A 144179-nucleotide genomic window follows, 5' to 3' on the forward strand; every position below is an offset into this window, starting at 1 on the left:
TCCCCTCTCTCCTTATCCCAAAGAAATAATTTCCTGTATTCACACAAGAGATTCCACTCATAAGATACAGAACAACAGAGTAAAATTACCTTCCTAAGTGATAAGTGTGATCAACACTTGCTAGAAAACATTTCAGGACCATTTGTAAAAATAGTAGAAGTTGTGTTGTTTGTATTAGCACTCTGAACTATTCCCAAACTGAGACCAGATCTTTGTGTTTTCTCAGGCATAAGGGGAAGTGTTAGTGTTTACCGAGTCAGAATGTTGTTGCTTAAGGAGCTTAATTAAATATATCATTCCTGGCTTGTGGTGTCTCAAGGCAAGTCACAAAATGCACTGAGACACCAGAAAAAGGCAGATGAGCACAACCCAATTTTCCATGTTTTCTGAGCAACCAACTGCAGCAAGGGAAAGTATCAGTCTGAAAATAACCTTATTACTGTTAACTTTTTTTAAACCAAATTCTCACCAAAGAAGGTGAAAGTGGAAGTATGGAAGTCATTGAATTGCACATTGAAAGGGATATATTTAATTTATTATTTGAATTAATTTATTATATGTATTTAAATTATTATATGAATTAAAGATGTTTATCTTCATTGAAATAACGAGATGGGGGCTGCTGTGATCCATTCAACTAAGAAAGACTTGGTATTCCTGTTTAGTTTCCAGTTACAAATGAGAGCCCCTGGGATATGATAACTTAGCTGGAGCTGTTCATCTTGAAATTATCACTTGGAATCCAGCCCAGTTTGCAATAATCAAAGGTTATCATCTGATGGGTAGAAGTGGTGAAAATAACGACTTGGTTTTTCCTCCAACTTTTAAATTACTTTGGTTAGAATGTAAAAACAGTTACTCCTGGCTAGGCAGGGTGCCTGTCCAGTTCAGTCTCCAATACTGGATGCTGAGAAGGCTGGGATGTATCGGCCTTATCTATGTCTGATACTTTTTAAAATTTCTCTATGCTTTTGGTCCTGACAGCACTCTGTGGCAATAAGCTTCTCAATTTAATTATGCATTATATGAAAAAACATTGTCTGTTAATTTTAAGCCTTCTACATGGCAATTTTATATGATGCTTCTAGATCTTAGGTTATAAGAAATAGCTGTTTACTACCTCTATATCATTAATGATTTACAGACATTTGATAAAATTCTTTAAGTCACCTTTTTTTTCTAAGCTGAGGAGTCCTGTAATGTTTCCTCCCCTTAACTAAATGCTGTTTACAGTCCCTGATCCTAACTGCTGCCTTTCTGTACCTTTCCCAGTTATACTGTATCAAAGGAGCAAAAGTTCATGCAATACTCAAGATACAGTTTCACCAATGGCTCACAAGGTGTTATAATCATGGATTTTGTTTCATTTTGATATCTGCATTTAATGAATGGCTGATACCTTAAACAATGTCTAGTACATTAGTGAAGCATGACTTCAACCTTTACAAGCTATGCTTACTCCTTCATATATAAAACATTTACCATTAACTTATTCTTTTATGACTCCTGTCATTTACTTCTGACTAGCTTCATCATTTGTCAACAGCTCCCTTCTCGAACATGGAATGTTGGCGCCTTTTTCATTTTTGCAGGGATACTGGATTTGAATACCTCAGACTCACTGCTACAGAGTTATTCCTCTATAGTCATATGCAGAAATAGCTCTTGCAGATTGCTCAGGATTAAGTCTAGAGTGTTTTTTCCTTTTGTGGATCATCTGACTAGATGGGCCAAGAAGTAAAACTGTCTGAAACTGTCATCTCTGAATAATACCATGCTCTGAACTTGTTTGAATCCCCTGCAGGCAGCTGAAGTCTCCTGTTGCACCTACCTGACCCTTGCAGCCTTTAATCTGAGAGTGTTTTGCAGCTGTTGTCACCACTCGGTTAAGTCACTAACAGGACAGCCTTGACCACCAAGTGAATTTACCATGCTTAACTTTACCCACTGAACGGGTAGGCATTTTGTCGGTGCTGTCAGGTAGGCTCCTGAGCTTGTCATCAGCAGAGAGGGACAGGAACTTGCATGGTGAGTGGTTCCACCTATTTGGCACCCTGCCTTGGGATGGGGTGGGCTGGCCTCCAGACAGGCTGATCTGACCTCCGAGTACAGAACAACTGGGTTTTGACTATTGATCCTTCTTGGCTATGGAATTTCAAACTGAATTGATTTTACAGCACGTTTTCATTCTGTTACCAACTTGAAACTTAGCTTTCTTTTAACAAAGACTACTGCTCTTCTAGTGGTGTAATCTTCTCTGTTATCCAGATATATTTGTAATCTACCGTATTACAGCATCCCACTGTATCTTCTAGAAGATGCCTTCTATTAAAAATGTTTAAAATTAAATGTTACAGTTCACTAACCTCCATCCTTAAACTCCCAGCAGTCACACAGAGCACTTTCATGTGGAATATTGATCTAAACCTTTTTTGTATGCCTGATTTTCTTTGGATTGTTTGCACCAATCTTTGTTATTTCCTATCTGGATTTTGTTATCTTCTCTCAGGCACGCAGAGTGTTTTTGGTTTTAGCCTTTTGATAATGAGTCACTTCAACTGGCATGCTCTCCTGCACCTGTCATCTCGTCCTCAATCCTCCATTTAAAAATGCTCCTACAATCTTTTTTTTAATCCTGAGTGCTAGCATACTTCTTCCACTCCACACTGAAAGCTGAGGTTTTCACACATTCTGTATTTGCTTTTATTCTCTTTACTGGAATGCTGCTTTATGGAAACAAAGACTCTTATACACAATACTGGAGATGTTCAGGGAACAGTAATCTTAACCAATAAATATGAATATGTGTAATGTCCTCATGGGATACCTAATCATAGCAATCCAATTCAACAAAAGAGCAGAGAGACATGGTGAGTCTGTCCATCTTGCTGACAGACTTCCTTGACACAGCTCAGTTTGGTTAGGAGGAACTGCAAAACCAGTTTGTGCATAATTTATTAAAAATAGAGATGCATGTTTTTAAATAAACAAAATTCAAGTTATTTCTCAGCCTGTTCACAGTTATATTACAAAAATAAAGAAACATGCAGACTCGCACACACAGAGATGAACTTTCTGAAGTATATGATTTGTTGAAAATTATATCCTCAGTTCCAATGTTCACTGAGGCATGCTATTAAGCTGAGCTAATTTCTTGTGTCTGCCTCGGAAAGCCATTACTCCAACTGTCACTATGGTTTGCACACACAGCACAGAGAAGGACACAAAACCCATGTCCTCCTCCTCCAGGGAGTGCTCCCAGAGAGCTTACACCAACACTGCTTTCCGTCCTTGAGACCCATCCAAGTCTGTCCTGCTACTAGGCCTGTGATAGAGAATCCTGTGTCCATGTAAAGCCCATGAAAATAATGAAGTCTTATGCCACACATGCCTCTGGTCTTTCTCCACCGTCAGCCTTACATACAAAACTAAAGGTTGTGCTGGGGAGGCTGAGGCTGATGCTGTTCATAAATCCAAGCCTTTGCAGAGTATTCCCAATGCCTCCTCTCTCATTCCACTATGCCAAGGCCATCTTGGATGCAAGGGAGGATTAAGCCTGGTCAAGCTGGTACTTCCCAGGGATATTACATCCCACCCCCCAAAAAAATTTGGAATTCAGAAGATTAAAGCTGTTAGTATTTATGATATGATGACTGAGAACAAGGAAATGAAAACTCTGTGTGGAATTTCCTATATGTGTTGTTCATGCAAAAACCCTTGGGTATTTTACACAGAAATGTTGATTATAATTATAGTACTAGAACATTTTATCTGCCAAAGCGTCTGCTTTGCACCTGCTCTCCTGCCATGGAAAGGGAGCAATGAGAGAGAACAGAGGCTGCAGCAGGAAAGGGAAGCAGATCTAATATCCTTAGAAATTAGTTTTTCTTCAAACATCTTCTTGGCCTCAGCATGGGGAAAAACAAGTATGGCTCCTCCATGGTTACCTTGTTCATGGATATAAGCAATCTTCTGAAGGGCATCTCCAGTCTACAGTTCTTTGAAGAATTTAAATGAAAGGATGGATCCTCAGAAGCTGGTATTTTCTCTTTGGTTGAGCAGGCTCAGGTCTTGCAGTGTCAAGACACACTTTCTTCCCCTCCCTCCAATGGGAACGTGTTTATTGGCACTGCGGCATCAGCTGAGAATTGATATAACTCCCTTGCAGTTCAAAGTAAAATTGCTGCAGATTTCAGAGGGAGCCAGGGCAGGCTTTAAAACTGCATTTCGAGGTCATTGAAACCCTTCTAGGTTGCCAGCATGCTGCCAGTCAACATGAGGATTTTTTCTGATAAAAGCAAAAAATGCACGAGGAAATGAAGCCCCCACCTATTCTGCAGTTATTACATAGCCCTTGTTTTCATCCATTACTTATATAGGTCCAAATTCAAAGAAAAAGTCTTTGCTTCAACAAGGTGCTTGAGGACACATGTGTATAAAAGTTGCTTTAACAGAACATTCACTTAACGTTTGTACAAATTACGTCTAGCACTCCCTATTCATGTTCTCTGAATCCTCTCTAAGTGAATCAGTAAATAAATAAAACCTCTGTGAAATATACGCGTTTCAACGTATTTAAAATATTTACTTCAGACAAAAAGCTACTTGGTGCACATGTCAATATTTTATTTGGGATTATTTGCCAAATGCTAATGTCACAAACAATATGAACGATCTCTTGCAGTGCTGAGATAATGAATACCCAAGATAATAATTTCTATGATGAGCTCTGAATTTTAGCTGGAGAACACTCTGAGCATTCTTTGCATTTTAAATTATTTCTTATTAATAGCAGCACCATTAAAAAAAATATAGATTTATCAAAAGTTACATACTTAGGAAGAATTATCTGACAAGATTTAGATTTGTTATGTGTCAGTTTCCAACTAGGTCATATATATTCAAGTAATGTAATTGTATTTTATATATATAAACATCATATACATATATTCACAGCATATATATAAATATTCTGGGATGGTAAGAATTCTTTTAGATAATAAATATTTTATATAGAATATATTTGCACAGCATATCTATAACTATATAACTATAACTATATATTCTGTGAAGGTAAGAAAAACCAAATGGCAAGAATTTACAATGACTATTATAGCTACAAAGTGTTGTGATAACCAAAAAAAATGTTATGATACGAACTGCTATTTTGAAGAAAGAACTAGTTTAAGAAGACAGGAGGTAAATGTAATGGAAAAATTCAGACATTTTTTTTATACTTATGCTGCAGTAATGCCTGAAGGCCAGAGAGATACTTGGCTGACTAACAAAATGCTAATTATTCTGAGACTTCTGTTCCACAGAGTAAAGCCACATCAGTAACTCAAAAAGTGGGATCTGTGGAATTCTTAAAGCGTATTAATGAAAAAAATCCACCAGGAGAAAATATAAAAGATGAGGCAAGAAAATTTTCAATAATGTGATATCACCCTGATTTGCTATTCTGTATTTCATATTGTAAATGCTGGGATGTACAAGAATGCGATGTGTGATAATGAGATTGTGGCTGCAGGTCAAAGAGGAAAGAAATCAATAAAATTTTGAGCAGAGGAAGCTGATAAAAATATTGAGGATACGGCTGTAAAAACATCGTGATAGTGATCTTCAAGTTCTTTAAAAACGACAAATTTATGCCTCAGAGAAATCATCTACTTTGAAATTTTTCCCTGTAGTAATCTGAGTGTATATACTCATATCAAAACCAAATACCACACCCCATAGTTTATCACCTGATATAAAATATATTGAATATTTTGATATATTTTATAGTGAATACTCTAATATCTTGAATACTAAGTTGGGGCATACAAAGACATGAACAGAAGTTTTTGAGGGAAATTAGAAAGGGAACAATCTTGGGCAAAATCTCCAGATGGAATAAACCTGTCTCACACTCCCAGACAATCATTATTAAGACTGTGATAGTGAGCACCAGAAAGTTAGAAAAATGCCAGAACCATGGTTGTCTACACAACTTAAATTCAGTTTGTGTGCATATACATGTTATGGCAGCCAATGGCATCACCATCTTCTGTTTTTCACAAGCCCCTTCCCTCTCTTGGTGTCCAGAATAGGTGAGAACAATGTACTGAGTTGCTAAGTCAATATAAAATTTGTTCTCTGTACAGCCTGCACACTCTGGTGGTTTTCTCGCATAGCGAAAACTTACAGACAGGATTTCAAAATGCTCCTCTGGTGAGTTTTCTGCAGCGCCAGTAACTGTGGTGGCTGCAGGAATTAATGAACAGACTTCACAGAGACTTTAAGGGGTGCCTTACTACTGCTGCCATTTTATACATAGATAACTAAGGACAAACACTAATGTTAAAAAGGCTCTTTAAACCTGGCTGGCCCGTCTGAGATAATGATGATCTCATTTTCCCATAGCCTTGAATTATATAGCACTGCATTTAAGGTATGATTCTCATCAATTTCAGCTGCAGTCATGAACCTCAGATCCATAGTGTTCAAGCTATTTAGGACACACAAATGCCAAGAGGAAATTTGCACTTACAAACTCTGGGAGGGCTGGACTTAAAGATTTCTACAAATCAGACTACAGACTCTTGTATCAGACACACAAATATAGAAAACATCATTGGGATTCACATGACCTAGCTTGAGACATCTAAAAGCTATTTTCAAGCTAAACTAGATGTTTCTAAGCTAAACTAGTAATATTTTAGAGACAGCATAGAGACATAGACTGTGCCAAAGAGCTTGTCATCTTGCCTGCCCTGTACATTTTGGACATCTTAGACATCTTATCTCAGGATGAAATCAGTTGTCCTCTGAAGGTTCCTACCTCACAGCCTGAATTCACTACCTTAGACTTAGATGACTAACCATTAAATGCTTAAATTAGGTAACACACATGTGAACCTCACAGGTTTTTTTTTTTTTCAAAGGTTTCAGGATTTTTGAATGATCAACTTCAGAGTGTTAAAAGTGATCCCCATCACAGTCTGCAGGTGATTGTTTGTACAAACACAACAGTAGCACTTGGATAGGAAAACTTCAGGTTTGTGATGTAGGCTCTTGTTACTTGAACTAACAGAGTAACTGCTAGTGGTACCAACTCAGAGCCTCCTTAGGTGACGGGACCTTGCCGGCAGGTTTATCAGGCTTTGCTGGGGTAAGGTCTCCTGATGTCTGTCGCAGACTTTAGAAAGGTGTACACTGGGCCCACAATTCCTATATCTATGTTTTTTCCAAACATGATTTGTCTCTCTCTTTCCCTCAGATATACTAATATTTTAGACATGTCTCTTCCCAATTTTGGGTTTTCATCTCACTTATTAACCAGTCCCCAATTCTACCCTCAAGACCTCTCTCCAGACCACCTCTGGGACCAAGACATCCAGGTCCAATGTTACAAAGAACCTGTCTCATGCCTTTTGTTTTCCAAGTCTTTTGCCCATGTGTACACACCTGGAGCTCTTTTCTCTCCTCAGTCCTTGTCACCTCAGTCTTCTTACCCTATTAGTGCTACTTCTCTCTCCCAGTTTCTTCTCCCATCCGTCTTGCATCCTTCACACAGAACCCATTCCTGTCTGACATCACCACGTTACTCTTTCCCAGTCCAAACTGTACTTCCCATGCTCAGTGTTTTCATCTGCCAGCTCCTGTTCAAGCCATTCTTGCTTTGCTTCTGCAACCTTGCTCCTCAGTGACTTGTCCTGCCCTTTCGCTCCCCCTGTTCTCCACTGCCTAGTGGGCACTTGGATCCACTCTCCTTGCTCAAACATGGTCTGTTCTCCTCACATCTTTGAGCTACCCTTCCCCACACCTACTGGAGCTAACTCCTTCAGGATGCCTCCCCAGGACTCAAACTGTTTGGTCAGCCTGCTGAGATGTCCCTCATGAGCTCAAGCCCTGGTTCAGTTGTCCCCTGGACTCAGTACACATGGGTCTCCTTCTCTCCTCACCTCTCTCCACACCCATCCTGGTTCCAGTGTCAGGGCTCTGGGTGCACCAGCAGGCTCTGCCATGCAGATATGGGAGCATTAACTTTGTGGGCAGTCTCTGCTGGAAGGGGGAAGGGTAACCCACTCAGCAGGGCAGAAGTTGCTGTGACCCTGGAGATTTTGCTCCAGAAACTGGTTGTCTCTGTCTGTGGGATATGGGGGTGGCGTGAGGAGGATGGGTGAGTTGGCCTTAGAGGAGGCTCGGGAGCTCCTTCCAAAATCTGTGAACAGGCTCCCCTATTTGGTAATGATACAGTGTGGGATATCATGGCATGGGAAAACATGGTAGGAAGAGTCAGGTAGTTAGCAGGGCCACAGGCAACACTCTAAAGGTGAAAAACTGAGCTCTCTTGGTGAACAGGTCCATTACCAGAATGGCTGCTTTCCCCTGTGAGGGGACAGGTCTACTGTGAAACCCACAGACATGAGCTGCCACAGATGGGCGGGTGTGGAGAAGGTCTCCAAGCACCCCAGGAACTTTGCAGAGGCCATTGGTGTGGTCACAGGTCTCACGGCCAGGATGTAATCAACTACATCGGCCCATACTCTGGGCCACCCATCTGCCCAAGTGATCAGGTGGTGTGTCCTCCAGCAGGCCCCATGCCTGGCTGCAAGTACATTGGTTGGGAACTGGTGTCTGCCATGGTCCCCAAGCAGTGTATGGCTGCCTACTCCAAGTATAGAAAGATGTCATTTTCTAGTAAGCAGAGGAATGGAGAAAAGAGAGGCTGCAGACCCTGTTACTGCAGTTGGGGTCCTGCAGCCCAGTCCCAGTTCCCCTTCACCTCCTTCTCCAGGCTCAGCCTTCCACTGGGCTAAATAAACCTCCCCACTGCCTTCCCTGAGGTCCTGACTCTCAATATCCCACAAACCTCAGCCTCAATCTCATTTCCCAGTGTGTGTCTGCCACTAAAGCACTTGTCCAATTCTTCCCCTCCTCCTCCTAGAAGTGGAGGAGAGCAGAATAAAACCAAGTGCCTCCCAGTCTGGGTAACTCACTTCAAGAGCTACTCCAGTCTCCAGCAACACATAGCTCAGATTGCAAAGAGAGCCTTGGTCAGTTCTGGATGAAATGAACCACAGGCAGATTTAATTCTTCAAAGTCTTTTTAATGAGCAACTCAAACTATCTTTTTTTTTTTTTTTTTTTTTTTTAATAGACCTGGAAATTGACTGAATTTGAGTGGATTTCCAGAGAAAAAACTAAAAGGCAAATACCTGGTACAAAGATAAATTTGTCTTCCAAATATATCCAGTGCTTCTGTATTTGTTAAACTCCTCCCCAAAATAAGGCACTAGAAGTTTTTTATATTCCAAGATGATGTTTCTACCATTTCTCCCTCATTCTTGGAAACAGCTCAATGATTTGAGCTGTCATATTTTGATTGCAGTTTCCCACCAAACCAAGCCTGAATAAATATACCATGGGAAAATTTACTCCAAATAAAATTTGTAAAGTTATAAGCAATGGAAACTGTGATTTTTAAGGGTACTGACAGGCAGCCTTAAAAATAACTGACAGCAGTATTTACCTTTGGTACTTTTGCCATTTGTCTGCATCTTCATTAAGACATGCAGACTACCAGCCCGTACAATGAACTCCCTATTCCTTGTGTTCAGTGCTACTGTTAAGGATCACTGGGATGTGAGCATGCAGTGAAGAAATACTGAAAATCTGCCACAATGGAATTTGCAGCCTCATACCACCAGTCACAAGAAGCCAGGGAGGAACCCAGGGCTGGGGGGGGTCTCTGTCAGTGCTTATCTCCAAGCGCCTGTGTAAGAGCTCTGACATCCCCGCAGTGCAGTACAAGATACTGTGTGTACTCCGCAGGGCTGGTACTGCTATCTTTAGGACTCACGTTGCCTGTCTCAGGTGCTTGTTTGTCAGAGGTATAGCTCACACATCACTATTTCTTGTAATTCATTCCCTCCTGCCAGAGGTTAAATGCTGCATTATATACATCGCTAGCTGAGTGGCATGCATCCTTTCTGAGAGTTGATGCCGTGCTGATGTCTTAGAGATACAGGGGAAATTGAAAAAAACCACTCTGCTTCCATGACTATCTTTGTAGCCAGAAAAGCAATAAATGTGAAGAAGTGGTTAATTGAACAGAACACTGTGAGAAGAGAGATGACACTGCTAGGGACTGTATTACCAGAGGAGTCAGATCAGGACACTCCAATGATTATCTAATTTCTTCGTCTCTTCTGTCAATAGCTGTTGGGCTAGAGCAACTCTATTTCATTTGGCTGCTTCTCTTCAGAGGTGAGAGGGCAAGTCCTGCCCATGCCACACTGCAGCACTGTGCGCTCCAACTGCAGCAAACACCGTGACATTATGCTGCATTACACTGAGCAAGCCAGACACTTCTGCTGAGCCCTGGCATTAATGATGTATCAGTGTTTCACTGACTCCCATTCTATTAAAATAAGTTACAAGATTGGTGTTCAGCACTGATGTGTCTGTTTCTTACCTGCATGGAATTTAAAGTGCCCATAACTCAGCAACAAATGATGTTCCTATTTTTTAAAAGATCCCTGTAGCTGGTGACTGATCCCATTACACATTCTGAGTCCCTTAATGTGTTGCTTTCCCATGTGGATACATTATCCCTTACCATTTGCCAGCCTGGGCCTGGGAGCGGAGGGCAATGGGGGAGGGAAATGAGGAAGCCCAACCTGCTGTGTGGAGTCACACCTTGCCACATAGACATGCGGGGGCCTCAAGTAGGTGTGCGTGTGCCACACACACAAACACAAACATATTGCTTATTCCCCCGCAGATACCAATGATCACCCGAACGTGCTCATGGGACCACAAAGTTTGCAACGGCAGCAGCGCTGGGATAAATCTGGGAAAGTTGGAGGTTTTCAGCCACATGGACAGAGAAGACTGTAGAGCTGTGCCTCGTCAAGTGAGGACAGTCAGTGCTAACTCCTCTAACCCTAGGTCATCAGGAACTAGGTTCCCAAGAGCACAAATAGGGTGAAAAGACATGTGCTTTCCTGGGAATGCATCCCTCCTTTTCACAAAGTTTTCTCTCCAGAGTTCCTGCAACCCTTCACATCCAGTTGAACATAGGAAGGGGAAGAATAATTTTCTCCATAACCTGAAGAATGACGTTTAATACTATAAATAACAGTCTAGCCAAAATCCAGAGAGATGGGAAGTGGGATGGATGTCTCCATGAAAGAGCATTCCATCTTTAGGCCTCCAAACATACCTCTCTGTAGGAAACACCAGGCACTCTGGCTTAAGTGTAATTACACTGTTCGAATATATGCTGCATTTTTGTATACAAATAGGATGGAAAAAATACACAACAACAATAGGACAAGCGGTCTTCATTAGCCTAGCAATAGTTTTACAACCACGGGTAAGGTGAATAGACTGATCTGCTGATTAAATTCTGTTCTTTTGGGTTTTTTTAATAAGAAAACTTAACTTGTATTTATTTTATTTTTTAGAACCTAGTTTGGATCTCATTATTATTTACTGACAAAAAAATTCATTTTGTGGAAATGTTGAACCAAGCCCACTTTCAGGTACATTAGTGATATCGAAAATACTGTATGAAAAACAAATAAGGGTGAAGACAGAGATTGGTAAAATCATCTCTGTTGTTCTTCGTTCTTTAGAAACTGATATTTTACTTTCAAAATACTCTATATATCGTATCACAAATAAAAAAATGCTTGATGCCTCTAAGACTGCAAAGTTTCCAGTAAAGTAATTATAACTGCACACAGATGAACTCGAAGTTGTGAACATAAATTTCCTAGGCAAACTTTGCATTTACTGGCAAAAAATGACCCATCTATGAGATAACAGACCGAACATGTAAATAAATGACAGATGTGTGTACAGTCAATATCTGTATGCAAATACCACGCATACACTTACTTTCCAAAACCCGGTCCCGAAATGTTGCCAAAATTGGAAGCATCAGATGAAGCCAGGCTATAAAATACTTAAGATCAAATTTTGTCTGTTAATCAGTTTCCTCAGACCAGTCTCAGTAAGCAGAGGAGCAGTTCCACATGTTTGACCTTGCCTTTCTCACTAAAACAAAATCCTAATAAGATCAAGCCAATTTGCTCCCTATATTAACTCATGTGACAATTTTCATACAATGTCCCTATTTTACTAACAAGTGAGAGCGATCACTGCCTTTGGAGAGGCTAATATGAAGCCAGCTGAGTGTCCTCTGTCCAGATATTCCCATGTCCAAGTGTGATTAGCACTGTCTTGTCAAATTTAGCTCTAAGCCATTTGTGAACACCTTCTTTGTTTATAGTAGCACACTCAAATCTGCACAGACCTCTGTGTTTGCTCTTCTGCATATCCTATTAACAGTGCATTACATTTCAAGATGTCATACTGCAGAAAGCCACAAAAGCACTTTTAATCAATTTAAACCAAACCAACTGAATTACTTTCATTCTGGATAAATACTGCTTGGTTTACATTTTGAAAAAACAAAATTGTTTTTTTAGTTCTGCTGCTGTAAATCCAGAGTGACTGTACAAGAATTAATTGTACCACAGTTGAAACTGTTCAGTTGCAATTATACAAAAATCCCTATAAAAATCAAACTGTGGCTAAACAGAATTGAACTCTGTAAACTGACAGCTGTGACCTGCTTGGGAAGTGATACAAGGAAATAAAAAAAGCCTATGATCTTGAGAGAAATTTTCAAGAAGATGAGAACTAATGGAATATGTAAGAGAGTAAATAAAACCTTGTAACATATTTCAGTTTTCATTCCACTATAATATTTCCACCACAGTGTATTAGATCCTGACACCCAGCCTTGCTTTACTAAAGGCAGTCTAGTTATGTGCATACAACCAAGAGCAACCTTCAGCTCAGCAGTTATACTTTTTTTAAAAAGCTGAAATATGAAAAATCAGGAATTAAGGCACAGAAAGGAGAACAGCGATTTAATTAGATGAGTCAAGAATGCACAAGGGGACTGCCTCTATCAGACTTCACACTGAATTCAGAACTATGCTTTCCACTAGTATATGCAAAAAAATATTCTTATGCATGTTCCATCACTCCCATTTGACCAACTGTTTGCTCAGCAGCTGTAAGTAGCACCTGTCTACAGAGGTTTTAGCACGATCAAACCATGGCTCGGATAGTAACTTACCAATGCACCATTATTCTTGCTCTGTGCACAATCCGAAGAATAAAAGACAGTTATGACAAAGAATCTTCTAGTCTTGATTTGACAATTTCTAGCCTATATTTCAAGGTCAGTGGGAAGATGGCAAAATGTGAGGGTTTTTTGGTTGGGTTTTCTTTTTTTATGGTGTCAATAAGTTACTATTGCAAAAACAGACATTTGTATTTCTCTCAATAAACAGGACTGCATTACTAAACTATAAAGCCAAGAAGAGTCATATAGTGTGAAAATATGCAAGGGAACAACAGCTGTTAGTCATTATTTTCTCCTTATCCTTTCAACACCTCTGTTTCAGTTTGCTCTCTAATGGGTAAATCACACTTTCTCCCTAGGACATTTTCTCATTTTGGGCAGGTACTGTAAAGAATCCTGACAATTAAGAGTCATTGGCCAAAGACACCCCTTCTTTTGTTGCTTTTACTGTAGACATTGAAACTCATTTTTATGCTTTATCAAACAGATAAAGCTGATGTGTTCTCTTAGTTCTTTGTCATTACTAACATGATGGAGAATGTTTCTGCTTTTCTTCTTTAGACAATGAACCTAGCCTCTTTTTTTTTTTTTTTCTTACACAGCCTGTTATATTTCTCAAAAGAGAAATACCAACTACAAAAATTATTGCTCTCACTTCATTTAGACAAAAGAAGAATCGACCATCAGACAGCTTTTAAACATCTGGTTTATGCTTTACCTCATCTGACAAGGTTTCACAGTAGCCATTTGGAAACAGAGGAAAAATAGATACAATTTTGCTTATGATCAAACTCAGCTTATTGCACAAGCTACTTTGTTCTCCATTTCTTAACTGTAAGATGAATATTTATTGGAAGTTTGAGCCTTTTGTTCACTCTGATTTTGATTAATCTGACACTAGGCCACAGTGAAAATGAGGCGGGAAAAAAATGCAAACAGCTACAAACATCACAGTGCAGTAAAATTACTCTGGAAATCTTATTCTTTTAAACATTTGGCTTAACCTCAATGTCCGACTAAACTGGGCTTTTCACTTTTCATTTTCCTTTAGTAACTTCTAAAGTCATAGTAATTATCAATTTTTCCAAGCAGTTAAATGACAGAAACCTCTGAAATGACAGAATACATCCGCTGATGAAGTTGGAATGTATCACAGCATGCACAGGCTTAAATGCATACACTCATCATTCTATTTCTCTTTCTAAGTAAGAGGTTGTTATTATTCAGAAAGACAATTCAGCCTACATCTGGTTTTGACTTAGAGATCTGAAAAAAACCCGCTATTAATCTGATTACACTTCCCACACAGCTTCTAATATGTAACTTCTTTACAACTGATACTACTTATACTATTTAGTGAATTGGGTTGTCCTTAAGATATTGTGAAGAAGGCACAAGCAACCTTCTATCTGCAGCTGTTCTTGGGCAGTACTAAGGTAGACACACTCCTTATGGCTATGCCCAAAAAGGCAAAATATTATTCCAGAGAGTACAGTGCCTCAATCTTTGTGGTGCCTCAGTAATGTGAGTCTTTAATGGGCCAATAAATTACCGGGGTCTGAAGCCCTGCTTCAGCATCTAGGGCAGCTCCATCCTACCAGCCCTCCTAGCTTCCCCAGGGCTGATACTATTACTGTTCATAGCTCTTACATGTGATCACCGTCGTTCCTGTCCCCCTCACACGCATCGATGTTTGCAATCTCAGAAAGAAAAGGGGGGGGGAGAGAGAAAATAAAAATAGAAATAAAAATTAGCTCCCTTGGTACCAGGGAACATGGAAACGGTACAAGTCTGGCATAAAACCTTGTGTATGTAGCAACAGCATCTGACGCTGGCAGCAGAATGAAGTATCAGCACCACATCAAAAAGAATAAGGAAGGTTTCCTTTAGGGTAAAAATACCCTATAAAAAAAAAACCCAAAAAAACCCCAAAACCCCAAAACAACAGACAAACACAAACAAAACCAAAAAAAAACCCACAAAAAGCCACTATGCTAACTAAGCAAGCAATGTTATCTTGGGGGGAATATGTCACGGAGCGTAGCGGGGGGATGCGTTATGAAATAGGGACCCTCTAAGGAGTGTCATCCCCCCGGAGTGTCATCCCTTTGTCCTTCCCTGCGCGCCCCTCGCCCCCCCTCCGCCCTGTTCCAGCGGGGAGTGGCGGGCGCTGCCGGCACCAGCGCGGCCGCGGTGCGGTGCGCGGTGCAGCGACGGCGCTGGCTCGGCCGCGTCTCCTTTCCCTCACGCCTCGCCTCGCCGCTCGAGGGGATAAACAAAGACGGTTTTAACAACAGAAGGCCGAGCGGGGGACGGGGGGGTTTGACCCCCGCCGCCGCCGCCGGGGTGGGAGGGCGGCCCGGGCACGGCCCCGGTGCTGCCTCGCCTCGCGTCGCGCCCCCCGCTCCGTTCCCACAGCGGCTCCCCCCTCCCCCCGGCAGCAGCCATGTGTCTGCCCGAGTGCGATTAACGCCGACCTGCCAAATCCCCCCCCGGCCATTTGGGCCATGCACGCGCCCGCGCCCCGTGTTTACACAGCGGCGCCTTCGCGCGGAGCCTTTTTGTTGATGGCGCTGGCAAATGAGCCGGGGGAGGTGGGCTCCGCGGCCCGCAGCGGACGCCGCCGGCTATAAAAACCTCCGGGCCCGGGGCGGGCAGGACCAGGCGAGCGGCCGCGGACCGGCGGAAGATGGAGGGCGGAGGGATGGGGTGCGGCTGCCCCCGCCCGCCCTCGGCGGCGCTGCCCCCGCAGGGCTATTCGCCCCTCTCCTCCTCCTCCCCTCGGTGCGGGGCGCGGCCCGGCCCTGCCCTGCCCTCGCCCCGCAGGTCTCCGTCCTTCTGGAGGCCCTGGGTGCCCGCGCCGAGCGAGGCGGGACGGCGGAGCGGCCCCGGGCCCGGCGCGGTGAGTGGGGCGGCGCGGGGCGCCTGCCGCCGGCATCGCCCCGCTAACGTGTAGGGAGCCCCGGCGGGGTGGCCGGGCGGGCGCCCCCAGGCCTGGGTGCCCACCCCCCCGGGCTGACCTCTGCTTTCTCCTCCCCAGCCTCACAGCCCCTGCGAGCTGGCAGAAGCCTCCCGAAAGCTGGCGCAGTACACGCATCCCGTCAGGTAAGTGGCGGCCCCGGACCGCCGCCCGTTCCCGCCGGGGCAGCTGCGGATTCCGGGCCCCCTCGCTGCGCGGCCGGGAGGGAAGGGACCCTTGCTCGGCAGTGGCGTGCCGGGCCAAGCCCCTATGTTTGTTCCCACCCATATATGCATGAATATAAAGATCGTTATTTATGAAGATATTAAAGTGCCGTCGAAGTGATGTAGCCATCAAAGTGCTTTTGAACGACAGGTCCTTGGACTGATGATTGCCAGCACTTGTGGATTTACCGGGTCTTTAAGAGGAGATGTTGAGATGCTCCCGTGGTGTGGGCTTAGACATGTTATGCAGTTATGTGGACGGTGGGGGTTTTTTTCTGTGGTGGCAGAGTTGGCTGAAGCACCTTGCTGCTCATTCCTGTGCCCAGGATTAAACCAGGGAGCGGGGAGAGCTCCTGGGCTGTCTGACTGTACAAACCTCCAGCGGCCGGCTGCAGGGGAGCAGGTGCAGGTGTGGGAAAGAGTGGCAGGAGGAGAGGGTATGGGCTGACAGTATTGCTGAGGAAAACACTCATGTAACTGCTGCTTTAATGACGAAGGTAATGAGAGTATCTGCAGTGGCAGTTCTGAAAATAAAATAACTGCACTTGAATCTGCAGGAGTCTGTATTCAGCGGTACTAGTAGGTGTTGCAAGGTGCTTAAAGTAATTGCACAGGTAGTTCTTCCAGACAAAATGCAGCTTTCTCCTAAATCTAGGCTCTGATCCTTCAAATTCTGATGCACAGACTATCTAAGCAATTGCACAGACCCCAACTTAACCGTGGCTGCTCTGGGGCTTAGGTATGAGAATGTTAACAGCTCGCCATTCTCAGTGTTCCGTGCAGCAAAGTCAGTTACTTTGTGCTGCAAAGCAAGCTGCCTTCTGTTAAATGGTAGCCTAGATAGCACTTTTTGTAATTGCTAGAAACCTAGTTCTGTTTCTGAATGTATTTCTATCATAAGCAATCTGTAGTCAGCATTTTATTATGTTGCGGTATGCTAGTTTCTTAGTTGTTGGGACTTCTACTATCTGTTTCTTCCAGCTACTTCCAAATTGTATGCAAAAGAGAATGCTAGTTGAAAAGGAACTGTGGAATGTATTAATTGCAATGTATTATCTCAATGTATATCTGATAGCCCTTGCACCACGATATTATCAGGAATTTTCATGTTAATTTCTGAGTACAACACAGACAAAAATCTAGACCCAAGTGGTGTCTTTTGCAAGGAGTCTGTTGGATGATTCTTCTTGAACAGACAGGAATTTGGGGTGAAATATCAAGGTTTGATTCCCTTTAACACTACTTTCACTTAGAGATTTGTCTCAGACCATTGTAAACAAAGACTTAGGTTGGGGACCTTCAGTAAGAAGACTACTAATTTAATCCACATATATTGGGGATCCTGTTTGCCCACACTGGAACCATTCCTAGGGAATATAATCAGTGTCAGTATTATGTGGATCAGGTCCCCAGGTAATGCTGTTAATGAGGTACCGGAGTGGTAAGTTTCAAATGCAAAGGATCTTTGGCTTAAGAGTAGTTTTGCTGCAAAACTAGCACTTTAAGTGCATCTTTATCTCTTTGGATGAAAATACAGAATCCAGAGAATATTTTTTTCTATTTAAATGTAGAAAGCAGTTTTACATTTGAGTGCATGTGGAAAAACTGTAGGATGCACTTCTTAGAATTTCACTGCTGTTTCTTGTCTATCAGCCTCCAAGTACAATATGCAATAACAATAAGCAAACCTATTGTGTATACTTGTTTCAGACTATTTTGGCCCAAATCAAGGTGCTATGATTACTTATATCAGGAAGCTGAAGCACTTCTGAAAAACTTTCCGGTTCAAGCTACAATTTCCTTTTATGAAGACTCGGATAGTGAAGATGATGAAGATGAACTGGAACAAGAGTCAAGAACTGAATCAGATTGCTGATTGCAGGAAAGGCCAATGCAACTTCTAAGACTTAATTTAATATAAAAATATAGTATTTTTAAAGATAATTTATTTGTAAGTTATTCTTAATAAAACTGAAATGTCTTGTAATTTTACGTACACCTTTTTCTTTCATTCTATTTCTGTCCTGTTTTAGGCAGGGAAGGTATTGATTAGTTTTGTGTTTGTGGTTGTGTTTTTTTTTTTTATCTGGGGTCCTATATTTTTTAGACTGGAACTTTTAGGAGCAGAGAACAGATGCCTTGCCTTAAAGGGCTCTATGGTTATGTAACTTCCTCAGAATTTGGAGACACAAGGAAAGCTTTTTCATTGTGACTTAGTAGGCTCCATGTGGAAGCATATAAAGAAATCATTGGATTAAGTATTCTAATGTTATGCCTGCTGTTACAGTGGGGTTTCAAACATTGAAAAGAGAAATGCCATAGCTGTTTTTTTCAGATAGAGAAGGGCCCAAGCTCTCTAGCTTTTGCTTTTAAAGAAGGGGTTTGCCTTAAGTCACTCATGCTCTCTTGTGTACATGAGCTGTATTGTTATACATAAATACAGTATGAAACCATTAGGTTTTTTTGGAAAGTGGACATCATGAAGTGAGATAAAGGTCTAATGTGAGTTGTTTTGATTGTCAACTTGTTTTTGATAATCGAAGCAAAAGTTTGCTACCAATCATCACACAGGCCAAGGCTCAGAAAGAAAACGAAAATAACCCAAAACATGAATTCAAATGGCAGTGTCTCCGACGAACACCTTGTGCACACACCTGACCCTGCCCTCGCCCCTTTGCGTTGGGTTTGAGCCACCGCCCCGCACCGGGACCCCGCAGGCCCAAGATGGCACCGGGGCTGTCCGGTCCCAGGCGGTTTCTACGGAGACCCCCGACTCCGCCCGGCGCCGCAGCCCGGCCGGTTCCGGTAGGCCGCGGCCCGCCTGAACCCCGCCCGGGCCCGGGCCCCGCCCGCCGCCGCGCCTGCGCCCTGGGCCGGAGCGCTCCGCCCGCCGGCGGGGCGCAGGCCGCGGCCCGGGCCGGCAGGATGCTGAACGTGCCGCCGCAGGCCTTCCCCGCGCCGCGCTCCCAGCAGCGGGTGGCTGCCGGCGGCCGCGCCAAGGTAGGGACAGCCCGCCCGCCGCCGCGGGGGTGGGGGTCAGCCGCAGCCGGCGCTGGGGCCTGCTGGCGCCCTGCGGGGCCGCCGGTGACCGCCGCTCGGGGCGGGTGGAGGGCGCCGGGCCGAGGCCCCGGCCCCGCCCCCGGTCCGGTGGGATCAGCGTTTTCCGCTCTTGGCTTAGGCCGGCTACGTGGTCTGGCTCCTCTCGGCGGAGCGGCTGTGGCGTGCCGGGCGGGCCCGGTGGCGGCTGGGGCAGGGCTGTCTCTGGCCGCTTCCTTCGAGAGGTCTCGTACTCCCGCAATCGCCGAGGGGACGCGGCGGCTGTGGCAGCGCCCCCGGGCCAGGGGCCGGCTCTGCTGCGTCGCTGAAAAATACTTCGTACTTCCCCTTCTAGAAGACGGTGGGGATAGGGCTTCCTGCTCTGCCTTCTCCGGCCGGCTTGGGGTGCCTCCTGTGCAGAGACGGAGACTTTCAGCTTGAAATTACAGCGCACACCTGACGCTTTACATGTTGGGTCTTCATCTTTGGAGTGCTTCTGGGGGCACGGTGTCTGCAAGCCTCACTTAGAAACCAGGCTCGTACTTGGACTAAAGTAGCATCAAGTAATGTGGGTCTATGTGCTCTTTAATTTTCTCACTTCTGCTTTTGCTGCGGTTTTGTAAGACCATGATTCTTTAACCATTCCTTGCTGTTAGAGCTTGGATCAAAGGTGTTCCCAGTCTGTGGTGCTGTTGAAAAGGAGGGTGCCAGGCACCCTTGAAGGTCTTGCTCTGCCTTTCAGGGCAGGCCATGGCTAATGCATCCCTGGTAAGTTAGAAGACTCCTGTCCCAGCTTCCTCTGGGTGAGATTCCCATCCACTATAGGGCTTGCAGGAAGTCTAGGAATGCTGTGAACGTGAACTTTCCTACCTTGTCTTAACCTGGCCATGATTTCCCTTTGTTGCTCATAGGTTTCCAGGCCATATCTTAAATGATGCTGATAAAAGCTTTTTACCACCACTGGAGGACTTGGTATCTGCAGTTTGCTTTGGGAATAGTCGTCTAAATGTTTGTTGATGTTCAGTAATTCCCTTGTCTGGGTTACTAGATAGATGCTTGCTTAAGCACCCTTACTGCTGAGTAGGGCTCCCAAATATCAGTGAAGAATATGCGTTGTGTTATATTTCTTGTTTTGTCTGAGTCCTAGGGAGCTTAGGAAAGTGTATTGAATGGCTTTTTCTTCCTCTTGAATTTAATAATGTTTGTACATTTATTGTTTTTCAGGTACCTTTAAAACCAGGAAGGAGTCTTATGGATTGGATTCGGCTAACTAAAAGTGGGAAGGACTTGACCGGTTTAAAAGGAAGGCTAACTGAAGTGACAGAAGATGAGCTTGCTAAACACAACAAAAAGGAGGACTGCTGGATATGTATAAGAGGTTGGTTGCTGTGAGGTTGCTTCTACATTTTTTGCCTAGCTTCTCTATTCTGTACTTAAAGAAGAAGCAACAAAACCAAACAAGAACAAAAGCCACACCCCAAAACAAACTACACAGCTTTTATGTTTAGGCCACCTGTAATCTTGATGTAATCAGACACAACATTGCTCAAGTTAGAGGTTTTTTGTCACAAAGATTTTATTTGCTTTCAGACCTTTCTTAAGAAGTCTTCCAAGTGGGCATATTTTACACCTATTTTATATGTGCATGTGAAAATAATAAAACACAAGATTGTAGGTGATACCTCAACAAGAATAAGGCACTGAAAGTGCTGACATGTATTTACACTCCTCAGTCTTGCAGACCATTATCCCTAGCAGCTGACTATTTTTAGTAATTGCTTTAAAGCGTCCAGAGACATAAATATTTAAAATGTTAGTTAAACCTGTAGAATGGTCTTTGGGAAATAAGTGTACAAGACCACATATTATTTTGTAAAATTTAGTCAGGCAGATAACAGTTGCCACACAAAGCAGTTCTAATCTCTGTCTAGCATAACAAATACCCGTGGTAGCTAAGCCATTCTATTTATGTTACTAGTTTTGTGGAATTTTAGCTGAAAGGTTGAAGGTATCATAAGTTAATAAAGTATGAAAGGTGGTTTGGAACAGTAGCCCTGGCTAGAAGAGTTTTTTCAGTGCTGAAAATAAAGTTCATTGTTGTCTTAGAGAAGGGATTAAAATGTTCACTCTCCGGTTTAATCAGAGGCTAAAATTCATTAGTATCACCCTAAATTTCTTATGACATAACAACACTTCTATGAAGATAGATTAAGAAGATTAGAGTAGCTAATGTGATATTTCTCTAGGAAGAGGGGTTCATTTAGTGGTAGCTTTGATCTGGTAAGGAACAGCATTGATATTTGATATAATGTCATCTCTGAACTCCAGCAAAAGAAGGTTAAGAATTTTTCTATGAGGATGACTGACTGTGTTTTTGTTGGGTGTCAAAGGGGATGAGACTGAAAGTAAGGGTAAAACGTCATTCGATGCTGGCTTTTGAACAAAATAATAGGGTTGTTAATACTCTGTGTGCTGCTCTTGCACATGCTAGCAAAACTATAGTGGGAAGAGAGCGAAGGAAAGCTTATTTACCGTGACGGTCTGTTCTTTTTTCTGTCTCAAAAAGGGACATCTACTGCAGACAGAATCACTGCTTAAAAATGGTTTTGTTTTTAATCTCTTACTCCTCCTTGACTGCATCTCTGAGGTTGATTTTTACAAGAACTCCATCACTGCTTCCTTATCTGTCTTTAAATTTTTCCATTTTGGTCTTTTTTTTCTAGAACTACTAATGAAAAAAACAACATAACTGAGAATTCTGGTAGATTATCTGTAGACCTGATAAGCGGACAAGTAGTTTTAACACCATTGTGAAAAGTTAAATGATGTCTTTGCATTGGTAGTTAGACTGTGTCTCTATAAGAAAGCAGAAACTGATGAGAGGAATATGAACTAGAAGACCAAGAGCTAACTTGTTCAAAAAGTCGGTATGGTGATCATCAAAGAAAAATTGTATATAAAGTGGGATGTCGGGGAGTTAAAAAAAGCGTGAAGGATATATAAATGAGACTTTCTTTGCTTGTGGAAGTTTGATCATAAATTGGACATTTGGTTCACATTTTAGGAGGTCCTAACCATGGTGATGTTTAGTTACTTTTTATTGTGTGCAGTAGTCAGTGCTGCACACAAGATGGCATAGTGAATACATCCATCAGAAGATCAGGTCAGTAAAATAGGAACGATCCTAACGATATTGTCTGGGATGGTTGTTCTTACCAACTAGAATTGTCCCAAGTGTGTCTCCTCCCCACCCAGTGTTGAATGCCTACCTCTCCTTCTGCAGTAATTAATGCAGACTTTTAATATCTTAAAAGCTTCTTATGAAAGCACTGGCACAGTTCCACTTCTGGTAGCTTCCTGTTTTGGTAATGTTATATATCTTTAAATATTCTGCTAGGTAGGCCTGCAGTAGGCCTGTTAACAGCTATATATCTGTAGTTAAATCTGTTTATAACGGCCTTCACCAGGTCTAATTACTCTGGTTGCATATCAACAATAATTAGACTTCATCATTTCAGACATGCGAAGAAGCATTGTTTTATCTCCTTGGAAATATGAAGAATAGCACTCGTGTAGAAAGAATGCTGAGCCCTTTTACAACTCTGGTATCAAATTTGTCCTAGTAAGCCTTTAATGAGCATAGACTATGTTAAGTTTTTTATATTGCTGAATCTGAAGAATGGAAGTTTTGTTGCTGATGGTAGCAGTTTTTCCTCCTGGGAGACAGTTCATTTCCAGAGGCATTTTATTCTGTAGGTGATTCATGGTAAGGAAGCAACTATGACACTTCAGGGGTAACTTAATTGAAAGAGAGAATGAAAACAATTCTGTTCACTAACTGGCTCAGTTTTATGTCTGTTTAAACCAGCTGCTGGTTCTTTTACTCCCTAGCTAGGATACATCATGTTTAACTACAAGGTTGAACCCTGCAGGTTTCTTCAGACATTCACTGGAACAAGTCATATGGCATTGTAAAATTGGCATCTCCATGTAGTAAGTTACACCTTGTGTTCTATACAACTGTGTAACTTACATTTCTGGTTTTGTGGAGTCATACTGTTTGTTTCAGTGATGTTTACTGTTTGCCATTACACTGTTTAATAAACACAAACCTTTCTGCTGCTTTTGGGGATAGGAGTGGTTGTAGAAATGCTGCTCACATGGTTTTATATTCCGTTTTCTTCAGGATTTGTATATAATGTCACACCATACATGGAATATCATCCTGGTGGTGAGGATGAACTAATGAAAGCAGCTGGAACTGATGGTACAGATCTCTTTGATCAGGTAAGAACAACTGGCAGTGAATGACACTTGCTTACTGAAAGGGAGTTTGAAAAATGCATGTTTTCTGATTATTTTTAGGGCATTCCAGTGGAAATGGTGATTTGAACTTTTTCAGGCCTAAGGAAGATCCGTGGGTTACTAGGATGGCACTAACGTGTGCTGAAAGAGGCATGTAGTTCTAACTTTGTACCGAAAGACAATGATGAAAATGTCACTTTATGTTGTTGGAGTGATGCTTCAATTTGACCTTTTCTTATTTTTTTAGCAGAAATAGCAATAAAGCTAGCAACAACTTGAGATAACCACCTTCTTAGTAAATTACCACACTGACTAATTGCTGTCCTTTAAAAGGCATTTTCTTCTAGGAAATCGTAGTATTCTTTAGTCTGTTGACTTGGCCACTACATTATCGGGTACAAAGTACTAAGAAAAAGTGCTGGGGCTGCTATTGACTGATTGTGAACAAATCACAAGATGACAGCTGGTCTCTTCTTTGTTTACCATTACTTTAAATGTTTTGAAAAGACTCAGAAAACAAAGGGTCTGCAGAAAGGGTGTGCTTTTCTGTAAGGAATCGCTTGCAAACCTGGTGCTGTAAAAGATGATTCACTGAGTTGGTATTTTTTTAGAAACGGGCATTTGTTGAGTCTCCTTGGCTCACAAGGTTTGAGAAACTGGGAAAGAGCAGGAAGGAAACCTTCTCTGTTGCTGAAAGGAAATCTGTTACCTCTTTACAGTTCATGCATCACCGTATGTTATGCCTTTATTTGCAAAATATTTTTAACAGTGAATGTAAATAAAGATGCATGAAGGCTTTTATATGTAATGTACTGCTACATTTCTTTTGTTTTTAGTCATCAGAAAGCAGACATGTGTTATGTGCATATGTATGTAGAAATAAATGATTTTTTTTTCCTTCCCCTAAGATCCCTCTTTCTTCTTCTGATCCCAGGGGACAAACTGTCATAGGCAGTTCTCTCATCTTGGAATAAAAGTCAGTATTTTCAATCTGGTGACTTTGGCACCAGACACAGGTCTGGCAAATTGCATATGTATGGAGCTATTTGAATACACTTTATGGACAGTTAGCCTTTCCAGAACACTTTATAGGGTCTTTCAGATGTTTTAGCATTAAGCTTATCTTTGATTAATCCTTTTACAAATTAAGTGTTGGATTTGGGCAAAATTCTCTGGTTTTAAGAAATACAGAGTTTCTTTCCTGAAAGTATCAAGTTGTGGCCTTGAATTCCGTAACTGGATCACTGTCAAGTATTGTATGATGAGCTCAGAAACAGGAGTCTTGACATCCAGAATGTTTTGGGAAGCCCCTCAAGTTGTTATTAAATTCAGATACATACTTGATACTTTTTAAGTTTATTTTAGGTTTGTCATGGGAGTGGAAAGCAGTGTTCAGATCCTTAAAATACACTATTCACATTTTTGTTTCTGCCTGATGTCTTTCCTGTTCTGGAGGCACTTCCATTGTTATCCCCTATGCTTTAGTATTCTGTGTCTGTTGGAGACTGATCTCTTTAAGTTTGATAGGTTGCTAGTGTTTCTCAAATTTCTGGAAAAATTAACTGTCATTCAAAATCCTTCATTTCTTTCTGTTATCTGTGTATGAGGAAACTACAACTTGTGAATGGGATTCTTTAGCTCATCTCCTTAGCTTGTCCAGTTTAAAGTTTTTATTTTTAAATCTCTACATACCATTCAAATTTCTCAGGAAGCACTTTGTTTTCTTTTCTCTTGTGATGTTACCCAGGATGCCCTATCAGAATTGGCTTTTCTGCCATCTATTTCCTCTGCAAGTTCTGGTCTGCAAAGCTACTGCTTTTTCTTCACTTTATTTGACTTTCTAAAATAGGTAATTTCCAGATAATTCAGTGATAGTAAGACAGAAACAAACAGAAATACGCCAACTTGGTAGGAGGTGTTTGTGTGTCTAAACCACTATTCTCCATCTTTGTTTCCTTCATCCCTTTTTTCTTTACTTGTATCAAAACAAGACTAATTACCCTTGTGGGAAAGATGAGGTCTTTATTCTGTTAATTGCATAGCATACATCATAAAGATGCTCTTCTGAAATATTTTCTGTAGCTCAAGGTTATGATGTTCAGATACAGCAAAGCATAAAATGAGTAAATGAAACTATTCTCAGTTTGTCATGGTCCTATTTTTTTTACTTCATTACGTACTGTCTATAATAGAAGTAAACATAAGTACTGAACGAGGCAATGAGTGTGTTTAAAAAAAAATAATTGCTAAATGAATTACATTAGCCACTGTACAAAAATGAACTTTTCTATTTCAGTGCATAGAACAACATAGTAAGAGTTGCAAATTTTGTGAAAACATATTTTGTTGATATAGGTTCATCGTTGGGTCAATTATGAATCAATGCTGAAGGAATGTCTTGTTGGGAGAATGGCTGTCAAGCCTATTTCTGCTCCAAAAGGTGAGGTTTCTAAGAACGAGGTAATTTCTATTATTCTTTATTCCAAAGTTTTCTGGAAATTATGAGAAATCCTAAATGATATTTTTGAGGAGAGGCTCTGTTCTTGCCTAGAGATGAAGACTGTTGCATATATTCAGTCTTTTTACAGCAGATACCCGAAGAGGAAACTATTTTATGTATGAAGGCTTTTATAAGTAATGTACTGTTACATTTCTTTTGTTTTTAGTCATCAGAAAGCAGACATGTGTGTTATGTGCATATGTATATAGGAAGAAATTGTTTTTTTCCTTCCCTCAAGATCCCTCTTTCTTCTTCTGATCCCAGGGGACAAACTGTCATAGGCAGTTCTCTCATCTTGGAATAAAAGTATTTTCAATCTGGTGATTTTGGCACCAGACATGTGTCTGGCAAATTGCATATGTATGGAGCTATTTGAATACACTTTATGGACAGTTAGCCTTTCCAGAACACTTTATGGGGTTCTTCAGTTTGCATTTACTTGGAGAAAATTTTGCTGATACAACAGACTCCTCTGAGCCAGGACAGCAGGAGATGTAGTATATTGTCTTTAAATGCTGGTGATGGTTTCCAGAGACTTTAATCTTAAGTATTTGTTTTGGTTTGTAGGCCACAGCAAAAAATTCCCATACCTACGAAGCAGACACTGTTACTGAATATTGACCCTTAGCAAAACCGCAGTGGAAACATGAAAGAATTTGTGGTTGCAACTATTTTTCTCAAATTCTGTGATGTCCTTTAGTTAACAAATTCAGCTGTCTCTAGTAGATCTTCAACTTCTGACAAGGTGCACTGCATACTTTAGAACTTTTAGTTCTTAGATCACGTTGCCAGCAATTACACAGTTTGGTCTGTACAGGAAGGGGAATAGTATTTTACATGTCCCTGTTGCAAGGTAGCTAATTCCAGTATTGAGCTGTTAAGGGAAATGCTGCAAAGAATGGAGAAACCTCGACAGCATAACTGCTTCATGGAGTTGGAAGTGTTACAGATAAGTTACTGCTACTTTGTCAACTGAGTTAGAAATTTAAAAGTAAACCTGACTTTTGCTAATTTCATTAATCTTAACTGTACAACTGGAAGGAATTCTTGTGACTGCCAGTCAGTAAAAAATAAACATATCTTTGCCCTGGCAAGCTATGAGAGTCTGTTCTCTGCTGTTTGCTTTTTCTTCTTTCTTCCATAATAGGACTGTTCTATCCATTTTGCTGTAGTAAGATTTGCAGGATAAAGGTTGTCAACTGTATAAAATCAGTTCTTTTGCCTGTGTCTCTTTTAGCCATTTCAGGCTTGAAGAAATGTAATTTCATTAATTAAGAATCAAACCGTTTAGACTGAATTTGCTGAAATTCTTCACTGTAAAATTCTCAGTTTACTTTGATTCTGGGTAGGTTGTGTCCTCCTTTTTTGAATTATCAAAACCATGATTGACTAACTTCACTATCAGCCAGCAATAATTCTAGTTTTGCATCCTTCCAGAAGACCATATTCATCAAAGTTTGCATTTGGAAATAGAAGAATAAAATACTAAGTTAAGGTGCGTGTTCTTGAATATAGGATTAAATGGGCCTATAATTATAGAGAAACGCAGCATTTCAAATTATGGAATACACTGATTTGGCTGTGGGTGAGTGTTTGGCATCGGTCCTTGCTGTTTGCTACAGTCTCAATACAGTGCAAGTAAGGCAGATGGAGGTTTGTTGAGGCATTGCTGGAAGATTTGTGGTTGTTTAAATTAGCTTATGTTTCCTGTGTTCTGGTGATTTTTTTGAAGATCATACAATTATTTGCTTGCTGAACTGTTTAAGGAAGCTGAAGCTTGTCCTTGCATACTCTAGGAGTTTTTTAAGGAAGAAGAGTTTTTTGAAGATGCTGATGATAATTAATGTTTTGCCAACTTATCTTTTGGGAATGCTGCTTGACGGTATGGTAGTGACTAACAGGAATTTCCAAGTGTCCCTTCTGTGGCGTTAAGTGGAGCGACACACTGAAATGTGTGGTGTTTGTACTTGCTGAGAAGGTCAGTGCAGTAACTACAGCAGTACCCAGGCACGTAACAGATGATTATGGTATCTGCCTCAGCAAACCTGTACAGCATGAACTGCTTGCCTTCTCTTCAGGGTACTCAGCTGTAAACATTAACATGGATATTAGTTTGTTGTCTGGTATCTTTTAATACTGCCTATGTTTCTCATAGACACAGATACTTCAGTGGTAACAACTCGGGAGTCGGAATGCATGTTGTATTATTGTTAATTCAGTGAGATTAGACTGACAGCTATGGTGTCATCCAAGGAAGAGAGGTAGGACTGTGTCTTTGAAATGCCTCAAACTGTCCTTAAAATTGCAATGCCTGTTTCAGTGCAGAGTGTTAAAATGTAGTGAAATAAGAGTAGACTTCTGAACACAAAAAATTTCCTTTAATCAGAAATTATTTTTTGTGAATGACTTGGCTATCCTGTTAGAAAGCCTGAAGTGGTGCATAGCAGAATACAGAGACAAATACAGCCTCAACCAAAAATTTTGGGAAAACTGTCCCATTCATCTTGTGGAGTGTTTTGTTTTTACCTTACAGTGGCACAACATGAAAGCCTCTGATGAAAGGTAGTTCTTGGTCAGCTCTGAAGTAATTTTGCAATACTGTATGCTTGGTGCTTTTTTCCAGGAGCCTTTCCTTCACTTATCTCACAATGGCATTTTTCTTTGAACACTGGCTGCTGTGACGTAGAACACTGGGAGAGATTCAGAAGAACAGGGGAGAAACGTTCACATTTTGGTTTTCATAAAAGGGAGCTGGAGGAACATATTGGTTTGTCTCACTTCGCCAAACCTGGCTCCCATAAAAGAGGATATAAAATGGGCCTTTGTACTGAGACAATCTGAGATGTGCAGTGCAGAGAAGGCAGAAGGGGGCTGGGTACATCCAGAGGACTGGTTTCCACACAGATTTTTCTGTGAGCAGAAGCATATGTGGCTGAGAGATGCAGTGCCTTTCCCCTCGAGTTAAGCACCTTATATATGAATTAACACTATGTAATTCATCTGCTTGGTCTTTATCTTCTTTTTCTGCTAGTATTTGTTTGTTTGGAGTAGTTGCAGCATACTGTAGATTTAATGAAAAAGATAACCTGTCAAATAAAATCATTTGACAGAAGGAGCTTATAGAAATATTTTATTTTTCCTGGGTTTCTGCCAAGGATTGGGTTTAGATTTCCAAGGGTTGGTCAGATTCAGGGTCTGCTGTATGTTATCATGAGGCAACTGTCATGAAAGTGTGACAGATTTAGCGAGCTTCTTAGCTGTGAAGTTTATAATTGCACAAGGTCATCTGGGATATTTGTATCGAAGTGCCAGAGCTCTTGTGTTTCCTATCCTTCAGTACTGTGCAACTTTTGGCATTTTTAATATAGTATTTTTAAAATGATACATAATCTTTTGGAGTGGTAATCAGTGCTGCATTTATTTGTGGCTTCTTGTTATCTGAAGCATTCTGGTCAATCTGTTAAATTTTTGAAAGATTTACTGGGAGATCCTTACTTTGGCTAATCTCTTTAGCATGATACGTGCAAGTACTGTGCTACAACTTCTTACTGTCGTGCTTGTCTTTTCTTGATGTTTGTAGAGATTTCTTCTGCTCTCTCTGAAGAGAAGAAACAACTTAATGGTGAGTATTCACCTGGAGTGAGATGGGGAGTGAATCTTAAACTTATTTGGATATTATTGAATGAGCAGTGTTTATCCAGACTTCTGTCTGTCTTTATATTTGAATCTGATATTGAGCCTCTAGTCATCTGTGGAAATTACAGAAGGCAAAATCCTAATCAGGTATTTTGAATTAAGTGTTTAAAAGTATTTTAAGACCGTAGCAGAGTAGTATAGATAAGGGAGTTATGAGATGGACAAGCTTTCTGCTTGAGTGGGCCAAGATACATCACAATTTACTGTGTGCTGTGAAATCTGCCTGTACAAAATCACCAGACTTTTTGATCCTTCTCTGTATTGAAAAGCTAGGTGGCCATGGGGCTGGAGCAGCAGAGACAAGACAAAATCTTGGGAAACACTTAGAATTAATAAGTCTTTACTTAAAGCTGGAGGTCATCACTGGGAAACAAGTTGAAATGGAGGTGAATTAGCTGATTACAGCATGACTGAACTACTTAAGATGTAACTGAGAATGACTGGGCTGAAGTTGTAGCTCTAAGAGAAGTAAGTATAACCCTGTGAATGTATCAGGAGGTTGACGATTCTCCATGTAGAGATAGGGAAACATTCTCAAGCCTTCACTGAACGCTTCCTTGAGTACTGGAGGTAGCTTTGGTTGCTAGTAATCAAGTAGTATGCATTTGATTTTGATGCTTTTAGGGAAGTGTTACAGACTGATTAGTCATATTTGTGTAAGTGGCTTCCCAAAAGAATATGGCTTATGAAGCCATGTCAAATGAGTTGTGATGGGTGTGTGTTGGTGGAGCAAATAAGATGAGCACATGTGAAGGGAAATAATACAATTTGAACTCAAGGCTGACCTATTGATGTGAAAGGGGACAGGTGCAAACTGGTCATGGAAAAGTCTAAGCTTAAACTTTGAAATGGGTGTCTAGAGCAGTCAAATTTTGGAGTGGTAGGAGGAGCGGAGACCTAGATGAAGCCAGAGAAGTTCTCAGGGTGGTGTCCCAGCAAGTCCAGGCACAGTGAGGGGAAGATAACTTGTTCATGCTTTCCTTGCTGAATTTGAGTTTCCATTTGTTTTCTTTTTTTCTCATACTGTCTTCCTTGCCCTCCCTTTGTATTCTGTGAATGTTGTATTTGACTTCTAAAAGGCAGTTTACCTTTTAGAATGCACAATCACTGAGCTACACAAAAAGTTATACATCATGTAAAAGTAAGCAAGACTGATTGTATTTGTTCCTGTTTTGGTCTATAGCCTTACAAGATGTTAAGTTAAACTTTGGCTGGGTCTGCTGCCTGGCTTTTTTTTTTTCTTCATCATCTTCATTAACAGGTTGCTGGAACCTGTTAATATTGCTTTGAAGGACTGGGGAAATTAGAAACCAAATTCTACTTTACCATAATTATATCACTAACAGCTAGTAGTCATTAAATACATGGTGCTTTACAAGATGCTTTCCTGTGCATCTTTCATATTCACAGTGGATCCAGGTAAAGATAAATAAGTGATATTCCCTCTGTGTTCCATTTTGCTTCCCCTCCTGCTCCTAGCAATGACTTTTTTTTTTTTTCCCAGATCAGGTAATTTCTCAGGAGACATAGGAAATTATTCTGATGGTAGTTTCCAATGAAATTGCCAAAATACTGATGCTTGTTTGTTGTATTCAGTTTACCTGTTTGGCAAGGCTTGTTCCAAAATAGGATGTCAGTTCTTGAAGTTACCTTCCATGAGTTGTTGCACCTCAGTGCTTAGCTCTTGTAAATTTAAGTCAAAATGAGTCTAGAAATAAACATAGTTGTCTAAAAGTGGGAGAGAGAAGCTTATGTCATGGGCTCTGATTTTTTGGAAGTTGTTGGCACTAGCAAAAACAGTTTTGTTTTATCAGTCTAAATGTATGAATAATAATTGTATTTGGAGTGTGCTCAGATCAATCAACTTAAATGTATCCTTTATTTTTGTGAACATCAATTGTATGTAACGTTAGGGGCAATCAAAGATGAAGTTTTCAGAACATATTGCTGGTGATAACAGTCAGTGTGGGTGTTACTTAATGTGCTCTTCAACATTGCTTCTACTTGAGTTTCAAACAAAAAGCATCAAAATTTTAAAACACTGCCATTATGAAAGCATGCCTGAAAACGTCATGTGTGTTTGAAAACAAATATGTATCCAAGACTTATTTTTAAAATTATCTTTTCAGCCTTGCAATTCTGATCTAAACTAAATTTTTTTTCACCCAAATTGTTGCGATGATGATTTTTGTAATATTGATAGAAAAAAAAAGACTTGGGCAATTCCACCATCTGAAAGCAAGCTGGTGTTTGAATATATGTACATCAGTCCTTGAAATAACAGTGTAGAAAAGGGTGATGAGTGGGCTAGAGTTTCAAGTACAGAAAACTAAATCTTGAGGTTCAACCAGCTGGAATTCTTTAGCTTAAGTAATAAAAGTGTTCCTATTTTTCTTAGTAATAGCTGGAGTTTACAAATATGGGTGAAGCTTGTTCTGGGCCTTCTAAGAACAAAGCGAAGAGATGTGGTATTTTCTTTCCCTGCCCTTTTCCACTGCTGCTTGTCCATTATCTCTTGTCCTTCTCTGAGAAGAGTCTGGTAATCTTCTCTATACTTCCTTTTCTTCCACCCCCTTCTCTTGAGGTCATTGAAGACTGCAGTTGGATTTCCCCTTTATCCTTCTGCAGGCTGAACAAACACAGCTCCCTCAGCTTCCTTTCATATAACCTGTGTTCCAACTGCTCACCATTTTGGTGGCCTTTCCTTGGACTTGATTTGTTATATCAATGTCTGTCCTGAGGTGGGGAGCCAAAACTGGACAGTACTCCAGATGTGGTCTCACAAATGCTGAAAAGGAGAGGAAGAACTAATTCCCTTGAACTGATTGCAATGCGTTTGCCCAGGGTAAAGTTGGCCTTCATTGCCACAAGTATGCAGTATCTGCCCAAGTTCAGCTTGTCTACTAAGTCCCTGTAAGGTTTTTTGCAAAGCTCCTTTCTGTTCAGTCAGGCTTCCTGCTTGTTTTGTTGCATCAGATTATTTTTTTTTTTTTTTCAGGTGCAAAATTTTGCATTTGCTCTTGAGCTTCATCGTGCTTTTGTCATTCCATTTCTTCAGTGTGTCTGGGTCCCTTTTGAATGGTAGCCATAACCTTTCATGTTTCAGCTGCTTTCTATGTTTTGCTCATGTACTTCCTGACAGTGGGACAGTGTTGTGCCCTTCAGGTTGCTACTGATGGTATCAAACAGTATCAGCATTCCCTGTTCCCTAGGAACCAGCTAGCCACCAGTTGGATTTTGTACTGTTGATCACACCTTCTGTGACTGGCAGTTCTACTAATTTTCTCTCCAGATTGTTATCTATCAAAACTCTGTCAGTAGCCTTGCTATCCCATGGGATTCTGCAAAGCAGTTTCTGGAACAAGCTGAGGTTTTCAGTCATTAAGATGCAGAGTTGTAATTCTGCTGTTCATTGTGGTCATCTTAAGCTTCATTTCATGCCTGCCCTCAGACTTTGGCTTCATCACCAGCTTTTCTTTACTTATGACCACCATGACTGGTAGAGCACTTACCTTAATTGGTTCGCTGATCACCTGAATCATTATCTTTTTATTACAGTGGGACTTCTTGTTTTCATGTAGCATCTTACAGTGTTTCAGAATAATTAATAAATAACTTGGTTTGCTGTGTTTCTGACCTGCAAAAGCAAATAGGAGTCAGTATGACCATGAATTCCTCTTATCCAGTCAGGCCAACCAGAGCATATATATCCTCAAGAAAGGCTTAGCATTGAGAAAGTTTTTATCATTAGGTGTTTGGTATTCTTTCACAGTGATCTTGACTTCTCTGCCATTTAGCTTTCTTGGCAGCTGCAGATGGTGTGCACTTAAGGGTAATTAAGGATCAGAGAATAAGTAATTCCAGCAAGTTTCAGTTGTTTTGGGTTAATTCCCCCATCTGGATGATCAAATAGTTTTGACAAGATTGAATTAGACCAGAGTGACTCTCTTTGTTTTTAATTTACTGGCATTTAGAAGATTATGATCTAGATAACTGAGAACTCATATGTTAATTATTTTATGCATAGCCTTTTCAGGTATGCAAGGTTTGCCTTTGAATGGGCTTGAAACCAGCACTTGACAGCTGTTATCTTAGACCTGTGCCTAACTGTTGTCCAGGAAAACTCCTACTGTTCATGTGGTGTTACGAATCATGTTTTAATCAGTGCAGCTTCCTCCATTATGATTCTATATAATTTCCTTGTTTTAAAATTTATGAAGGATTGCATTTGCTTTTATCTGTCATCTCTGCTTAAGTTTTTGCCAAATATGTTCAGTTTCTATTAGGCCAGAGATTACTACAGTTGATGTTTCCAAAGACTGACCAAGTGTTGCCTCCCAGCAATGGCTTTTTCAGACTGTTTCATGTTCTTTGATTATTAAAATTGAGTAGCTGAATTCTGTGAAAATTCCTAGCAAAGTCAAAGTAGAGAGGTTAAGGCCGATATCTTTGCTTAACTGACTAACAGGAAATTTTACTTGCAAATTAGGTTAGATCAGACATCCCAAACTGAATTTGTTCATCTGAATTGTATAAACAGATAGTTCTGTTAAAGGAGATTCATTCAGATAACCTTTTTTCCATGCTTCATTGTCAGAAAATATGGAGGCACAAGCTAATAACAGATGAAACTGAGACCAGGCTACATGTACCAGAAGGGCTGCACACGGGGGTTCTGTGGTATATAGAACTCTTAATTTCTGAAGTAGAACTTCGTGTTCCAGGAGCCTGCCCTCCAAGAGAAAGTGCTGAATAAAAACAAAACTTAAAGACTACATGGATGCTTCTGGATGCCTGTGGAAATAAAGCCAGTAAATATTGTGGAGGGGTATTTAGAACATGCCGTTTAAAAAAAAAACCCAAAACATCTCTGATTATCATTTCTATTAAGCAAGTATCACAGCAAATATTTTAATTACTCTCTGCTTTTTGTAGGTATGCTTCCTGAGAAGAAAATACTAGGTGCTTCTGCTAAAGATTTAACTCCAAGGTAAACCTTTGTTCAACAGACAATGAAAGACATTCTGTTTAATAATTCTGTGCAGTTCTTAGTAAATGCAGGCAACCTATTCCATGGTTAGTTCTTGATATTTCAGCTAAATGATTATGTATCATTACCATCCTCTTATAAGCAGGAAAGTTGAGGTTCAGGTTTAAACAACTTGCCAAACATCATGTTGACTGTATAGGCAGATGATGATGCAAGGTTCTTGGCTTGCTCTGTTGGCTTCTAACACTTGCACTGCCTTGCATCTTACACAAATGTATGGCAGGCTCCTCAGCCTTCCTTCCTGAGAAAAGTCTTGGAAAGGGATTCTAAACGGGCTGATGCTTTTTTCACTTTAGTTAATTTTTCCGTAAGTGTATGAGTTGACACACACTGGAAAAGTATTTCATTTCAAGCTGGAATATATTAAGATATGAATGGCTGTATTCCAGTTTCTACAATATCCAAAGCAAAGCAGGCCCTCAAACCTTACTATGATATGCTCGCTGTTGTCACTGAGGTATAATTTTACTACATGATGTCTTCAGTTGCCAAGGTTCAGTTTCTCACTTTGCATCAAAATCTCCTGTGAATGTGTAATCTCGGGGCTAGTTACATGCAGTCATATAAAAGATTGTGGCTTTTGAAAAACTGGAATGTGGCTTATCTTCTGGAGTGCTCTCCAAACCTTGTTGTCTTTCTTCCTGTGTGTCTGGCATGTTCTGGTGTGCGACTGGAAGGTGTGCAGTCTAGAATGTGTTGGCATTCAGGAGTGTCTATTGGAGGGAGAGCATCCTCCCTCTCTGCCTTCTTTTCTGGTCCAAGAGTCCAAACAGTAGACAGAAGTGCTTAGGACACCAGGGGAGGGAGAAGATTTGAGGGGTTAACTTGCTAAGATTTCACCTTTCAAGATGCTTGAGTCAGGTGAGACTTACAGATGTGATATGGTGCAGAGCCAGGCATGAGATTGTCAGATGTATGGTCCCTGTGAAAAGGGCTAGAGAAGGCAATACCTTTTCTGGGGTTGGGTGGGTAACCTACTTCTTGGAAAGTGTACATACAGACAATTAGCATTTGAAGGCTTCCTGTTTCTTACCTTACCCTGGATTTATTACAAGGTTCAGGCAGCTTGGGGACATAAGAATGTAAAATCTTGATTTGAGGAGATAAAGGGAACAGTGGTTTTGTCGTATGTGCATTGTAACTATAACTCTTGGAAGTCACCCAGGCTATTAAATAGTTTTTACTGTAGTCGGGGATCTTAAAGAATCATAGAATGGTTTGGGTTGGAAGGGACCTTAAAGATCACCTAGTTCCAACCCCCTGCCATAGGCAGGGACACCTTCCTCTAGACCAGGTTGCTCAAAGCCCCGTCCAGCCTGGCCTTGAACACTGCCAGGGAGGGGGCAGCCACAGCTTCTCTGGGCAACCTCTTCCACTATCTCACCACCCTCCCAGCAAAGAATTTCTTCCTTCTATCTAATCAAAATCTACTGTCTTTCAGTTTAAAACATTAGCCCTTGTCCTACTGCCAGACTTCCTAATAACAAGTTCCTGCCCATCTTTCCTGTAGCCCCCTTTAAGTACTGGAAGGCCACTAGAAGGTCTCCCCAGAGCCTTCTCTTCTCCAGGGTGTACAACCTCAACTCTCAGCCTGTCCTCATAGGGGAGGTGCTCCAGCCCCCTGATGATCTTCGTGGCCTCCTCTCGACCTGTTGATCATTGCTGGCTCACACTCAATTTTCCATCCACTCATACCCCCAAGTCCTTCCCTGCAGAGCTGCTCTGATTCCATTCATCCCCCAGCCTGTATTTGTGCTTGGGGTTGCCCTGACCCATGTGTAGGACCTTGTACTTGGCCTTGGTGAACTTCATGAGGTTTGCACAGACCCACCTCAAGCCTGTCCAGGTCCCTCTGGATGACATCCCTTCCCTCCAGCATGCCGACTGCACTACACAGCTTCAGCAAATCAGTGTTGTAAGCAAATTTGCTGAGTGTGCACTCAATCCCACTGTCTGTGTTGATGACAAAGATGTTAAAGATTTTAATCATCTGATTAGGAAGGTTCATATGCTCTAAAGAGGATGCATGTGCTTTTTAAGTAGAACTAATGCCATATAATTTTAGCTATAGTGTGCTGACTATCAGGATGCATAATTAGACTGTTCTTATTTTAGTAGTCTTTTCAAAATTATTGGCTCTAAACTTATCTCTTCAAAAAATATTAATGTACTTGGCTTGTAAATTCATGAAAGAAGCTCTGATTGAAAACTGCTGGTTAAATATATATTCTTATGCCCAAAGAAAGTATATTTTTTTTCTTTACTGTAGTTTTTGTTTTTGTTTTACAGTTATGACTGGTTCCAAACAGATAGTTTGATCACTATTGTCATATATACTAAGCAGAAGGTAAGTTTATTTTATGAAAGGGAGAATTACAAGATCCAGCTGTGAGCTTTATTAAATTATTTTTTTTTCCTTGCCTATGAAAGGATATGAATGCAGAGTCGGTGATAGTTGACTGTCAAGACAATCAATTAAGGGGAGAGATCATTGTGGATGACCACTCATATCTTGTAGAAATTGGTAGGTACTGTAATTTTACGGTTTAAAATACTGAATTTTCGTTCTACTTTATTAAAACCTTCTCATCAGACCATGTGCATTTTACATATACCAATTAATATTCCTCTTTCATTAAAGATGGTTACTTTAAAGTACGTTGATGTAAAGGAATTACATTGTTTGTTGACTCACATCTTCATTTTTTTAGTATGTACTTAAGTTTTTACATGTGGACGTTGATGTAAAGGAATTACATTGTTGACTCACATCTTCCTTTTTTTTAGTATGTACTTAAGTTTTTACATGTGGAATAAAGTATAATAAGAAATTGATGTAAAAGTTGTGTAAAATTTTTCAAGTGCATTTTTGATGGTTATTAAAATGCCCTTTTTCATAAACAGCAAGTGGAATGATATAGGTAAATGCAGATTGGTAGCTTTACATGAGCCATTGTTAAAAGTAACGGGAAAAATTATGCATTTCCTGATGTTATTTATTAGGCCTGCAGAAGTCACTGGGACTGATAGGATACACAACTGAAATTTGAGGGCCAGATAATCATGCACAGGGTTTTAGGCTCATTAGTTCACTCAGTATTCCTAGTCTTAAACTGTATATATGATGGCTAGAATGTAATTTTGTTTTTGCTTAAAATAGAGTTTGCTTCTCTTTATTTCAGGCTTGGATCATGCGGTTCAAGGAGATGTGGCTGGTAAGTTTGGTCTCTTGCAGCACTTCTGTATCTCTTCTAAATAACAGAACGTGGAACTTCAATTTATGTGTTCTGACTCATCAGATGCTTTACAATTTTACTTACCACCAGGTTCTGACACAATCAATCAAATCAAACCATAACACTGAATAATCTTTTTTTAAAATTGTGGCATTTGGGCCTGTGAAAGTTGATGGTGCTCTGATTCCTCTGAACATGACGAAATGTTAAAATAATTAGAAATTAGTTCTGTTGTGTATTTGTAAACTGTTCTTTGCTGAGACTGGGATTTTCTTGGATTTAATTATTTATTCAAATGGCCTTGAAAAAAAAGTAGTAGTAATTAGTGGTAGTTACCAGTTTCCAGTAGTGAGTTCATGACCATTCTTTTTGACCAGATAGGCTGTGAAACTTTTTACAGTGTATTTAAAAAATAAGATACATTAATTATTCATATTAAGTTAGTGCTTGTCATTTTAAATGCACTGTAAAACGTTATGAAGAGATATCTGGAAATACATTTAATTTGATAATTTAATGGATTAGTTCTGCGTGTCTTGAGAAATTAGTAATTCTTCTAAAATTTCATTATAATGGAGGAGTAAAATTTTTTTTTTGCACAAAATGTGATGAAAAGTAACAGGGTGAAACCTTTTCTTTTTTAGTAAATATTGCTGAAAAAATTGGTAAAGTAGAGATAACCTTAAAGAAGAAGGATAACATTCATTGGAAAATGCTGGGACAGCACTTGGAGGGTCATAATACATTTATCAAACGCACAGACAGAGGTAAGCGGTTTCATGGCCATTGTTACCAGCTGTTGTAAGACTTTTTTGAGCTTATTAGTCCTATTTGGTTTCCCTCAGGATTTTCTTTTTCTGTAGTCATACCTTCATTTCTTTCAGGAGTGGTGTCTGGCCCTCTTGAAAGGGTTCAGCTTAGAGGTAGTTTTTTGTTTTGCTTTGGTTTGTTTTGTCCTGCAGTGGAATTGGAGGTCTTCCAGGCTTGTGGAAAGACTGGAAGAACCTAGTAGCAGAAGGTGAGGACTGCTTCAATGTTTTTCCATCTCATGGCTACCTGTGTACTTAATATCCTTTCTGTCCATATGAAAACCTCCGTAGGCCCTGAGGAGATAATGCATGGCCTTGTGTCAGTCATAGGAGTAACTGTAGCGAAGGAACAAAAATCTCTGCTTCCAGCTGTTACTGCAGATGTTGTAACACCTTTGTTCCAGCACCCTGCATCTTTGTAACTTGGGCTATAAGTGCCTTATATATACCTTATATTTAATATAAGGCACTTCAATCCATGTATAGGTATCAAAGCCATCTCTAAATAAGCTGATGTGTCTGCAATAAGCAGTAGATGTTATGTATGAGTTCATTTTGTGGTAACAGAATTGCATGAGCTTGATGTCACACCCAAGTGCTGCTTTTTTTGTTTGTTTGTTTTACAGCTAAATTAAAAATTTATGCGATTTGTATAATACAAGCATACTCCTCTGTTACTGCAACTGTCCTGTTTCTTAAAAGCCCTCTTAGCCCTTTATCTAATAGTGCTCAAAAGTTGACTGTTTGCTATTAGTCTGCCTTATTACGCATGAAGGCAAACCTGTACATTAAGAGCTAATTAAATGTTGATCACTGTTGTGTACCTCTTACTGGCTCTCAGTTAGTATTGGGCTTTTAAAGTTGAGAGATTACTGTGGTACAGAAATGAAGGTGGACGTTGTAAAAGCACATCTCTTTAGCTACTTTAGCTTATATAGAATGTAATTTTCCTTACGAGCTTTAGAAACTGTTGAGTCATCCAATATTAGATTTTTTTGATATAATCCTCTATATTTAAGGGGGTACAGCCTGGACTAATGAATTGTCCACTGCCCATTGCACATTTTCTCCCTCCTTCTCAGTTTTCATGGTTATGGAAGACAAAAGTAGAAAATAACCTGAAGGGACAAGAGGTGTAGAATAGAGTGGCTTTAGAGATACTTTACAAATGAGGAAGATGAGGATGATTGGATGCAATTGGCAAAAATCCAAATTGAGTGTTAATAACCAATGCTTCCTAGATTATTATTCTGCAGGTTTTTTCCAAGAGGTCAGTCTCCAATATAGCATTTGTCCTGTTACACAGAAGGTTGTAGGTACTGGAAAACTTCATTACAGTATCGCTGACTGAGTAAAGATCAGCTTAAACTGAACTTCTAGGAAACTTAAAGGGCTTGCTGGGCCTGAGTTTCTTCAGTTCTCTGATTACAAAGGTGAGGAATCTAGCAAATATATTGATATCTATGGCTTTTTTTAATCCCTACTCCAGAAATTTTTGTTCTGCAGTTTTTTAGTTTTAAAACCTCAGAACTTAAAATTGAACATGCCAGAATGTTTATAGGGGAAGAATGTTCAGGCTTGAATATCTCTCCTTATTCCAACCCTGTACTTTCAGCTCAAGCATAAAAATCTGCGTATTGGAGGCTTCTGTTTGCTCAGTTTAGTCTTAAGTAGATGCTCTCAGTTTGTGCTTAAAATTGTGCCCCCTTTCTCTAAATTGCACAGGTTTTAACTTTACTTCCAATTCTGTGTGAGTGAAATAATGTTGTGTGGAGAAACCTCATGCGATGTGAATGCAGAAATAGTGATTAACAACTCTAGATAATTTCCATGTCTTTGAGGTGTGCAGTTGGTTTTGTATGCAAACCTACTTTTTCTGAAGCAAAATAGCTTTATTCTGGGAATAAAATAATCGAGACTTTTAGCCTAGTAAGTAATTCTGACCTCATAAATGAATTGATGTATTTTATAAATGAAGTTAAATAAATAGATCTTTGAAGAGGAGATTAGATTGTTCTTTGACAAACTGCAGAAACACTTAGTATGAAGTGTGTTGCAGATAGAGAGGTTCTCTTAATGCTACTTACACATTTTCCATGCTGGGATAATAGCACTGTCAAGGTTGTACGCGTGCAGTTTGCTTATTTGCTTGTGCCCTCCTATGGGGATTTGAGTGTGAATAGCAGAAGCAGTACCAGTGTTGAAGTAGTTCCTTGTGAGAGCTGCTTTGCTTCCAAGACCTGAAATGGCTAAAGTTATTTTATAGCTTTATATCTGGTATTTCAGTGCTGCACTGTATATAGTGTAGTACAGATGCATTGTTTTAAATATGCTAGATCTTTTTCACTTCGATTTATGTATCTTCCACTGCTTACTCTCAACATTACCTTTTATTTCCCATGAGCATGTGAGTCTTGTTTGAAGACAGAGTAACTGGTAATTTGTATGAATTCTTCCACTTCTTGAAAGTGACTGAAAATCTGGGAAGAGATTGGAAAGAAGTTATGTTATCTTGTTATGCCATTTTTTTTATTCATTTCATTCAGTTTGTGTGAATACCTAGTTCTTTGGATAAATCACTGACACTTTCTAATAAAAGTAATAATAATTTTACTCGGAATGTTTCCATACTCCAGTTTGGTGGCAGGGTTATTCTGAAGCTGTGAACAGTAAATGCTTATGGGAGCACTGATGTTTAATTCATTGGGTTTTTCTTATCTTTGTGTTTTTCTGTAGTATTTTCTTGTGTATCAGCCATTTCAAACATTTCCATAGTATTTCAAAGCACAGGAAGAAGAGGTAGAAAACTAAGGAAGGGTTGACACTTGAAAACTTTGCTTGATTTTATGTTTTTGTTATTACTTGTTCATAGGACAGAATTTATGAATGAAAGTTTGTAAAGGGGGCAGTGGCGACCGCTACACCACCCCCAAGCCTCTCTCTGTGCTTTTAAGTTATTTAACCTTTATTTTTACAGCAATCAGTTCTAAGTTCATAAAAAAAAAAAAGATGAAGCTCTTTTGGGCATAATGCAGAGATAATACTGGAAACCTGTGATAACTTTATGCTATGAAGAGACAATAAGCATAAACGTCTACTTTTTTCCGTTTAAGCTGCGAAAATCATACTTTCAGATAAATTGTCAATGGACTCAGATTTCTGCTGAGTTTAGGCTAACATTTTGGTGAGTGTATTTCTTATTTAACTAGGTGGAAAAACCAAAATCATGGAATTTCTTTGAAGTTGAGGGGGATTTTTTAAAATTTTAATGTAATTGCAGTGAACTACTCTGTATTTTGGGATGTTATCAGTAGATTCAGAAGAATATTCAATACTACTTCTGCTCCTTAAGAAGGATTATGTGCTTATTTTTCCAGAGGAATAATTGTTTATATCTGACAGTAATGCATAGAAAACACAGTTCAATATAATTAGATTGTCAGTGTAGGGAAGTTGGTGACATTACTCTTATCTAGCTATTAAGAAACTCATCATTAGGAAGTATAAAGAAAATCTAATGGTCATAATGCCTGAATCCTGTTAAATTGAAATGCAGTGTTAAAAAAGTAAGGCAGAACTTTACCATTTAAAAACCCCACACAGTACAGTGATAGAGTGCAGTTTTTCTCTTGGACATTAGATATGATTTTCTTGTAGGTGACTTTTCTAGGAAATAGGATACAGAAGCCTATTCGTGAGGGTCTAGGTTGTGATCACCACTGCATATCATGCTTCTGTGTGAAGGTGGAATTGCTGCCAAGTCTTGGAGGTGACAGGCAAGCACTCTTAATACTGTTACCTAGACCTACAGTTTATCAAAGATCGTTGAAAAAGACACCAACTGGAAAAGTATTTTAAAATTAGCTTTTGCTCTGGAATTATTTAATATAAAATTGAATTTAAATTTCAGCTATCTTTGTTCATCTTAGTTTGTAAAAGCAAATCTTTTGACTTTGATTTTATTAGTGTGCTAGTTGTTCCTGTGGAAAAACTCAATTCTGTCCACTTTTAAAAAATCCATACCTTCACCATTGACCACTTAAAATCCCATTGTTGAATATAAAACTGCTCATGATGTCTCTTCAAAAGACTTTTTGCTCTGGATGAGATAAGAACACATTGCATGTACACAGTATTTCTGTGTATCTAAGGCATTTAATTTTGGCTTGTGGATAGCTATACAACTGTAGTTGTGGTCAACAGAAAATGAAACTTTTGAGTTATTCGAGTTAACCACATTGTTTTGTGTATTTTCTGGTTTCTTAGCAGCCTTAGCCAATAGAGTAAGCAACTGATGTTTGGGCTCTATGTGATAATACCAAATATATCCTGAAATTTGTTTCTACACAGTAAGAATGAAATTTTAGGGAAGGACTAAGTACTTAGCATGCTAGTTCAGCAAATGTTTTAGAATCACTGTGTATATAAAAGCAGTAGCCATATGCAAGTAAAAAATGACATGTTAGTAGGGATGATTTATAGGGGGTATGGGTGTGTATTTTTTCCCATGGAGAATAAATTCTACTTCTTCCTTCTGAACATGATTCTGAACTTCCACTCAGATCCCTGTTTTGGAGAAACTTTTGCTCTCCTAAAGAGTGCAACTATTGGCAGTTGTATGCAACTATTGGCAGCTGCTTAGAGGGTTCACTAAAGAATCAAGATGATGTTGCCTCTGAGGACTGAAATGAGATATAATGTTGCAGTTTGGTGCAGTGGTTTTAGTCCATGTTAAGTGGAAGATCACAGACTTTTTTGTTGGAAGTAATAGAAGGGGGCAGAATGCTGATGCAGCACTCTAAGGTATGTAAGCCAGACTTTTAGTGCTGTGCCAGTGTGCTATGCAGAACCAGGGAATGTTTAGGAGATGCTGATTCAGTGGAAACTTTATTTTGGGAAGGAAGGGAGACCATCTGGGAAGAGCATGGTTGACTTCGGGTAATAGGAGCTAGCTTGTGAAATCCAGTAATTAACTGAAGCATTGGAGGGTACTACTGATAAATTGACAGTCAGCATTAAGGGTTTGTGGTTGTCTTAACTCCAAGACTGGGCTACTGCCAGGAGTGATAGGCAGCCTTCATCTGTGTGGTCTGATCTCCATCATCTTGACACTAACAGTACTTGAGGCTCCATAATCACACAACCTGAACAAAATAGGGATTGACTTCCATCTGGCTGGTGGACACTGTCGGGTGGTACATGCATGCTGGGAGTGGAGTAGAACTCCTTTACTAGAGGTGGAGGGGCAGCGAAGGGATGCAGCATTTATGCTTTGAAACTCTGTATCCCAAGCAAACAGACTAACTTACGGCTAACAAGTAAGAAGAAATAAGAATTGTCACTGAAATCCTATCATTGAAGAAAAGCAAGAAACATCAATCAAGGAGAAAATCTTAAAATTAAAATCCCTTTCTTAACAAGGAAGAACACAGTAGGCAAAAGGATGATACTCTCCAATAGAATGATATAATTATCTGGGCAGCAGTTTTGTTAGTAAAACTCATTTTGTATGCATAGGAATCAAGGTGCTGTAGTCCTTGATTCCAGCGGAGGAGGAAGTTCAGTTTAGAGAGAGGCATCTCTAGCCTGTGATTGTACTGAGTTTACATGACAAGGTTTGGGTAGTGGAGAGACTGCAGGAGTAGCTTCTCAGAGAAGAGGTCAGGAGCTGTGATGCTAACACTTGATGTCTGCAGAAAGTTTGATCAAACCTGACCTCGTCACTAATTACTTTCTCTACTTCAAAAATTAGGACTTGCTGCTCGGCATTTGCATCATGCTGTGAAATTGAGAGAACATTGCCTTTGGCTTATGTATAGAGGCAAATTGTATGTCTTTGGCATCTGACAGTTAACTTGGCTTCATGGGTTGCTGAAAGCAACTGCTCTCCTTCAGTTTGCTCCTAGAGGCTGGTGTTCTCTTGTTGAAAGACTTTTCTGCGTTGTCAGCTATTTTTGTTTGTGGCTCCAGATTTCATTGGAACCACTGAAAATGAACTCAGTTAATATAGCAAAGAGGACAACCTAAACTAGGAGTTTGCTTAGCCTTAGAAAGGTCTCTGTTTTCTAAAATCGGATTAAGTGAATTGGAACAAAAGTTCTGTATAGCAAACTAAAAAGAAAAAGGAGGAGGTAAAGCTTAGTTTGTTATATGTGGAAAAGTTTGGAATTTGTCAGGTTGAAAGGTTAGAAAATTGTTACATGCGGAAACAATGAAACAGGTGTTGAATCAGTTTTTTAACTTCTCTCTTCAGTCCCAGATATCTGGAGGAGTATTTGCAATCTTAGCATATATTGTTTTTCAAAAGAATGGTAGAAAAACAGATTACAACAAACTTTTATAAAATTCCTTTCATATAGTTGGAGAGCTGCTGCTGTTTTGCTTCAAGATTGACATGAAATGGAATTATTGCATTTCATTTTTCAGGGCTGTAGACATTCTTTTGGTATATCTGAAATGCTTGCTCATTCAAAATAAGCGGTTTGTGGGATGTTAGGTGAAAGATTGAGAAAATACTAAGGAAGATTTATTCCATGTCAGAGGCCTTACATCATGTCTCTGCAGGCATCTATAGTGGATAATTCACTAGGAGATATTTGAATAATTTAAGAAAACAAGTGTATTGAGAAAAATGCCATGACCACCTGCTGTGGCAATGGTGGTGTGTAATGAATTTGATGCTCATTTAGTGCATGCACAAAGTGCATGTGCAGCTGAGATTTAGTAACCTGAATGTTTATTTCCAGGCATAACTACATGTATTTAGATGCTTGACTGTTCTAGCAGTTTGTGTATACCTTTGGGAAAAAAGCCAACTCAAAAAGCATGGCTGAGTTGAAACATCTTGTTTAATCTCTTAACTTTTAAGCATTTTGTGGATAAATATTGTTTCTTTGAAAGCTTTTCTCTGTTTAAAATTCTTTTCTTTCTGTTGTGGTTGAATTGACAGGCTATAATCCTGTATTTATTGAAGAGGGGAGTGTTAATGGTAGTGGCTGTTCCTTCAGGCAGCAATTGTAGAGCAGCACTGTTGCAGAGCACTCTGAAACAAGTCTCCAGCTGTCTTGGGCTCTTTGGCTGGGTTTTTAATCCAGAATATTTGGGAACAGCAGAATGTTTGGGGTAATAATGCTGCAATAAGGTAACTGCAGTGCAGATAAGTTACTTGGAAAATTCGTTACATGAAGCTACTGAAATACTCAAAGCATTCTTTAATTTACTTTCAGGGAGCACTGTTGAACAATGGCCAGGCTATCTTACTGAGACCCTCTCAAGTCTGGGTTTGTTGGGTTTTTTTTGTTTATTGGAGAGTTTTTCTGTAGTTTAGAGATGAGGAATACCTTCCTATATTTGGCATTTGTTGCTAAATTAATCTTTGTAAGCATTTTTCTTCCCAGAATGAAAGCTACTAAGTGGTTGTTTTTAAATCCTTGCCCTTTTGTTCTTTGAAGTACTTCTTTGCTGCTTTACTCCTACTTGGGTTGTGCAGTCTCTGGCTGTAATGAACAGGGCATAGCCCTCTATTTTGTTGTGTTTTCAAATCCTCTCTTAGGCTGTCACGTGATGTAATGATACAGATTACATAGATGAGGATGGCTGCTTAGTTAAAACGGGTGCAGGTCTGGCCAGCCTTATGCTAAGTGCTTTGCCACAGAGATCATTTCCAGTGTAAGTGATCAGTTATTGCCCCTGTTGTAGCAGAGACAGAGTAAATGGCTTATCTAGCTGTGAGCCTATTGCGGGTATAGGGAAAACATTACTTTAAGCTTCTATAAGATACTGGTGAAACTGTTATAGTTTATTTCCCCTTTGTCCCTGAAAAAAGGTACATATTCCAGGGTGTTTCTTTCCTTTTCCTCACTGCCTTTTTTTTTTTTCCTTTTTAAATCCCCATCACTAATAGCAATGTACAAGGTTGATGTTTTTTAATAGTTCTTTCCCTGATTTCTCTCTCAGTTTCTTGAAAATTTTTGGTGGAGATGCAGACCTTGCATAGTGATAGTTCTTTTTTTTTTTTTTTAATGCTATATTTTTTTCAGTTTTACCCAGAGTTTAGTTGATGCACAGGTTGAAAAGCACTGTATTTGAAACCCATGTGCTTGCATCCAAAACAGCTGTATCAACAAAAATTTGTGCCATACATATGACCTTGTAGTTGATTTAAGTATGTGAACATATAACTGGAGTTCATAATTTCTAGCTAGCCAAAAGGCACCAGTTCATGTCTAAAATACTTATTGGTAATGCTGAAGTGTGTGTTGCCTATGTAGGGACACATGTTGATTTCATTTTATGTCATGTATAAGCATTTAAGTATTGGTATTGTGTACCTGAAAAATTGTGCAAAGCTGTATCAGAAATACTAGTGCTTATAGCAGTGAAAACTGCAGCAGCATGGAGTGGTCAGCCCAATAAATATGCAAGATGGTGGCTGGATTTAGGTAGTCTATTACTGAGGACAGTGGTGGTGTGCCTAGCTTACATTTCATTTGCTTTACCCAGACAGTATTTAGCCTGCATATACCTATTCATGCTGTACTTGTACAGTGAATTTAGTGCAGGTACAATGTACTACAGGAGGTTCTGCTTTCTGCTAGTATTTGGTGTTTATCTACTTCTTCCTAGTCAATGTTGATATGATAGATTACAGATTCAGTCTGAGTCTAATATAAGGCTATAAATGGGTCCTTGGCCCAAAATTAGAAAAATAGTTGTAATTATACAAGAAGCATCTATTTATATAGTCTTTTTATAAATGTATATAGTGAAATGCATACCTTTATCTCTTATTAAGATGTATAAGAATACAAAGATTGAGACTTAAGTAACAAGTAAAACCATGTTTTTAGGACTGTTCTACAGAAAATGCAAGTTGATTTCTAAGACAGAAGTTACCCATGACACCAAGCTCTTGTGCTTGATGTTGCCTAAGAGCACACATCTCCATGTTCCCGCTGGACAACATGTTTACCTCAAACAAATCATTGCAGGTAAGAAAAATTGAGAATGTAGCCATGGATATATTAACATAAATCCCTTTTCATAGTCTTGGGAGAATGCCAAGGCATGGCAACTAATTCCCTAGTTGCCATTAGAAAGTTTCTGCTTCCAGGATTACAGTCAGTGCTTAATAATGAACTGACTGGATTAATACTGCTGGAAAGCTAACTGTTGAGGTGGCTGACATTTGCTGTTGACCTTCTTTGGCTCTTCTTTCAACTCTCCCTTTAAAACATGCTCTATGCTGAAATAGTGCTGTTTATCTTTGAAGGGGGGAAGTTCATTGTATATGCCTTATGTATGATTAGTCAGTTCCTTTTAGTTTGCAGCTTTTTTGGCATGGTAATGTTACAATTTTGGCTTTTTTTTTCGACTTCTGAGGGTTTTACAACAGTCAGTGTAATGCTACTTTACACTACAGTTGCACAATATTAATGATAACATGAGGTTGCGAAAGGAAGGCATCTTGAAAAACGTTGTTTAAGTGCTATTCAGAGTTTTGTAAAAGGCAAACTTAAAATGGGAGGTCAAAGAAATACCAGTTTTATTTTTTTAAGGGTACTTTTTAAAATTGGCATATTAGTAGTTGTGCTGGTCACTGTACTTGTATTTCAGTATGCATGGTAGAGAGACTTCTTAGAATTTTAAAATATCTTTTAATTGCAAACTGTTTTGTCCTCCTTCTCCCTCCTACCTAATTCTATGCTGGTGTCCAACTATTGCAATCTTTCTTTCTGTCATTATACAAGAGCTTTTTGAAATGAACTGGAAGAAAGTACAGTCATGCTGTACTAAAAATCTGCTATTTCAGTTTAGAAAAAAATCAAGCGGTGGTACTTAAATGCAAATGTTTAGGTTTTCATGTTTTTTGGGGAAGACTCTAGATCTTGCAGTGTTTTTAATTGCTAACTACTGTAGAAATAACATACTGTACAGTGGCCTGAAGATTTTAATTGAAAGTGGAAGTCTACTATAAAAAGAACTGGTGCAGTGGAAAGTAACATACTTGTGTAAAAGCATGCAATGGTGTTATTTTTTTTATGGGATATGCAGATTATCTGTTTAGTGTTTGTTTATTTTGGTGATTGATTGCAGTAAATTTGCTGGATGTAGAGTATTTTCATATTATTTCAGCTACCTTTTTGTCTTCTGTATAGGGACAGAGGTAGTAAAACCATACACACCTGTATTGCCTTTTTTGCCACTGGATTTGAAAGAACCATCTCGCCATGATGATGCATATATATATTTAATGATTAAAATTTATTCCTGTGGACTGTTCACACAGGCCCTTGACCACATACAAATTGGTAAGCATATATTGGGGTTTTTTGTGCTTGGTTTGGCAGCATTGCTTTAGGTTTTCAGATTCATTGTCTGGATATTGTGATGTTATTGTTTACCTACTTATACATCGGGACATACTTTTTTTTTTTAACCCTTAATATTTTAAAACTTATTTTTAAACCTCCATGTTTATCTTCACTGTAACTATTTGTCCATTACATAAAGCTCTCCTGACTGATCTTCCAAATGTGTTCCTGTTTCACTGTTTAGACATGCCAATTGTAACACACGTTATAGTTGGTCACTTTGATAGTGTATATACTCTTAGAACAACTTTTTCTACTTTCAGATAAAGAAAGCTAGGTCTGTTTTATTAGACTTAAGATGTACTTCCTTTTCTGTTTCAGATACAGAGGTAGTTTTTTAACACTGACTTCACAAATATTTGTGTACACATACAGTGTAAAATCCATCAAGACAAGGCATTTTAATTGAACATCTGTTCTTTTAACAAGAATGATCCTTGTGTGAAATGTAGAATACCTTTCTGAAAGGAACTCTAATACTACAAAGATGAAGACAATATGAAAGGCCTTTAAAAAAATCATAGCTTGATTAGCTTGTGTTCATCTAATTTACTTTTTTTTTTTTTTTTTTAATAAAGGAGACTATATTTCTGTTAGCAATCCTGAAGGTAACTTCAAGAAGTCACAGCTTCAAACTTCAGAAGATCTCTTTTTATTGGCAGCAGGCACAGGCTTCACACCAATGGTTAAGCTGCTCAGTTGTGCTCTGACTGAAGTCAGTTGCCTCCGGTATGTATGATTTAACCCCAAGCTAGACCAATCCATAGGAAGGATTAAATGTAGTGGGCAAGCCTCAGTTTTAATAAAACAAATAACAAAATAAAATGGTATGAAAGCATTTTTCTTCATTTATGACAAAAGCTGTCATGCTTTAGGGAAGAGTCTTGTCAGAGTCTTATGGAACCTTCACATACTTGGTTATTGGCTACCATCAACAGAATGGACTGATTTGCATTTTGGATTTTAGTTGTACAAATGAGCTCACCATGTAGAAAGTCTGAGTGGTGGGGGGTTTTTTGTTTGTTTGGGGTTTTCCTGTGTTTGAACTAATTTTGTATTTGAGTGCCTTTTTTTAGTATGGAAATATTTCAATTTAGATACTGTTTTTTGGACTGAGTGACTTTTACAAGTGTTTAGTTATGGCTTCTCTTCAATTTATTATAATACCTAGCATCCTTTTCGTATCGCTTTCACCTGCTTAGCAACAGAATCACATTTTTATCAGATGAATTTCAGTTTTCACAAAAGCGTGACTTATGTAAGCATAGTGTTAAGTATATTCAGATGTATAAAAAGGTGTGTATTGCATATGCATTCTGTACTGCACTTGTAGAATCTACAGAAGGAAGCATTACTTGTTCTTTGTTCAAATGAACAGGTTGTTTTGGTCCCTCATGTCCAGGCACCCCAGAACTAGTACTCCTGTATGATGTGATTGTCCATTTAGAACTGTAAGAGTATACAATAGCTCAACTTTAAAAGGAAATGCAGTTACTGTAAGGGCATGCTTTGATAGAGGTGATGTGTGCTTGCATTGCTTTGAGCAAAAAGATTCCTCTAGAATCACATCCTGCAGAATTTCTTAGTAGATTACATTTTTGTCAGTGTGAACTATTGTAATTTGGGAGAGTATAAAAGTGAAAAATATACTTGAACTGTATTTTTTAAAGCTGTTGCAGAGGATAGTTCAACAGACTTGCTACTGTTTTCCTTGTACCTTTGAATTTGGACTCGTGTAATGGAGATTAATTTCTGATACTGAGTTTTATTCAATATAAGCACAGGATGTTTTGGTTCATTATGCCTTTATGAAGCAGATTTTGAGATGACACAGAGAGATTAATTGAACACTAGTCTTCATAGTAAACCTAAAAAGGATGACATGTACTACAGAAGTCTGTTTCTGGAAAAAAAAAATATAAACCCAGACATTATTCTTGTACTGTTATTGTTCACATATAATCCTATTTTGTGACCAGAGAGACTGTGTGCTGTTTTGCTCTTCCAAAGCATCCTGTATTGTTAGTAACGAATAACAAGTGGCTGGCTGGCTTTGTGAATCCAAAAGATAAATTTATCATCTAACAAAATGCTGGGAAAGAGTGGATTTAGAATTTTTTTTTTTTCCCTCCCTGGGGGGAAAAGTAGTGTATCAGGTAAAGGGAGTTGTGATAATATGAAAGCAAAACTAAGGAGGACATAGCAGCAGATGCAAATCTTGACATTTTGTCCATAACCAGAATAAACAGGGTAGAAAGCATATATGAAAGACTACTGCACAGATAGTGTTTGTATCTCCTCTGTTCTTGAAAGATGACCAAAGTGGCTTATTTTAACTCGCTTCAGCACAGTTTCTTATGGGAACTCAATGTTTACTGTGAAAAGTAACAGTTGCTGCAAACTTGGATTGCACATGCTAGAACACAAATTGCAGAAAGTTGAAGGAGCTGAATAATGACCAGCTTGTCACTTGAGGGTGCAGAAGCATCCTCTGTAGTGCTGGGGGAGTGCTGCTGAACCTTTGGGGCTGCACTGCAAATGCTGGAGAATCCACGGCTTCCCTAGGCATCATCTGCTATGATGTGATGGGCTTGGATCACTGGATCTCCATTCTGTCTAGCTAAATTCTCCCTCTTTTAAGTCTGTTACTGCCCACAGTAAATGTGGAAAACAGTTTGTTCTCTTCCTGTCTGCAGTATCCTTTTGTGTGTGGAGTCATAATGCTCTTACTTCAAACTTATTTCTTTTCTTACAGGCCAAATTGTATTTGGCCAAAGTATTGATTTACAAATAATATTGTTCGCTATGCTGTTTTTTCAAGATGAGGCTTTTGCTCCTTTTTACTGGGGGTGTGTAACTGCAATACGTGAATACATTTCTTAAAGAAGACTGAGGCACAAAGTCACTAAATGCTAGGTAGGGGGCTAACACTCTTAAGTATAGAATGCTTGTAGTCTGTTCTTGATTCTCCTTGATAGATGTATCTTGGTTTGTCTCCAGCTTTTCATTCCTAAATTACCACTCTGTTCTCATACTCACTTTTAATATAGTGTCTCACTTTTAATGTAGTGTCCCACTTCATCATAATTCTTGTTTTGAAGGTGATTTTGTAACTTTTTCTGCCTCTTCTTCCTCTGTGTTAAAATTATCTATAGGTCCCTTTAACTCCTCTCTCTATACAGCTTTCCATAAGACCTCGTGTACCAGTTTGAGTTTATTAAAATCTACATCCCTTGAAGTAGTTTCCAGTATGTTAGATTCTCCCTGTTTCTTTCCAAAGGGTGGATGAAGTTTCTCATTTGTTATCTAAACTTGTCATCATTTTCTCAACCAGCTTATCTGTACTGGTAACAATCATATATAAATCTGCATCTCTTCCTTTTAGCTGTTTTTTCCCTCATTTCTAGAAAAAACGTTACCAGTTCATTCCATGTTTTGGGGTTTTCTATTCTCTTTATAGTGCTGAGTACTGAGCAGTGCTGCAGCAGATACGCTTATCTACACTGGAGAGTATCAGTAAGGGTGTCTCAGCATTATTCTCCAAATAATCAATTTCTACCTTTGTGCCCAGTGAACAAAATGCATGGCTTTCCTATGCACTTTTAATTGACTTTTTTCCCCACCTGAGGAACACTTGATGCTGTGGTGCGCCATGCCAGCTTTGACAGCACTACATTCTTGAAGTGAGCTTTATTTTCCATGTTTTCAGGGAAGCGGGCCCTGGGAAGCATGTAGGAAACCTAGATTTTCAGCACGTTAGCTTCTGCAAAAGATTATTTTAGTATTTAAAGATGCAACGTAGCTTATTTGGGGCTGTTTCGTTCTATACCAGGCAAGTTTTCCAAATAAGTTATAATTCCAAATTGTAACTTATTTTGAGTTGTAATGCATCTGGACTTCTTTCTTTCAGTAACCCTACTGATGATATGTATTACATACAACGGTCATACCTCATTTTATATTTTGGCAGCAGAAAATGAACGTGTTTCTCATAAGTAGAAGGTGATCTCTTACCTGTGGCATCTGATGTAGCTTTTAAGAGATATCCTGCTACCAGACTGCAGAAGGGGAAAAGTTTAGAAGTCAGAAAAGTGTTGTATCTTCAGACTGGGAGAATACAGGCTTTTAAATTGCAGTTGAAGAACAGCTGGAGATTATAAACTCTCCCCAGAAGCCCTAGTATATATGATGTGCATGTGTGAAAGATGTCTCTCTGCAAGATACAGAGGAGGAGGTGACAGGAATTAATAGTTTCAGTGCAGCATCATATAAACATACTGTGTCTAGCGCTAGTCTCTTAAAAGCAAGGTTTGGCTGCATGTAAAAGGGACACTGGGTAGTGGAATGCCATGTTATGGAACAGGAATTGCAGGGCTGTGCGGTGTGCAGGACCAGCAGGCTAGGCTCACAGGCACCCGTGCAGTTCTGCATGTGTTTGTTTCTTCACCAGGTGTCCCAGTGCTCCAACTTTCCAAAAGTAGGGCACTGAACTTACCGCTTCTGGCACCCCAGCAACATGGTCTCTCTGCTCAGAGCTGTGCCTGAGTAGAAAAAACAACAGTCACTTAAAGCCTTGTGGGGTGCAGTGTAGGAACTGCTTGCATTTAACAGCACATCATCTATCTTATATTGGTTGTCCCCAGGGTATTAGTCTGTCATTAGCAATAAAGGAGAAGTTAGGTTTATGTGGCTTCATCAAATGTCAAATTGTGTATTGTAAAGTCAGCCTTTTTGTGTTTTACCTCCACTGTAGCATAAAAATCTGAAGATCTAATTGCACTGACCTTAATGACAGTTCACATAAAAAAAATAAATGCTCTATCTGGCAAATATAACACTTGTTAAACAGTAGCTTCCCAGGTAAATAGATTTTATAAATCAACAAGTAAAGTAAGAATAGATAACCTGGTACAGAGCTGTAGTTTGCTCTTCAAGTTATGAGTTAATTTTCTCTTACTTCTGTGTGTTTAGATTCCATCTTTATGAAATCAGTGTTGATGTAACCTTCTTGAAATTCTAGTTTCACGTGTACAAGCTGATGTATGTAATATTAAAAAGTGTACAGAGTTCATATACCAGCTATTACTTGAAGTAGTAGTGCTCAGACAATACTGAGAAACCACTAGATAAAAACTTGACAAGCTATATTGTAATTTCAGTCAGGTTTTAGTAACTTCAAAAGACTTTATTTTTCTTAGGACAGCAGTTCCTGAACTAGTAGTTGCAACCACAGGCCAGGGTTATAACATTTAGAAGAGAGGTCACAAGTCCAGCAGACTTTCAGGTACAGCAAGAAAGAAACTGTGTTTGGTTAGTGTCAAAAAGATTTGAGGATTGCAGAGTTGCACAAAAAAATCCCAAAAATGTAAGTAAAAGGCTGCTGAATAATGCAGTGTGTTCTGATTCTTTAATGTGTTTCAAATACAGAAACAATCTGCAGTTAATTTTTTTTTTTTTTTTTTAAAGGACAGTGAAGCTGATCTTCTTCAACAAAACAGAAGATGACATACTTTGGAGAAACCAGCTAGAGCAGTTAGCTCTTAAAGATGAAAGGTATTTAAAAGTCTTGTAGAGACCAACTTGTACCATCCCAGTGTATAGAAAAACAAATCTTGGGGCTTAGACTAACTGCACAGCTTTGGCACAAAGACAGCTGCTGATTCTGGAAACTCATAGCTAAAGAATTTAATAACACCTAGGGAGTGGAAGGTGATATGCTTACACTGATCACATATGCTTAGCAACATGCTATTTCAGTATGTTTTGTAAGTCCCATAGGAAGCCAGGGATTTGATTTGATAGTGTTTAATAGATATTTATTGGAGATAATATATTAGATGAGATGATTGTTAAGACTGTTCGAGATGGTTTTTGAAGGTGAAGAAGATTAGCCTTAGCAATAGAAATTACAGATATGCAAAAAGAAGCACAGGTATGATAGAGAAGGGTAGCGTACCGTGAGAGCAACATTCTGAATTTGGAGAAGTCTTGAAAAGTCTCTTTGATGTCACTTAGTTGAGATGTTTATCTAGAAATTAAAAGTTTAAATTCGGCCCACTGCTTTCATTTTTACTTACTGTCTAATTGTTGTATTTTTTTTTCTCAGTTACAATGTAACTGCAGATTAAAATGCACTAATGCACATGTCATGTCAGCTTGGTTTAGCTATAGTTCTGTCAGGAGGCATAGGAATACCAGGTTGCCTTTTAATTTCAGTAGCCTTGCTTATTATCACTAGATAAATTGTCACTGCATAGATTTTACATGATAGAAATACCTTTTGTTTATGCTCACTTAATTCTTACTTGAAATTGTATGAACAAATTAGTTGTTCCTTCACAACACTGAAGTGAAGAATCAATGTTATTTCATAACCTGATGGTGTCTGGTACATTCAAAGGTTCATAGTCTAGATATTGTGCAAATTTATAGTAAAACCCCTTTTTTCCCCTTTCAATAGAAGCCTCAGATACATGAATACTTGGGTTTTACTCAATAACTACTCTGATAGTGGGGTTTTTAAAACCATTTATAGTATTTTCTCATTAATGAAATTCTACTGACGTTTCCACAAACTTGGCTAAGCATTCTTATTTCACTACTTGTGTACTGATCTGAATAATAATATATAAGTGAATAACGGAATGGTAGAATCTCTGCTTTAGTATCTTAATTCATACCAGCTGCTTTTCTTTGTAAGGTGAAATAGATAATTTTTTTTTTTAAGATTGAAAGATTGGGTTAAACAATTAAATACGCAATACTGGAGGTGATTTGATTTGAGTGGTAGGAACAACTAAATGTCTGTGAGATCTGATACTGTGTAGTAGGAGAGCAGAACAGGAAAGGAATCATAGGAAACATCACTAGCATTTTGTGTAGTGCATTTCTAATCAGAGGCAATGTTCGTGAAATATTCTTCTGCTTACCAGGTTTGAGGTTCAATTCGTTCTTTCACAACCAGCAAAGGACTGGGTGGGTAAACAAGGGAAGATTTCTTTATCTCTTCTCTCTGAGTTTGTGAAAAGAAGCAAAAAAGACTCTGAAGTGTTTATCTGCATCTGTGGTCCAACACCTTTTACAGAACAAGGAGTACAGTGAGTATTTTAAATGATGAACTGGAGAACAAGGAATTTGTAAAAATTCGATCACCTAACCATCTAGAGTGTTTCTGACTCGGTAGTCCTTCAAAAACAGCCTTGCATTTTCTGCTTTGCAAGAAAACTTTAAAAAAAATACGAAAAAACCACCTGGAATCATACTTGAGGAGTATATTTAGTGTGTAGCGAAGTAAATGTCAGCAATTATGTAAATTTCATGAGCTTTAGTTAGTTGTCCAAAGCTTTCTAAGAGCATCTCATTAACAATAACCTTTTTTTCTCCAAGGTTTTAAATGCTGCTTTTAATAGAAAAGTTGCTATATAGGAAATAAGCTTTCTGTGTTGGTGTTAGCTTGACAAATTAAGTTATAAAAAGTAAAACTCAAAGCAGTTCTATCACAAGCACTTCTCAGGTTTTTTGAATGCATTTATTTATTTCTGTACCTAATATTTTCCTTATTTTATATGCCATATATTTAAAGAAAAAGGTTCTCTAAATTTCTTTTGCCCAGCCTCAAAATATTGAATCAGTATGGACATTGCTTGCATTTCTGCAGCCCTGCTGAAGCCAGGTGCATAGATCTAATGGACGGTGGAATTGGATAATAATTATGCTACTTCTTGAGAAATCTGAGATAATTCAAATGATAGCTGTATTTATTTTTAGGTTTTTTAGTATCCTAAAAGATCATGGCCTCCTGGACATGAATTGTTTTCTAAATGTATTTGCAAAGGTAAACATAAATTTGCATGTCTGAATAAAAACAAGATAGTGGTGCTCAATTTGTTTCAGCTGTGTCCATGGTGGGTTTTGTGTTCCAAATATTAATATTACCAACTTGATTTCTGTCTTTCAGATATCTGAAGGATCTTGGATACTCCCAAGAAGAGATACATGCTTTTACTGCATAAACCCATATAAGGATATCAATGTTTGTTTGTATAATTCAATCTTATTTATTTACCTTCATGAATTTAAATAAGTGAGAAGCAATTTTGTAAGACTTGAAATTTCACTCTTGGTACCAAACTGTTTCTCGGAAGAAATATATCTTTGAAAAAATTTTATACTGTGTTTTATCTTGGTTTTGTAAATATTTTTGCTAATACTGAATTCATCCAGAGTATAATAATTTAATTTATTGTAGAGGTAAGCAAAAAAGTATAGTATACATTATACAAGATATTTCATGTTGTTGGTTCATGAGAATTCTTAAGTTTATGACAAGCACTGATTTAGGTTTTGACTTGAAAAAGCTTATTATTTCTTACTGTAAAAAGTCTTAAGAGCAATACTGTCTGGAATTAAATATTGCGCTGTAACTCAGGTAACTGGTCATTTTAAAATGTTCTTTTTCATCTGATACCTTTATTTGACTTGCAAGTGATCCAGATATGTTTTTGGCTTTGTAAACAGAGAATAAAAGTACCTTTGGTAAAATACAAAATTTACATCAAATAATAAAATAATAATTTTACATTACTTTATGTGTTTTTGTAAATAATTTGCGTTTTCCGTTTATAATGTCATACAGAAAAGTTTGCACAAGCTTAGGACACAAGCTGAGAACTCACAACAGAAGCGCAAAGTCTTGTTCTCCCTCAAAACTTTGTGTGACCTCACTGATACCAGGCATCCCTTGTCATCAAACATTCTGAGGGTAAAAACATGACAGCTTGTGGCCTGCAGATACCAGGATAAGGACCACAGAAGTATCTAAAAATATTTGACAGGTTGCAGTAGTATTAATTGAGGTTATTAGGATCAGTGGGGTTGTTTTACCCAATTATTAAGAGTGTTATCGTGAGGCAACAATCTGCTATCTAATAGTAGTTTGGAGAAGAAAGCAGCAAAGCTTCTAAAACCTTGTTCTAGATTTTCTCAGTAATATCTGTAGGCATTGTTTCATATGCCATCTAGTACTGTTTACATCCTCCTGTTGTGTTGAATGGGTATTTCTTCCTCCGAAGAAGCCAGACTTGCAGTTGTGGCATTACTACTTCAGCATTCATGAAAAATGTTTTAATAATACCCTTTAAAAAGGTTAAATTGCTATCTGACAGTGACTGGCTGTGCTAAACTGAGCTGTCAGCTCCTCAGTGCCCTCTTGCTTATTGGACTTGAAGTTAGAAAAGGAGCTGGTTATTAGTCACTGACCATAGGTCACAAGTTATTTCAGAAGAGACAGTGGTAGTGTCATCATTTTGTCATTTAGAAGAATCTAAATGTTTTCAGTTACAATTTTGCAATGCATTATTTATGGTGATTTGTACTACAGAGGTCTGAACAGGTTTCTCTTCTGCTAAGCAGAAACATCAGTGCTGTTCTGGAAAAGCAAAACACTAATGGAATTTTGTTTTTTTTTTCTGTCACAAACACAAGGTTATTGTTGTGACAGTTGCTCTGCATAAGAATACTAGTTCTGTATTACTTAAAACAGACAATTTGACAAGTCTGTTTGACCTCATGAAGTTCAACAAGGCCAAGTGCAAAGTCCTGCACATGGGCTGGGGCCATCCTGAGCACACATACAGTCTGGGTGATGAGTGGATCAAGAGCAGCCCTGAGGAGAAGGACTTGGGGGTGTTGGTTGACAAGAAGCTCAACGTGATCCAGCAATGTGCGCTTGCAGCCCAGAAAGCCAATCGTATCCTGGTCTGCATCAAGGAAAGTGTGGCCAGTGGGTCAACGGAGGTGATTCTCCCTCTCTACTCCACCTGGAGTGCTGTGTCTGGAAATAAGACTAGAAGTAGAAGATGACATCAGAATATTCTGTTACCTAATTAATGTCAGATAAACACTGTTGAATTGACGTTCTATGCGATCTCCGGATGGTAATTCACCAAGAAACAAACTTCAGTTTTCTGAAAGGAATTTTGAAACATTCATCAGAAAGCACTGGCTTAATTACTGTGTTGTCAGGGTCAAAGAGGGAACCTGAATGAAAAATTATTTTGGGGGAAAAAGGTACACCTGCAGTCTCCCAGCTCTTTGTTTGGAACACATTCTTGGATAAACTCATCATGTAATTTGTTGTGTTTACAGCTGTAGATACATATTTTGTGTAACTAAAACAGTAGCTTGAAGGAGTAGATACTTGAGTACAGTATATTAATAATGTCTGCCCGGAGACTATTCATAAAATATTTGTCTACACATGAGAAATGTGAAAAACACAATAGTCAATACAGTGTCTATATTGCATTTTGCTGTTGAAGACATACAGATTGAAATCCCAATTACACATTGTAATCCATTAGTAAGACTGCTTTATAGCTAGCTGCTGCATGCTGCTGATGGTGGAAAGGGATGATAAATTGTAACAATTATTTGCCAGTTGTATTTTTAAAAACTCAGCTACTTGGGTTTTGTTGCCTTTAGTAAATGTGAAGAAGACAATCACTTATGGGAAGATCCAATTTGCAAATATATCAGTTGTAGTTCTGAAATTCTTACGTGTTCAAAGATTGATTAAAACAAGGTCAGAGGACCCAACGTGAAGTTGCGTAGCTGATCGTTTCTCTGCTGCTGCTCAAGGAGATGTTTGTATGTTCATTAAGAGAGAATTGCTTATAGAAAAGCATCCTTAATAAAACCACTCTGTAAATATAAGGAATTTGAAGAATGCAATCATGCAGTAGGTTTTCATTAACCAAAAAAACCATTTTAAAGTTTTTTTACACGGTGTTTACTATTTCATTGCATCAGTTGTTCTTAGACTTCTGGAGGAGATTCATTACATAGTAAGGTGGAAAAATTTGCTCTGTTGTCTCCTCCCATGCATTTTTTTTTCTGAATTAGACTGATTTTTTCAGGAAGCCACAGAAACCTCCATGTATGTGTATCTTTTATTATACTAACCCTTAGCTGCTTTTCTAGAAAGATTCCTGCATTACAAAACTGCAACACCCACCTTACTTTAAAAGACAGTCATAAACTTTATGCGTCAGTGACCTCTTAACATCAGTGGCTCGTGCTACATGCAGTTGAAATAAACAATTTCTTCTTCTCCTTTGCAAGAAGGTATATTGTCAGTATATTGGAAATCTATCTTCTGACTTTTACATCACACTGCTGCATCCTGATTTTGAAGTTTTAAAAACCAACTGACCAAAACCAAACTAAAACTCACCACACAGATTTGTGGAAGTTACACCACAAAATCTTCACATTAAACCACAATTTGAGAATTTTCAGAAACTATTTTCTATGAGCTCACTATCTCATAAAATGCTGTTGTAGAAGACTGGTGCGTTTCCCCTCTCTCATTCTTCTCTTGTGGATAGGTCTGTAATGTGGCTCTTCAAGCTGCATGTTTTGGAAAAAGGAGAGTGGTCCCCAGATGTTTCGATTCCACCTACAGTCTTCATTGGTCTGATGATATCCCTACAGTGATTCCTTCTAGACCACCTCAGGAGGACCTCTTCAAGCATGGCATACTGCATTTCCAATTGGGAAAACACCTATCTTAGCATTCTTTTGCAACAATTGAAATCCAGATCACATCTAAGTGTGTAGTTGAGAGCAGTCATAATTTGACATCTGTAGTGGAGATAAGTGGAGGGACACTTGGTTCCAAGTTCTGAAGTGGACTTTCTGGTGAGATGAGCAGAGTTGCTTGTTTCCCCCAAGACAGGCTCTCAAAACTTCAGGTACTTTGAGGATTTTAAAGATGTAATTTAGGATGAATTGTCATACTTCTAAAAGCCTCTGATTTCCTTGGAAGTTTTGAATAGAACTGTTATTACTCATAACTTGCTTTGCATGAGTAGCTTAGCAACAAATGGCCATTTGACATTACTTCAACTTTCTTATCTAGATAAGATACAGGTTGTTAGAAGTGGCTGAAGTGTAACTTTTTTTACTTGTATTGCTCTAATACTTGAAAGACTTGTTGCAGATTATAAATTCTATAATAAATTCCTGAAGTGACAGACATCAGACTGAGCATCTAAAATCAAGGCTACTTTATATTAACAAGTGAAAATTTTTTTTGAAGGTAGTGATGCTCATGGTCTTCCTGTTTGCATTAGGTGGCATTGCAGCCTTATGTGGCTGTTAAAATGGAACTGCTGACAGTCTGGTTTTCTCCTGTAATTAATCTTTATTGCTGATGATGTGATCAAACAGGCACATTCCAGCAACTGTTCTGCGTTCCTGTGTGAGCTGGTGTTTATAAGGTATATTGCAAAGCAGCTTCTGTGACTTATAAAACAAGCCAGAGAAATAAAGTACTTCAGATCTGAGGAATGCTTCCAGCACAGTCTTTGCATAGGATTCTGTAGAAACTTGCGCTGGCGGAGCCTATTGGAGAGGTGGTGCAGACTCTTGCCCTCGGGGGCTTTCCAGACCTGACTGGATACAGCCCTGAGCAGCATGGACTGGACTAGACTTCCTGAGGTTGCTTTACACCCAAATTATCCTTTGATTCTATGAATATGTGTGCAAACTTACTTTTTCATGGTAACAATTTCTGTTCATCTATAGTTCAGTTTCATGCAGATTGTTGCTGAAGAGCATAACCCACCCATCACATTCTGAAGATCACATAACCTCCTCTCTTTATCATAATTTTTCACATGTGTATTCACTTAACCTGTTGTTTTGCAGTAAGGACAACAGCAGCAGTAGCTGGTTTTTTTTCCTTGAAGCATACAGCCATTGGAGTGTTGCAGCCATCTTTGTGGTTTTGTAAATAAATAGCAAGCAACTTTGCCTACAGTACTGGATTGCTGGACAGGATTTTTAAATTTAGATACTCAAGTATCCACCAGGTTTTTTTCCATACCATCCCTTTGTTTATGGTATGGCAGCTAGTCTACTTAGGAAAAGTTATATTGTTTAAAAAGGAGGAATTATTGCGATTTAGAGTTGTAGGGATGTTCAGTGGCTGTGTCTGGCTTGTTTACTCTTTTTTTAATACCTGCAAATCAGATTAAGACTATCATATTTGATGGTTTTAGAGGCAGAAATAGTTATTAGATGGTGGAGAAGTATTCTTTAGGGCATTTTAAAAAAATACAAAATTCAAGTAATTTTTTCTCTTTGCTGAAAGTAATAGAACATAGGTACTGTTTATGTATACTGATGACAGGTTTTTACAAAAGGAAATCCTAATAGACCAGAACTGGATGATTAGAGTTTGCAGGTGAAAGCCTGCAGAGACAGTAATAATCAAATAATATAGCTGGAAAGCAATGTGTTAGTTTATATGAAACTATACTCTCTGTTACAAATAACGGGGGGGAGGAAAGTGTTATCAGTGAAGTCACCAGACTGAGCTGAACAGTTTTCCTCTGATAAAACAGTGAAGGATAAATCATGTGTGCCTTTAATGAGTAGGTGCAAGCAAAGATGATCATTAGTGGGAAGCCATGGCAATTAGCTGCAGCAGGGAACAGCTGCCTGTATTCACTCATGTGGCTGTGCTGAGCCCATAGTTGGTGCTGGGGAAAGAGGTGATGCTGTCCCCCACAGCCTCTCCAGCAAATTGTGGACAACTCTGCTCAGTGCAGCACCTTGAGGAGGTCATCTAGCTCCTTAAACTAGCGCTTTTTCACTGTTTCTTCTTCTGGATAAGTTCTTTACCACCTTGAGTTGATTCGGCTTGCCAAGAGGAGTGAGATGAACATAAAGGCTGACACAAGGGGAAGGGCAAAGTATGTAGCTGGGGTTGCTCAGGTACTTATAAACAGTGTTTGTTAAAAAGGAAAAAGTAATTTAGTGGGAACTTGGCTCGCAGTGGGGACTCTGATTTCCCAACAAGGACAATCAGTTGCTCGCTGGATGGCAACAAGAGCCTCTATTGGAATGGGCTTTGTGGCAGCATTATCAGCTGAACCAGGTGAGACTCTCGAAACCAGTTCTACTCAGTTCTTGTAACCCATCATCCTGCATAAACACTCCACAATGTGCACGATGCATTGCTATCTGTTGTCTTCTGTACCGATAAAGCATCTCTTAAATGTCTTACTATGCAGAAAAGACTCTCTTTGGTCTTGGCATTACTGTTTCTGCAGGATTAATTTCTATTAACTATTTACAAACATCTATGTACAAGTTGATCAATTCTATAGCAGGGTGTGAAAGATGAAAACCAGGCAAGAAACACAGAATGAGATAAACAGTCTGAGAAAGAGATAGAAGTTGAGGCCCTCCAAGCTAAGGAATGCCTCAAACACTTGCAAGACAAAACTATAGTCATGGGGTGGATGGTGTGGAGGTCAAAGCTGATAAAGCTGCCCAAATAACTAGTCAAAGCTAATAAAGCTGCCCCGATGCAGCTGGAGGGGGGAGTCCTGTGGAGACAGGACGGCCCTGCTCTGGTGCACCTGGCCAAATTTCAAGGGCCATCTGTCTGGTGAATGACCTTTGCTTCATTATCCACGAAATGCATAGTAAAGTTAACACCCACCAATATGCCAATGAAGACTAACATGATCGTGCTAATTACATCATCCCATGAAACACCTTACCCCTTGCCATACATGGGATATGTAGGTATGTGGGTTAACCTAGGGGATGGACCCAAGGAAAGTGTGTATAAATCAAGAGGGGGAGGAAAGAAGGGGGGAGGGCTCAGCACAGTGAAGTGAAGAAGACGGCTGCCTCCTGGAACCCTTACTGGTGGGATCATTGCAGGAACCCAGACCGGTGATCTCTATTCCCCTATTCCCTCTGTCTCACTCCTTTTTCCCCTTTTTCCTTCACTAACATTAAGAAATGCAAGGCATACTGTATTGCTTGCCACAACTCGTTATATACTTAGCCAATAATTGTGTGTCCAATTAGTACACTGTGGGGAGTTAATAAATGTCTGGACTTTGAGACTTGTCTCACTGTTGTCTGCTCTGTTGGGGATTTGTGAATCTGGGTTACTTGTCTCCCTCATCTGAGTGGGATGTGACACAGAGACCACCCCTGATGTTAATCAACACATTTAAACACACAAACTGGATGAGATACAGTGGGACCCACCTGGAGGAATTTCAAGAATTGTCCCAAATTCCCATCCACTGAGCTCCTGTAACAATGAATCAATTAATTGTGATGGTTCAGTTACAGAGGTTCAAGTACACTGGGTGTGCACACAGTTACTGATACCCTGCTATACCACAACTGTAATTTAAAGGTTAATTTAATTTTCACGCTTAGAACTGATGTGCTGTAGCTCTTGCCACTCGCTGGTCAGGCAGAACCCGCCGTGCTGGCAGCAGCCAAGTTTTAGGCAGGATGGTCACATTGCCAAACTCATTTGAGGCCTTTCCCAGCCCAAGGATCCATGGTCAAAGTCAGATCGGTTCATCACGAGCACAGGGAGAGTGGAATTCCAAAGAGTTAAGAGCAGGAAAACTAGCAGCAGGCAGATAAATGCAATGCATGTTCTGCTCTTCAGTTGTGCTCTAATCGATGGCACTTTTGTGTATGAGAGATGTTCTGCAGTTAGATGAGTATCAGTGAGTTATAGACATAGAGCAATTATCTCTGCTCATATAAGCATTGACTTGTAGCACTTTTTTCTTTGTGGGATGATAAAGTACTTGACTATTTTTGTCAAGTTGATATATTTTCCCATTCTTTCATCCGTACATATTTTTACATGTTTAAAAGTTATGGGGCGTGGGGGGGGGAATGACAGAAAAAAAAAAACAAAACAAAAAAATTTAAACACCTTACAGTTCAGTTTTAGCTGTCTATTTTAAGAACTTTCCCAGAGCAGGATTTAGCTTGAAACTGAGATGCCTAAAATGAGGTGCCTGCAGCTGAGCTAAGTTTCTGAGCTCCCTTTGTAATCACCAGAACTCAAATTGGCACTGCCTGCACAGTCCAAGAATTGGTTCAGATGAGCTGGGTGTGGGATTTCGGGTACCTAGGGTAATTTGAGATGTTCAGTGGCAAGCCAGACCTATATACAGGGTCTTTTTTTTCTTTCTTTCCTTCAGTTCATGCCTGTTTTCTACACATCTGAAGCCCAGTTGGCTGCCTAAATTTCCTGTGTTGTTATTTAGGTCTTTGATCACTGGTGATGTAAAGGCGTAATATCTGATTAGAACTGAAGCAGAGATTTTTCCGAGTATAGCTGTAGCCTGGATGTATCCTTTGGAGTCTTTCTGTGACAATACTTATGAACTGCTGTGAAATCAGGTTTAGGCTTTCTTTTTGGTTTGTTTGAGGGTTTTCTGTAACTGTCTTCAATGGAGATTTTTCTGGTATTTTTTTTTAAGTTATATACTACTAAAACATTAACAGTTTTATGATCTTACTTTAAATGGTCTTATTAACATACCTGTTTTCACACAATCATTAGCAACAATAATCTTTTTTCCTTTTATTCCTTTCTACAGATATATAAATCTACTCAAATCAGGGGCTATGTGATTTTCCTAGGCTAGCAGCATAAATGTGGAAAAATGTGGACTGAAAAAACCCCAGACTCTCCATACCCCAGTCCCACATTTCAACTTTTTGAGCAGATATTGTAAATGTTAAAGTTGTCAATCACTCAGAGAAAAAAATCTCAATTCATGTTTTTATAGAGCTTTCTTAGTTTGTGTGATCAGTGACTTAACATTCTAGTCAGAGTCCAAATTTATTTAAGTCCAGGGCCAGAGTAAATATTCCCTGGCTGTTGGTCCGTACAGTCCTCTGCCTATGCAATACAGATTATCCTTGTAGTTAACTACCCACCTTTCGTTCTTTGATTTTAGTTTTGTTGGTCAAATTTCATGTTTTCCGAGTCTGAAGTTTCAGCGCAGGCCTGGGTGCATGTTCCTATGGAAACAGATGACTGTCTTCACAGAAACTGGGCATGCTGAGTTGCTGTGGCAACACAGGTAAGAAATTCTAGTAGGTGCAGAGAAGTGTCAAGCCTGTGCTGGCTGCTAAATCTGAGCATCTGGAATCTGCCAGGAGCCGCTGCTGGATGCCCCAGCAGGCAGTAAAGAGTTCCCTAGGATGCAGATGATGGTATTAAGCCTTAAAATAGTATTAAACCTTAATATGGCTCCTAGCTAGCACATCCTTTTACATTAAACCATGAGGAGTGTGGTCCTCTGGCGTGCTTTGTAGCTTCCTGAGGGATTTATAGATTCTGCTATCAATGATTTGGCTTGTAGAGGTCAAAGAGTAATGTCTGGTTTTCATCATCAACTTGCAAATGTTTCTAATTGAAATGTACATGCTAGCAATCCTGTCTGTATTTGTATCTGCAGGTAGAAAACAAGGTCCTGTTGGAAGTCTTTTTTCCTATTTGAAATAATGAAGCCATTTAAAATGCACTGAGATGAGGAAGATCTAGTCATTGCAAATTTAAAAGCATGTAAAACAAGAAGTTTGAATCTTTGTGAAAGATACACAGATATGTATATATCCACCTGACAGAAAATGGGAGGGGGGGAAGAGACTCACAATTATGTGGCAAAGGAATGCTGCTCCAGTTGACTAGACTGTTAGTCATGCAAGAGAAGATTTTGCTAAAGTATATTTAAAGCCAGGTATGTTAGTTAAAGAACAGTATGATATGAGTTTTCTCCTCACTAAGTCAGAAGAAATGCCTGGCTCATTCCCAATAAGGATACAAAAAAAGTTGCTAAACCAATTGACCAGCTCAGGATGGGGAGAAGGGGATCATTTTGCTTCCCCCTCTGGCCTTGTTGATCTTTGCTTTGAACTGTGTCACTCCTGATCAAATGTAGGTCAGTGCAGAACACAAAGCAAAATGTTGAGCATCAGCTCCAAAAAAGGTGAAGGGGAGACAAACTATTTTAGGCAGGAGTCATCTGCTTCAGTTAAAGTTGTGAAAACTACACCCCAACTAGCAATCATTTCAAGGAAAAGTGTGCAGGAGAAGCCGGGGTGGTGCTGCACCGATGCATGCTCCAAGATGATAATAAGGGAGATATGAGTGACAGCTCTAAGCGTCAGCTGTTTGGGAGATTAAGGGAAAGAAATTATGGCCAGGAAGTTTATAATCTAGGAGTTTCTGTGAACTATAAAATGAAAAAAAATCGCCTTTACAGTGTTGGATGTTCCATACAGTTGTTAATGCTCTAAATGATAAAAGGCCTCCACAAATGCTCTTGGACCACTGGGAGGAGAGAGAAAGGAGAGTACATAAAATGTAACTGCATTAAATTCTGGGGGCAAGACTTCTAAAAATTAGGAAACTGAAAGTAGGTACCTAAGTGCAGGGGCAGGAAAGCCAACTCTAAGACACAAAGTGCAGCTGAGCATCTCAGTGCCCACTGGCTTCAGCAGTTGTCATGTGTGTCTGACAGAAGAGCTATCTCCTCTGCAGCAGGCTGAACTGCTGTTCAAAACTGCACCCAATACTTCTGATAACTCAAACTGTTTGAAGCAGTGGAGTTTGCTTCTAAATGCCACAGTCACTGCCAGTTTGAAGTAAGGTGGTCTTCACCTACCCTCTGTCCTTAGCCATTCAACAACATGAATGAATAAAAGCAGAGTAGATTCTGTATGGTGGCATGTTTAAGTCCAAAAAAAAAAAGTGTTTAAATAACTGTCTTAAGTCCATCTACTGTCCCTTCAAGATTCTACACCATTCCTCCTAGGAAAAACAAGTCTATTAGCAGGACTTCACTACACTTGCTAAATGAACAGTGTTCTTTTATTTTTTTGTGCAGAAAATCCTGTGAAATTATTTACCTGTAACGAATACTGAATATCGAAATTTTAAATAATAGATTTCCTGTGTAGTAGCACTTACATGCAGAGATTCCTCTGTGTATTTTGGAATTAGTGAAACAAGTTTAATAATTTAATATCCTCCCTATTAATTTTTCACAAGCTATAGATCACTTGCCTGCAAAGCTTCAGAGTTTACATGCTGAATTACTGCTATGTTGTCTTCTTGAGAAACACCCAGGGATTTGACCAGCCCTCCCAAGCTTGCATCTAGGAAACCACATAGCTCTGTGGAGGCTGCTTTGACTCTGTTCAGGCTCTTAACGTGAGGAATACTGGTACTATAGGACTAGTATTCCACTAACTTTGGACTTTGTGAATACAGTAAAGATGGGACCCTGCCAAAATGCTTTTGCAAACCTTGCAAACTCCTCTTACACCTACTGAAGAATCGTCAGTTGTGTAAGGAGAAGTGCAGGGCTTGTCTCGCAGACCTCGGGTGCTATGGACTGATGCATACTGGAGAACACGTGGAGTGTGCCAGCTCCCACAGAAAGCCAGTTTGTAGAGCAGGTGTTCGGCCTACCATATGCTCTGGTTTAAGAAAACCACTCATCCCTTCAAAAGAGCAGACCTAGTGGATTTTCAGTCGTATAACTTTGGTTTTCCCCTAGTTGGAGTCAGCTCGTTCTTGCATTTCTCTTAATTGATGATGCAAGCATCTACCAAGGCCTCATCAGGTGTTTTATTCATTTTAAAAAAAATATCACTTGGTTTAAATGTGAACCTGTGAGATTTTTGTTGATTTTTGAGCTCATCTCCTAGACTCTTACAAGAACAATTTGAGAGATGTTTTAAAAGTTGTACTGTTTACCTAATATTAAGTGACTAAATCTGGGGAATTTCAGTAGTAGGCTTTCTTGTCTCCTTGCACATACAGGACTGAATCCTCTTAACTGGCTAAACCCCACTGGGGTAGGCAAGAGCTGCTGAAAGGCCTTTACCTGCTACGTGGGAGAGGAGGCAGACTGGACTGGCTGGGCAGTCGAGCATAGTTTCTCCTCTTTCAAAATGAAATTGTTTACCTTGCTTCTCCTCTTTTTTCAGGACAGTAGCACTACATTGAAGGCAGTTAGGATCTTCTCTAAGCTTTAGTTTGGATGGAAAGAGATTCTTTATTTATATTTCAAACGTACTTCTAAAAAACTCCACTCAAGAGGACCTTTGATCAGGTCTTCTCAACAGTGTCCTACAGAAACACAAATGGTCAGTGAACAAGGGCAAGGAAGAGAATTCTGTAATGATAACATATCAATTTCTGTTATACAGGATGTTTGGTGAATTGTTTTTCTGACTTGTTGTTTATACACCACTTTGTCTAGTGAGACTAATCTCTAGCTTAGCTTACCTCATCAGTGCTGTTGTCTGAAAATGTCTCTCTGCACCTACTCCGTCCAATTTAAAGGCTCCAACCACCTTATATACTTGAAGGTAGCTTATATTCTCCACGGCACTAAGGACTTGTGTGTGTGTCTGTCCCCTGTGACTAACACTGTGTTCACCGTTCCCCTTGACACCACTCTTCTCTGCTCCACACTGCTCTCCTTCCTTTCCCCTTAAGCTGAGCAACTGATGAACATAATCAGTTAAACTCAGATCAATCATCTTAAATTTCAGCTTGAAGTCTCCTCTTTCTGTTTCAGACATAAAGCTGGTGTGCCATCATTATTTTTTTTTTCTTATTTCGTTTTGTCTAAGAGAAGAAATAGCATCTCCCAGCAAACCACATCTTGTTAGGATTAAAAAACCCCTCTTTATCAACCCTTTAGCACATGCTGAGGACATTAGAACATGGTGTCTTGCCTACATAAGGGAGCAATTTGCCAATATCTCTCTTGATAAGGCCTTGTAATGAAGATGTAACTTATCTTGGTGAACATTTAAATCTGTGTAGCGTTCCCTGGCATTCTCTTAGTAAAATAAGAATAATTTTGTAATAAAATGTATCAGTGTATCTATGGCTACTAAAGAGCTTTTCCCAGCCCAGAAAACATTTTGGAAAATAATTTCTTAAACATTCATAGCTAATAAAGATCTGGCAATAAAACTTGTGAGTAGAGGTTGAATTTTTATGTAGTCTCTTCCTCATTATTACTATGACTACTTCAAAGTGACTGCAAAGAAAAATTAAGTGTGGCTCCTTTCCCTTTTCATCCTCTGCCAGAAGTGAAGAATGTCTATGAATCCTGTGCATAGTTGCTTATTTTTCAATTAGAAATTCTAATTTTGTCTATTCTACAAGGTAGCAGAAAAAAAAAAAAAATTATATACTGCAAGATAAGGATGGTTAAAAATAACTGAACTGCTTGAAATACATTTTCATCAATTATTAACCTTTTATTGACTACTAGTACTACAAAGACACCTGTTTCAGCTTCGTCAACCCATCAGTTGCCATTGAGAGAACTTACAGTGAACTCTACTTCGATATCCCTCTGTGTCCTCCAGCAAAATCAGGCAACAGATTTAATGCTCCTGGTTTTATCTGTGCTGCGTCATAGTGGTTCATTTTGTGGTGTCATTGAACTGTAGTTGTTACACCAGAAGCCATAAATGGAGACTGATGTACCATTTGGATTGTGCTGGCTTATTTTATGCAGTTTAATGTATTAAAAAGCCAAGCAGTGTATAAGAGCAAGACAGTGAGGTGTCCTGATCTGACAGGCAAGCTGTACACACCAGAGCTTTTTTTTAAGGTGTCTGGCTTTGATTCTCAGTATTAGTTTCTGTAGACCAACCCTGAAACCAAGTTTATGACATGAACCTCGAAACCTCGAAAATGCACATAGCCTTGCCTCTGCATATGACATTTGATGTGGGTTTCTAGCCAGTTGCAGTTGGTTTTTTTTTTTGCTTTTGTAGACATGGCTATATAGAGGTTCAGTAATAGTCAATATCTATATTCCCCAGAACATATGTAGATATAGCAGTGTAAGAGTTCCCTTGGATTTGGGGAAATTAAGAAATAATTACCAAAAGTGATTACCTACCCTAATCCTCTAACAAACTGGATAGTTACCATAGTAATGAAAGTGTGGTTCAGCATAAGAAAGAAAATAGCTGGACCATTCCTAGGGTAGTTTGGAACAACACTTAGTTCAGATTCCCCTCTCTGTGAATAAAGCCAACAGAAGAAGGTTATCTTTAATAAAACAGGACACTGACAAAACCAGAGTGTGTCTCAGGTGGGGAAAATCCTGCAGAAATAGGCACAAAATACAATTTTTGTCTGTATTCCACACACAGTTGTATTGCTAATGGCATACAGCATTTCTGGTAGTCCAGATGGCTTCCTAAGTGAAAGCATGTTTACTTTTATTTTCTCTTTCAAATAGACGGCTATTGTGGCAGTGTTTGCAAATAAATTTTATGTACTTCAGAGTGTATGAGTTTGAGGCAAGTTCAGAATTTTTACTCAATAAATAATTATTATATAAATTTTTTAATGTAGTGGAATCTCCTCTTGGTAAAGTTATTAAGAGTTAATCTAATTCTAAGCACAGCAACAACACTTGTGAATTGTGTATTGGGATGCTCACACAACCTGAACACTAGAAAAAGGAGCCGACAGACCAAGACCCAGAGAAGTGGAGTTATCTGGGAGTATCTCTTAATGCATGCTGCTATGCACGTTCAGTTCAATGCATACTGAGTATAAGAAGCATTCATTCTGTTGGGGTTTTCTGACCTTGCTGGTCTTTTGTGAAGCCACAACATCAGCAGGACTTTCCTCTTTTATCCTCAGTCCTGAATTTCTGCTCATATCTTAGATTTAAAGCTAGGTTGAGAACTTGGTTTGATGAAGATGCTCCAGTCTTCTCACACTTCCCTCATCAAAACAGCTACTTGTTCCTCACAAAAGGGAAAACTGCTGGCCCTTGCTTGCCCAGCAGGTAATGGGGAGCTTTGCCAGGATACCAAGAATGTAGAGCCCTCTGACAGCATGCAGGGTACAGTTGGCTTAGCCTACTTCTATGTCCACTAGTAATGAAGGGTGGAACCTTCATCTTGTCAGTGAACTTACACAAACATCTTGGGAACCAAGCCCCATGCAAAGATTTTAGTAAAAAGAAAATGGGTGGTCCCTTGGGAAGAAGGTCCTCAAAGACAGCCCTGTTGCAGAGAAGGCCTTTGCCCTAGGCTTGTTAAAAACCACTTCCATTAGCCCAAGGATGATAGTTAATGCTGTTGTCCAGCAAAGCTGCCTGTCCTGTTTCTGCTGGAAATAAATATTACTCAATACTTTTGTAGAGCAGCTGTTGTACTCATTGCACTATATGATGGAAGGTAAGGCTGACCCACGCTTCTTTGGCACTATTTTCAGAAAGCAATGGTCCTGACCAAATACGGATGCAGCCTATGTGTTGTGCACCTCAGCAGGTGCTTTGGCTTCAGACTTTTGAAAAAACAAACTGAGGTACAATTGGCTTAGCCAATTCTTCTATGTCCACTAGTCATCCATCCCTTTGGAACCAAAAAATGCTTCTGATTGTAAGGTTTAGTGAGTGAACTCTTCTTTCCAACCCAGGTTTGTGTGTTGCAAGATGGTGAAAATAGTTTTAGCAATGGTGGCACCAGCAACTAGAATCTGAAATCCTAGGGACTGGAAAAATCTGCTCTTGGCTGACGCTGTGATAGCGTCTATCTTAGCACTTGTGAAACCGCTTAGTTTGAAAAATGCTGCTTCTTTGGGGTAAGAAACCTATTAGCCACTAGTGAGCAGGGCAGCATCCTTAAATGCGGGAGATCTTCAGTCCCTTCTGCTTGTGAAGGAACAGGATCAGCGTGACCTTCTCACAGCAGTCCTGGCCACTGAGCTGTGGGGCAGCATTGGCTAACCTGTGACCTTAAAACAGTCCAAGTACGGCTTCTGTCCTGGGACTGTGCTGGCCTAGGCGTGGAGAGCTATGTTCAGGTGAGGCACCATGGCTGGGACTCCTTCAGGGACGTGGTGTTCCCTCATTTAGTGAGAGGCTGGCTTCATGGCTTCATATGGGATCATCAGCTAGTTCACTTTCGTTCCCTGCTGAGCACACGGATTTTGGTGACTCCTTTTTGGAGAAACACAACTGACTGTAGAGATGTCTGTGCTGGGTCTGAATGTACTACTCAGCCTAACAGGCGGTAGTTAAAACTAGAATGAAACAACAATGAGAGCTGCAGTGCCCTTATCTGAAACTGACTTGGGCTCTTCAGTAGCTGTCACTTACAAATACATGGACTTGAAAATAGTGCCCTCTGTCTTATGTGTAGCTTGGGATGATTTCCTGTGTTGGTGGAGGTGAAGGGCAGCCAACACTTTACTCCCTCTCCCTCCCTGCCCTCCCCCAACCTTCACTGAAGAGAAGGAATGGCAGCATAATAGAGAAATGCAGGTGTTGAAGAAAACATGAGCTTGACACAACCCCCAATTTCAGAGTGCCTCAGAGCATTGCTTGAAGAAATGCCAAGCTAAATAACCAGGGAAAAGAGCTGAGCTAAATGTAAATGTTTTGACCGGCAGGTGGTATTTTGCTGACATGTTCACAAGGGTGTTTAAAGATGAGAATGCGATGCTCTAAGAAGTGTTTGAAAAAGAAAATGGAACCAGCATGAAATTCTCTAATGTGGCTGCAGAAATCCAGGGGTGATGCCAAGGTGTAAAATGTTACCTTCTTTTTCCTTTGGTTTCAGTGAGCCCGAGGTCAGGCTCTGAATGCATATTCTCCCACTGTCATCTGGGCCTGCAGGGGACTCTTGATGAACGTAAGCAATAAATGTATGTCTTCTCCTTCTCCTCTTCCCATTGAGCAAAAATATATTTGACATGACAGAATTTAATGAAACTGCTAATTTGTTTCAGATCTTCCCTGCTGCTTTTGTAAGCATGGTGGTTTTTTTCAAGTCTAGGTTGCTGTGGAAAACAAACCCTGAAACTGTTTTTTAATAAAAACTACCTTGTCTTTGAAAATAATCTGTTCTGTATTGCAGAGGTATAATTACCACAGACACTGTTGGAATTGCATAATTTAAGTCCTTTATCTCATGGAAGAAAAGAAACTAATGATTACAAGTATTCCCATTATTTAGGACGTGCAGACTTAAAACAAATTCAGTTCTTTGTGGCAAGTGACTGACCTCATCCCAAGGAGCATTGCAAAGCATACACATACTCGTTTGTGTGAACCCCAGGGAGATGCGGATGCGGGGCCTTCATTTCAGATTCTGTTGCAGGTAAGTGTAGGGATCTAAATGTATATAGAGTATTTGTAGAAAACAGGCTCTGTGTACATTGCCTTCTAAAGTGGAGTCTCTGCTAGTGCTCTGAGATCACATAAACCATGTTCTCCTGAAGCAATGGCAGTAGGCAGTCTTGGGCCATAGCTGCTGGTAAGGCGTGTTTGGGCTGAAAGATGGAAGATTTCTTTGTGTAATATGTTCCATCTTCCCTTCAGATCTGTTCTTGGATATTTTTATTGCTGCTGTCAAGAAACTCTGACCTGTTCAAAGGGCCTGGAAGTCTGAGGTGAGCATCTTGTGTGTCTTGCCTGCTTGCCTACCATTGGTCATTGGCCCCTGTGGATCTGCAAGGGGCTAGATCCAAAACTTCTTTATTCTGCCTTGTGGCTACACCTCCTGGAAAGCTGTCTTATATTTATTCCAATTACTCTGTGTGTCTCTCTTACATTCCTCACTCTTGGCAAGGTACTTAGCATAACAGAGCAAATGTGTCAAGACTGTGTTTACTCTGCTCTTTGCTTCTACAACCTACCGTTGAAGTTATCGCTGACACTATGCACCGTTCTCACTGGCTGTTCAAGTCACTTTCTGAAACATCTGGTAAATAAAACTACTTGGCTGGTATTGCCGTTAGTTCTGTTCAAGAAACAGCATCTTGATATTTGTATTTAAATTTCTATTTTATCTGCTATGCAGCATGATACTCTTGTACACCAGACTCTGGTAGATTGCTACTGAAGAGTGACATCTGCAAGAAGTTTCCTTTTAGTTATTTTTGTTTTCTGTCCTCTTTCAAGACAAAATATTTTTTCCTAAGTGATCAGTGCCCTGTAGTGTGGACTACTGAAAAAGTCTTTGTTGAGTCTTGATGACCAGGACCTAACTGTTCTAGAAGTCTGTTCCCAGTAAGCCTTCGGTGACAAGGTGAACCTTAGTTTGGGATAGATCTTCAACTGTCAGGGTTTTCCTGGAGTATACAGCTATTGCTTCTGATTTCCATGTTCCCTTCCCAGCTGTAATTTTAACAGTCCTCACCAGAGTGAAAAGGATAAGTACAGAACAGACCAGTCTGGACAAGGAGATGGGATGTGGGCAAGAAAAGGCTGAAGTAGCAAAAATGTGCCAGGACACACACTACATTTTTATCAGCTATTTTTAACATCTTCGAGACTTTCCTTATTTACTGTCAGTTTCTGACAGCTAACACCTGTAAATCTGCAATTGCTATATGTTAGGCTGTACCCAGACACTGTACATTAACTTGTTTGATAAATTATCATATTCAGCGAGCAAATGAGTGGACAACTGCTGTTTGATGCTAAACTGGATAGAAAACTTTGTATATGAATCTAGTACCTGAAAAGTCCACACTGTAAGATTTAAATATCTGTGAGTTAAACTTGGCAATGATTGACAGGCAAAAAAGATGCTTTTTCTGTAATAAAGCAACGATTTAACAGAACTGCATCTTCTTATTCTTTACATCACAAATTAAGAAAAAATTTTCCTCCCTTTGGGATGGGAAAATTGTAAGCTCTGCAACATACCATGTTTCTTTTTAAGTGTTACAACATCCCTAACAGCAGGGGGGGAAAAAAAAAAAGGCTCATCCAGAAGTCTCACCTAATATTAGACGAAGGCTCATTTAATATTACTCTACTCTTCTAGGAAGGTAAGATTTGAACTTAAACACGTCTTCATCAGTTGCATAGCAATGTAATCTGCTTGTTATCACATGGTGTGTGAGCCTGAGTTTTTCATTCAGCTTCTGATTACAAGTACCCAAAACTGGGACAATCCTCATTGTTAAGCATGTTGTAGGAAATGCCATTTCTCTCACCCCATGCATCGGTACTTGCCATTGTTGATCTGCCTTCAAACAAAATCATCGATGAATGGAAAGGTATTCTATCTTTATATGCAGCTGGGGGTGACAGAAAGGTGAGAGGCAAGATTCATCTTCCTTAACTATCCAGAAGTGAAGTCCAGGGTGTTCAGCTCACCACTGCTTATAGTCAAGAGGAGAAAGGTGGGAAAGGGCACCTGCAGAGCATGTTTTGCCTAATTGCAGACGGATGTGTTTCCACTAGGCAATGAGTCCCATCTTTCCCTCCCTTTTCCCTGTATGGCAAACCTAGATCAACTCTTCAACCAGTTGCCTAAATGTATGATTTAGATTAACCCCTTCCAGAATACAGAAGTAGTAGCATTTGCTGAGATTGTACCAGTGTTTCAGAAACTTAGATAACTCGATGCTTCAAAAAATAAGTTTTACATTTACATTTTCTTCAGAATTTTGTTGTCTTCTTACGTTCTTTTTAGGACACAATGGGGAAACAAAGGTCAGAGATAGAGTATGGAGCGTGGTGAGCTGAACAGACCTGGCATGGGAGCTCTTCTGGAAGACTAACATTAAACAACATCTTTCCAACATAGACCCCTCAAAGTAACACTCATCTCGCATGGTGTACTAGGTCAGGCTGGAATGGACTTCATTTTCTTCATAGCAGCTCATACAATGCTTTGTTTTGTGTTTGTGACCAAATCAGCGTTGATAACACACTAATGTTTTAGCTACTGCTGAACAGTGTTTGCACAGCATCAAGGCCTTCTTGGTTTCTCACTCTGCATATCCCTCCTACCAATGAATAGATTGGGGATGGGAAGGGGACACAACCAGGCAGATTGACCTGAACTAACCGAAGAGATATTCCATGCCATATAACACCATGCTCCACAACAAAACAGACAGGAGGGGGTTTAGGGAGTTGAGCGATCTTTTTTTTGCTTATGATTGGGCATTGGTCCACCCATGAGAGGTGCTGAGTTATTTCCTTCACATCACTTGTTTTATTTGTCTCTTCTTCCAATTCTCCTTTGCTTATTAAACAATTTTTATCTCGACCCACAAGTTTTCTTGCTTTTACTCTTCTATCCTTTCCTCTTCCCCCGTCCCACTGGGTGTGAGGGGGGAAGCAAGTAAGCAGTTGTGTGGTGCTTAGATGCCTACCAGGATTAACACACAACACAAAATTACTGTGTTGAGAAGACAGCTTCCACTTCAAATCAAGCTATGTGAGTTTCTGAAACCCCAGCTGTACACACCTATACAAGGACTGAAATGTATAAAAAGAAAAAAAGAAGCTAACAGTGTTGATCCCAAGTTGCAAGTCCTCCATCACCATGTCTCTGCTGCCCATACTAAGCATATTTCAGCTAGCACTAGTTGAGCAGGCAAGTTTATATCACCAAAGCTGTGTCTGCATGGCCCTGAGGCTGACTCATTAGCTATGTCTCTTACTAAGGTTCATTATTCCTGACACAGAGCCACACGAGCACGGCTGCAATGCCTTCACCTCCTAGAGGTAACTCATTCTACACCTAACAGTATACGTTCTCAACAGCACTGGATGGTATAGTAAACCTTAGCATGTATATATCAGATCTTTGAAGCCACTGAAGCCAATCAACTCTTACAGGATGGATCCTTCAAACCTGCAAACACTAAGCAGGTGTCTTTGGTGAAAGTCATAGAGCTTCTGAAAATAAACAGACATGAACATCTAGGCCCATATGCATGGATCTAGGACCCTATCCATAGCTGTAAATAATGATTTACAAAGCCCTGGTCTTCTTCTAGTGCTTTGGGATGACCAGTCTAGTCAAGTCAATATTTAGGCCAGAGTCGTGCAGGAGCAAGAAAGAATGGTCTCAAGTACCAGCTGTTTTCAGCTCATGATTTCTCAAGTACCAGCTGGTTTCAGCTCATGGTTTCTTAAGTACCAGCTGGTTTTGGCTCCTGGCTTAGACATGGACTGCATGGGCAAGACCTGTGCCTCAGCTCCACATCATTTGCTCCAGTGCTGTGGCAACGGAAGGGTGCCACAGAAAACCTTTATACCAGGGTCAAATAACCATACACATTGTTGCTACAAATAATTTTCTCCTGTGATTTGAAGCTGACTTGCCAAAATTGCATGCTGAATGAAGAAGGATAGAGCTCTTTATCTCTTTTCCCAGTCCAATGATAAATTTCCCCCCTATGGTTTCATTTTTAAATTAAGGCAATTTTAATCCATTGCTCTCTCTGTGCACCTTTTATTCATTTCTAGACTCTTGGCATTTTCCTTTCACTCTTCTTCAAGATTTGACAAGACTTTTACTGTCTGATTAAATTTATTCAGGGCTCCACCTATCGCCTGTTTATTGTCTGACTTGCTTGCTCCCCTCACTCTGCTACTATGAAATACTTAGTACATGTTGTGCTTCCCAGCTTTAGCAATCCTTTCTCCATCTTTCTTGGACGTTGTCCAGTATTTTGCTTATGAATAGTTTTCAGGACATAAATTCTTCCCAGCGTCATCCATCAGTGTTAGAAACCTTCGAGTCAGCTTCTCAGTCAATAAACAGACTTTGTGCCACCACCCCCACGGTTTTCAGTACTGGCTAGTACTGTTGTGACTAGTTCAGCCACCACATTTGGGTTTTTTTGATACAAAATGCAAGATTTGAAGACTGTTCGCGAAGATTTAGCTGTATCTCAAAAGACACAAGTAAGGAAAATAAGAGTAAGGCCAAATTATGTCTCAGAGCAAGAGCATTTCAGTGGATTCTGTAACTTGCTGAACCCTTGCCAAATACACACAATGTCTGGCGACATCTTGAGAACTGTGAAAAGTCTCTGCTCTTGCAATTCAAGACATGGAGCTTCATCTATATCTTCTTGCTGATAGATACGTTATCCTGTAGACTGCATGTGAACTACTCACTTATGCTCTATGTAGTTCCTAAGAGATACTAGCTCATGTTTACTGATATTACTGTCATGGTCAAATAACTTCTGGTTGACTTACTGAGTAGGCAGAATACAGCCTTTTGCATGTAGAAAGCATGTGGACCTGTGTTTAACTGGCCCAATCTTCTTCCCATGCTGGTTTTGACTGGGATAGAGTTATTTTTCTTCATAGCAGCACATATGATTCTATGTTTTGAATTTATGACAAAAAAAGTGTTGATAACACAGGGATGTTTTAACTATTGCTGAGGGGTGCTTACACAGCATCCAGGTCTTTTCTACTTCTCATGCTGTCCCATCAGCAAGTGGGCTGGGGGTGCATAAGAAGTTGGGAGGGGACACAGCTGGAACAGCGGATCCCAACTGACCAGGATGTTCCATACCATATGGTGTCACACTCAGCAATAAAAGCAGGTGGAAAAAGGAAGAAGATGGAAAAGTTCAGAGTTACAATGTTTATCTTTGCGAGTAACTGTTACATGATGAAGCTCTGCTTTCTTGGAAATGGCTAAGCATCTGCCTGTTGATGGGTAGTAGTGAATTAATTCCTTATTTTTTCTCACTCATGTTCGCAACTTTTGCTTTCCCTTTTAAACTGTCTTTATCTCAATCCATGGTTTTCTCACTTTTACTGTTTCCATTCTCTTCCCACTGAGAGGGAGTGAGAGACCAGCTGTGTGGGACTCAGCTGCCTACCAGGGCTAACCCAAAACATGTGGGCAGTGAAATTTCAAGTGAGCACTTCACAGGCTAGACAAAGCTTTCTTGGTCCAAAGAGACTGAAAAGCGAGCTTGAGGCTATGCTTCAGACATGGAGTGTAAAGGTCAGTGATCTCAGGTTTGAGGTAGTCAGGTTTGGCTTGCAGCAAAGACAGCTTTGTGTGTCATCATTTAGATGAGAGAAAGAAAAGTTGGCCTGTCTGCCCTCAAAATCCAAGAGAGGGGTTCTTAACCATGGGGTTGTGCTGGTATCTTCAGCCTTATGCTCTCCCACCATACCTTGTTTTTGTGCCCTTGTTGCTTCTGTAAAGATGTGTGATGGTTTTAAGCCCTGCCGGGACCGGAGACCACATTGCCGTTGCCACTCGCCCACCCTCAGCCGGTCAGGCTGGAAGTGAGGCACAAACCCCGGGGTTGAAATAAAAAGAGATTTAATACAACAGTGTGATAAACAATCTGAACAACAACAGTAGCGATGATAACAGCAATAAACAGTAATAACAGTAAACAAGACAAAAGATATACAGAGAAATACCGCAATGGATACAGACAGCCCTGTGCTTCTACGACCAAAGCCACAAAGGGAAACTTCCTTCACTGCTGCTGGACCTGACATCAGCATGGTATGAATAACACAGCTGGAGATCCCTTCCCCCTCTCTGCTGGGGAAACTTAACCCTATCCTAGCTGAACCAGGACAAGACGGTAGGAAAAAGAAGTTTAAATATATTGTATTCCTGTATTTGACTTGTTTTTTCTCCTGGAAAGTCACCAAAATATTTGATACCAGCTGAAACCAATTAATGTAGCCCAGTGACAGGATACATCCATCAGCAATTCACCAGAGTTTACTTTCTCACTGCTAATGATAGAGGATTTGATCATACTCACAAGGTAAGATTTGGGAACAGATTTTCTAGTGCATTTTTATACTTCCCCTTTTGGATTGATATCTGGTGTCTTTCCTGAACTCAAAGTGTGACTATATTTTTCTACTTTGGGCTTTTCAAATCTCTGTTTGGGCATTTGCTATAACATCCCCCCTCTCACATGCTTCAGGACAGGGCCTCCCCCATTATATGGACTTGTACTATGCTTCCTACAATGAAACTTCAATATCTGAAGCTACTGCCAAGGCTTATGTTAAAAAAAAAGGAAACGAAGAACTGAAGTTCTTCAACTTTATTTGGAGTTCCTTAGTGTTCTTTTCTTGTATGTCAAGAATTTTTTCTGGATGTTGTACTCTACAAGCTCAGAGGACATCCATCACTTTTCATTATCATAATGGACTTACTAAAAGGTGATAACTTGCTTACCGGGAACTTGACTTATAAGAAAGCTGCAGGGATATTATAATTTTTGTTTTCATTTCCTCCCATGTAATCCAAAATTTGAAGATATGCAAAAGTGGCAAGAAGTTAATAATCAGCTCTTCTGGAGAGAAGCACCTCAGCATTAATTGTGTCTCTCATGAGAAGACTTCAGGCATATCACTTCCACCCATACTAATCATAAAACCAGTACTGTGACTTGTTTCACAGTTATATCCCAGTCAAGCTGATACCAATTTATTACTGTTATGTTCTTTTTAAATACTATTTTATTTTAATGAATACAGATAAGGCCTGTTAGTTTTGTTATGAGGTGTATAGTATGATTCCATAAAGCTGCCTCTTATTTATATTATTGAGCTGTTTGAACTTCATTCCCTTCTCAAAGACCACCCTAGCACAAGAACTGGCATGTCAGGCCTATTGTCACTGAAGGGCTTTTGCATATTTGATAGTTTAAACATATCTGGTATTCAACTTTCAGCTTAGCTTTCTAAACCATATGCTTGACTATAGTATATTCTTGTGACAATGGTTTTTGTTCTACTCTTTCTTGGGAATGGTCATGCATGTGTTTGTCCAGAGTACACAGAGGGCTGAATGGTGCTCAAACCTGATGGCACCCACCTCTGTCCTTCGCTCTTCTGTCCCATTAAGTTCCATTTGAGAACAAGTTTCCAATGAGGGTCTCAGGAAAAGGGCGGACTTGGAAACAGTGTTGCTTGTATTAGGTCCAGCAGAGTCACTAGACTGAGTTTTTGACCTAAGTGAGCTGAAGAGATGTTTATTCCCTACCAAAGAGAGATCTTGGATGGCTACAAAAAATTCTTATTCCGTAGAGGCTTATAAATTCCATACTTCTATAGCATCCGACACAAGAGACCTTAACTGAAGTAAGGCTGCATGCTACCTGTTGAGGTTTTCAACGCTGCAGAGCAAAACTTTTCCATAGTATGAAATAATCTTTGGATGATCAAAGTGCCAGACCCTCAGTGAAGAAAGGCCTACAGGTTAGCACGTTCAGCCTTTTCGATTTACTAGCAAGCCCTCTATGATGGGGCAGCCTCATTCAAAGAAGCAGGAATGAATACTCCTCACTTAGTTGCTGGTAAAAAGTTCTAATCTCCTGTCCTTGTGCTAGCCAGCAGGATTCCTGTATCGATCATCCTTGTTTTCCATGCTTTCCATCTGCTGAGACTGTTTGGCCTCTGAAGCACTTTAGTTATCATGAAGATAAAACAGTGTGTGGTCTGTGTGACACAGTAGGCAGCTTGAATGCACTCTGTTGAACTCAAGAGTCAGATTTGAAGCTGTCCAGAAGTCTGAGGCCTTCAGGTGAAAGGTACTCTGCTATTCAGATAGCACTTACTGAAATATTAATTGCTATTTCTGTGCCCTATCCTAGTCCAAGCAGAAAGATTATGTCTTTGAAGAAACATGACTCACAAAGATTAGCAGCTAAGAAAAATGATCATAGTGGAAGTATATCTAGTTATATCAAAGGAAACTTTTCAAAGCTGAAGGTGGTTAAAAGCCAGTATGTTACATGTAGGTTTCAGTGGGCTGTGGTTTTATACCAAGTGAGGATCGAACCCCATTTTTTTTAAAACAGCAAACCTATTGAAGAGCAAAATTTTCATTGAAGGTTAAATGGTAGATGAGTTCTAAAGTTATGTTTGGTATTGTAAGTGCCTAGCAGAAATGGAAACTGTTAAAATTTTAGGGGTCTCTATTGATCACCTTGTTTGAAGGAGGCAATTCCCTCCCACCAAGGATCTTTCTTTCACTATAGATGGTGATTCACTTTTGATTGCATAATTCTTCCATACACCCACCAGTACTGGTGCTCTGTGACAACTGCACATGTAGGGTGTCATAAACAGGGTTTGTTTTTGTAATATAGTAGGCTCTGTTTAACGGGCTCCCCAAAAACATGATGTGTTACCCTAGAGGAACATCCTTCTTAAATGAATGTTGTTACAGTGACTGTTCAGCATCTGTACTGGTTATATTGGACAGTTGCTGGTTTTGTAAAGTGGGTGTGTTGGTCTATGAATTTTGAAAAAATCAAATTGCCGCTGTGCAGTCAGCACAGAACAAACACCTCCTTACTGTCATACTGTCAACATTTTCAGAGAAGTGATCCTTTTACCTCTCTCATTTCCCTCAAGGTATTTACCTTAACCAGAAGAGTCTAGCAAGTATAGTTCATAACCCTTTTGCATACTGAAAATCACAGACTGAAAAGAAAGCTGGTTTTGTGGTATATACTGCTTCTGCCTACTTCCCACCCCTAGTTTATCCCTTACAGATCTATTCTGTAAGGAGTAAATGGCTTCTTTCTCTGTTTTTGGAGATACCACCCTTACAGCCTTATGTCTATCTAGTATCCATCTTTGCTTTACAGTTATCAGCCACCTTTTCTTTCAAACCATTTAATAGATTAACATAAATCAAGTTAAAATCTCATTCAAATTTTACTTAGCTTTGAGGATGTAGCTTCTTCTTTGGACTAGAAGAAGGGCTGCGTGCATATTAGTTTGCTTGTCTGCTTATATTGATTTATCTAATAAAAGAAATTGTCTCTCGCACCAAATGATGTCTCACATTTTTTATGGCGAGTTGTGTGGTGTTTCTCAAGAGACGCAGACCCGGTTGATCAAAATCCTCTCTACAGCAGTGAACAGGCGATCGTGAGTCTTCTAAGAGCAACATTTCTGGCAGAGACTGATACCCACTGTAGGTTATGTGCTTTCCTCTACTAAAGAGGAGCCAGCAGGAAGGAAAATACTACAAATTCAAGGCTAAACTGAAGCTTCACAACATGCTCTAAGGGCTGAGCATAAGACAACAGCCTTTGTATAGTATCAGAGAATGAATATCAGAACGTCATCTCTCTCATGTCTAAGGAAATGAGGAATTATTTTCATGTCCTGCCTTTGTGGTCTCCAAGTGGTCCACAGGAGAGAATGGACCACTCTCAGGCCCACCTGAGCTATGACTTGAGCTACAAGAGGGAGAACATGGTCTGAGCAAGGCAGTGGGTGAAGCAAAGCCTACAACAATCTAAACATCTGTGTCAATATCTGCAAGGCACACCAATATTAATATGCTAGGCAGGTCTTCCCTGCCTAGGGAAAAATATGAATCTGTGAAAAGAGACCAGAAGAGCTGCAGAGAGAGCCGTCCTTGCTAGGAAGTCTGGGGATACTTCCAATGGAAAGATTTCCTTTTCTCCAGCCTCATCAGAGCATCCAGTTCCTTACAGACAACTTCAGAGATATTTGAATTTTAGTGCAAGGGTCTATGAGCACTTGTGAGCCTGATGTCTCAAGGCAGAAAAGAATTTGGGGTCCCTCCTTCTCTTTCAGTACAGAGTCCCTGGAAAGACACAACTGCCTTGGCTTCCACTGCAGAACTGCTCTTCTGCACAGCACAGCAGAATCTATGCTGTAAAACCACATTAGGTTTATCTGTTTCTCAGTCTGCAAAATAAAGTATACATAACCTGGAAGAGCTATTGCTTAGGGCAGTTAGGCATACTTGTGAATTTGACCAGTTGCCATGGCTTATCAAATACAGAAGCTTTGAACTACATGCTGCAGCTTACCAAATTTCAGTGACATGGAGCACATTTCTGTGCAATTACTTACTAATGCTGGGCTTGGCAGGCACTGCAAATCATTTTGCTAAAGTCTAACAGAATCGTAATCCGTAAAATAAACTAGGATGTAATGCTTGTGACTCATGAGTAGTTTTGTTGGCATAAATCTGTTTCATATCCAACATAATATTTAGAAAACAATACCTGGAATTTATGGGAATTATGTCTTCCTGTCCCTCTCTCATTGCTCTGCATACAAGAATGAACTGGAAACCTTTGAGGGTTTTCTTCCCCTCTATTCCCAGAAATAGGAGCTGTTCCAGGAACAAGAAAAGATACTCCGTGAATTAGTGTGAAACATAATAACTGAAAAGATTTTATTCTGTGATCAAAATACCAAGAAAAAGGGATGCTGTGCTAGTGTATTAACAAAGGCACTAGATGAGTGCATCTGTACAGGCACAGCCTACACAACTTGCCACAGATTGGCAAAAGAGCATAAAGACCGGCACAGGATTAATCTAATAAATTAAAGCATGGGCTACAAGTACTGTGGGCAATTTATTCTTTCTTTTCAGAAGTTCAAATTGGCTGAGAGGTAACTAGAATTTTTTTTGGGGGGGTGGGACAATTGTCCAGTAATCTGATTACTGATATTTGCTGGCTGTCAGAGCGAGGGGTTTTTTTTAACCACAGACAGTAAAAAGAGGCATGGATTTATTCAAAGTCTAAGTATGACTTAGTATTTTTAAGGGAATTAGGGTATATCTGACAATTATAAATCAGTTTTAAAATTAGATTACAAGATTGGCTCATATTACACGTAAAATCAGCACTATGTTCAGATAAGAAAATTAATCACATTAAATTGCCAATCAGCACATATCAGATGGGTCAGTGCTGGTGCAGATTTCAAACAACTATCAGTGGCAAGTCAGCATAGGCATGAGCTTACTTGGATTTTTTTTTTTTTTAATTATTAAAAAGTACTTCAGAACATTCAGTCTGTAGAGAGAGGAATGCAGATTGAAGGTCACATAAAAAAGGAGTATATGCTAGAAATTTGTGTTTCTGAATTTTTAAAGGACAAAACTGTGAGAAAAGGACATAACTGCTCTTATAAAGGAGTTATGTCAGCTCTGTGCCTTACTTAAAAGGGGAATACTCAGGATCAGTAGAGAAGTGATATTTACTTCTTGTGTGGCTGATGCTGGAATAATGCCTAAGTTCTGACCTATCTTTATTGAAAAATTGAAGTGGGTTACCAAAACGAAAAAAAAAAATCACTCTAAGGGATGGAGTGTTCAAGACTATGAACTTTATCCAAAGGATGTTAATTATAATTACACAATTACCATAAGAAATTACACAATTACCATAAGAATATACCAGGGAACAACTTCCTTTTTAACACAGAAATGGTACTGAGACCTCCAGACTCCAACTGGAAACAGACAGCATTTTCAGTACTTGAGTGTAAGAGCAGTGAAAGATGGTCCAGTGGAGGAAGGTGATTCTCCTACTGCTACTGTGGGCAAGGAGGGTCTCTCAGAAGTTATTCTGCTTGCACAACGTGGAGTTTCCACACAGTTTTTCTGCAACATCAACTTAATATTAATTCTATCCTAAAAATTATCACTTGTGAAAGTAATATGGCTACAAGATATGAACATAGTTCATTACTCACCTGCTTTGTATTACTATTATGTATATCTACAGATTTGCATCTAACCTGCATGAGTGGCTCCTGTTAAAACTTCACTCTCCATTAATGGATGTTTTAGTTTTAGCTTTTAATTTAGTTTTATGTTGTAAGGTACATAAAATGTGCTTTCCCCTATAATATTATTTATTTCAAAACATGACAAACAGAGGAACTCAACAGAGTTGAGAGAGAATCAAAATCAATTTTTGGCAACTTTGAACCCTGAATTTGTAAGTATGTATGTCTATCAACAGCACTAGGACTAGGGCAGCCCGTTTGTAGGTCTCCAACCTTGAGATGATTTTTGAGACTGTAGTACAGAAAAACATGCTTGAAGTTTGTTTCTTTCTACCATTTTATTAACATAAAAATGCAACCGAACTTTATGCTTGTAACATAGTCCTACATGTCCTAAGTGGTGCAGGAAAGTCCTTCTGTTGCCTTCCATTTAAACCACCACAGATCTGGAAGAACTGCAAAGCTCTTAACTCTGTAATAATGTTCCTTTTCTAGACTGCTTTTTTTTTTTTTTTTTTTTTTTTTTTTTGTCAATTCTAACTAAGCTACAGTGAAGAGGGTTTTGGTTTAATTTGCTATTGCTTTTTAGATGGCTGCTAAACCCCAGGCAGCTACTAACTATACATGAATCTAAATATCTGGCAAGTGAGAAGGACTGGCAGAATGAATTTCTGCAGAATTTGTGCTTTAATTGCATGATGGTTTTAGCTGGGATAGTTAATTTTCTTCATAGTAGCTAGTATGGATTATGTATTAGATTTGTGATGAAAACAGTGTTGATAACACAGGCATGTTTTAACTATTGCTCAACAGCATCCAGGTTTTTTCTGCTTCTCGTGTTGCCCCATCAGCAAGTGGGCTGGGGATGCACAAGAAGTTGTGAGGGGACACAGCTGGAACAGCTGATCCCAACTGACCAAAGGGATGTTCCATACCATATGATGTATTGCTCAGCATATAAACAGGGGGAAGAAGAAGGAAGAGGGGGGACGTTTGGGTTTATGGTGTTTGTCTTCCCAAGTAACCATTACATGTGATGGAGCTCTGCTTTCCTGGAGATGGCTGAACACCCACTTGCTTTACCTATTAAACTGTATTTATCTCAACCCACAGATTTTCTCACTTTTGCCCCTTCAATTTTTTTCCCCCATCTCACTGGGGGTGGGGTGGGGGGGGAGTGAGTGAGTGGCTGGGTGGGGCTTAGTTGTCAGCTGGGGTTGAGTCACGACAAATTGTAAATGCAGTCTCTAGCTGTGTGTCACGGAACCCTGGGCTGATGCCGCAGCTGCTGAGGTGTAAGAGGGCAGCTGCTGCAGATGAAGCTCCATCTTCATTCTGGTCAGCCACAATGTGAATGACTGTGCTGCCTTTCTTCTTCCCTCAGCTGAATTCCTTTGCCTTTTAAAAATTCCCACTGCTAACAATGTGCATGAAGAGACAAAAACTGAAATGACAGGAGGAATAGAAAAAAAGATTGTGCACCACCCTTATCTACACTTGGAGTTTGTGCACCTGCAGTTCCACATCTCATCAGGAAAGAACACTATATTTCTTCCGCTGCAATCTCAGCCACGTTGCTGTTACTGAATAGTCATTAATTCTGCAGTTTCACTAATAATAAGTGTTGGAAATGTAATTAAGAATCTTGAGAAAATGCTACAATTCTGTTTCATTAGTCTAGCTGTGGTTTGTTTGGCCTCTTCTGTATTTGGTATAAAAGCTCTAAAATCTTTATTTAGAGGACAAAGCACAGGAGATGTGGTGGAAGGAGCATATTGGCTGTGCGAGGCTTCTTTCTTTTAGAGGGAATTTGAATGCCAATTCTTTTTTTTTAAGGCTAGGAAAATGAACAAAAGCCTGAGTCATTATGCCTTTTCAACAGCAGTAGAATTAGCAGATGGGAGGCTCCTGACTTGCCATTGTGCTTATTCACTTTTCTGATCATAATCACGACGATGCATAAGCTTCAGTTCTATATTTTTGAGATGAAGAGATAGCACTGATACCTTTTATGACCATTGCTGGAGACAGTTGGCACTATCCAAGATCACAGTCCTACTTGGAAAGAAATAGATGAAAACCATCGGTATCACAGATGCCCTTACTTGCACACAACCTGCATTTGAGTGCAAGATGACAAATGGATATGAACCATGCAGAGAGGCTGATGCTAAAGAATAAGCACAAGAGCACTAGCAAGGATTCACTGTAATATTTGAGGGTGGGTATTGCAGCAGGCCAGTGGCTTCATTGGATAGGTATGTGGGTCTTGTTTTCTAGTACTGGATTGAAAAATTAAGTCATTCATTATAGCACTTGATTGTCACAAAGATGATTAAAAGCCACAAAGACAGTGAAGGGACTGAAGCATGTAACATATGAGAAGAGGCTAAGGGAGCTGTGACTGATTGCGTAGTCTCGAGAAGGCTCAGGATGCTCTTATCACTATGTATGAATAACTGATGGTGGGAGTAAAGGACGTGAAGTAAGATTCTTCTCAGTGGTGACAGCACAAGAGGCAATGGGCACAAACTGAAGGAACAGGAACTTCCATTAAACATGAGAAACCCTGTTTTTTTTTGCAGTGAGGGTGATCAAACACCAGGACAGTTTGCGCAGAGAGGTTGTGGAGTCTCCATCCTTGGAGATACTGATGACCTAACTCATGTCCAGAGCAACATGCTCTATCTGACCCTGCTTCAGCAGGCCTAGATGATCTCCAGATGTCCTACAGACCCTCAGTGATTCCACCATTTCCTGCGCTTTGGTAATTGCAAGCAGCAGAGCAAGGTACTGATTTCACATGCTCCTAAAGGTCTCTTTGTTTTGAGAAACTGCAGTTCATAGGGATGGAAATGGTGTGAGAGGCCATACAATCCCAGTGGTTTTAAGGCACTGTTCTTCACCTCCTGGCAGCCGAGGCTGCACCTCTCACAACCCTTGCTCTCCCAGGCCAGGAGCAGGCCTGGCTGCCCAGGGCCACAGGCCCCACTGGCAATGTTACTGGGGGCCTTGGGCCTACCCACATGCAAACGCGCTGGCCCCTCCGCTCCCAGCGGGGACAGGCCATCCTCCTTGGCTCTCCTCACCCTCCAAAATTAACGTTCCCCCTTGAGCTGTGTGAGCTCCTGCGAGGCAGGGAGATACATGGGGGTTACTCCAGCTGGTGCCCTGCCCCTCCCCTCGACACCTGCAGACGCGCACGCTGGCCCGGGGCAGGCAGCGGTCCTGTTCCCGCCGGCCGGGCGGCCCCAAGGCGAGGAGCGCCGCCCGCCCCGCTGCCCGCACCTGCCGCCGCCCGCGGGGCCGCTCCCGCCCGCGCTGCCCATTGGCCCGGGCGCGTCACGTGGCTGTGCCATGCCGCCCGGGCGGGCGGAGGCGCCGCGGCTGCTGCTGATTCATTGGCTGTGGCGGGGCGGGGCGGGGCGGGGCGCGGTCCGGTCCAGTCCGGCTCGGCTCGGCTCGGCTCGGTCGTTATCGCCGCCCAGTCAGGTAGGAGGGAGGGGGCCGGCGGGCGGGCGAGAGGGCGTCGCCCCTCAGCGGCTTCATCCCTCCCAGCTCCCTCTCGGCGCTGCCTCGTCCCGGGGCGGTGTGTTGCTGAGGGGCTGCGTCTTTCGCCCGGGACGAAGTGGCGCTTCGGGGGTTAGCGGGGCCGCGGGTGGCCGAACCCGGCGCGGGTAAGCGCGGTGAGGGGACGGTGCTGGGGCGGGCGGGCTGGCCCTGCCTCGCCCCACTCCGCCCGCCCCGCAGTAGGGCCCGCCGCTGCGGGTGGGTGAGTGCGTGCTCCTGGCTGGGCGGTGTGGAAAGCCCCGGGCGCGGCGGGGGCTGCCGGTGCCCCGAGTGCCTGGAGTTCAGCCCGCGTTAGCAGGCGGCCGGGTGGTCTCGAAACCGAGACCTGGCGACTTTCGCAAGCCTGAAGTTTTCCTCTAATTTTTATTTTATTTAAAATAATAAAAAAGCTTGAGGTGGCGCTCTTCATTTGGGTAATGTGGAAAATGCCACCTGCGGAAAGCTTGAGTCTCATTTCTGACTTTGTAGTGGAGTGATTCCTTCAGGTGTTACGGAGTCTGTGTATTCAAAAGCAAAACAGCTAGCAAGCACATAGCTTCCTTGGAATACATGGAAATTATTTTTAGTCCCCCCAAAATGTATGTTGCATTCTGCTTTGGCTGCTGGGTTTGGATGCACTTAAAAATTTAATGTAAGATGTTTGCAAAAAAACCCGAAGATAATGTTGTGGGGTTTTTGTTTGTTTGATTTTGGTTGTTTTGTTTTTGTTGTTTTCCAGATGACATTTCCCTTTGTGCTTTCAGACTGAAAGGATGAACATCTCTCCTTCATGCAGCCTTAGATTACTTCTCCCATTCTAATTCTTGCTCTCGTCCTGTTCTCCCATGTGCTCTTCCCTAGTCTCCTGCTGATTCTCATACCCTATTTTCACCTCCCTTCTCCCTTAACAGTCTTTTTCTTAATAGTTGTCTTAGCAGTCTCTTCCTCTGGTAAGCAGCAGCTCAATCCCTCCTGAGCTGTCTGCCCCTCCTTCTGCTGGAGATGCTCACCTCAGTGACAAGCCAGCAAAGCTTCCTTCCAAAGAGTCTGTTTCCTGACACTTGCGTTGCTCATCCTGGTGTACAGTGCTGGACAGTGACTGCAAGCGTGGGCACAGTTAGTTTGCCACTTATCCTGGGACAGGCATAGCTGGTAGAGGGATGGGATAGCAATGGCAACACTGCCTTGATGAGGCTGGTTGGGGTTTGTCTGCAAGAACATTGAGGCATTTCTATTTCCAGGTGTGTTTCCCAGCCTATTGCTTTGTTTAGGAGCTGCTCCCTCTGCTATTATCTGTTACTCTGATTTGAGCTCCCTGGAGGCTGTATACCTAGGGATGCAGATTTGCGTAATTGCTGTGGAAATAAATAGATGTTTTAGCTTCTGTTTGGAGATAATCAAGTAATAGTCTCAAATACTGCTTGTTTTTTCTTGTCCATTTGTGGTTTCCTTTTCAGGTTTCTAATCAGAGAGTTAACTTTTTACCACAGGAGTAAAATACCTGGAAAGATGCCAGGGAAATGGCAACTCTCTATTGACTAAAGACAGTTTGGCTTCATTCTTGCAGAAAATAATGAGACGTTCTGGGTATATCAGTCACGAGCAAAAATGTGCAAAATAAGCTATTGCAAGAGAATACCTGTTGGGTTTTTTAAGGAAAAAAAAATCCAAAATATTAAAACCTGGACAAAGTCACTTACTGCCTATTCTTTTGCTGGTTGTCCACGGACACTTTGTGGTGGAAGAGGTTTTAAGGTGAAGCACAGATGATACTCTTGCAGCTTATTCAGTTGAAATCAAATCTGCAGTCTTTGAACCAGTAATACAAGCTATTACTGGCAAAATAAATGAAGGCTTTATTCTGCATACTCACTGCAGTGGGCCTTGGTTGTACTGTTTTAATGATGTTTCCTTGATCTCTAGTTACTACTACATAGCCTGGTGTAGCAGAGAGATGTGGTAGGAATTAAGAATAAGAGAATTCAGATGTGTGCTTGCAAGTCGTGTGCTGCTGTCTGATTTACCTGAAAATAAATTCGTATTTGAGACACTACAGTAAATTGTTTGCTTTGTCAGCAGCACCAGAGGGAAGAATTAGATCTAAAGGCAGAAAAAAGCCAGATTCTGGTTTGGAAAGATCCCAAACCAGTTTGACTTTTAATAAACAGCTCCACTTCTGTGACTGAAATTTGCACTGAACCGATTAAGGTAAAATTTCTGCATGATATTGTATGCTAACTACAAAAGTTCAGAAAATGTTTGGTCATTCAAGTGTGGAAGTTTTCAAGAAAAGCTCTATCTTTTTATTTTTTGTTAGTTCTTGAGGAAACTTAATGCATAACTGACTTTTCAAACTGAAAAGCTCAAGCATTACTTTGTGTCAGAGAGATTATGGTTTTACAGACCCTGTGTGCGTGAGAGCATACACTGAAGATTTTTCCACCATGGCACAGTCAAACCATGGCTGCGAGATACCCAAGTGTGGGAGTAGCTCTGAACAAATGGTCTATCATACCTGTTTATTTTTTTTTTTGTCTCTGCCAGTTTATCTTCCACTGGCCTCAGCGTAGACTAGCAACAAAATATTGGTGTGGGGAGAGCTACTGACAAGTTAAGAGGTGCTATGACAGGTGTGCTGTGGCTGTACTTAAGACCAGATGGACATTATGTGAAGATTAGAGTCTTTTTAATAATGGGAGAGGGGGAATGTACTCGACTACTCTGCTTGTCAGCGTCAGAGCCCTGGTGTTTTTTCGTTGCTGCAAAGCCATTTCTGGGCTGTGCAGCCCTATGAACAACAGCTGCTATGCCTTTAAATCCCGGGGCTGGCACATGGCAATGGGGTGCCCTGCAGGGTTGGTGAGGGTGGCACAAGGGTGTCTTCAGGCCCAGGTAACTGACACAGAGGGAGGTTAGGTAATTTCAACTGTTCATCAGTACTGAGTTTCCCAAAAGTGATCGTACAGGAAGCCTCCGTTACACGTGGTCAGTTTAGGTGTGGTTATTTGAAATACTCCCAGGGGCCTCTCTTCTTGGATTCAGTTGTTCTTTGGCCGCACTGAGCACTATGCTTCCAGTGTTTCTTCATGACTTGCAGCCTAGCCAATTTGAGTAAATCTAGTCTAGTAACCCTATGCACGGAGTTACATTCATTGACATAAATTCTCTTCACAGTGAGATTTTTTTTTCTTTCAAATTTAATGTCATCTTTTAGTTGCAAAATTGTAATGTTTGTCCCTTTTATGATGGCTGCTTTTTTAATAGGTTCTTATGTGATAAACAAATAGAAGATGTATTAAAAACAACTCTTACAACTAACTCATCTTCTGATGGATCCATTCCAGTTGAGTGGCAGTGAGCTGATCATTGAGAGTGGGAAGGGGGGGTGCGGGTAAGCTTTCTTTTCTCCCTACTCAGAATAAGGCACTGGATTAACAGACTTCAGGGTTAGCAAGGAATTCAAAACATCCCCATCTCAGCACTGAGCTTTCTGTGGGAATAAAGCTAATAAAAAGAGGCATTTAATAAATAAAAAAAAAACCAATCCACAAAACCAAAAAACTTTGCCAAGCCCGGAAAATTCAGGAAAATAGTGCAGCCCAAGACAGAGGCATTCAGGGCAGGCCAATTGCAAACCTGCTTTATGGTTTACTCTTACCTCATTAGTGGATATGCCAGAGCTCTTTCACCTCAGGGTATTTTTATGACAAATCAGCCTGGCACCTCTATCAGTACTGAAAGGTTAAAAAATTGTAGTATGAAAGGTTAAAAAATTGTAGTATTATAAACAGCTAAGGGAAAGGCAGCCTTTCTTTTGGAAATTGTTGAATAAGCTCACATATGCTACTGATGTCACCATTTGTAACATTATAGGACTGAAAAGGTCTCAGTACTTTAGGGCTGATAGAGCTTCTTCTAGTTTTGAGGGAACTTGAGCTTTGAAGCTGCCATATCTGCACATCTAAGAGGAGGTTGACTTTTAGTGGGGAGAGGAAAATGGGCTCAGCAATACCTAGACCTCTTTTCTGACCACAGCCTTGCTGTGTCTGCAGCTCTGTCCATGAGCCATGTCCAGAACGAGGTTCACCTGAGGTTATGTCTGGGGAAAAGCTATTGAAAAGGTAATCTTCCCCCTCTAAAAAATGCTCAGAAATTTAAACCTGCTATTTTCTCTTTAGAAAAATAGACTTTTCTTTGCTTAAAATTGTTTTCTACTGTGACTGTAACAACTGTCAAGTTGTTTGTTTTTTTGTGCGTAGGGATGTATTATTTGGGTGGAAGGGTGAATTCTTGTAATATATCAGTTTTTGCAATCCTGACTGTCACAATGAAGTGTATGAAGTTGAGCTTCAGTTGAGCTCAAGAAAACATTGAAGCTGGGTGATGGATCGATTGTGTAATTCTGCCCTAGCTGCAGGAAATAAATGGAATTATGGATAGCATATCTTTATTCTTTGTAGATAATACTGTCTCTTAAGACTGTATATTCTGGCTCTAATTTTTAAGGCTTTTAAGCTAAGCTGTTTGCTTCAGTGTGCTTTGGGAGCAAGTCCCACCAGCTCTATAGTAACTGTACCATGTCCTTTTGCTGTCAGTGCAGGACTGAAACTTTTTGAGAGTGAAAGGAATACATAGTTTCTGTCATGATATCTTAGGTATAATTCAGCTGTCTTCTCAGACAAGGCTTATGAGTAAGCTTATGTAGTATTTACTCTATCTTCAGATCCATATAGTTGTCTGAATTCATAGTACAGTATGATTTCATATTACTTTCTGCCTAACTTCCAGGTGGCCCTACTGAGTTGAACACTCAAGTGGGCATTTGTGTTTGCACATATCATTATCTTTAGGAAAATACTTGGCAAACTGTTTTGCTCTTGTATTTGTTAAATTTTACATTAAATTCATAATGTTACCACTTTTAAACTAAGTACAAACAGTAGCTATACAGTTGGCAAGCAAATTGTATATAATGGCCTGGAGACCTCCTTTTACACAGCACAAGACTTTAAGCATTAGTACATGGAAAATAAGACATTTTCATGAGAATTTGCATGTGGGGTGTAAGTAGCTTATTGTTGGAGTCTAGCTTACATTGCACAATTATAAGGATAGTAAAATGTATGTTATATGATGTGTAATACAATAGTATGAGGCACAGATGTCTGTAACTGTCCTTTCTCATCTGTAGTTCCCAGAAGAAGCAATGACTAAATGAGCATTTTCCTTACTATTGTTTTAAAGTTCTTTTGTGATTAATCCAACATAATTCTTGTTATTTTAGCACAACAGCTCATGCAGATGGTGCTGATTGTGAGCATCAATCACAAACTTAAGTACCAAAGTTAACACTGTTTTTTTTTCTCTCTGAGAAAAGTCCCAGGTATAATGTACTCAAAATTGGTGTATATGACTGATTTTTAATTGTACAGCCAGTTTTCAGCTATCTTTCTATTTTTCTTGCTAAATTTCACTTGGTTTATATAGCTTGCTTTCCTCTCTTTTATTGCAGATGGGAAGATTGGGTATTCCCCTGGAAAGACCACACGTTTGGTCTTAAATCTTGCCTGTTTAGGATCTTGAGAATTATCAAGAAACAAGGACCATTTGGTTAAGTATTTCCTGCATTTCTCATCAGTGCTTGGGGGTGGCACAGCTTGTTCAATGCAACAACTGTGTGGTAGGGTTGTAGAAAGATGGGGTCTGTGTTACCTTTCAGCTGATTCAGTGCAGAGTAAATAAGTTTGTGCTTGTTTTTTTTCCTTTTTTTTTCATTGACTTCTTTTTCCTCTGACTTCACCTCTTAGTCTGTGGGATGGAGTAAAAAGGAATGTGATGGTGACTGGTTCCCTTTTCTCACCCCATGCAGAATATTGTTGCTGGTATGGTGACTTCAGGAATATGGAAACAGCCCAAGTTAATTTCGCATAGCCAGCAATAGCTGGGTTAGTTGTACTGCAGAGCTGATGCAGCAGGGTGTAGTGCTAAGCTTTCTCAGGCAAGGATTTCTCACAGTTTGAAGTGTTACTGCTCTTTTTTTTTTTTTTTTTTTTCCTGCCAGGCTTTTGGGATCTTCACACTTTGCAAGGGGCCAACAGTTTGTTCATTTATTCTATAAACACTATAAAGTGCTTTGACTCTATGGCAGTAAGCAGAATGGAAGTGTGTGGAAAATACATGTAGTTTTTGATTGAAAATTTGCCAGGTTGCTTGTGTATACTGTATTGGTAGTTTTTCTCTTCCTCCAGAAATGAACAGTACATTGACTGGTCCATATGGATTTATTCTTGTGCATGCAGGTCAGGTCTGGAAGTATTTGTTTCTGGTTACATACCAAAGCCAGTTTCAGATGTACACAAAACCAGATTTGCCATTGTGGCCCCAGAGGTGGTATAAGCCGTGAAATCGTGCTTCAGAAATGGTGTGTGTCCAGTTTTGTCTTTACAGTGGTTCACTTTGAAAGGTAAGTGGCTGTGAGCTTTGTGCAATGTCTTGATGATGTCCAGATTGAAGCAATAGTCCAACTGCAGCAGTATTTGATGCCCAGCTGCTGCAGTTCAGAGATGTGGGTTTTGTGCAAATACAGCACAGTGATCAAACTGGCTTGCTCAGGTATCACTGTCAGGCAAGCCTGTGACCTTACAGATTTTCACACAGGTTACAGGTAAGTTCTCATAAAGGTATAATTCAACTCCAGGAGTTGCAGTCATGTCTCTGTGGGGAATGTCTGGGCACCTGTTGACATCCTTTATCTGCAGAGAGCAACCCACTGCTCTAGAAGGCGGCCCTGAGCACGTCTTTTTAATTTCCAGGAGACTGACGTGGTTGGCAGCTCTGAACACAACCCTGCTTTGTGATTTCTTGAGTGATCAAAGTGAAGCTTTTTGTTATTCACTTACTTGCTCCTGAAACAAATAAGTAAGGAAAGGCTGTCTGCATCCGTGCACATCAAGGTCAACAGAGGAACTTTCATATTTGCCTCAAACAACTTCTGTGCCCTGCCAAAAAACCTTCGGCAAGGTCAATTAGAGGAGCTCCCAGTCATGCCTCAGGGCTGTGGGATGAATCACTGCTGTCAGTTCCAGGCAGAAAGATTGCTTGAAAGCATCTCCTGGGGGAATTCCTTCCCTGAAGCCCTTAGTTGACACCCGCAGTCCCCCCATGACCCGCTGCAGCCTGACAAATGCACCTGACAGGCTGCTAGCACACCAACTCACTCTGCTTTGCTCTTCCGCAGGAGATACAAAGTCTTAATGTTCACTGCTGTGCTGGTCCTTGTTCCACCATGCGAGGCTGGTTTGTGAAGCAGAGTAAAAGGTTTGTTTTAGCATGTTTCAGGGTGAAGTATTGGAGGCATTTGGACAGACAAAGCTTTCAAGTGAGCTGTAAGCTAGTTTGGGAAAATGCTTATGCTTAGCTGTGCTGGATGATTTAGAGGCGTATTTTATATGTCCCACAAAGTCTGAGACACAGGTTAGCCTGGGAGCTGGTGATCTACGTTTCAGTTAGTACCTCTCCCTCTGACGATGGGTTGTCTACAGTGAAAGTCTAGAAATGCTTGTAGTCAGTGGTGAAACACTGGAGCTTCTAGTCCTGACCCAAGACTAAACCAGGACAGATTCTTTGTGTCCTAAAAGTGGCTATTTCCCCCATAAATCATAAATGAGCACTAGTGACTAGATCAGGAGAGATCTGCATGTGGCCCAATTAATCCCATCTGCCTGCATTTGAGGTGGAAGAAGAAACATTTTTTGGATGGTTCATATAATCTATTCTGAAGTCTCTGCCTGTGGATTCCTGTTCAGCTCTTTCTATAATACTAAAAGTGAGGAGGTGACAATGAACACTGGTGATGCCATATGAGAAATATTTAAATGAAAGACTTCTCTGGAAGGCTATAAAAGAGAAGAGCAGCCCTTAAACAAGAATGTGCTAATAAAACATATCAATAAAACATTGAGGAGAAGGGGGAAAAAAGATGGTGGGAACCCTGTGCAGAACCATGTAGTCTCAGGACCCACTCACAAAATGAAACACGAGATCTTTTAAGAGACAACTGACAGCTGAAATGGGAGCAAACTAGGACAAGAATCTTCGGCTTTTCTCTGTGTTATTTGCTTTTCCCAGAGGCAGCAGTTACTTTAGCTGATAAAAACCGAGGAAAACTGTCTAAAGCTTAATTAGACATTCTCTCTTTGATTCCAGGAAATGTTTTCTAGTCACTGGGAAAGTAAAGGAAGAACTACTTTACTGTCAACACAGTGCTTAAAGTTTAGACTTATCTCTTTCTTTTCTGTCTTACCTCTGTTTTTGAACCCCTCTTAAAGGGTTGGAAGTAGAAGATAGGAAACATCCTCAGCCATGAACTGGGTTGTCTGTTACAGCCATCTTTTTTTTTTTCTTCTTTCTCTGTGCTTCGGGTTATTTATTCTCACTGGGAGCTTTCTGAGTGGCTGAAGGCGGATGAGGGTAATGTAAAGCTCCCTATCCTGATCCAAGAATGGGGTTGGTCATGTCTCTCCCTGCCCCCAGCCCCCCAGTCCTGTTGACAAGTTGCTTATTATGAAAACTAAGCTGGTTTGAGTTGTAAAATAGATCAATTTCTGAACCTTGTAACTGGATAGGAAGTTTTTCAGGCATACTTCACTATTTATTTAAAATTGTTTTGAGGCATTTCTGTCAGCATTTCCTCATAGTAAAATAGTTGCAGAAAAAACTATTTTACAAATTTGGAATGCTGTTCATATTCCCTGGATGAATTTGTGTTCCTCATTTTGTGCCTGATTCTTGTTCTTTATGTATGGCCCTCCTAGCACATGTAACAATGTGCTTTACTTGCACAGCCTTAGTCAATCACATTATCCTTAGGAAGGATTGAAGTTTCAGTTATTTTGAGTAATGTGGCTATTTAGGGCCCTTTTCAAGAAATTTTATCTGGATTTGACTTTGTGCTCTGAGAAGTTTCATTGTTCACAGAACAAGTGATTGCAGCAGTTTTATGAACTGCATGAAGTCTTCACCCTGCTGGGTTATAATTGAATGCAAAATTACCCAAAGCTCAACTTGCTTTTACAAAATGTTTTTTGTAATATATTTCAAGTTGAATGTCTTGACTCCAGCTGCTGCAGCAGATGTTTTGTGCAGAGATGTGCTCTCTTTTGGTGTGCATAAAACTGTCTAATACTCTGAAGGAATTACTCTGCAAAATGCAAATCCCTGGTGCAGTGTTGTGATAATGACAAATATTGATCAGGACAATTTAATGATGCTTGATGTTGCACTGCAGATTTTGTTAATCTGTGAGGAAAATCACTCCTATTTTATTTTCTTTCTGTAGTGACATACTGAAGCTGTTTATTGTTGCAGAGAAATTTAGGTTGGAAGGGACCTCTGGTGGTCATCTGGTCTTTTCACCTGCTCAAAGCATGTTCAACTAGATCAGGTAAGTTTTTTTTTCCTTGTATCTAACTTAAATTTCTTGTTTCCCAGTTTGTGTCCATTGCCTCTTGTCCTTTTACTTTACTGCACTTCTGAGAAGAGTCTGGCTCCATCATCTCTGCACCTTCTGACTGTAACTGTAGACAGCACTAAGGGCTCCCTGGAACCTTCTCTTCTCCAGGCTGGACAAACCCAGTTGCCTTAGGCTCTTGTGCATCCTGTGCTTCAGCTACCTGACTATCTTGGTGGCCTTCTACTGGACTTGCCCCAGCATGTCTGTGTCTTTCTAGCATTGGGGATACCAAAACCAGATTCAGTACCCCAGATACAGTCTTACCAGTGGTGAGCAGAGAAGACTAAAGGCTTCTCTTGACCTGCCGGCTGCCCTTTTGTTAATTCAGCCCGGTACACACTTGGCTGCCTTTGCCACAAGGCACGTTGCTGTCTTGTGTTCAGCTTGTCCATTGCAGGTCCTTCTCTGCAGAGCTTCTCCCCAGCAGTCAACCCCCAGCCTGAACTATGTCATGGGATTATTCCCTCCCAGATGTAGGACTTTGCATTTGCACTGGTGATCTCTATGAGGTTCCTTTCTCCAGCTTGTCCTGGTCCCTCTGAGCAGCAGTCTGCCCTCCAGCCTCTTGCCTGTACACCACATAATCCACTACAAGTTCATCATAAGTGTCAGTCCCTGAGGGGTACCACTGATAACCAGCTGCTAGCTGGACTTTTTGTGGATAATATAACCCTTTGAGCCTGGTAGTCTGGCCAGTTCTCCACCCACATTTTCATGACAGCATTCCTCCTAAGATACAGTCTTTGGTATTTACTATTTTTGAGCTATAAAAACTGTATTCAATCTGAGGAGCCTGGTTCTGATCCTTTGTAGACTTGCCAGCATCTCTGTGGAGGTGCACATAGGTTTTCTTCTTTCCATTAAAGAGAAGCTCTCCATGGGCTGGTGGCTGGCCAGCTGTGAGTGGGTAAGGAGTGGGAGGGGGTGTGATACTGGATTTTAAAGGAACAGGTAAGAGAGCCTTTGTAATTGGGAGTGGCTGCTCTTGGGAACAGTGATGAGGAAGATAAATAAGAAAGGATTCTCTTAAAATCAAAAGATGTGCTAGAAGTATGTAGTCTCTAACACATTTTGTATCCACAGGTGTGTGTATCTATATATTTTCTGAGGTACAAGATGTCTGCCCTGAGGATGATTTCTAACAAAACCTCCCAGCAGGCCCTGTCTAACTCTGATTACACCTGGGAGTATGAGTACTACGAGTATGGACCAGTATCATTTGAAGGCCTGAAGGCTCATAAATGTAAGTTCAGTAGAGATGTACTTTATCACAGCTGAGCTTTCGCATCTTGATGTTCCTGCTCGTCATTTGTAACTGATTATTGTACAAAAAACATCTCTGTCCTCATTTTTTGGATTCTCAGAAATTAGAGGTATTACTCTAACTGTTAGATATAATAATTGTTTATTATTCTGTGTCTTTTTGTTGACTGCTTTTCTTGTTCATGAGAGAACTGTAGATTTCTTGACTGTGGTAGAAATTTGTCAATACTGAGGAATGTCAGACTATCAGGATCAGTTTGTAACAGCAAATACAGCCACTACTGCTTCTGGTGACTACTTGGTACTACCTTTGTTGCTTTGTTCTTTTTTCTGTGAATGCTAAAAAGGCAGTGGTGGGCAGCCTTACTGCTTTTGTTTTTCTTCATAGAAAATAAATTTAAGGCTTTTAAAAGATTTAAAACACGAGAATAAACTTCTTCTGAAGAACCTTTTATCATTGGGACTTTCTTCATAGGAGGAGTGTGTTAAATTCAGCACTCTGCTAATACTGGAGCTGTTTTACAGTAGATGTAACAAGTGGAGGACAGGGATCAGAGATGAAAAATGGGTAGGAATTGAAAGGAAATTCAGCTAGGACAACCTGATACAGCTGGACCAACATTTATCTGAAATATAGACAATGACTTTGGCTTTTATGAAGTTTCTTTTTTTTTAGGGGGGGGAAATGGTTTTGGGATGGGGAAAAAAAAACCCCAAGGTAAGGGGAGGTTCCTAATAGCTTAATGTATATACAAAGGAATTCAGAGGCCTGTTTCAGAAAAGCACAGGAAAAATTATGCAGAGTAATCTGTGAAGAAGAAATATTGATAGAACAATCTAATATACAAAAATGTTCCTTAAAGGAAAAAGTGGAGGTGGAGAGAAGATAAGCTGTTCAGATGCCAGAGTGACTTTTCAAATATGACTGGAAAAAAAAGCTGTTTGAAAAGCAAAAGATGTGTTCTGCTTGAGGAGAAGTGAAGGTGTGAAGGCAAGAACTAGAAATCAGAGCATTTAGAAAAGTAGGCACCAGATGTTTTGTAAATTAAAGCTTTAGAAAGTAAATACACAAAGATAGCCAGGAGATATGTGACTGGCAGAGATAAGAACAAAATCGTTTTTGTACCTTTGAAACAGAAGAAACCTCAGTAACAGTAGCGTGAGGTAAAAGAGGTAGGAATGATCAGGGGATTTAGAACTACTGCCAGGATGTAGTGACTCTGTTAGGAAGGCAAGGAAGGGTGATACTGCAACTTGAAAGTCATAGGATACTTTCCCAATCTGTTTGTAGTTTGGGACAGTATTATATCTGTAGTCCTATGTACCACAGGGTTTTTTGGAATAAATGTTGTGTTACATGCAGTTTATTTTGAATAAATGTTTAGAAGTTTGCAGATTTGGGTAATTTGCACTTAAATGAGTGAGACCTAAGTGAAATACCGAAGAGAACTTGGGCCACCTGCTTAAATTCTTTTGGATTTGTTTAAAATTGAAGTGATAGAACAGAGGGTTGAAGGTTCACCAGGAGCCACAATAAAGCAACAAAGATGTACCTTTAAGCTCAGTAGGAATTCTGTTGATGGGAACACCAAACAAACTGCAAGACAGGCTTGTTATTCAGCATACAGTCCTAGCAGGTGTGATTTTTTTTTTATTTTTTTTTTTGGTGGGGAACAGCAATTTATCAGAGCCTTGATTTTTTTTTTTTTCTTTTTTTTCCTTAGTTGATGTGTTAAAGTTTTGCAGCTTGATCGATATAATGTATGTGCATATTGTTTAGACATCTTACTTGACCAGACTTTACATTCTGGTTATCAGTGCAGTTACATTATCATTGAAACATGTCTGACTAATTGGTAGGTACTGTTAGCTGTAAATGGTAAATTTCTTGATGGGAGTATTTCTTTTTAGGTGAAATTTTCAGGTACTATAAAGTCCAGTAGGATGGTAGATAACCATGAGCTATTGTGTATTAATAAGGCCAAAGACAAGATGCATCCGGAACCACTGAATACAGGCTATACTTATAAAATTATTCTGAAAGTAATTCAGAGTGAACATTGCAGTGGGAGACTTGAAACTTAACCTCCCTAGCTTACCAGGAAAAAGGGTTAAGTAGTGATTTGATTGTGATAAAGTATTTTTACAGGGAGAAAATCTCAAGTTGTAGCAGGCACTTTGACTTCGCAGAGAAAGAACAAATGGTTTGAATTGATTTCTGGTTTCCAGATCTGCCCTTTAGGGTGGAAGATCCTTCACAGTGGTAGTGTGATTAACTGTTTGGGTTTAGCACCAGGCAGGATAGTTTAGCTGATTCCTTGTTTTCTAGTGTCTTTAGTTCCTGTAGGAGATAACAGGTTGGCTAATGTTCTGTGCTGTGCCTGCAGTGCTGGGTCAGACAGATCATTGTGTAGCTTTACAGCCAGTGATGACCTTTGAGGTTCAGTAGCAGCTGTTGTAATGAGAGGTTAAGAGTAGATAGGATACCTGCCCTGACCAAGACTTCCCTCTTGCATGTTTGTATGTTAATTTTTTTGAACTTTTACAGTGGAAGCTTAAATATTTGCATAAACAAAAAGTAACTGAAATGACAGATAAAAAAGTACTTCTATACTGTGGGTCCTTGACCAGGTCATATTTTGGGTTGGTGCTCTGCCACTTTGGGCCATGCTTATCAGTTGCTTGTTGACTGGAAATATGGTTGTCCCACTTGGACCTGTCTTAAATAAGTTCCTGGAAGCTTAAGCTTTCTTCAGGAGCAACTGTGGATCAACTTTGAAGTCATAAGTGGACATAGATTTGTTTTAAGTAAGACTGGCAATTTATCTATGGGTCCATTTGCTACAAATGAGAACAGTAGATCCATTTTACACATGCAGGCAAAAAGCCATGCTCTTCCTGATTGCTTCTATATTTGGCTATTGCACTGTTTTTTTTCTTTCAGTTAACTGGTGGTTTGACTTGTCCAAATTCATTTGGCTTTTCTGACATTGTATTGCAGTTTTCTGTACGCAAGTTGGAAACACAAATTAAAAATTATTTTAAAATATATGGCATATATTATTGGTATTTGTTGAGGTAGCAAATAGTTTTATCTGTGGTTCTGTTTATTTCAGAACACTGTATCGTAGTACTGAAAGAAAGCTAGATCCTCCTAAACCTATTGTGTCAAAGAAATCCATCAAACCCCAGAAATCTAATGGTCTGGGGCACAAATAATTTAAAATAGCAGGAGTTTAATTATACAGGGACAGAGGTTTTTGCTGAAAATCAAACAATCCTCTCTTCTGAGTTCGAGCACTGAAGTTGTTTCCAAAGCAATGCTTGGTAATGGGCCAGGCATCATAAAGGGAGCTGTTGTTATTTTACTAACCAAGAGAATTCAGTGTCTTCCCTCTTTCAGTTTGTTTCTGGTTTGTACAGACATCAGCAAAATTCAGGCTAGAAATGATGGCTTCAATGGCAGCTTTCCGTTTAAAAATAGGTAACGATAAATCTGATTGTCCTTTCTCTTTGCCACCCAGGAATAATCTGCAAAGTCTCTTGGAATTTGCAGTCACGCTGCATGTGGAAGGAAACTTTCTGTAAATGCAGGTGAAATACTGATCATCTTGGTTTTTTTTCTTTTTCACCAGATTCCATTGTGATTGGATTTTGGGTTGGTCTTGCAGTTTTTGTCATCTTCATGTTTTTTGTCCTGACCCTGCTGACGAAGACAGGAGCACCACATCAAGAGTGAGTGTGAAAACTGGAATAACAAATGGAGCCTAACAAATGGCGGGTCTGTTCTTTTGCAGCCCCCAAACAGTGACAGTGCTGATGTTGCGCTGGCTCAGCACCATCTTGCTCTAGTCTGTTCTTATGAAAGGGTGCAGTTTATCTTTGTTCCAAATAGTCTTTGTTCCAAGCACTTTTAGGAGACCAGTTCTGCAGAATAGTTGTTAATGTGTTCTCTATTTAGCAAATAGTCAGTAGGCATGCAGTAAGAGAAGGGAATAGCTGCATGTACGTGTTTTCATGCTAGAAGGAAGTTGGTGGGTAGGCTGCCAGACAGGTGGCTTTAGATTGCTGTTCTTCAAATAAATGGGGTCATTCTAGGTAGGCTCACATTATGATGGAGTGGAACAGAGAAATGTGAATATTGACAGAGTATATACAAATAAAATGCAATGCAGATGTTAAGGAAGTTGAAGTCTGGCAAGTTTCAACATTTGTGTGTTCAAGTCCAAAATGTAGATATCCATAGTATTTTAAGAATCTTCCCTTAACCCTGTAGCTCCCCTACTCTGTTGTAGTTTCTGCTGAGAAATTCCAGCAAGTATGTAAGTAGGTCAGCTCGAGATTTGTTTAACACCAGGGTCCCCTGGAAGTCACAAACTAACTGTGTTTCTTGTTCTTTCTGGCTGATAAATATGTGCAGACCATGCCTTGCCTCAGCCATTTATCTGCATTTGCACAGCACGCAGGCTGTCATTGTCCCTTCCTCTGAAGAAATTTGAACTCGCATCTCCTCTCAGTCTGGTGTGCTGCAAAGTAGAAACAAAAAGCCTCTCTGGAGAGAGATGGCTTGCAGGAAGGTAGCAATGATGAGAAGCTGATTGTGAAAGGCAATTGTTAGTGCTTATCACTTGCTAAAGCAGCCTGCCTGTCTCTACCTACCAAAGGCCCTTTGCTATTTAGTCATATGTAGACTGGCTCTGAAACTTTATGTAATACCACATCTATAGAGACAGGGCCATGTTCGAGAGGACATATGTGTATCATAAGCCTCTTCTGTGAGAAGGAAATAGACAGAAGAATTCAGCTTCCCCGCACTGACTTGCTGGTAGTTTTGCCACCCTTATGGACTCTCATAGAGTAGCCAGACCTTGTTTCCAAATATATCTAAAGTCCTGCTAACTGCTGCCTCTTTATCTGGAGATCTTGTTTCTTAGCTGAGCATCTGAGCCTGTATCGCACATGAATAATGTGAGAGGGGAAGAACTGATGAAGTCAAATATACAACAAGGATAATTTAATATGGATATTTGTACAAAGTTTGTACGCTTGTAAAAATGTACTTTCAGGTAGCAGAGGCCTGCTTGATATCTCCCACTGTTTTTCTGTTTTCTTCATCAATTTTCCTGGAACAGGTCTGGAACATTTGTGAAACCTCTGTCTTTGGTCAATTTCTACACCCAGATAACTTGATCTGAATTCAGAGTTGGCCTTGTGTTCATGAGAGCACTGGACTAGAGACCTCCAGAAGTCCCTTCCAATCTAAATCTTAATATAATTTTTTCTTCAGTTGCTGAAGAGAGCCCAGATATTCCTTTCTGTATTTGTTTTGAACTTCCTTTGCAGCTTTGGGAGCTGTGCGTTTGAATGCTTGCTCACTTACAAAGTGTGCTGAGTTGGCACCTCTAACAAATTTGAGCACTATTTTTTTTTTTTTTTTGAGATTTGATAATCAAGTGTGTATGGTACTGGAAACAGATCATCCAGGAATATGCTAAGGCCAGTAAATACTGTTGTTTCCTCTTACTTTTTGATGTATATAAAAAAATGGAGAACATAAATACCTACCTGTAAAACCAGTCTGCACTGGTTTTAGTTTGCCTGCATCTTCTGTCTTTATACCTGACTTGGATTCTTCATAACTCATCATCTCATTATTGGGCTGTCTTGCAGCTCTTCTTTAGAAATAGATGTTAATGGGATTCCTAGGTCTTGGGAGAAAGCCAGCCTGATTGATGGACGTGTCTCTGACTTCAGTAAGTCAATTTGGCTGTTCTTTAAAGTACCATTAATGTGAAGGATAAGTGTAACTGGGTTCAGATGGATGGATCTAAAGTAGAATACTCTGATTTTTTTTTTCTAGTAGCATGCTTTTCTTGGCTCAATATAAAGGGGTGTGATAGCATGTACTTACTGAAATTGTACAAGATGCTCAGAATTGGGTACGTTCTCAGACCAGAAGAAAAAGGTCAGGATATGGATGGAGAGAGGTAGAAATTTAATTCGCTAACGAAATGATGTATTATATGTTGCACTTTTTGTTTGCTTGCATATTAGTATGTGTAGAACACTAACTTGTGTGACAAAAAATTTGTTGACAATCTTTCTGAATTTCTGCCTGAAAAGTACTCTTTCTCATCACTCAGGAGAAGATAGCATGCTGTGTTTGTTTCTGCATTTAAAAATGTCCTTAAAAACACATTTGTGCAACAAATGCATGTGTTCATGTAACCTAACTGTACAAAATATTGGCTGATGTAATCGCAAAGCTTCATGTAGCTATTGAGGCAGGCTGTACAACTAGTTGCAGTAAAGGTGAAATGACTGATAGAAAGAAAAAAATTAAGAAATCAAGTTGTTTCTGGTTAAGGATTCTGGAGTGAAATCCACCGAGAAAAGTAGATACACTGAAACACCCCCCCGCACCCTTCTTCTACAGATACATGTATGTGTTTGCTGAACACTTATTCAGGAAGATTTCTCAGGTTCAGGGCATCATTTGGTACTAAGGATCTGTTTAGATCCCAAAATTCCCTTTGGCATGGCAAACCCTGCTATTTTGGAGGATTAGCTACTTATTCCTTTCCATGGTTTGCCAAGTACCCCCAGGTCACTTTGGGACTGTTGAGAGAAGGGGTGCTTAAGCTATAGAGGAATCACAAGCGTCAGTCCCAAACCAGTATGACCCTTTTAGAAGGGTATACTGGGCAAAATGGTCTGTACCCTGACAGCACACTCAAGTCCAGTGGGCAGAGTCCAGAGGTTAATACTGAATCCAGTGGACCAGAACCCAGCATGTAGGCTGGAAGATTCCCGGAAAAGGGAGCTTGGGTTAGTTCATTGGCAACTGCTTGTTTTGAGTGGTTTTCAGTATGTATAATGTTCAAGGTGTCTGTCATTCACCTTCCTGCTCTCTTATTGGCAGCTTCCAGGCTCAGAGGGTCCTGTTGGCCCAAATATTGCAAAAGGGATTTGATTGTCCAGGTGGCTGTGTTCCCTTCTACAGTGAAACTGGGATTTCTGAAGGTGCTTTTCTTAATTTGAGTGTTCTGAAAAGATATACACTAAGTTATACTTGCATGCTGTAATGAGCAAGACTGCAAGTTTCTAGTCTAGTTTAAAAAAACTCAACAAACCTCCTCCCCAAAATACAGAAAGATAGTGTTTGTGAATTTCTGAATCCAAAAATATTACTATGTATTAGATCTTGTGTTCCCTACTCATGAGCACAGGATTATTTTTTATTATAAGTCCTCAATATTCTGGGTCATAAAACTTCTTTGCATCTTCAATTCTTCCATTTAGATTAAGTTGCCATTGCTAGTCTTGTGTGCTCCTTTGCTCCTTCATAGCTCACTGGATTGTAAAGCATTTTCCACACCTATGAACTAGTTTTGCTTCTCTAATGGATGCATTTTAAGCTTTCTTCTGAAGTCGCTTCTCCTTGGGCTTATAGCACTTGCCCTTCTTTCTGTGCTTATTTGCTATCTCCACTGTCTATGTCACAATACTACATACTTGGTCACAGATTTGCAAAACTATATATGTGACTTAAATTCAGAGTGGTGCTTTCTGTTGCATTATAAATATGTAAATGTCAGTTGTCAGTTTTGAAGGCTACAACAGCATTATTCCAGTCTGCCTCCTGTTGTGTACGTGGTGGATTATCACTTACATCAGTTTAAATTTTATGCTTCTATGTGCTTCACTTCGAAATACAGAATGAGCCAATAGTTTTGACAAACTGGAGGACTGCTTTGATTTGAAGGCTAGTGTAACTGATTTTGTTGGGGTAGAATTCCTGTATCATGTAACGGAAGTAAATTAGCATTGGAGAAGCAGGGTTCTTTAGCTATGACTGAAAGACTAATGGTAGGTATCCTGTGAACTTGTTTCTGAAGGTGCCATCTGAGGCTTTCAAAAGCATGTAGGCACTTACCTCCTACTGCAGGCTTGAAGGAATTAGAGAGATTTTTCAGAGAAACACTAAGTGCTGTGTGCACCTTGAGGCATCCAGCTATCTGGCTCCACTGTCATTTGCTACATGTTCACATGTAAACAATAAGATTTAATTCTTACCTGATAAGATTTATATTCTGAGAATATGTTTAGATTTTTCACTACTCATCTTCTGAATACATCTACTGCCTTTCAGATGCAAGTAACTTTCATGTTGTGATGCTAGCATATAAATTCCGCCTGACAAAGAATGTATTGCTATCTGTAAAACTTCCGTCTAGTTTGAACTTTTCTCACCCCTAGCTGTTCGTGGCTCCTTTATGAGTCCATGCAGATTGGAGCTGGTTTGAACTAACACTTCTTAGAAAACTCCAAGAAAGATGTTAATGTGTCCTTCCTGGGCTATGTGTCTGAGCTGTTAAGACTGTCAGTCTTTATAGCAGTCTTTAGTTCCAGCTCTCCTAATTTGGAAATCTGAACGTCATTGACCGAAGTCAGAGGAAAAGGTGGTTTGATGTCTGGACAACCAAGCACCCAAATTATGTCTTTAGTGACAGCAGTGCTGCCTGTGTCTCAGATTTTATTTTTTTTTTCTTATCAAAGATTTTTCTCAAAGTGTTCTGTAAGCCATTTAAAAAAACTTGCTACTACTTGATATCAAGAGGAAATTTCTAAGCTTATTCAGCGAGCTGATTGTTACAGTCTTGGATTACTAGAAGTGCCATTTCAGAGTGCTGGCATTGATAACTGATTCTCATGGAAAATTATCATGACAAATCAAGACTTAAAACAGCTTCAGTAATAAACAGTGCTGGATTTTAAAGTCTGTTGTAGATAAACTGTAGGGTTTCCTTTCTTCCTGATCATATTGGTTGCTGAAACCAAATTTGCTGTTAAGACATGAGTAGTTCTGCTTTTGTGTTTACTGTATTTTTCTTTTTCCTCCCTAGCAATTCAGAGCCTTCTGAAAAAAGATTTCGCATGAATAGCTTTGTGGCAGATTTTGGAAGACCTCTGGAGTCAGAGAGGGTCTTTTCTCGTCAAATAGCTGAAGAATCCCAGTCCCTTTTCCATTTCTGTATTAATGAAGTAGAACATTTGGACAAAGCAAAACAAAGTCGGAAAGGTCTGGGTCTGGAAAGTAATATCCACTTCCAGGAAGTTCCCAGGAGCAGTGCAGTGTTTGAAGAGGACCTAAATTGTCTTACAAAATTTAACATTCCTAACTTTGTGAACACCGAGCAGAACTCTTCGCTAGGTGAGGATCATCTCCTCATCTCAGAGCCACCAATCATTTTAGAAAGCAAATCAGTCATGCAAGCTTCCCGTCGGATCCTTGACTGAAGTCTTTAAGGTAAACGTTCCCATTATTGTCGTTTGAAGCCTTTCTTGGCCTTCTGGTATTTTGATAGAAGGTATTTCAGACCTATTGTATCTAAAACTGACTGTGCTGACAGGACTCAGTCTAGACAAGAAGCAAAATATTGGATGCTTTATTCTGATGCCTTCTGTGGTCTAAATCTTTTGCTCAGCATTATTTTTGCTTCCTGATTTTTTTTTTCCCTTGTTCTTTTGTTTTTAAATGACTGTTTATGTCCAGCTTCTGAAGGATACCATAATAATTTGTGAGAACTGTGAAGGCTGGAGCCTGGCATTGGGAGGTGTATGAATGTTCCTTGGCCAAGAAAAGTGTAAACTTCAAATCAAGACTGAAGCAAGGAATAAACAGCCAGCCCCTGGGGAGGTTTTGCAGCTTCTGCCACTCCCAAAAAGGACACCTGAAACTGAGCAGCACAAAGGATATCTGCTTGGCTTTAACTTCAATTTCTGATTCCTAACTGCTTTTTGGTGCAGGTTAAACCCAATTTACAAAGCTTCCAGAGGGAATACACCTTGCATATTAAATTGTTTGGTTACAGTGTTTACAAAATGCTACCACCACCTGCTGCTAAGTAAAAGCAAATTGGTGCCTGTAATTATAGTACTTTGGAGTGACATTCTGACAGCTGCCTAGTGATGACCTGGAATTAGTATATTACACACAAACAGTAATTTGACTTTGTATTGCTGATGCAAACTTCCAGTTTGGCAGATGTGGACTTCAGTAGCTAAATTACAGGATATCAGATTAAAAACTATGCTTCTTTTGCCAGTAGTTACTATACGCAAATGGTGGTGGTATGCTTGGTTTATAGGCTGAACCTTCTTCTGCTTTTTGGCTCTATAAATGGCCCTTTCTTAACTAATGGGCTAGCAGGCTTTTAGTTGTTGGGAGGACCAGCTCCAAAAGCATAGCTGAGCTGCACTGGTTCCATCTTTTTATACTCATGTAGGAGAACACACAACTGTTCTCCCAGGGAAGGGTTTGTTAAAAGAATTGAACAGGTGTAATTTCAATCTCTAAGTTTTATTTTTTAGAGAAGGAATAAGGTTCTGAACCTTAGCCAGTACTTAAATTACACTTCAGCTTTCTTCAAAAAATGGTAACTTATGGCCAAATGGTTTTAGAGCAAGCACAAAGGATGCAGAGGAACCAGGTTCAAATCCTCTGCTGCATTTAGAATACGAGTGTTCTGTAGGAAGATCTTAAATGAATCTAGTAGATTCAAGACACTGTGCTTAACTGAGTTTTCTTGAAACTAACCTGCTTTGTATCCAACCTATTTGTCAGTGACAATGTAGCAACAACCTGCTGATACATTCTTCAGACACCTAAATACTGATTAATTCAATCTTTCTTCACCTGACAAATAGAAAAAATAGTGAATGGGTTGTGCATTTAAAGAATACAGAGGGGAAGGAAACCTCTTGTTTTTATCTCCCGTGCCATTATTATAAACCACTTAAACCTGAATTTCCTGTTTTTAAATGTAATTCTTGCACTACTTCCTAGTTCTGAAAATCATGGGATTATACTAAAAGCAAAACAGATATGGCTTAAAACTAGCAGATTACTGAAAATAGTTCACAAGAGAAGACTGAAGTGAACCCTGTTACAAATGACCATAGTTGCTTGGGCTGCAGTGTAGGCCTCCCGGATGCTGCTCCAGGTGCAGGAAAGGCCTCCTTTTACAGTAAGTACTCAGCCACAGGTATGAAGGCTGTAGTCATGCACTTTTCCCAAATTAACAAATTTGGGAAATCTGCCTTCTGAATGTGGCAACTGCTTCCTCCTGAGGCACCTCTAGCAGCTGTTAGCAATCTGATGGTTAAGCTTTGTGTGAACTGAAGCTCAATACAGTTCTTGTTAACAAGCTCTGGGACTTCTACTAAGCGTGGCTTTTATAGCCCATTTCTGGATGAGCAAGCCGACTTCTGTGATGTTTGAGCTATTATTTTTAAATTTTTTTCCTTTGCCATGCCTGGAAAGAGAAATGCTGCTTAAATGAGGGGAAAAATCTGCAGAATCCATCTCCTGCAATGGAGAAATGAAGCTTATTTTTAAAGCATTTAAAACTACATTTCAAAATAATGCAGGTCTGGTTTTAGGAAAAGAAAAGCTTGCTATTCCCAGTGGGCTAATCTAAGCTTTTATTCTGCTACCTTAAATCTTTGTGACATTTTTTGGTGTATAACTGCTATTTTTGGGAAAAAGGAATATTCATGTGTATGGATGCTGGTGACACTGAATGCCTAGATGAAAAGTATTTAATAAAATGATTGAAGGATAATACCAACTTAACTTACAACACATTTGAATTGTATTCTTAGCTTCCTTCTGAAGCATGAATTAATCCTGTAAAGGTATTTAAGTGTTTGGTTCCTGCTTCTGTTCTTCCCTGATGGTGGTTCTACTTTTTCATCTTGTAACTTTAAAGACCTTGATGCTACATTTTACAGAAAAATAACCTGGAAGTCCCCACTACACAGCTCTCACATGACTTCAGATGCTCTGTGGCAGCAATAGTCTGGTTCAGATTTTTGCTCTGCCTCTGCATTAGAGCAGAGTGAAAGGGAAATGCAGAAACTTTCTGCAGTCTTCAAAAGTAGTTATTTTAAAGCTGCTCTTTCTTTCTTTTTCCTTTTTAAGAACTAATAGACACAATATTTTTCCTCAGGGAAAGTTGATTGGTATAATAACCAACTTTGTATAAATGTTAAAATTCATCTTTTCCCAGAAAACAAACATGAGTTGGTTCACTGTGAATAGAGTGTTTTGGATGGGGTAATCCTTCCAAAGGAGTACTTGGAATTGAATGGTCTTTGAAAATGGAATTATTGCAAGTTTTCTTACTGCTTAGGCTGTCTCAGTCTCTTCTCAAAGCTCACTATAAATGCATCACCTGTGGTAGATTTAATGTCACTGAAAATTCCTTTAAGATAATGATGTATGTATGTTTGCATAAACATGTAATGTATTCTGTAAGAACTTACTAGGTTATGTGTTCCAGTTTTCAAAGGTGAATATTTGTAGAATGTTCTGTGTAACCAAGTTTCAGTTGTGTACCTTTTTAAAAAAACCTGTAACACAAACCTACAATATAAAATCAGAAAATAGCCTGCTCATAGATAAAAGGGAAAAGTAAAACCATGACTTTACTAAAATCCAGTGATATATGGTCCTGCGGCTAAAAGGTGAAGTAAATGATGTGTATTTGTCATGCAATTTAGTATTTATGCACTTGAGCCTGTGGATCTTAAATACTTTAATACTGACCTTTTTTGCCCCTCTGCTTAAAAGAACCCCACAAACCCCTTCACAAGTCACTGGCAAAGGAGGAATTCAACTGCGCTTTCCCCCTTTTACTCTGCCCCGTCCTCCTGGCAGTGAAAGATGACAGAGCTGGACTGCATTTACTCTGTAGCCTCAGGTACTGACAGGGAGCAAGGACAGCACAGAGCCACAGCCTTTTATCACATGTTCTCCAACAAGAGCAAGAGTAGAAGGCCTATGCTTTTGTATTATTGGATAAAAGGTACGTAGGTAGCTGTATGAAAGGCTGAATGGTAGTGTTTAAAGCTATTAGAGGACTTTGTTCAAAAGTCACATCAGTGCTTGATCCATACTCTCCCCTTCCCTGCAGAACTGGATTTGCACAGCTACTGCTAGTATACAGATAGGTTTTCCTTTTTTTTTCCAGAACAGATTACATACTAGATGGAGTGGTAGACTTCAAAATGTATTACATACTATCAAATAAAGCTTTCATCCATGATAACCTATTTAACTTGTTACATGAACAATGTTTTTTGGAGAACCTGGGAGAGAACACACTGCTTCTGTCTGCCATGCTGAGATCTGATACTCTTCTGCACACCCTGTTTTCCTACCTTGAAGCAAATGTCTTCTCTGTAATGTAGGTCATTGAGTCACCCAGCCAGCTGCTCACTTGATTTCCTAAAAGCTTTCAACATGACAGTTCAAATTATTACACTCCAGCTGCTTTGCTGTAAACAAATGAATTCCAGCTAAACATACAGCACTGATTCAAAGAAATGATGTTTAAGATTGTTTTAGTCCATTGTAATGCCTTCTGGAAATACATGTTTAACTAGTATGATATAAAAGGAAAAAAATACACAAGGAGTATATACTTCCAATACTCTCTGAAAGATCCCATTGAAATCCTCTGTGGAATACAGTAAAAGCTAGTAACCTCCTTATTAGCCTTTGTTCCATTCCAGGGTATCTTCCCCAGTTAAGACTGCTAGAGAGTCAAGAACTAGTAACTTAGCAGAGAAGTTAAAACTTGGACCTTAGTTCTCTCGAGAGAACATTATTACAGCTGTTCAAGACCAGAGATAGTCTGTTATGGTGTGGGCTGCCCACTTTATGGTAAATGGCTAAAAGACCATGCTTCAGTGAGTGTACAACTACATAAATACATGTGAGAATGCAGTATAAATCAAATTATATCTTACAGTAATGGTAAATAATACCATCCCTGGTCAGTAAAATAGACTCAGAGAATTTAATTGGAAATTTGATTCAAACTGTGTAAGATACCAGCATTTGCTGAGAACTGAATAGAAGTGTTTGAATGAACCACACGACCACTAAGGCAACCCCTTCTTTATGACCTAAGAGGGAGTGTTTCTAGCAACCAGAAATGCTTTTCCCTAGGCATTCCCATCCTGGGCAACTTTCTGGGAAGACACAGGTTGCTGTAATTTTAAAAAAAATCACTTCAGGTAACACACACTTTACTACAGTGTTACACATATTGCAAGTTGTACAGGAAATAAACAGTTGAAATTACTGAATTTTATCTTTTTCATTTGCAAATTGGTCCCAAATCAAGAAAATACAACATATTTACACACAGCTGATATTTTATACACAAAGCATTATTGTGTTTACATATTTTATGAATACAGACTAATACTTAATTACTAGGGGACAAAACAATATGACAAATGCAATATCTGCATATGAAACAACCAAGATTACCATATTCATTACCAACTGACCATCTTTTTTTTATATATCTCTATATATGTGTATACACTCTCACTCAATGTTTGTGTATGCTCAAAAAAAATAATCCCTGCACTTAATTACTCTGTGCCTATACATTATAATTTGTTTTACTATTTTGTTTTTTATGCATGCTCAGTCACATGCTTGTATAAAACAAAATGCACATTTACTGCTGGCCCCTGAAGAAGCATGAGATGTAGATACATACACACTGACCTGAGCTATTTCACATTTGACTTAAATGCTAACTTGGACCCCTCCTACAGGGACCTGAAGAGTACATTCTGGCTTTTATCTTTTCCTTGCCTAAATAAGTTCAGCTGATTAAGCTACAACCTTAATACATGTACTCTGGAATGCTTAAGGACTTTAAAAAGTAATGATTTGCTGATTTGTTTGAAAACCTGTCCTTCTAGTCCCCAAATAGCTCTCTATCTGGAATTATCTTCTCCTTTTTCTATCCTTTTACCAGCAGGTTTTTCATAGAAGACCAGTGTAATATAGCCACCCTCATCTTCTCTCCCCAGCCTCCTCACTGGAGCAGGGCAGCCCCAGGGGGTTCAGTGGTTCCTAAGGCTACATTTTCTAGACTGCTGATCATTCTTTTCCCTCAAGTTAGTCATCTCTTTCGTGAAACAAGGGACCAAAAGCTCAGCACGCTAAGTCACATGCTAGTGATGCAGTAGGAATTGCTTCTGTGCTACCTCGTATCTTACAGGCTCTACACTTAGGTGTGTAACTCTAGCAGGGCATAAGAGGAGCAGGAGAAGGCACTGGTCTCTGACAGTCAGCTTGATACCCACGACTGTGCCTGGCAGTTGAGCAGAAAGTTACATCCCCATTTGGTATGTGGGTAATGGATTATTCCTGCTTAAGCATACTTGTCTCCTTTGTCACTCCTGGGGACTATAGGTGTTCGGGGGTATTTTCTGGCCTCTTTTCCAACTTGCTCAGTATTTTAACTCTAAATTTGGCTACTACCATATCCCTGCAGGCTGAGCAATAGTACATTGTCTTTACATCTGATTGGACTCTTTGTTCTGTCAAGATCATCTATAAAGATACTACTGTGTGAGATCCAGAATAGCCCAGTGTAAAAATCTTAATACAGCCTTCCCTTTTAAAGGGAATCCCAATAACTATTCTCACACTGTATCTTATAGGCTTTTTTCATCTCTGCCCCATAACAATTTAGCTAGACCACTCCACCATCATTCTTACCAGCACAGCTGGAAATACCTGCAAAGGAAGGTCTAGTTTGAATTTGAGCATCACCAGAGAATGCCTGCTCTGCTCCAGCCCTCCAATCATTCACAAAGTTAAAAGGGGTCTTAAAAGATAAGGGAAGGAACATTTTATGAATTAGAGGGAGAAAAAAACATGTTGGAAAAAGAGGATTTTCATGCCCTACTGAATGAAAAATAATCTTTATACACTAAAAATACAAGCCATATTACAAGCATATTACTCAAATTGTTCACAGAGGAATCACTATAAGACAAGTTATAAAAAAACATTAAAAATATTCTGGCATTTTTTGCACTATTTGAAAAGCATCAAATACAATTTTTCAATTGAATTTATGGAATAACCTCAATATTCCAAATATTTTTTAAAAGTTGCATGTAACTTTATTCCTAGCAAAATATATGACCACGGTGTTGCTCAGTGCAAATCTACCTTTGGACAATCAAGATTCCAGATAAGATCAGAATGTAATTCAATTTATGAGTGTTACATTAATGATTTTCAGTATTTTCTGTATATAGCTTTGAATATTAAAATTCTGTTTCTGTAATCATGTCCTACATAATCATGTCTTCCAACAGCTGTCTGTTATGCTGAATCCACTGCAATTAGGTGCCGGAATAACAACCCCTTGCTTCTGCAGTTCACGTAAAACATCTAATATTGAATCCAATTCCACTCGAAATTTCTCCAGCTCTTGACTCTTCCACTGTGCCAGTCTTCGCCACCTCTCAGCCTCACGGGTTTGCCTTGCTTCAGTAATATGTTGTGTTAGTTGGGTTGCCTGCGAATTAGAAGCAAGTCAGCATTGTGACTTCCTAGTCAAATACTCAGCCAGCGCTGCCCCTTTGCAAAAATACGCCACTTCATTGTATTTGATGCTCAGTCTCAAAGCCCAGTGCCCACATTAAGTGGAAACAATTTGTTATGAATATTACAAAAATCATTCTGATAGCAATGAATTCCTTTAAATAGCCACATTAATGACAGAAGGGTAGAATCCATTATTGACTAATGAGCCTCGAGAGAATTTAACTTACCGTCTCCAAAGCAGCAATTGAAGGTGTTGAATATTTATGACAAAGCTGAGCATACAACATAAGACCCTCTATAATCAAAATGAACCTTTTAAATTGCTATTTCAAAGTGTTAATCAAAAGAATGCTCTGCAAGAGAAACATACCAAAGCTGAATGACATGTTCTGGGCTACTGCTGTACTTTTAAAAAACCACAAGTTCTATGAATTATCAGAAAACAGGCTTTAGTCACAAAGGTCTGAGGCTGCTGCAGATAAAAGTTTGAATTAATTTTGACATGAATCCAGGGCATAATTCTATTAAATTACCTTGTGACACTTTATTTTTGGGTATCAAAATCTCCACTCCACTACTAATTGTAACAGATTCCTTAAGGAAAGCTCTATCTATAACTACTGTATCTGTAGTTTGATACTAAAGAAAATCTGTTATTTCCTTGTTCAGTAATTAGTTCATTTCATTGTCATTCACTTGGGAGACTGTTTGGTGCCCCACTGCAGATGAATAAAGGTGCAGAACAAAATCCAAAGCTTAATACATAACAAGGCTAGTAGCACCAGGAAAGATGAAATTACGTAGACGTAATTTATTATACATACTATTATTTCTGTTTTTTAAAAATTCATTACGAAGCATCTGAGTAAATACTACAGGTCAGGTAATGAATTCAGAGGAGATGGTTCATGGACTAGGCAGCAGCAGACACTTTACAGAAATGATAAAGAAATTCTAACTTTATGTGAAAGCAAATGAATAGCAAAAAAGTAACTACTACAGTTGCCATTAGCAGGACAGAATGTGAACCAAAATATTAACATGATTAGTGTTGGCAAGGTTTGTTCTTAATCCAGTCACTTGTTTCATACACAGCTCTTTTTGTAAAGAAAATTAAGTATCTGATATAGAAATGTATGAGAATAAAACCCTCTACCATGAACAGTTCTGTACATGAAAGTGTATTCTGTGAGATTTGGTTTCAAAACTATAGAACATGTTCTACAAACTAGGAACTATTATGGGTCTGATGATCTTCCAGTCCAAATCCCCTTCTTTGACTTTACGTATTTAAGTAAAACCTAAGTTAAAACATTAAAGACAGTCATATATTTAAGCGATGAAAGTGTTGAGAAAAAAAAAAAAAAAAAAAAGTATAAACTAGAAAACTGTTTCCAGATGATAGAAGCTCCCTCGCCAGATGAAAAATCAGGATGGAAGCCATGACATAAAATAAGATGAAAAAAATCAGTGCAAAATTGTTTCACTCATTCAAGGGATACACATGTCAGATACAAGAAGCTGTATCAGAAAGATCCAAAACTTCAAAATACCAGATTTTTAGTTTGTGGAGGATAAAGGCTTTTTTTTTGTCATTTTCTGGTATTAAAAACAGTATGTGGTAGACTGCTACAAGATTTTTCTATACTTTTAATGCAGCTTTTCTGAATGGGTATTCTAGGACTAGAAAATAAAAATTAGAGTTCAGTTGAGAAATGTTGCTTAACAAACCCCGCATTACAAACTCTGGTCAATGTTTCAATAGCTAGCTTTCTCTGTGTAACTGAAACAACCGAATGATACAAAGAAATTCTGGAGGTCATGTGGTCTGACCCTGTGCAAAAGCAAGGCCTCCTTAGATCAGGTAGCGAGGAGGTTACGCACCTGGTATGTGCATCATGCACAAGTAATCTTAATTACCACGGCAAGGATGTGCTGACTAGGACGGCATCTACATTCACTTGTATCAGCAGGCACCAAAGACAAAACCATGGCTGTATCAAAAAGTACTAGCGCACACTGCAGGGGAGCAGGACGAGCCTGTGCTAGTATCAAAATTACAGTTAAACCAATATAGTGCTCTCGGGAAGTAAACACAGATATACTCTGGTGTACCTTTTGAATTTCTTGTTCTCTTTCTGCATGTCTGGTCTCTATATGCTTGATTTTCTTTTCCAGGCACAAGAAGTGTTTCATTTCAGGACTCTGGTACTCCTTAGCTTCTCTCAGTTCTTCCAACAATTTTGTCACCTACAGTTCGAGAGAATTGATGAAAATTGTTATCATTGTGTTAAGCAGAGTATAAAGCAGATTCCTTTCAAAGTGTATTTGCGTTGTTTAATCATTCCATTCAAAAGCTGCAGAAAGGAAGACATAAAAGAGAAATCTCCTTTATTCAAAAGCTTAAACAAGGACTCAGGGACTTAGATTAGGATCTTTCATTTGTAAGAAGTGGCTTGAGGATATGAAAATCTAGTCCTTTTTGATAAATCCAAGCCTGCTCATAATATGTTATGAAGTGACTATTCACAGTCAATTTTTATACTTCTAAACGTACTAAAAAATTAATAGATAATATTATGATTTGATGTTCTTACACAATCCCTTCTCACACCCTGGATAAAGATCGAATATAAAATGTGCCAGTATATTTTAAGGAATAAATTAAGAAAAGACATGCTGCTAACAGACATAAATACAAGCCCCTCTTTGGTCTAATAACTGCCAGGACAAATGACCTCTAGCAGTGACTTACAACTGATTTCCTAATCTTCCAGGAATCCAGGTAAGTTTTCTTATAAAGCCCTACTGGTTTATTCTCATTCTTTGCCTATTTTAAGTAACTTGATATTTCTTCATTTAACATTCCAAGTCTTTTTTGGCCACTTAATGTGTATAAGTAAACTAAAGTGAAAGCTTTGAAGTCTTTATTCTTTATTACAACCCTTGGCTCCCCTTACCCAATGTATTTGAGAACTGCTAACCCTCTTCAAGCACTCAGCCATCCCTGGCACTCTGCTGCTGAATTCAAGTAGCTGGAAGCAGTGCATCTTTGTAAGGTGTTATCACTCTTACTGAGAAGTGACTCCAAGATGGCTTACTATTATTGCCATTTTTTAAAGTGGTTTTCCAAAATAATGTGGCAGGTGCACCCTCCCTGACAACATTAGAAACCCCTCGACCTGTGAACCACAGCTCTCCCTAGTGACTGTCACGTAGGTGCTTTGCTCAACAGGCAAGGCCCTCAGCCAATGAAACACTTCTGTCGAGAAAGGTTTATAGACTGCTGATCATATACGACCACAGATCAGATCTGACCAAGGGTATAAATGGAGTCCTGCCAGAGGGCAAATGGAGCCAGTCCTCCCCAGAGCAGCAGGTCTGCAGGCAGGGACTCTCCCCATGGGTCAGGATGCCACCCAAGGTAACTCCTCGAGGTTGAGAGCCCTCCTCTTATAGGTGATACGCACACTTTGGATCCTCATGCTGAAAGCTTAAGAGTTCTTACGTCGGTTGTGTAGTATTAATTTTGTTTGGCATCTTGAACCTGTAGTTTGCTAATTTTGATTAGAACAAACTTCATTCCTAGTTTATCACCTGTTAAACAATTTTGGTTAGAATAGATTTCCTTTGAGTTTGTCACCTGCATAATCTCACTTTGTAAGCCTCTGCAACAAATAACAAGGCCTATGTTATATTTTTGCCTGTCCATTACTCCGGCAGCTTTGAACCTGTGGGCCAATTTCAGCCACATCTGTCAGAGGAACAGAAGTCTTAGCTTCATAAGGGCTGTGAAACTGTCTGCTGCTTGGCTGCTAAATTGCCCCACTGAAGAGAAAGACCGATGTGTGATCTCAACTACATAATTAAATACAAGAAAAATTCATGCAGGAAAGGTGTTATGAGGGGAAAAAAGCCCCAGGAGAAAATGGGCTCAATATATTTTGGTAGCAACAGAACTTTGTTAAATACAAAGGTGTGCTACGTGCAAGCTGTTATGGAAGAAAAGTGTATCATTAATGGAAAACATCCATAAGCAGCATGTCTGAAATTCATATTCAAATAACATTCTTCCAGGAAGCCTCAGAAAAAAGGTTTACCTTTTTTGAGGTACCATCATTTTAGATGGACTCAATCCTATTGCAAATGGTAGTAGTTTTCCCTATCATGACTGATTCCTTTTGCAGGTTTGGTTGTCTACTTTCTTCAGCTCAACTCATTTAACCATTTAATGCTTAAAATGTATTTTCTAAACAGCACAGCAGTCTTGCTAGAGGACAAAAGCAAGGCTTTACTTCGACATTTCTCTCTGTCCAGTCTTGCAATGACTTTTGTAACAAAGGCACTCCATTACATTTTCTTAAATGCCAGCCCCTTGAATTCAGCCTGTAACATAGGACGATCATTCTCTTAACCGTCACTGTCATTAATAATCTGTAAGGCAGTCACAGAAGAAACAAATCAATAGCATTTGTCCCATTATACTCTTGCTCTGTTTTCCCAGGAGGAAGTATTATACACACTGAGATCACTGGAGCAAAACAAGCTTTGTATGGCAAGGCAACATGTATCATGAGATTCATAATATGAACCAAAAGTCTCAGCCTTTATTCTGCAAATACAGAGCTTAATAGGAGATCTTTTTTCTCTCCCTACAAACCCTCAGTTTTCTATAAATATTTCACAACCTATTCAGTAAGATAAATACTGAATTTAGTGAGATTAAGATTGATTATATTAATTATGTACTAAACACATATTGATACTTTCTCATTTCTTCTAAATAAGGACAGCAAATGATTAAATGTCTGGAGATCTCAGTCCCTTACAGAATAGAATTCTTTTTAACCTGCAAGAGTTATTAATCGCTGTATTATTGAAATGAAGTAAAAATTAGCAATGTTCATAAATCAAGGAGATGGTGAATTAAGCATAAGCACAATGGTAAAACAGACTTTATCCTCCTCCTGAACAGGAGGTGATTAAAAAAAAGAAAGATTGGCAGCACTTTAAGAACAACAAAAGCATAGCCAATAGTTCAAAAAGCTTTAGCTAAAAGACAGACAGCAATTTTAAACAATATAACCCAAAAATGAAAACATGAACATGTGTAGTTTTTAGATTATATGCTATTAGTAGAGTAGAAGATTAGGAAAAACCTAGATACCTCCCTCAAAAAATCAATGAATTTCAGAATAACTATTACAACTAACTCTCTCAAGAGACCTTAAATTTCACAAATATCAGAGGAGAAAGCCAAGAATATAATTGCCTGAGCCTGAGTCAGTTCTGTGGCACTGAAGGATGAAAAGGGGAACGCTTTATCTGAACAAATAATTTGAAAACAGTAATAAAATATCCTCTTAATAACGAAAAAGCCCCGTGGTCTATTATACTACCTATCACAACTCTTACAGAGGCTATGAATGCTTGAATTAACCTGCTGATCAATTTTCATACAGATGTCAGATATTTCTAACTAATTAAAAAAAAAAAATATCAAAGGAGGTTAAAGTTCCACCTTCTGTTCTGTGTTCTCTTGTTCACATTAAGAGAAATGTATTGCATTCTCAGTTATAATTCTGTAGAAGCAACTGACAAAGACACTGTTTCTAAGACTTATCTTACTATATATTATTTGAGGCTTTACAAGGATGAAAGTGAAAACTTTATTAGAATAAGGTGCCCCCAACCCCAATTTAAATATACCTCTTTCTGTAGGAGTTCCTCTCGCATCTGTGAAACTAAAAGGGCTTCCTGATGTCTCTGTTGTTCACTGATTTGTTCTTGGAGATGTTTTATTAATATCTATAAAAAGATTACAAATAGTTTATCATTAACATAATTACCCATGAGAACATGTAAAAACCTATGCAGGTAAAAAACACCAAAAATATAAACAGTATCGTAACACTGCAGCTATAAGTGATGCACATATTAACAATACTACCTCCAACATGCATGCATGTGTGCTATTTAACTGTCCTCTACATATTGTTAAATAGCACATATGTACATATATAGTATACAAAACCAAGTCTCAATCTTGAAGTTACTTCACAGAATCACAGAATTGTCTAGGTTGGAAAAGACCTTGAAGATCATCCAGCCCAACCATCAACCCAACATTAACAGTTCCCAACCACACCATATCCCTCAGCGCTATGTCGACCCAACTCTTAAACACCTCCAGGGATGAGGACTTCACCACCTCCCTGGGCAGCCCATTCCAACGGCTAACAACTTGTTCTGTAAAGAAATGCTTCATAATATCTAGACTAAACCTTCCCTGGCACAATTTGAGGACATTACCTCTTGTCCTATCACTTGTTACTTGGTTTAAGAGACTCATCCCCAGCTCTCTGCAACCTCCTTTCAGGGAGCTGTAGAGGGCGATGAGGTCTCCCCTCAGCCTCCTCTTCTCCAGACTAAACACCCCCAGTTCCCTCAGCCGCTCCTCATACGACCTGTGCTCCAGACCCTGCACCAGCTTCGTTGCCCTTCTCTGGACACGCTCGAGTCATTCAATGTCCTTTTTGGAGTGAGGGGCCCAAAACTGAACACAGGAATCGAGGGGCGGCCTCACCAGTGCCAAGGACAGGGGTAAGATCCCTTCCCTGTCCCTGCTGGCCACGCTATTGCTGACACAAGCCAGGATGCCACTGGCCTTCTTGGCCACCTGGGCACACTGCTGGCTTATGTTCAGCCAGCTGTCAATCAACACCCCCAGTGTTAACTTTCTGCAGTTAAAAAAAGTTCTGAAATAATCTGAATGCAATTAGTTCTTTCTACCTTCATATTGTGTCTAAAAATTCTACCAAAATTTTAATGCACAAATAAAATCACAGGCCCAAGTCCTCATGGGAGACTTCAGCTACCCTAAATCTTGCTGGAGGAACAACACATCAGGGCATAAGCAATCCAGGAGGTTCCTGGAAAGTACTGATGACAACTTCCTAACCTAAGTGACAGAGGAGCCAGTGAGGAGAGGTGCTCGGCTGGCCTTAAACTTACAAACAACAAAGGGTTTGTTGTGGGTGTGAACGCCAAAGACAACCTTGGCTGCAGTGACCATGAGATGGTGGAGTTCAGGATCCTCAGACGAGGAAGCAGGCACAAAAACATGATCACAGCCCTGGACTTTAGAAGAGCAAGACTTTGGCCTCTTAAAAGATCTGCCTGAAAGAGTCCCTTGGGATGGGGCCGGGGCGGGGGGGCGGGGAGAGGGGTTCAAGAAAGCTGGCTGACATTCAAGGATCACCTCCTCCAAGTTCAAGAGCAGATCATCCCAACAAGCAGAAAGTCAGGCAAAAATGCCAGGAGGTCTGCATGGATGAACAAGGAACTCCCAGCAAAGCTCAAACATGAAAAGGAAGCCTACAGACAGTGGGAACAAGGACAGGTAATCTGGAAGGAATATAGAGACACTGTCCAAGCATGCAGAGATGTGGTTAGGAAAACCACTTGGAATTGAATCTGATGAGACTGGCAAAGGCAACAAGAAGGACTTCTGTAAGCACTTAAGTGGCAAACAGGAGACTGGAGAAAATGTGAGTCTGCTGATGAATGGGGCAGGGGTCCTGGTGACCCAGGACATAGGCTGAGGTACTGAACGCCTTCTTCACCTCAGTCTTTACTAGCAAGACTGCCCTTCAGGAATCCAAGGCCCCAGAGACTAGGGGGCAAGTCTGGAATGAGGAAGATACACCCTTGGTGGAAGAGGGTCGGGTCAGGGAATACCTATGCACACTGCACATGGCTGTAACAGGATGCAACCATGTGTGCTGAGGGCAAATGTCACTCTACCTTCAAGAAGGGCAAGAAGAAATATGCAAGGAACTACAGGCTACTCAGCCTCACCTTGATCCCTGGGGAGGTGATAAAGGCAACTAATCCTGAAAACCTGGCAGGCACAGGAAGGACAAGGTGATCAGGAGCAGCAAGCATGGATTCACAAAAGGGAAGTCATACTTGACCAACTTGATAACCCTCTGTGATGAAATGACTGGCGTGGCAGATGAGGGGAGAGCAGTGGATATTGCCTACCTGGATTTCAGCAGCAAGGCCTTCAACAACGTCTCCCAAAAGATCCTCACAGAGAAGCTGATGAAGTATGGGTTGGATGAGCAGAAAGAGTGAGCTGGATTGCAAACTGACTTAAATGGTTGGGCCAGAGAGAGGTGATGAGTGTTAACAATGTCTAGTTGGAGGCCAGTAACTCAGGGGGGTGGTGTGTAGAATTGTCAGTTCTGGGTCCAATCCTGTTCATCATCTTCACTGATGATCTGGATAATGGGGCAGAGTGTACCCTCCGCAGGTTTGCTGATTATATAAAATTGTGAGGAGTGACTGATACACTGGAGGGTTGTACTGCCATTCAGAGGGTCCTTGACAGGCTGGAGAAATGGGCTGAGAGGAACCTCATGAACTTAAACAAAGAGAAGTGCAAAGTCCTGCTCCTGGGGATGAACTACCCAGGCACCAGGACAGGCTGGGGGCCACCCAGTCAGAAAGCAACTTTGCAGAAAAGCCTTGGGTGTCCTGGTGGACACCAAGTTGAACAAAAAGGCCAATGGTTTCCTGGGCTGCATTAGTATGAGAGTTGCCAGCTGGTCGAGGAAGGTCATCCTTTCCCTCAGCTCTAGTAAAGCTACACTTGGGAGTAGTGTGTCTGCTTCTGGGTTCCCCACTGCAAGAGAAGTAGAGCTACTGGAGAGTCTACAAAGGACCACTAAGATGATGACAGGAGTGAAGCATCTCTCATATGAAGAAAGGCTGAGAGAGCTGGGACTGTTTAGCCTGGAGGAGAAGGCTCAGGAGGATCTCAATGATGTTTACAAATGTCTGAAGACGGTGTAAAGCCAACAGAGTCAAGCTCTTTCCAGTGGCATCCAGCAGCAGGAGAAGCAGCAAAGGGCACAAAATGAAATACAGGGGGTTCTGTCTGACCATAAGGAAAACTACTGTTAGGGTGACCAAGCACTTGTTTGGGTCTCTGAGCCCAGAGAGATTGTGGAATCTCCCTCCTTAGAGATATTCAAAAGATGTCTGGACATGGTCCTGAGCAACTGGCTCTAGATGACACTGCTTAAGTAGGGGGGGTTGGATGAGATGACCTCCAGAGGTCTCTTCCAACCTCAGCCATTCTGTGATTCTGTGAATACAGTGGCACAGGCCCTTTTTAAAAACAATACATCCTACTTCAAAGAAAGATAAACTTTATAGTAATATAGAAAGAAGTAACTTTAACAGATGTGTAATGAATGTATCTACTGTATCTTACCTCTTGTGTTGAAATTCTGCTGTTCAGTTCAGCTACTTTAGAAGTAGAATGCTCCTTTGCATGCTGGCAAAGAATGTTCTCCAGTTCCCTCTGATGGGAAGCTTTCAGAGATGCAATGTATTCTGCTGTGTCTTCCTGTATCCTGAACAGAGTGAGAGGAAAATAAGATGTAATAAAGCAGCTACAGACAGTTCTTCAAAAATGTGGCAAAGTTTCTCAGCTGAACATATAAAATATCAAAAATGTTAAAAGTGGCATGTCTTTGAAATTTCATAACAAAATCTTGCAAGATAGCACCACCATTACATCTACTGTTCTGGAGGGATGACAGGGTGGGAAGCCTACAATGTTGGATGTGTGCTTCATTTAAGAGGCAGCTAGAATACAGAAAACTTCACCAATCATCTCTTTTGGCTGATCTTAAAAAAAAAAAAAAAAAAAAAAAAAAAGAAAAAAAGCACAGAAAATAGGTGCTTTTAAATCATAATGCAGCTGTTCTATTTCAGGTATCCGTTTCAGAACAGAATGTTTTGCAATTTAAAGATGCCAATTTCCTCTACTTTGACTATAAAGGGATCTAAGGGAGACTAGGTGAAGTGTAAAGTTTCTACAGTTGGTCAGGTAAATTCCACTGAAAGCATACCATGGTTTGAAGGAAAGTATGTGTACTGAATATTAATGCTATACAACACAAAGCAACTAAGATGTAACAATTTATGGAGATCTTTTTACTCAAAACCACGACAAACTGTAGTATTAATAAGAAGGATTAATATAGGTTTGCCTGCAGAAAGAAATGTGACAATGCACTGCTTGAAAAAAGCCCCAACAAAAAAACAACGCCACTACCCCCCCACCCCAAGCAGTAAAAAAGAAGTTTACTGAGAACATTGGCCAAATATTAAGATAGCTTTGCACATGGCTGACATTAATGTGTCACTTCAATCCTGGATAAGCCAACATTTCAACAAGGTTTTTAAAGGAACACATTGAGCATTTACCTTCGTATGTTATTTTCAGAATAAGCCAGTGTTGCTTGAGACTTCACCCTCTGCTGGTTCATTTCTAGAGACAATCTTTCTAACTCCTCTTTCAGCTGTGCATTTTCTTGAAGAACTTCCGAGAGATTAAAATCAGAAAAGGTATCTGGTTGGTATATTTTGTCATCATTGAAAATGCTTAGAAAGGGCTCACTATTGCTGGAATTCCTTTTATCTGTTGCTGGGGTACTCTTTTTCAAGATCTCTTTAGAGTTTTCCTTATTATCAGGTTTGTTTCTCAAAGAATCATCAGACAACATCACCATCCTTTCTTTTTGAAGTTTCTCTACAGTTTTTGTAAGGTCTTGTATTTCTCTATTTTTGGTGACCAGTTCTTCATTCAGTTTTAACAGTCTGTCTTTTGCGTTACCTTGTTTCATTTGAGAGTCTGTGGACTCTAAGTCTTTATTATCCTTTTTACTTTTGAGCTTTAATTGGGAATTTTGACTTTTAAGGTTTTCAATTTCTGTCTGGAGGTTTTTAATGGTGATCTGGTGGGTCGTCTTTAGATTCTGAAGCTCCTGTTCAAGTTCTGTAGAACTGGCTTTATCACCATTCAGTTTTGATGATTCACTCATAAATCTGTAGGCTAGTAGTTGCTCAAGCTCTACAAGTCTTTGCTCATACTGTATCTAAGGGAGGGAGGGGAAGAAAAATCAGTTTCTTCAAGTGTACTTTTATTATTAGCTCTTCCTATTAAAGTTACTGCACATCTGAAGCAAGATTTCACAAGATAGGATACACATCAGCATTACTAACAACAGTACTCAATCAGTTAAAAAATTGGTGAGTGAAAAAATTACATGAAGCAAATTTAAGTCAGAATTAATCAAAACATTTACTACAGAGTAACCCTTTACTCACAATTAATGCAGTAACCATAGGAAAGAAAATTAAATTTACAAAAAACTCTTTCGTTTTTCTGTAATTGAGTCCTCTTCAGATGTTACCAGTGCAGATGGCAAACTAACATTTTAATATAGCAAGAAGTCTTTTTTTTTTTTTTTTAATGTCATGTGTCAGTTAGCAAACATTACTGTCACATGCCTGAAAGTTTTACTTCACATTTTAAAAAAATGCCTTAAATTTTAACAGGACAGTTTTTTATTTTTATTTATTTATAAGTATAAATATATAAGTATGAATTCAGAGACACACAGAATCTTTCTTCCTAATGAGCTGAGGAAAACCTAACTCTTCTTAATAGCCTGGATAGCCTCTGAGGAAAGCATGATGAGTTATTCACATGAAGAAAAGGAAGAACAACTGTCCAATGCTTTCCCTTCCTGCTCATCAAGCACCTGTGCGGTTCACCTTTTCCTTCAAATAATATGCCAGACTTCCATGTTTCCTAACACAAGTCTTAAGACTTGCTATCATATAATTTTTGGATAGAATGTTGAACGTTCCCAAACATTCTCTGCAGAAATGCTCGGTCAGCAGAACTTTGAAACCACAGCCTTACGGAATTAGGTAAGCAGCTACTCTGACCCACAGGATGAAGCCCACTTACCTTAACTGTAAGAATTAAATTATTATGCCTCAATAACTTGTCCTCTCAGTTTCAATACTACTCTAACATTTTCAACGCTCTTTTTATCTTAAGTGCTGAAGCTACTGAAATTCTGGTTATAAATTCTTTCAATATTTTTTCCCTTGAATGTGCCTTCAGTTTTCACCACTACTCTGTGTTAGACCCCTTGTGACTGTTACTCAGCAGACTACTCAAAAAGCCTCTGACTTTTACCTTTATTTTTTGAAATTGTTGTTCCATGGCACGGAGGCTTTTTTTAGCTTCATCATCTTTACCTTCAAGTTCTGTTTCTAACTTTTTTATTCTTCTCTCCAAAAAATCGACTGTGTTTGTTTTAGCTGAAAGATCATTAGTTTTCTCAGCAGCAGCAGCAGCATAAATCAAAGCAGGCAAAGAATTTGGATACCGTCTTTTTAGAATTCCTTCCATTTCTCTGATCTATCAAAAAGAAATTAAGTCAGAAGTCAAAAAGGACAAAGTTCTAATGAAAACTGAAGTGACAGAATGTAACAAATGTCACCCATTTAAGCTGGGTGAAGAATGAAAACTAGAGATGCATATGTTGAGAATTTTTTTACATTGTTTACAGAAAAGCAAGACTCACCATCTCTTTGTGATTTATTTATATATCATCTTAAGACAATCTGAAGACCAGAGCAGTGTTTTATTTATGTCAAATGGACTTTTTATTTACTTTCTTAGCACTTAAGTTGTATATGGCTCTTAATGCTGTTAAATTATTTGCTTTTTTTCTGGACTTACATTCACATTCTACTTTTCCAACTTTTACAGAGGTATTTCATAACAGTACTGAAATTATTCTCCCAATAACAGATCATATGCCTTTTATTTTGGAGGCTGCAATAAAACTAACACCCTGCATGCAATACTAATAACAAGCCCCTCTTTTATCTATGGATAAGACATTCTTCACATTAGAACACCATAGAGGCTCTTTACCATTTGTCCCACTTCCTTACCAAATGCAGCTGCCATCTAAAATTCAGAAAAGCCCACTTCCACCTGACTTTTCCTCAGTAGAAACAGATTTTAAGGTCTCCACTCCTCATTTTCAGGAACCTTGTAGGAATTCAATAAAATTTAAACTGCTACTCTTGAATCAACTTGGCTGAAATTGGTTATAGCATTAAGAGATTACTGAACATAGACCAAAGGAGTCTTAGAAGACAAACAGCAAGCTTCTGTGTGGTTTTGCCCTCTTGCCCCTTTCAAAGAAACTCAAACCAGTATTTAATGTTAAAGGATTTGAAAAGGGATATCAGTAAATAGCTTATTAGAATACAGTAGCAGAAGAGCCCTTTGTAAGTAAATAATTGTAGCTTTTTGTGTTGTGTTCCACAGCACAAGTTACTTTATCACAGGGCTTCATTCAATGCTTTATCCTTATGAAAGGGCTCATAAGTGTTTTAAGAGACATTATCTGAAATAAAGACAAAACACAGTTCTATTATTGCATACTTGTCGTTCAAGATCCTGAATTCTTTTAGCATCTGCTGCTCTGTCTCGCAAGCGTTTCTTCTGTTGCACACACTGATTGCCAGCTTCAGTTCTGAGCTTCTCAACCTATGCAATTTATGAGAAAATAAATTGAAATATATATTCAGAGATACTATCCTGTAGTACAAAAGTAAGCATTTCAAACACACATAATATAATGGAAATATTCTGCAACTTAAAAACTGGTAATAGTAATTTCTTCACTGATTCTTCAGTGGCTTCTTCAAGCCACTTAAGATCAAAGGAGCTGAAACTAGCTACGGAAATCTAGAAGAGAACTTCAGCTCTGGGACAATCTTGTCTTCAGACCAGTAAATTGGCTTCTTTCTCCCATACTTCCAGTTTGCAGGCTTGGTTAATAAGCTATAATATAAAGTACTACAGTGAATTACATCAATTCAGAGTGAGTTAAGAAAATAGTTTGTGATTTGCAAGGCTACGGTTCGGGATGAGATACAGAAACAGCCAAAAAGGAATGCTATGTTGTGCCTTAATAACTGCCGACTCCCAGGATGAGGGGAAGGAACTGGATAGCTAACACTTCTGCACTCCCATAAAGTCTGACCATGAAGACTCAAAGCTTTAATCTAAAATGGTATTTCCTACCTTTACTAACCACTACAATCACTGTACAGGGATATTACACCTCGTATAGTTGGAAGTATTCCTATCTTGATTTCTTTCTCACATTGGCAATGTTGGCATAAGTAATGCTTTTATGCCAACATAGTTTGACTAATTTGATTGTTTCTATGGAGTCAAAGCTCTTAAACACCAGTCCATCCTGGAGAAAATGCAAATGAAAAGATTTTCTTTCACAACAATGACATGTTGATCAAAGTTTGATATGGTGGTGTTTAAGGGATCTTGTTTTCTGGCTGCTCATTTAGAAGCACCTTCTTTTGTCTGTGATCTAATAAAACACCATGAAAAAATTCCATGATCCATTATATTTTATCACTGGTAAAGTTCTTTATTTCTGTGAATCCGAAGTCAAACCTACTGACAAGCAGACAATGCAAATCTCAGAACTATTCAAGATTCGTGTATTAGTTTTGCTTGCGCTAAATTGCGAGTGTTTTGGCATTTTTCTCCCCATTACAGCAACCAGAGAATTTTTGTAAGAAAGAATTTAGAACCTGCATTTAAGAGAAAAAAAAGATAAAGGTGTTGCCTATGCTACCATGGAGTAAAAAAGAAGAAAAGAGAATGATAAGAGGGATGTTTCAAACTGTTAATGTATCAATGTACTACTTTTCATTAGTCAAGAAATCTGCAGGTTTTAAGGAAACACATTACTTTTGTTCCCAGGAGCATCATCACAATGTCCAACAGGAGCAAACCCAGGTTTTTAAGCATTCTGCACTTGCAAGTCTCACTGCATATGCAGTAATATCAATTTTGCATATAAAGACTCCACATTTGATTTAAAGGTTATGAAGAGTTCACATTTTTTCTTGAGAAAAATGGGATTATGAAGGACAGAATTACATTATACTCATCACTAGAAAATAAATAATTTAACATTCCAACTTCTTAGATAAAGGTAGATATTATCACCTCTAGTTTTAGCTTCTCAATTTCTTCTCTTGCATCTTTAAGGTGGGCTGCATCTTTATCCAGAAGATCTTGATTTTCTGCATACCACTGAAGTCTTCTTTTTAAATGAGTAATTTCCTGTTTGTATGATTCTTCCATAACTTTAAATTCATAAGTCTTCTCACCTACAAGAATAAGACATCCTTAGTATTTTTTTAATAGTAATGATATATTGAAGAAGTAATTAGTCAACACTATCCTCAGCCCATTTCATACATTTACTCTTTTGACAGTCCTGTTAATGCAGGACTGTTTACTGAAGTTGTAAAACCAGAACCTAATTAGGATTTTAAATGCAGCAGTATTTGTACTGTAGTATGTCCCTCACTGTATGCTTTTAAGTTTAGTCAATATTTGGAAATGGTCTAGATGCATTTGTCTAAATATTTTAATAAGAAACAAGTTTTAGTTACATATTTATTTACTGAGGCACAGAGAGTCAAAATTCTTCAACAAAATAAAGGTGTTTTACCTGATGAGGATGCAATCTGGACTTTTGCTAAATCTCTCTCCTTCTTTGCTTGTCCCAAGTCTACTTCAAGAGCTTGCTTATCTTGTTTGAGACGTCTTATTTCTTCTTGTAATTTAGCTTCTTCCTTCTGAGTTTTAGAGAAAACAATAAGAAAAACCCACATTGTCTTACAAAAATCCTGAGCACGCTTTTTCACCATAAAATGATTAAATCACTGCAGATGCATCAGACCACAGCAGCAATAAAGTTTTCTAGTTTTGGTGCTCTTCTCACACCTTGCTATAGCAGAGAATGGGAAAGCTTAAGCTAAATTTAATTTTTTTTTAAAAAAATAAGTGTTACATAACTGTATTTGATGTAGAAAATATCTGCCTTTTGAGTGACTCAGTAAAGAAAATGGCTTTACTTATTTCTAAGACTTAGACTGTAGCTTAAATGGACAGATGTACTGTCCAACAGTTCATCTTGCTATGTTCTATTTCTTGCCATTTTCTGCATGCACTCTCTGTTCTGTTTGTTTGTGCATGATCACTAGCAAACTTCAAGACTATGTAGGACAAAAGGTCTCGGTGCCAGTATCACCTCAGGAGATGGAGGCCCTTGGTCCTAGGGATCCATAGGTGCAGGAAGCAGCTGACTGAGATTTTGGGGCAAGCCAGTAAATATGCATACACTGTGGTGTGGTGTGGTACTGCTAGTGAACTCCTGTCCTGATCTGCTGAACAGGATCAGTCTGTATGTGCTCTTTGTGTTTCCAAGAGTATTGCTTGTATTTCTGTGGTGTGAGCAAAGACACTACTCTCCGTGCTGTCTGTGTGCCTGACCATGTTAGTCTGTGTGACTCTCTCCATCTTTGGATCTCGTGTTTGGTCTCATTACAGGCTGGACCTAGGGACAAGGAAGTGTAGCAGCAGCACGTATGAGGTTGGAACTAGGAGAGTCTCTGGAGTCTTAAGAGCTCAAAGTCAGCTCTATCAGACCAGGAACGCCTCCACTGGTCCTGAGGCTCACTGGATCCAGATCCTCTTATTACCTACCTAACCACTTGGTTTTCTTGGGGTTTTTTGTTTTTGTTTTTAAATAAACCCACCGCAAGCCAAAACAAAAATCGAAGAAGCAGCTTTTAATTTCTTATCTAACTATCAGAGGAAGTGTGTAACAGAACAGTGCCCCACTTACAGTAAGCTGAGAGCAGAAGTTCCTGAAAACCTTTAATTTTAACATGAAGCTTACTAAACACCCTGCCTCAAAAACACAAGCATCTGTAGGACTAGAGAAAAAGTCACACGACTGAATGACAAAAGATTCTTTTCACTCTGATACTCTTTTCTAGAACCTACTTGGTATAAGCAGGGATAAACGTTCTTCTGGATTTGTCTTATGTTGGAAAGTTATCACTACTTTCTGCAAGCTCCCACAAGGTATTTTCAGAATTGCCACTAAACACAACAACCTCTTTCAGTGAATCTATGGCTTAGGGGATTATTTCTGAAAGTTCATTTGATGAGATATTTGTGATATACAAGTGTGACAAGTAATTAACACTGTAGAAGAGTAGCATGCTCTGTTACTTAATTTATGTTATTAGTTTAAAATATGGATGGTTATGCATATAACATGAAAAACAGGCTTGGTATATACCTACCTGTGCTGCTCGAAGCTCTGAAATCAATTCCGTGAAACTCTGATTTCTGGCTGGCTCAGAATCCTGCACAATTTGTGACCGGGTATTAGCCTTCTCTATCTTTTCTCTAAACAGCAACAGCAAAAAACAGTTACGCAATGTGGTGACCTGGCATACTAACAGTGGTGTACTAAAAAACAACCTCCCCCCAAGTGGTACCACAAAGTGAGTTCATGCAGGCTCAAAACAAAGAAATAAGCAACTATGCAGTACACCTTTGTATGAAAAATTTTCACCTTTAAGGTGAAATCTTCTCACCTTGTACAAACTTGTTTGTTGGGACTACACAAGGGAGGGAAACAAACCTATTCAGCATCAGTGGAACTCATTCACAGGCCTCTCCCAAGCAAAGATTTGTAAATCAAGAGTACATTTAATTGCTGTTTTTTTTTCTCATTACTAGCACAGGATGTAAATCTTACAGGACTTACAGTGCTGTGAATCTAATGGTTCCTCCACTACCAGGATCTCCTGTGGCCCCTGGTCTACTGTGCATCTTGTCAAAAACATTTTGACACAAGCAGAGCATAATACCAGAACAAGTGTAGTATATGTATTACACATTGTGATATGATTAAGAGTATCTGAATTTTAGCATTGAAATATTCTCCAAATGGAAGACTTGAGTCTTCCCACAAGTCTCCAACATCAGCAAGAAGAATAAGAATTAAGTGCCCATAATCAACACAAATCAATTCTCAAAAGTAAAAACAAAACCACAAACCCAAGAAACATTGGCAAACATGCACCTGACAGACTCTGCAGGGGTTCTTCACAAATAAAATAATAAACAAAGCTGAGAATTCTAGATATTTTAGGTCTGATATTTAAATGAGCCTACCTTAGGACTACTAATTCAGACATTAAACACTGATTCTCCTTAAACATTTGTTCCTCATTTTTTTTGTTTTGGATTTGTAGCTCTTTCATCTGTTTGTATAACTTCTCATTTTCCTAAGTTGAGACAAAGTTAAAGAATGTTCATAAGTTACTGTTTTATTCAGTTCAAAACCAATTTTCTATGACTTGCATAGTTTGCCTACTGAAACAGTGGAAGCAAACACTAAATGTTTTATTACTAAGTTTATAAAATATCTACTTCCATTATCTTTATGCTAAAGTAGTATACAGTGACCTCTACAATCTTGTCCAAGTGTCTGCTCACTCTGGAGAACCTAGGCCAGTTCCTCCGCAAAGCTATCCCAATTATATTCAAAAAGCACATACATGGATGGGTGCTGATAGATCAGAGCTCAGCCTACCCATGCTCCAATCCTGTGCACACAAACCATCACCAAGTTTGGATGCTCACAGCCATACTGGCAAGACATTGTGCCTAGACCAAGAAATGCTGCTGAGCACCAGCTGGAAGCTGGTTAAACTTAACCTATTTGATTTTATAGCTGCAAGTATTTAAAAGGATTATTAAGCTTGCATTATCTATTTCTACACTTGACTAAATAATTAAAAAAAAAGGTAATCAGGCACAGTAATAAGTTTTCTACACATCCTGTGAAAAACATCTTAAAAACAGATCCCTTCAGATTTCTAATATTCTTTAAAAATACTAGCTTTCTACTACATTCACGGCAAAAAGTTTGTGGTTCTTTATTGGCCATAAAGTATTTTCCCTATTCTCAATTGACAAGTCAGCATATTCTACATACAATTTAGAAGAGTTACATGGAATTGTAGAACTTAGTTCAAACTAGACAAGTGTGAAATACTTTTTAAACATGCAATACATGTTTGCTCTTCACAGCTAATTTTCATGCAGTTTTTAGACAGCAGGATAACTATTTTCCACAGAAAAGTAGTAACCATCACATAAATTTGTTTCTGAAACTGGATAGAACACAGCTCAATACGCGTGGTATACCTGCTGATAACCTTGAATAATGACCTCCTGATCTTCAATTTCTTTTTGTATTTGTGCTAGCTTTTCTTCAGTGACAGGAATTGTTGCTGTATGATGAGTCCATCTCTTTTCTTGAGTCAGCTCTTCCATACTTCTCAACTTTCAGAAGGAAAAAGACACACAGTAAGAAAGCTCTGTTAACAATACGGAATTCTCTACAAGACTACACTTTTATAATATAAATAGGTCAATTGTTTCATTAAGATATGAAAGCTGACCCATGATCCATTGGAGTTTTACAGAAGCATTAGAAAACAGAAACAAACTATAAAAATTTTGGGAAAAGTTAAAATTTTACCCTCCCTCTTCTGTTCTTATGCATCTAGACAGGAGGGTATAGTGGAAGAACCCTGGGAATATGCCATATAGACAGAACACAACATTGAAAAATCCATCAAGAACTCCCCAATATGTCAACATATAGTACTTATCAGTGGTATCTGTTAATCTCTTATTGATTTTTTTTTAACCTAGAAGTGAGTTAAATCTTTTAAAAAAATGCTGCAGAGCTCTCAAAATATCTAAAGAATCTCAGGATAACTTAGTTTATCTCTGTAGAAAAAAAAGATCATGTCTTACAGGCAATAAACCCAGCAGTGGGTATACATTTACAAGCTAGCAGTGTGTGTAAATCTGGATTTTCTGCTCATTAACAACTCGTGTAAAATAATTTAAATTTAATTTTCAGAAGCACTATTTCTTCTGTTCTGTAGTAATGGAATACAAGAGGATAAAGTACCTTACTCTGAAGAACATAGTTTTCCTGACCCAGCCGAGAAAGCTCTTTTTCATGCTGTGTTTTCAATTCTCCTATCTTTGTCTCTATTTCTTTCTCTTTTTGTGAAACCGTGCTGGTTAGTTGTTGAATCAAATCACGAGCTGTATTCAGGTCCTCCTCTGCAACTTGTACTCGTTTTAGCAAATATAGTTCCCTATCACAACTTTTGATAGGAGAAAATAATAAATCCTAGTGAAGAGAAAAATTTAGGGGAACATTACACAAAGCTGATTGTTTACCAAAAATTCTGCTCACCGATTTTATTTAACTGGCTTGTCTGCTCTCAACAACCACATAAGGCACTTAAAAAGAAAAACAACCCACCAACATTCTAATAGCAAAACATCCTACATTTATTTTAATAAGCTACTTTCTCACTTCCAAATACGTATGAGGAAAACAAGCCAAAAAACCCAACAAGAAACAAACACCTCTCATATGAGAGCCACTACACAGCTGCCAGAAATACTCTCTTATGCATCTTACTTTCTGAAAAGCTGTAATGATTTAGGTATTCAATGATTATATTTTTATACAGTTTATAAGAAAGAAGGAAATTCCATCATGCTACTGCAAATTCAGTCATCTTGGAGAGGTCAGAAGATACTATTAGATATTCAATGTAATGAAAATTGAAAAAAACCCAAACAGTAGTACTATTTAACATTCATAACAATACTTTTAAGTAGAAGTTTTATTTAAAATTTTTCCCTTTTCTACCACAAAACAGTAATTTTTAGAAATTAATAAGCGTGCCAATTTTAAGAATATAGAACCACCCAAGTGATAGAATTATCCAAGCAACTGAAAAGCAGTATGATTATACTTAACATATTTTAAAGGCAAAAACTAGTTTTTGACTAAAGGAAAGTCTTTATTTGGTACTTCAGTATTTGCCAATCTTGTGTTAATTATTAAAAGTCTTGATAAAAAAGCCTTGCAAACCAAGTTGTACATACTATAACTAGGAGCATTAGATTATTACTTACATGCTGATATTGCCTGCAATAATCCACAGCCTGGTGTCCAAGATTATTAACAACTGATTGGCCAGGCATAACTCTGTTAATACTTCCCTTCAAAGTTGGTTCATTTGTTGCAGATCTTATTATCCTAGTAGCAAATAAGGCTTCTTCATTTAGGCAGAAAGTAAAATAGAACAAAATTAAATTCAGAATTTAATGTTCTTTCAAAAAAACAATCCACCCCTTAGGCATATATATTAAGTATTCTACAACTCAAATTTTGAATTAAATATCGAAACTTGAGAACAATGAGATATTACGGAAAACGTAGGCTTTTTAAAGTAAGGAACTGGTGTCAAGATAAAACAAAACCCAAGCTAACAACTGAAACAGTAGCTGGATAATAAATCCTTCATGGAACAAGGTTAACCTCAGTTCTCTGCTCAAGAAGTGGCCAGTTATCTAAGTATACAGAAACACAATATATTTCAAGTGATGGTGAAGATAAGACACAGCAATTTTCAAAATGAACTTTGGAGAGCAGACAGCATACAAAGACATGCAACATTTATTTATTTGTTGCATCAAATAGCAACTTGACCAGAAATTAAAAATCAGGGAGGTTCCACCTAGAGAGTAACCAACATGCATGGAACTATTCACATCTTAAGTCTTCTGAAATATAGATAGTAACTCTAACTGTCATTTAATTTCTACCCAGAGTGATTTAAGGTAAGAGCTCCTGATTAGAAATATTATACCTGAAAAGAAACAGGCAGTGATCATTGTCCAAATTTAATACTTCTCACATTTCTCACACTGCCCCTCACAAAGGTGCTCCCTTAGCACTGATGATCAAGGGCTGTTTGATTCAATGCCATTCTCTTCCTAGCTTTAGAGGCCCCTGCAGAATGCATCCTGGTGAGATTAACTTCTGAAGTCACCCAAAATCGCTATGGAGAATGGTTATAGCTTGAAAAGAAAGAATGTGTTTGAATGAGGCTAGTGGCCTCATTTTCTCAGGACTCGTTTTTCACTTCACCACCTCCATCTGACTCTACACCCTCCTCTTCTCCAGGAAGTGCCACACCAATGCACTAAGGAACTAAGGTCCCTTAGTTTGACAGCTGCCACTGAAGCACTCCCTAAAATGGGCAACAAAATCCTAAACTACTTTTCCCCAATACTACTTGCAGGGTTTCTAAAAGCATTACATGCTAGAAGTGCGCTAAAAGCTGCGCATATGTAGAATTATTTTCCCATGCCTCAGAGACAACAAACATTGTTTGCAAAGACACTACGATGAATGATCTCATTAAACTCTTCAGGCTTCACCCCAAACCAAAAAAATTCAGACCTTTACTTGTAACTCAGCTTTCACAGGACTGCATTGGCATTGCCCTTTCCTTAGTGTTACAAGAGACATGAACAGAAAGTATGTCTTTCTTTTTAGTGCTTTCTTTGTACTCTAGGAAAGCAAAGATAGAAGCTGAGAACAGAAATTCAGCATCACACACAGAACTTAGTGTGTCAGCAAATCTTTGCATTTACTGTAATGAAAAATGTAACCCATAGATACTTTCAAACACCAGCTTTTTCTACTGTTTTGGTCCTACTGATGAACAACAGATAAGCCTCAAACATAGTGGTCGTATATGAGAGTGGAAATGAAACAAGATTACATTGCAAAGCTTTATTTAAGAGTCTTTCTTCCAGCAACTTCCTTCTAATACAGAAAAAAATCAGTACTTAATTTTATTTGGGTTTAGATTTCTTCTACAACTTTTAATTTATTTTTTTTTTAATTTATTTTTTTTTTTAACATGAACCATGAACAGCAAAGCTCTCTGGCTCTTAAAACTCAAACTTTTTATGGTAGAATTACCTTTAGATCTTGTTCTATCTGCAGGACTTCTGGCTTTCACACTGGTATTTTTGGAAGTTTCTTTTGGCATTTTCTTCTCATTACCTGGAAAAGACTGTTTTGAGGGCGGACTGGGTTTCCCATACCCAGAACTTCTAACCACCCCATGAGGAACATATGAAGATTTCTTTTTATGTGAAGATGCTGGACTTCTGATATTCTGGTATAGCATTGGTTTAGTTGTCATTGATTCTGATCTTTCATTCTTCAAGGAACAAGACTGAAGAGCCTGTGATAGAACACATTTGTTTAAAACAAGTTTTAGATTCTCGTGTAATCTGAAGTAGCTTTCACTGCTCAAAGAACACAGACCCAGTTACCAGAATTACACAGATCTAAGACTTGCGACTGCAGGAAGCATTATTTTTAAGGAAATTAATAGTATGTAATTTTGCAGAATTTTACTACTTCAGAAGTATACCTCGTGCAAGTATTTTGTACCGCCTCCATTTAATTGTTGTAGCAAGCTGTATTACATTACAGATCTTTAGCTTACCAAAGCAGGTAGCTTGTGACTAAAGGTTAATCACAGTGAACACAGAAACCCAGCGATGAAGAGAGGAACAGTGGCAGGGAGAGGAACGCTAATGAACTGGATCATCAAAAATGGAGCACACAGCTTCTAAGACTAGCAATCGAGAAAGCTTAGCCTCTGGGCCCTAGTGGGAAATCCACCAGGATGAATTAGCCAACCAACCTCTCTCCCTGCAACGTCTTGCAGACAGGAGAGGTTATTGCCTAAAGGCATGTGGGACTCATTTAGGGGATGCAAAGAGAAGAGAATTTGGGGATGCAGGGAGAAGATTTGGGAATAGAATGTTTGAGAGGATTGTGAATGTGCAAAACTCACAGGATGTTCAGGGAAAGGACAAAAACTAGGTAAACGAAGAGATTACGGTAGATCAACTAGGAACAAGTGTGGGAAATAGAGGGAAAATAGTAAGAGTAAAGCAGTTGGTAACATGACCAGGTTGCTGGTCAGTACACTTGTCTAAGTGATCACAGCAGTCTCTCCTACATTCTCATTGAGCAGTATTTCTAGCTGTCCTCTCTGTAGGTATGGTCTCTGTTCTGAGCCTGTGTGCATTTATACGTGTCCCCATAATGGAAACATGTGCTCAGACTTGCTACTAGCTTGAGCTGGGGACACGGCACTGCAGCAGCCCTGCACATACTGGGCTGGGACAGGAAGAATCCTGTTGGTGCCAAAGTCCACTGGATTTGGCTACCTCTACCAATAGTAATGTATAACATGAGAGTATCAAGAAAAACAGCAACAGTCTCAATTTTTAAACATCAGAGCATAATCAAATGACAGGCAGTCTAAAAATATACAAAGTTTAAATGTATTTCTATATAATAAAAATCTGTTTGATATTACTTACTGGTTTAGTTTTGCTGCCTTGTGAAAGCAGGGAGTCTTGTACTACTTTTTCTCTTAGTACGTCAGGCTGTACTTCACTTGTCTCAATTTCTTTCTCAGTCACCCTCTGGAAGTTACTGTCATTCATAGCTGTCTGCAGAAAGACGCTCTCTTGTCTGTTAAATTTTTCAAGTAAGTTTGTCTCCCAAACTGCGTTATGCTGCTGCTCTTTAAAGGGTGAGTGGCTGATGAGGTCATTTGCTGTGCTGCCTACCAGTTTCACAGGACTACAAGAGAAAGAAATAAAGTCATATATAATAAGACTTTTGCCCTTTTCTATCAACTCAGGAAAAAGTGGGCCATTTTTCCTTTAGGTATTGGCTGTAAAGACTGCTTGAATTTGAAAGAGTCACTAGGCTTCTTTTAAGAACAACCTTGCAGATTTAGTTATACAGATTCACTCCCACTTTGTGGAACAAGAGCTATTTCCCAGCAATGACTTTTCATGGAGGTAGCAAACGTGGCCACAAGATGAACACCTTCAAGGATGCAATTGATGCTAATAAAAAAATGAATGGTACTTTCTGCTGGGTGCAGCTATCCAATAGGCTCCCAAAATTCATTTGCTGATTTTAACCTATTTCTGACAGTTCCAAGGCCTGTGTGTTCTTCTCCAGACACAACAGTTGGAGCAAACCAGAAGGAGGTATGAAGTGCAGGTTAAGAAGAATCATGAGAGTAAGCAGAATAAGAGGATTTGATCTTAGATTATAGAGGTTGGAGAGCTAGTATAGGTTATGGGCTGAAATCCATGTACAGCAGAGGGGAAAGAGCAGAAGACTGGGAAAGCAGAGATGCTAGCTGTTGAGAGTAAGAAACACTCCAAGTGATTTGGCAAACACTGCTGCTTATCACTCAAACAAAGTTTGGGAATCCCTAGGCTAAACCAATTAACCCTGTATATTCATTTTACAGTTCACTGCATATGCCATAATGCCAGTGCAAGACATAATGAAATTTCAGCATTTAATTAGGGAAAAAGATAGCTGAGTTTAGTAAGCTGTTTTTCATAAATAATTAATAGACTTAAGTTATTACAATTCTTAAAATGCATTATTAATATTATTAAATACCTTTCAGGCTCCACATCAGAATTTCTGATATTACATGAATGTCCTTTAATTGGTTTCATCAATTCTTCCACAGTAGGCAAATCTAATTAATTAAAATAAAAAAAAAATAATTAACACACCCCCCCCCCAACTTAGAAAATATTTTTGTAAAAAGCACATTTAAAAATGTTTCATTAATGGAGTATTAAAGATATTACTAGTTCACTCATTTTACATGCTTGTACAATACATGCCTTCCTTTGAGTTATTTACCTGATTCAGTAGTTGACAAGTTTTTGGAATAGATGTTATTATTTTGTGAAGCACTCTGCACTAAGCATTCTGAGACTGCCGTTGCAGAATCGTGCAGTTTTTGCTCATCAGTGTCCCCCAAAGACTGATCAATATGATGGTATGCTTGGTGTAACGCTTCAATGTCACTGGTGGTTTGTCCATAGGAAGTGCCTGTGAAAAATGCAGGCTCGTAAGAGACACTACAAGATTTTCTGGTTTGGGAAGCATCCCACTGCAGCTTTTGTTTCAGTTACTGGCTTGGTCTATTATGTGGTGAGAACAGTGATTTCAGTTATGAAAAAAATATTTTAAAATCTCATTTTTACTATAAAATAAACAATTGTCAAGTAATTTGTACATATTAAACAGTCTCATCTACAGTTTGCATGCCTCTCCCTCAATATTTTATCAGTACTCAGACTAACTGCCTATGTGACATAACTATTTTAATAGATGCCATCAGAGCCATACTCTGGATACACTTGCATACACTGCTGTAAAGTTTGATGTGACAACGTATTTCATAATTGTGTTCAATGCTGTCAAAGAAGAATTTTGACTATCATGAATAACCAAAGGAGATGGTATTTAAAAAACAAACTGCAGTGTCAAAAGCAACTTTACAATAAACAACTGTAAAAAGGTGTCTTTTTAGTAGAAACATTACTTTTTCCTGAAATAAGTCCTCTTTCTATCAAGATGTGTTACTGAAAGCCAAGGGCTTCATGGTCACTGATAACCTATGAACAAATGAAGACATCAGAGCCACCCATTCTACTAAAGTAAGATTTTGGGGTTTGAGTTTTGTTCTGTGCTTTGGCAGTTGTTTTTTTTAAAGCAACCCTTACCTGCTTCATTCATTTCAATCCCACTGACTTCTTCAGGCAGACAATGTTCACCTAAAGCTACATCTGATGTTTCAACAGCCTTCTGAAGTTCTGCAGTTGAATCTTGTGAATCAAGTAATACAACTAAAACCAAGAAAATAAATGTTAAAGAAAACACAATTCTCTTGTTTATACTCTGTATACATTAGAATTAGAAGTATACCAAATCTTATTATGCAAAAAATGCTAGAGATTATTTTAACGTCATTAATGATAAACTGTTTGACTGATTGTAAGCATCAAAATCTGAGTACTAACTAGATGTAGTAAAAAATTACATTGATGATCACTTTGAAGTGTTAACATGTAGATTAATTTTTAACCATTTCAGTCCAACAGACTTTCAGTAGATCACAATAAAAAAATCAGGTGAGAAAGAGCAAAATAGTAGAAATCAGGTAAGAAAGTTTCAAAAAGTTACATTTAGTATTCTCCTACTGATCAAAGTTTATGTTTTACCTTTAGCCAGCATGCCAGTGTTTCCTTCTTCCTAACAAAAAGAAAGAAACAA

At 39.4% G+C, this 144179-nt stretch overlaps 4 protein-coding genes across 14 annotated transcripts in view; 3 read left to right on the forward strand and 1 right to left on the reverse strand.

The window, feature by feature from the left end:
- Positions 1 to 15637: 15637 nt before the first annotated feature.
- RIPPLY2 (ripply transcriptional repressor 2) lies at positions 15638 to 18237 on the forward strand. Its single transcript, XM_074922760.1, has 3 exons — positions 15638 to 16054; positions 16193 to 16257; positions 18046 to 18237. Exons 1-3 carry the CDS (start codon positions 15842 to 15844, stop codon positions 18209 to 18211), a joined length of 444 nt encoding a protein of 147 aa, XP_074778861.1. The 5' UTR covers positions 15638 to 15841; the 3' UTR covers positions 18212 to 18237.
- Positions 18238 to 19210: 973 nt separating this feature from the next.
- On the forward strand, positions 19211 to 57913 carry CYB5R4 (cytochrome b5 reductase 4). 2 transcript variants are annotated; one of them, XM_074895971.1, is made up of 16 exons: positions 19211 to 19335; positions 20596 to 20749; positions 23558 to 23658; positions 26032 to 26116; positions 29757 to 29798; positions 34808 to 34862; positions 37212 to 37269; positions 37353 to 37446; positions 38105 to 38137; positions 38803 to 38925; positions 47817 to 47957; positions 49125 to 49277; positions 49919 to 50069; positions 54807 to 54893; positions 56273 to 56437; positions 57298 to 57913. In XM_074895971.1, exons 1-16 carry the CDS (start codon positions 19261 to 19263, stop codon positions 57350 to 57352), a joined length of 1572 nt encoding a protein of 523 aa, XP_074752072.1. In that variant the 5' UTR covers positions 19211 to 19260; the 3' UTR covers positions 57353 to 57913. The 2 variants fall into 2 exon arrangements, with proteins under 2 accessions (XP_074752072.1, XP_074752073.1); XM_074895972.1 differs by having other exon boundaries at positions 26032 to 26106; positions 29759 to 29798.
- A 32086-nt stretch (positions 57914 to 89999) lies between these two features.
- Positions 90000 to 112861, forward strand: MRAP2 (melanocortin 2 receptor accessory protein 2). 4 transcript variants are annotated; one of them, XM_074922793.1, is made up of 8 exons: positions 90098 to 90213; positions 95598 to 95695; positions 96385 to 96548; positions 99423 to 99527; positions 100680 to 100839; positions 104495 to 104594; positions 109766 to 110169; positions 110416 to 112861. In XM_074922793.1, exons 5-7 carry the CDS (start codon positions 100713 to 100715, stop codon positions 110157 to 110159), a joined length of 621 nt encoding a protein of 206 aa, XP_074778894.1. In that variant the 5' UTR covers positions 90098 to 90213; positions 95598 to 95695; positions 96385 to 96548; positions 99423 to 99527; positions 100680 to 100712; the 3' UTR covers positions 110160 to 110169; positions 110416 to 112861. The 4 variants fall into 4 exon arrangements, with proteins under 4 accessions (XP_074778885.1, XP_074778894.1, XP_074778876.1 ...); XM_074922784.1 differs by lacking the exon at positions 90098 to 90213 and adding an exon at positions 90000 to 90028 and having other exon boundaries at positions 109766 to 112861; XM_074922775.1 differs by having other exon boundaries at positions 109766 to 112861.
- A 1459-nt stretch (positions 112862 to 114320) lies between these two features.
- CEP162 (centrosomal protein 162) overlaps positions 114321 to 144179 on the reverse strand; it is a 51984-nt gene continuing 22125 nt past the window's right edge. For all 7 annotated transcript variants that reach the window (XM_074895974.1, XM_074895975.1, XM_074895976.1 and 4 more), the window contains 20 exons: positions 144128 to 144158; positions 143630 to 143752; positions 142761 to 142952; positions 142509 to 142590; positions 141398 to 141662; positions 139974 to 140241; positions 138113 to 138255; positions 137085 to 137312; positions 136307 to 136444; positions 135269 to 135381; positions 134389 to 134494; positions 132744 to 132870; positions 132233 to 132396; positions 130634 to 130738; positions 129368 to 129592; positions 127582 to 128252; positions 126581 to 126722; positions 123007 to 123105; positions 119413 to 119547; positions 114321 to 117268 (listed from right to left, as the gene is read on the reverse strand). In XM_074895974.1, coding sequence (XP_074752075.1) covers positions 117050 to 117268; positions 119413 to 119547; positions 123007 to 123105; positions 126581 to 126722; positions 127582 to 128252; positions 129368 to 129592; positions 130634 to 130738; positions 132233 to 132396; positions 132744 to 132870; positions 134389 to 134494; positions 135269 to 135381; positions 136307 to 136444; positions 137085 to 137312; positions 138113 to 138255; positions 139974 to 140241; positions 141398 to 141662; positions 142509 to 142590; positions 142761 to 142952; positions 143630 to 143752; positions 144128 to 144158 — 3576 coding nt within the window. In that variant the 3' untranslated portion in view covers positions 114321 to 117049. The remainder of the gene's footprint in view (positions 117269 to 119412; positions 119548 to 123006; positions 123106 to 126580; positions 126723 to 127581; positions 128253 to 129367; positions 129593 to 130633; positions 130739 to 132232; positions 132397 to 132743; positions 132871 to 134388; positions 134495 to 135268; positions 135382 to 136306; positions 136445 to 137084; positions 137313 to 138112; positions 138256 to 139973; positions 140242 to 141397; positions 141663 to 142508; positions 142591 to 142760; positions 142953 to 143629; positions 143753 to 144127; positions 144159 to 144179) is intronic.

The sequence above is a fragment of the Athene noctua genome, chromosome 1, assembly GCF_965140245.1.
Source record: "Athene noctua chromosome 1, bAthNoc1.hap1.1, whole genome shotgun sequence".
In the NCBI taxonomy this organism is placed as follows: domain Eukaryota; kingdom Metazoa; phylum Chordata; class Aves; order Strigiformes; family Strigidae; genus Athene; species Athene noctua.

Excerpts from the sequence above, each read along its gene's own strand:
- RIPPLY2 (XM_074922760.1), top strand. The coding sequence starts at position 15,842 with ATGGAGGGCGGAGGGATGGGGTGCGGCTGCCCCCGCCCGCCCTCGGCG. Across the intron at positions 16,055-16,192 it reads GCGGCCCCGGGCCCGGCGCG|CCTCACAGCCCCTGCGAGCT; the intron begins GTGAGTGGGGCG and ends TCTCCTCCCCAG. Across the intron at positions 16,258-18,045 it reads CAGTACACGCATCCCGTCAG|ACTATTTTGGCCCAAATCAA; the intron begins GTAAGTGGCGGC and ends TACTTGTTTCAG.
- CYB5R4 (XM_074895971.1), top strand. The coding sequence starts at position 19,261 with ATGCTGAACGTGCCGCCGCAGGCCTTCCCCGCGCCGCGCTCCCAGCAG. Across the intron at positions 37,270-37,352 it reads TCATATATACTAAGCAGAAG|GATATGAATGCAGAGTCGGT; the intron begins GTAAGTTTATTT and ends TGCCTATGAAAG. Across the intron at positions 56,438-57,297 it reads TTTACAGAACAAGGAGTACA|ATATCTGAAGGATCTTGGAT; the intron begins GTGAGTATTTTA and ends TCTGTCTTTCAG.
- MRAP2 (XM_074922784.1), top strand. The coding sequence starts at position 100,713 with ATGTCTGCCCTGAGGATGATTTCTAACAAAACCTCCCAGCAGGCCCTG. Across the intron at positions 100,840-104,494 it reads AGGCCTGAAGGCTCATAAAT|ATTCCATTGTGATTGGATTT; the intron begins GTAAGTTCAGTA and ends CTTTTTCACCAG. Across the intron at positions 104,595-109,765 it reads ACAGGAGCACCACATCAAGA|CAATTCAGAGCCTTCTGAAA; the intron begins GTGAGTGTGAAA and ends TTTCCTCCCTAG.